At 36.3% G+C, this 144,179-nt stretch overlaps 1 protein-coding gene across 1 annotated transcript; it reads right to left on the bottom strand.

Annotated features, from left to right (window-relative positions):
* Positions 1-38,630: 38,630 nt before the first annotated feature.
* On the bottom strand, positions 38,631-120,954 carry LOC116165795 (tachykinin-like peptides receptor 86C). The gene is made up of 7 exons (XM_031480476.1): positions 120,891-120,954; positions 102,107-102,218; positions 55,195-55,296; positions 53,284-53,418; positions 44,668-44,745; positions 40,804-40,954; positions 38,631-38,642 (listed from the first exon to the last, which is right to left on the bottom strand). Exons 2-7 carry the CDS (start codon positions 102,205-102,207, stop codon positions 38,631-38,633), a joined length of 579 nt encoding a protein of 192 aa, XP_031336336.1. The 5' UTR covers positions 102,208-102,218; positions 120,891-120,954.
* Positions 120,955-144,179: the final 23,225 nt, after the last annotated feature.

The following is a 144,179-nucleotide window of genomic DNA, read 5'->3' as shown; positions in this document are numbered from 1 at the left end:
TTATTGTTGAGATATATTTTGCCGCTTTCTATGTCGAAACAAGATAATGTGATTGCGAAAAGATCGGGGCGCAAAATTATCTTTATCAATCCCCACAAACACAACACCTGCACAATCAAATTTTAACGTTTTATTAAAGCTTTGTTGTAGTTTCTGGATGGTTTTGTTGTTACGTTCCACTGAGGAACTTAAAACTGTTGTATGAGGGTGTCGATTCCTTACCACAATCAGTACTGGAGTACCAAGTGCCATCTTCCTCTTGTGATGTTACATCAGTTTCAAATTGAAGGAGTTTCCGCTATAAATTTTTCCACTTTATTAAAGAAGAAAAACGCATGCTACGCCACTGGAAATATTCTGGCGGGAAGTGCAGCAATTCAAATTGCACAAAGACGAAGGTTCGCAAAGGAATCTGCGTCACGCCTTTCAGTTCGAACGAGAAAAGGAAAGTGCGAAGTTTTTAGCTGATACAGCAGAACGTAGATAAAGATAGGTTGATTCGCAAATATAAGTAACTGTACCCTTTATTTTCCATTATACTGTATATTAGCATGTGATGTAAGGTAACTGGTTTGTATTACTTGCCTGTCGTTTTATTAGGGTGTTTGCTTTATAAATTTGAATTTGCAAGGCCTAATCAAATATTCCGCAATGTTCGTCAGTTAACAATTGAAGTAAGGGTTGTATTTAGGGGTAGGTAGTTTTGTTTATGTGTTAGAATCGACACATACGAATTGTTTTCTCATGCACGTAGAAGTTTTATAGAGAAAGTCGCGTCAATTATGTTTATAAGAATATTGGGAAAATACCTTTAGTGTCATTAATTTTTATCCTGTTTTGATGTCAGAGTTGAGTTTATTATTTACTAGCGGGTTAATATGCGATCAGCTTTTACGATGCGCTAGTGGGTTTTGTTTGTTTTATGTGTGGGCGTCGCAACGTCATCGAACTTTTTTTTTCAAAAATAACTTAAAATTATAATCAATTTATTTTTCTGTGTACAACCTACAAAGATTGTGCCAGGTTGTATTACAGAAAAACTGAAAATGAAATGTCAAAGTTAACTATTTTTGGTCGACAAAATGGATATTTGTATTTCGTTAAAATTTTGACAGTGTACGTTAGTCATTAACGATGTACCACTGTCAAAAACGTTGTTACTTTTTTAGCATCGTGACGGCATACAACTTTTTTTAGGGTAACCCAATCGAAGTTGAGATAACGCTTATGTGCTCGATCTTTTGTCGTCTGTCTGTCTGTTCCATCGAGATTTCAACCCCTGGGCCACCTAGAGATTTCGGGTTTTCGCTAATTGATAGCTGCCATGGTCTATATTTGTCCGATACTCATTATTTTCAGTTGTATTACGCGGAAACACCCACGAGTGGGTTTTGAAACATTTTTTTAAATAGCAACGCAACATTTTTTGCTTCCTAGCATGTGCTAGGTAGCTATTGCGATAGCCGTTTTTTGAACATTTCAAAATTTCATCAAATGTCGACGTTTTAGACCATTTTAAGCCACTTTTAAAGAATAAAATTTTTTTCCGTCTGTATGTACGTATGTACGTACGTACGTTTGTTGGCAATTTTCTGAGAAAACGGCTCGACGGATTTTGTTGAAATTTTGTATATATGTTTTAGGCATACCGAACAGAAAAATAACGGGCCGGATTTTTGAAAAAAAATTTTGGAGCGCCGTAACGGCATCGAACTTTTTTTTTCAAATAGCAACCTAAAATTTTTATTCTATTATTTGGAAGACCTTATTTTCCTGTGTACAACCTACAAAAAATTGGGCCGGGTTATATTATCAAAAAACGGAGAAAAAAATTGTCAAAGTCAAAAAATTGTGTTGCATATGTGCAAAACGCAACGATCTTGTTTCTGAAGCAATTTAAACGAAATTTCTATGGTAAGTCCCTTTAATAAAAGCAAACAAAATTCATGCGCAAAAATCGTGTTGCGCATGCGCAGAAATGCAATTTTCTTATTTATGGAACAATTAAAACGAAATTTGGATGGTAGGTCCTCCTAATAAAAGAAAACAAAATGCATGCGCAAAAAATCGAGTTGCGCATGTGCAACATCCAACTTTCTTATTTATGGAGCAATTTTAACGAAAATTGGATGGTAGGTCCCTCTAATAAAAGCAAACAAATTGCATGCGCAAAAATCGTGTTGCGCATGCGCAGAAATGCAACTTTCTTATTTATGGAGCAATTTTAACGAAATTTGGATGGTAGGTCCCTCTAGTAAAAGCAAACAAAATGCATGCGTAAAAAAACATATGTTGGCAATTTTTCGTTTCAGCTAGGAAGCTATTCTGTCAAGAATTTGACACCTGGTTTTAAATAGCAACGCAACATTTTTAGCTTCCTAGCATGTGCTAAGGTAGCTATTGCGATAGCCGTTTTTTGAACATTTCAAAATTTCATCAAATGTCGACGTTTTAGACCATTTTAAGCCACTTTTAAAGAATAAAAATTTTTTCCGTCTGTATGTACGTATGTACGTACGTACGTTTGTTGGCAATTTTCTGAGAAAACGGCTCGACGGATTTTGTTGAAATTTTGTATATATGTTTTAGGCATACCGAACAGAAAAATAACGGGCCGGATTTTTGAAAAAAAATTTTGGAGCGCCGTAACGGCATCGAACTTTTTTTTTCAAATAGCAACCTAAAATTTTTATTCTATTATTTGGAAGACCTTATTTTCCTGTGTACAACCTACAAAAAATTGGGCCGGGTTATATTATCAAAAAACGGAGAAAAAAATTGTCAAAGTCAAAAAATTGTGTTGCATATGTGCAAAACGCAACGATCTTGTTTCTGAAGCAATTTAAACGAAATTGGATGGTAGGTCCCTCTAATAAAAGCAAACAAAATGCATGCGCAAAAATCGTGTTGCGCATGCGTAGAAATGCAACTTTCTTATTTATGGAACTAGGTATAATGCGAAATTTCATCAAATGTTGACGTTTTAGATCATTTTAAGCAACTTTTAAAGAATAAATTTTTCCCGTCTGTAAGTGCGTACATATGTTGGGCAATTTTTGGTTTCAGCTAGGAAGCTATTCTGTCAAGAATTTGACACCTGGTTTTTTTAATTAAAAAGACTTTCTTTTATTGAAAAAACGGAGAAAAATCATCAATGTCTTTATTTTTTACTTCTATTTTATTTTGCCCTTGTTTTTGAGTGGGCGGGGTTTCAGCCAAGGCTGCTCTACCAAATCAACCCACTATACATTTACAAATATCCATGCCCGAACCCGGATTCGAACCAAAGACCCTTAACCACAGTTCAGATTTAACTAAACTGGGCAACCTTTTTATGGAAAGTTGCATGATGATGAACTTCATCAATGCGACTACACTTAATTACGCATAAAACAAATATTACGATGGCCGGGTTATATGATAGATAGATAAACTTTATTCATATTTACCGTAACAAATTTTTTTTAAAACCAGAATTGTTACTTGCCTTTAAGGTATTTGGTAGGCTATTGTATATTTTTATAGCTGTTACAATGAAAGAATTGTTAAAAATACTAGATTTTGAAACTGGGGTTCTAATAAACTTACCACGTCTTGTATTGTAATTGTGAACCTTGGCATTAGAAACAAACAGGTGAATGTTGTTGTGGACGAACACTGCACATTCAATAATGTATAAATACATATACGCAGAAATACAGACAAACAGACATTATCTATCACCCAAAATCCTGCGATTTAAGGCCAGGTCCGTAACCAGGTGGTCTTGCCCCCACTGTAAATTATGCTGATGGTTCCTTTACAAATATTGTAGCGGAACCCTTTATCAAAAACTTCTTCTACCTAGAAAAATACCGGCCATCCCTGTTACTTCATTCTAGCTACGTATCTCCAAGAAACTTTTCTATAACCAGATCTCAAAAAATCAATATTTCCCCCTCCAGTCAAAGATTTAGATGACCTTTGCCAGCGAATAACAGATAAATAACACTGCTAAATGCTTCAAAATGAATCGAATTTTGTTAGAAAAAAGGGGTTTCAAGATTACATGTTCAGCGTCTCTTGTAATAAAATTTATGCATTTGCGTTTGTAAAACTTGATCGCCACCAATTATCAGGATTTGTAACGTTATAACAATTTCACATTTTTGTCAAAAACTAATAAATTCAACAAATAAGTTGACATTTATTGACACTTCACATCAAACAATACCAACCTATCAACGACAAAACCGCATCTAACTACGAGCAAAGAGTAACCATAATTACTCTTTGCTACGAGTACAATTATTCCCGTTAGAATTTAGATTTTGACCTCGACACAGGTGGAGCACAATTTTACAGTTTCTGGTTTAGGGTTGAACATTGGGGTTGTCAAAAAATAAAAATGACTACGACACAATCACGGGCATTACATTTTTCATTTTCTTGATTTCAATCTAACTCACTGCATAATAGTTTCCTGAACTGCTTTCCCAGGATTTCCACACGAATTCGTATTGCCAGAAAACCTTCAAGCTGGCACCCCCTACTGCACAACTAATTTCTAAGGATTTCCGGATGATTGCCATGCGTTTCGGGATTACTAAATGATTACCACAGTGTTTATTATATTTTCAGAGTGAGCCCCTTTCTCTTCAAAGTAGGATAGTGATAGGTTGGTTACCATCCACCTTACTGACTAAACAGTCAATATTCTTGAACTGTGTTTCATCAAAATGATTTAATACCAACCTTTTGTTGAAACACCACATCTACTGTTTCTAAACGACCCCCGTTGTTACTACGATTTCCATTCGAAAGCGCCACGCCATAGAGGAGACTTCTATTCTATACGATGAACCATCAATTACACTTACAGTTATAGCACATTTAAATTTATTGCTAGAGCGGTTTTCAAGCATAATTAGAGGTCGTAATTAGTTATGGTAAACAATTACCACACATGAATTCCATTGACTACCACAACTACATAAATAAAATCATTTTAGATGAAATATAAGATCGGGCACACGTGTTCATGATGGCGGTCTAGTTTCGACTGCTAGACAACAATGTATTATTTGCAATTTAGATTATGTCAAAGGACATGATTGTAAAAGTAAAACTAAATGGAAACAAATAAACCCCTTTAAACAGACATCCATTCAAGTGTGGCAGCACTAAAAATATTATTGGATTACGTTAACTATGGTACCAATGGATTTGCACAGATTTTTTTAATATTTCAACACTTAAATTTTATGGTCCTTAACTAAATATCGGTGTGCATATTAAAATGCCAACGTCGACCTTTTTTGAACTGGAAAACCACTCGAAGGTTACAGAGGGTAGAGAATGCAAATTATGGAGCCATTAAAACATAATGGAAAGGTTTGTACGAGTAAAAAACAAGCAATCTCTCACTACTTCATAACCAATTAATAAATAAATAATAAATAAGTATCCTTGATTACTATATAAAAGTGTCAGTGATCTACATTTATCGGGCAATTACGATCTTTACAGCAAATTACACTAAATGATCAAACTATTAAAAAACGTATGAAATCTTAAATTTAAAATTCAATGGACTAGTTGCAATGGATTCAAACAGGATTGTAAAAAATGCATTCTGTTGTAATTGCTGATGTGTGAATGTAATTGCCATTCATATTGGAATTCTCTTTTTTTGAGGAGTAGGTCACTATGCACAACAAAGAAGTTACCAGTAGTGATCTTCGTGGCCCACTACCTTTCCATTTTAGTGTTTTGTCTGGGCGGTACATTGACCATATGAAATTGTGTAACATCCTCATAGTATTTGCAAGGTTGGTGACATTGACATTGAGTAAAGATAAATTGCAAATCCAGTCAGTAATTATCACATAACTAGAGGGAGATAAAAATTCTTTATACTAGTTTGATGTCAGGCACCTCATCTATGATCCGCAATCACAGTAAGCCAAACTTACGGACATTCGTGGGTTTTAGCCAACCTTATCTAGAGCGCAATCTACCAATTTGTTACGTCACCAGGTTCACTGACTATAAACTGATAGGGATAACAAATGTGGGTTAGGCTTATCTATTTTCGGCTGTAGACCGTTGTGCAAACTCGCTTTATCGCGGTATATAATTATCGTACTGTGACTACAATAAACTGTAACTGAAGGAGTCCCGAAATAATATCAGAGAATGTTCATAATGATAGACGTAACATTTCACTAAGGGGAACGTCCTATATTTACATTTTACAATTAAACGGTAGCCGCAGTTATTTGTAACATAATTATGACAGTCATGGTCGCTGTGGAATGGAGGTATGATTAATTATCGATTATTCGTGTGCACTGTACGTAAAATTAGTAATGAAATTGTTGCAAAAAGTACTAAACGCTGAGGTTATTTATGTGCATAATTCAATAGGAAATCGACAATGCTACGTGCAGGTAGTCGCGTAACTGTGTCAGATTTGCAGCGTAAGCAATCGAGAGTTCGCCTTGATACCACCCCACATTATGCAATTATTTCAACAAATTTATATTAATTGTTACATCTATCAGATAACATTATAAATTCAAATCATTTACGGCAGGGAATAAATTTATTAGTTATCTTATTTAAAAATATCTAAAAACGTCCTGCTGTATTAACGTTGTTTATGCAAATTTAGACAGAAATTAATTCCCTTCCATTAAACAAGTACAAATATTGCGCAAACAATTATTTTATTATATTAATTTTAATAAACACGTTCTACGGATTTGTGGTTCCCACATAGCTGGATTATTGACGCATTTTGCAAATGACACAACCCGCATTAGCATCAACATCCACTTAAATAATTATTCAGTATTTGGATGGATTTTTTGACATTAATATAGAAGATTAAACAAAATAATTTATTTTCTGGTAATACCAATAAAAATAGTGATGGAGTTGCGTGTGGGCTATTCGCAATTATTTATCATTTGGTGTCGGAACTCATGTAATACGTCTACATACCCATTTAAGCTATTTAAGTGGAATTGGGCCGTTACATTCCATTTCCCTAACCAAACTCTAATTTCACTTTTAAAAAATTTAAATTTTAACGATTATTTATCACAAAATTGATGTTGCCGTTACGTTAAATAAAACCCACATGCTAATTGTTAGTTGTTAAAGACGTGTTCAACAGCAACTTTAGACGTATATGTATTTTTAATACCAATCTTTACGTTCTTTTTTAGGTCTTTGAGGGCTATCCACGCTATTTATTTTTATTAGTCTTTTAATAGTTCTTTCATAAATTTCTTTATAAGTATGTATGATTAAACAAAAAACAAATATTTATTCTTTCCCATCTTGATAAAGTTATTATAGTTAGTCCAAAAATATTTCGGCACATTAGTGGCGTAGTGGCGGTTTGTATGCTAATGGTTCGCGCATTGTTGAAGAGGATAATTTTTGCTTTATACAATCGCTCATAACAGGGTACTTTTTATTGCAAAAAATTAAGTAGGTAGTATAAGTACTTTATTTTGTTGTATATACAGGGTGTAGCACCTAAGATCCCTCGGATCGTAATTCCTTTACCATAAAATATACCGACAAATGTCCTATAGCAAAATTGTACACATTTACCGTCGCCACATTTCTAAAAAAATTTTTATCACCAGGGGCGTCTGGTATTTTAGTGGCGTATCAAACTTGCGTTTTTTTAGTGGAACACATCATATTTTATTACTGATTTGGAACGTACTTGAAAAATGCTTATTTTTTTATGTAACATATTACAGCCCTAACTTTAACGATTTCGCTGCTATAACCTTTTTTCGTCAAAATAAAAAAATTATGTAACTGTGGAAGAGCTCTTAACCTGTGCCTCAGTCCAAAACTTTGCCCCCTGTGCGATTTAGTTTCTCTCAAAAAAATTTCGAACTGTCAAAATTTAACGAAAAAAGGTTATAACAGCGAAATCGTTAAAGTTATGGGTATAACATATTACATAAAATAATAAGTACTTTTTAAGGACTCCCCAAATCAATAATCAAATATGGGGTGTTCCATTTAAAAAATGCAAGTTCGATACGCCACTGGAATATAGCACGCCCCTGTTCTTCAAAAATATTTTAGAAACATGCCGGCGGTAATTGCGTACAATTTTTCTCTAAGACTTTTTTCGGTATCTTTTATAGTAAAAGGATTATGATCCGAGGGGTCTTAGATGCAACACCCAATACATGGTATAGAGTGCGCAGAATCCAAGCTTTCGAGCTTGAGTACAATTTCGGGTTTTTACAAATTCTAATTGTAATTTATATAGTATGTTAGGTAGATTTATTTTGTAACGGAATCATTGAAACTTAATCATATTATCCAGAGGGAGCCTGGCCGCAATACGAATTTTATGTTTATACGATCTGAGTCGAACATTATATGAGAAACTAATAGCGTAGGCGGTACAAATTTTTTTCCGGGTCGATCTGAGACAATTTTTATTTCGGGGTTTAAAAAAAGGCAGTGTATAACCTTCCTTTTTTACCAAAAATCGACTACACCAAAATTTCTCGGGAAAACACTTTTTCTTATTAATTTTGGTGCGTAGAATCCAAACAATTCGTACTTTTTCGATCAGACTTCTCAATCAAAAGTTATAGACTAGAAACCAATTTCGAAAGAAAATTCAAAGGGCTGTAACTTTTGATCTAGTAGCCCAATCTTCAAACTGTTTGAAATTATGGACTCTCGATCGATCTCGATCTCAGACAATTTTTTTTCCGGCCTCAAAAAAAGGCAGTACTTTTAAGTTATTCAAATATTTGAGAACAATTTAGAAATGTTTAGGGAAAGTTTCCATTGTCACAAAATCAAATATAAAAATCCGATACATCTGAATACCGAACTCGATAGTCTACGTAACTTAAAAACAATAGGGACCTTTCTTATATCCTTAAGACCATGTGTACCAATTTTCAAAGCGATCGCACGTTTCTAAACAAGTTATCATGCACACGGACAAACGGATAGTCAAAAATGGATCTGTTCCAAAATCGCTAGGATTAATTTCAGAAAGGCGTACGTATCATGTACACGACGTACGATCGCTTTGAAAACTGGGTACACGTATTCTTAAGGATATAACTGGTATAAGAAAGGTCCTGGTAGGTACCTCCTATATAATAATATAATAATAATAATACGCTTTTACACCCCTTAAATTTGTATATAACAACAGAAATATAAAAAAAGCTAACCCCATACAAAGTATAACTTGATTTTTTAAATAGTATTAAGCCTTTTATCTAGAATACTATTTTAAATTTTTAATGTATTTAAGTGACAAGTATTCGAATACTTTTGATAGTATTAGAATACTTTTGAAAGTATTCGAATACCTTTGAAAGTATTTGAATACTTTTGAAAGTATTCGAATACATTCTAAAGTATTTGAATACTTATTTTTTTAAGTATTTGAATACTTTTCAATGTATCTGTATCTAGTATTCGCTTGTGCTGAACGTAAAAGTATTTAGTATTCAAATACCTTGGATTTGTGTAAAGTATTTACTATTTAGTATTCAAATACTTTTTGAAAGTATTCTGCCCAGCTCTGTTTGAGAATTATTTAAATCAAAATTGGGCATTACTTCCTTATATACGAGTATACCTTATACCATTGAATAAAAATAGTGTTTTTATTCAATGCTTATACTTATATCAAACTGGATACATTTAATTCAAATTATTATTTTTCTGTGTATACTTCCGTTTGTGTGTACATGCACAACCGTTCATCCCTCGTCGCGTTTGAAATTGTTTGGGTGTTTGAAGATCTCGCCCTCGCGAATTTTTCTCTGGTAGAAGAGGAGGGAATGGGATAGAGACTGACAGTTTCTGGGATAGGATGAATATTTCTGGGGACCACAAATAAATTAACCGAATATTGTGCTCTCTAGGATACGGGCCCCCTCTATATTCTTTATTATTTTTGTGAAGTGTGAAGGAAGCGAATTGCATTGGTGAACGCATTAGCAATATCCGCTAGCGCTAGATCATTTGTTTTTATATCGGCTGTAGTGATTCGTTGTATATGCTTAACGCGGTTTTTTATTTAAAAAAATTTGCATTTTATCGTCTCAATCAGTGCTTCCCAAACTATGGCCGCGAGCGGATATTGAATAGGCTCTAATGGGCAATTCACCACTGTGTAAGACAGGAATAAAGAAATATGTAGTGATAAATTGGATATTTCAATCAGTTATTTATAATTGCTAAAAATTTAAATAAAGTTAAAGTTAAAAGGTGGGTCCCCTGAATGGAAATTTTTCGGTGCGTTTTTTTTTGTAGGGGCAGTTCAATAGAAAATGTATTATACCAAAATATGGTTTTGTTTCTGGTCTGCAAACGTGCCAATTGACAATCTCACTTTCGGATTAGCAGATTCTCTGCAACACTGGCGACGATTTAACACAAAAAACATCCACAACGGGGGGGGGGAATCTTCACATACAAAATTAAAAGCAACATCTACCGCCTTTAACCCAAACGCTGTTTCACGACATCGTTCATGGACTAAAACATATTGCCAACATATTGCCACCTTAATTAGAATTTTAAATTGAATTAATTAATGTAAGCTTCAATTAATTAATAGATTGTGGCTTACCTATTCAAGTTTCACATTGCAATACATAAACTGAATTGCCTTATTATTAAATATCTTCCTAATAATACATTATGATGATAATCTCTACTTTACTACCACACCGATTTAAAAGAGGCGAGGCAAATAATCCTCGTTGGCCAATCTTTTCTTCAGGCGAGTGACATTTGACCCATACAAGATTTTAATTAATTATATATAATTTGAGATATGATTTGCTACGCAAACGTGCGGTTAATATACGATTAATAGTAAATAAAATCATGTGCCAAAATCTGAAAAAATAAATTAAAGCTTCTTTGTAAGTGGAGGCGAGTCCATTAAATTTAAACTCATATTTCACTTTTTATCTGTAAATTATGTTCTTAAAAACGTGTTAAGTAATAGAAGATAATAGGAGAAAACATACTTGGACGTATATAAAATTAAATCACCACATTAATCTTTGGAGTGTAATTAACGTCTTAAGACGTAGTGTTTTAATTGAATATCTAACTTAAGCATTTAGTTAATACTGAATAAATCGGTCATAGTTTGGACTCCTCAACATTTCCCTTAACAGTGCAATTTAGTTACGAGCAAGTGACCAATTGTGAGAAAATTCTGTCACGCTAATAGTGTAGCATGTAAATGTAAATTATGTATATATAGGCTCAATCCAGGTGCTACTATGAGTCCACAATAAATTAAAACCACACTATTTTGTCAAATTAAGTGTTGGCAGAAGAACAAATTTATAACCCCACTCATTTATTTCAGAGAACGTATGAGTTTTGGATCGGCTGTGAAAGTTAGTGTGATGGCCAGGTCAGACGATTTTTCAGTTTTATATTAAATCATAAGCGAGTTACCAAACCATACATCATCGCGTTTAAATTTTTGAGCCGAAGCCAGGTTTGTTATCTGTATCTTTTTTGCAGACTTTAGACAAATGCTTATTGTTGTACACCAATTAATTTTTTTGACTTAGGTATATAAATCTTATAAACACGAGAAGATTATAGATCTTCAGCAACCTACAAATAGAAGTCCGGAACGATAAAAACATTCAGCTAACGGTGAATAACAAATTAATTCGTTTAAATGACTAATTTTTATGCGACCTTAAGAACACTAATGAATGGGATACCTGTGAGGTATTTTCACTTTGCTCCCACTTTCCGTGTAAATAACGTAAATTTGAATTTTATTGCAAGCTATAGTCGGCAGTCAATTTGATTCTGCGTTAGAGTTCAGAAATCAGGATAGAGATCCTGTGTAAAATTCACATCTCAATTTTGTTTGCAGTGATTATAATTAAACAGTTCTAGATTTTTACCGGAAATTACTGCAGTCTATGAAATAAAATATTACGGCAGCTCATCGCTTAAATTGGACTCAAAATAATGTTAAAATTTTAGATAGACAAATCCATCCAAAAATGCGATCCACGTTATAACCATAAAAAAGAACCACACTTAGATAGATACTGGAAAACTCGAATTTTCAACTGAGATCGACGTCTAGCCTAAACTAGTTCTATAGGTCTAGACAAGTTTTCGAATTATTATATTTCACTTAGGTGCAAAACAAGGCACCTGGTGCGAATTTCAAATTGACTTTGACAAAAGAAAAAGTTAGATTTACAAGAAAATATACATATCCATCTACTATATCCTCAATTAAGAACTTCAATATCTGTTCACAAAATTTGCTTGATGCTGAGCCTTCTAAAAACATTTATTTAGACAAAGAAGACAATTTTTTGTTTGACACCAGTGATTGTCAAAGTTATAAATGTAATGAATGTGACAGAATTTTTCAATCGCAAAGAGGATTCAATATTCATTTAGGAAAAAGTCACCCAGAAATTAATTCAGAACCACACAATCATTTGTGCACGACAAAACATGGTTTGAAAAGACACTTTAACTCGGTTAAATGTAAGAAGCTTTTCCTGACAACAAAATCAAACGATTCAAAATGATAGGACAACTCCAGATGTCATTAACCACGATAATCTGCTTTCTACTTTGCAAACACTAAAACATTCATTTACAGTGATAAAAAGGATTCCACCGGTCTCTCCGTGAACTTATTGCTGATTCTTTGTCCGACACTATCAATCATTGCATTGATAAACACTCTTTTGAAAGTTGGAAGCAATTGTCTTTGTTTGCATATAACGTTTTCAAATTACCTGGATAAAAAAAACTGACCGAAAAACTTCTCTTGACTAATGTGATTAAACGAAATCTCAAGAATCTTTCTAATTTAAGTGATACATCAGATCTTTTTGGAGAGGGTAAATCTGCAGAGTTTTTGGAGATGGAGGTAATCTTTTAGGTCGTCGGGTTACTTCGAAAATTGAAGCAGGAAATATTAGCGGAGCTGTACGTATTCTATGTTCAGTTGACTCTATCGCTGCTTACTCTGAGGAGTCACTTCGAATGCTGGAAATGAAACATCCACTGTCTCCCCCTAATATTGACCTCTTGCCTATTCCAGATGATTTGCCACCATTTCCGGAAATTACTTTGAAATAATTGCTATCCGCTGTAGCAAGCTTTCCTCATGATTCCGCTGGAAGTATCGAGGGTTTTCGACCACAACATTTTCACGATTTGCTTGGAAAGTCAACGGATCTTTAACATCCATCATCTCAGCTTGGATTATCACTAACAAGACTTGTGAATTTGATCGTACGAGGGGAAATACCTGAATTCTTCCGTCATATTTTCTTCGAAGCTTCACTGATAGCTCTGAATAAAAAGGATGGAGGAATAAGGCCTATTGCCGTAGATCAGAGAGCTGGAGAGTTTTGCAGACCTTAATGATTGTGTTTTGGAACTAAGGGAGGTGCAGACGCTGTTGCTCATGGTGCCAGAAGATTCATTGAAGTTAATTCTGACTTTTGCAAAGTTTTACTGAAATTGGATTTTACTAATGCCTTTAATATGGTTCGTCGTGACAATGTTCTTTCTGCTTGGATGAACCTTTTCCCAGCATACTACAGATTGGTACATCAAGCCTATGGCTTTCCATCACCGTTATCTTACGGCAGGAATGTCATTTTATCCGCTTGTGGAGTACAACAACGTGACCCGTTAGGACCTTTGTTATTTTGTCTAATGCGCTTGGATAAACTGAAAAGCCTGAAATCTCCTTTTAAAGTTGGACTTTAGGTGGTGAATTTGACACAGTTTTAGATGATCCCGAATCCATCAAAAATTCAGCTAAATGTAGCAAAATGTGAAGCTTTCTGAACAGGCGGATTCGAAGAACAGAAACAGCCAGCTTGCTCTCGTATCCTTCGTGCAGCTCCAGGTATTCAGTTTCCCGATGTGAATTCCTTTATGTTATTGGGATCTCCTTTGAACACATCTTCTATAAAGACTTATCTCACGGCCAAATTAGAAAACTTCAACATTTTGTCGGCTCGTTTAAAATCAATATCAGCTCATCATGGACTATTTTTACTCAAGGATTGTCTAGCTGTACCAAAGCTGTTATACGTTTTACGTACATCTCCTGCATACCTTGTTACTGACTAGCTGCTCTTGATAATGAATTTACAAAAGCTATTGGATCTGTTTGTAATATTGAAATGACTGATACAGTATCGTTACAGTCCAGTCTGCCTGTTAATAATAGTGGTTTGGGAGTCAGAAGTGCGGAAAGATTAGCTCTCCCAGCCTATTTGACTTCGATCTTTTTCGTGCTTCGTGTCGTTTCTCAGATTATTGATTTCAATGATGCAGAATGGATTTATGATACAATTCACCAATGGAACATACTTGATGAACCTCAAGAACCTGTCACATCCAGAAATCTTGAGACACTCCTTTGGTTGAAAAGTTATTCGATCAATTGTTCAATAAATTCGTCAATAATCGAGTACATCAAGCAAGGCTGTTAGCACTGAAAGAAAAAGAGTCAGGCGCTTGGTTACAAGCTCTTCTCGCCAGGCAAATCTCCACACATCTTGAAGATTCTGTTTTGCAGATAAGTGTTGCTTTACGCTTAGGTGCCACAGTTTGTACTCCTCATATCTGTAAATGTGGTGACAATGTGGTCAGTTTGGGCATCATGGTTTATCTTGTCAGAAGAACACAGGAAAATACAGTCGCCATCGAAACATCTTAGAATGTCAGAAAGAACATTTCATGAGGCTGGTTATTCAGCCATCTTAGAACCTCCTCATCTTTTTGGAATGAATAAAAAACGACCCGATGGGAGAACACCTTGGATGGAAGGACGATGTCTGGCATGGGACTTTACTTGTGTTGATACCTTATGTCCTTCATATCTTTTCTCCTCGGTGAAGGAAGCAAGTTCTGCAGCCGCTCTAGCAGAAAGCAGGAAGAAAAATATTTACGCTACCTTAGAACCTACTTTTTTTTCAATGGATTCGCTGTAGTAACCATGGGTCCCTGGGGAAATGAAGCCAAAATCATGACAGCGGCAATTGGTAAAACCTCAGTTTATTTACCAGCGAATCAGTCTAGAAATCTAAAAAGGCAATGTCGAATGCATTTTAGGAACCTTACCTTTAAAATCCCGTTCTTATATGTAGGTAATTTGTTCCTGTTCTATTATTTTCATTAAACCTTTACTTATTAAAAAAAAAACTCCACCATAATTTGTAAACCTTCATTATGGGTTTTTCCTAACTTTCGAAACGCATTATCTTGGTATTTGATTGACAGGGCACTATTTGGGTCAAGCACAATTATTTTTTTCATATATCACAAAATGGGATTTTTGTACCACCTCCTCTTCAACCAATTACCCTGCACCCTATGAAAGCTGTACCATGATCTACACGGTTTGGGAGTATATGATATCTATATCAGTAATGTGATATTTTGTGGAATTATTGAAACTTGTAAGTACTTGAATTACATACCAGACTGCGTCGAATTACCCAAACTTTGTTTAAAATAACTTGTATTACCAGATTAAATTATATACCTAAAGAGTTACTCTCGAAGTTACTTTAATTATTGTTAAAATACAGGTGAACTCCCAGCTGATGAGGCGCCAAGTTTTCAATGCAAATTGAGCATTGACGAATGTACGAAGTTAGAGAGGATAAACACTGTTAGGGCGAATATACACGAAACCATAAATCAAATAATTAGCTTTAACTACCTACTTTTAAGGATCGATACGTTTCTATACATACCTACCTACAAACACGAATAATGATGGGTTCGGATCCAGTGGTTTACTTAATGTTAAGTAATAAAGACGAAATTGGAAGGAACGATGATAATGGGTTATTTGCAAACCAAATTTTATAGAAAGTAAAGCAAATCTATCTTAGTTATTTAGTTGTGGTAATTGTAGGGGTCTCGGGCCTCGGCTGGTACATATCAAAACGGGTAACGAATGCATTTTAAGGTGGCCTGTTAAGTGCCAAAAATAAGTGCAAATTGCTTTCGTTATCGTGTATATCGGTCATTTACCTTCGCGAATGAAGGTTATAATTATCTAAATAACGTTAGTGCAATTGGTCAATTTATTTAACATCTTCAAATAACTTAAGTATACAATCGCTTTCGCACACTTTGAACCAGATACATAAATAATTTCCACCTTTATACACGTAATTAATATTAATTATCGCACTACAAAGACAACGACCAATTTTTAAGGTAGCCTGTACTTTTGTAACGAAAGCGTGTTTAATCAATCGCGAAGACAGGGCCGTCTTTATATACTTGAACCTACGCGACCGTTCAAGGATGCCAATCTTGAGTGCCTTAATAAAGATTATTAGACGGATTTAAAGCAGGGAGGCAGAACAAGAAATTTGCATTAAGAAATTTTCCATTTTGTGGCGAGTATCGAGCATCATTAGAGATCCCTGCTTTTTTAGGGTGAAAACGATACATTCCGAAAGGTTGATTATACTTTATCCTCCATTTATTTAGTTCTTTAGTAAATGTATTGACATCACGAATTAGAAAATTATTCAAGGTACCGTCTTCATTCTAATTGCAGTTAACATTCTCCATATATTACATTTGGATGCGATTCGATTTAGTGACGGTCGTCAGTTTGAATATTTAAATTAAAAAATCACCAAATAACATGTGCGCCTAGTCTTGTATATCGTATAGTACGATAGAATCATATATAACACCTACGCTTGAACTTTAAGGTTATCGTGGTTGTCAGTAGACCTATTAATATAATCAACACGGTATACACTTGAAGACTTAGTAATTTGTTTATTTGAAAAATTAAGAATATAGGGTAACACCCCTATAATAACGACCATTTCGGTGCTATATACCATAATTAACGACCCGTCCCCTGATAACGTCGACGATCGACCTTATGACCAAGCATCATCATTTCCGGTTTTTTACCATAATCAATTGAAATTCCTTTTTGTTTTACTAAGTATATAAACAAGTTTTGCGACGATAAGAAAATAACGGATTAAACAGTGTGTCAATCTCGTATACATTCCTTTAAATTATAGTATCATTTCTAATCACGCTACGCTACCAACAAACTTCCACATTATACTGCAAACTAAATTAGTTTGTAATGAATTCTTACCACACGCTATCTATTACGGAATACCATTGCTGAACATAAACGGAATCGAAAGACTGTCAAATCTTGTACATCGATTTATGCTTAGACCGGGGGCCAAATTCCTGTTTTGGCTTAGGTATAGAAAATTTCAAAACAGACTGCGGTCATAATGACTTTCTTATACGAATTGTCAAATCTTCTAAGCAAAATACTAGACTGTAATAATTGTTAATTTACATAATAATAGAGAAATCCTAATGTGATAATATATCCGCTTGCACATCTATTTAGAGACTTGCTTGCAATATTTTGTCAAACACTATTGTTTATACAGTATTGAGTACACTTTTACGACGTTATCCTAGTCGTTGGCTAATAATCCCTTTATACTCTCGCTACACTAATTCGTATTGACGTGCCAATTATCTGTTCAGTAATCAAAACGTGCTAATTTGAAACTCGACAAGCTCGTCAAATGTAAGAATATATGCGTAACGGCCGAAAGCGTTTTATTCCATCGGATTTAATAGATCATAAATCAATGCAATTAGTTTCTATCAGACAAAAAAATTAGTCTTAATTGAGCATGAAATAAAACGATTCCTGTTGCAACATTGAGTACCTACCTAAGAAAGATTTCGTGAGGTGACCGCCTACAAACTAAAGCAATTTCTTCATTTTTAAATTTGTGGCTTCTTGGCATATTTTTAAATGTCCGTGGATTTTTTGCAGTTGTTTGCTCAGTATTACTCATTTCTTCCGTTATCAGCAAAGATTGGAACCAACACTTCATGTCCTTTATCTATATCCTGAAAGTTCCCCAACCCCAGAAGAAATGATCTAAAGGTGTTAGATCGCATGATCTTGATAGCCAATCACTTCTACGTGAAATGAAACGTCCATCAAATTTAGTTTTCAATAAATCGATTGTTTCTTGAGCTGTGTGGCAAGTTGCCCCGTCCTGTTGAAACTACAATCCATGTCATTCCAAATGGGTCATAAAAAATTGGTTATCATGTCTCTATAGCTCACTCCATTAATCGTAAACGGCAGCATCAGCCTCATCTTCAAAAAAAATACGGTCCAATGACACCGACGCCTAGTGCACACCCAACAGTGAGCCTTGGATTTTCAGAAGCCCAGATGCGACAATTGTGTTTGTTAACGTAGCCATTTAAATGAAAATGAGGCACAGCTGGGTACTGCTCGCGAGCGTTTCGCTTGAAAAAGCGTTCCAAGCGGAAAAAAGCACTTTTCGAAGCGGTCGCTTGGTGTTCGATACTCGAGTGTCTGCTTAAAATGCTCGGCGCTCGAGCGCTTTTTTCTGCCTACGAGCGGAAACGCAAGCTCTTTTTCCGCTCGCGAGCACTTTTTCCGCTCCTGGGCGTTTTTTTTTTGTTTGCGAGTTCTTTCCGCTCGCGAGCGCTTTTAACCGCCCTCAAGCGCTGAAGGATTAAGCATTAACTTTCGCTTTTTCTGCCCCGAGCGTTTTTTCAGCTCACGAGCACTTTTCCCTAGCACTTGCGATAAACCACTCGAGCACTTTTAGGAGTGCTCGGAACTCAAATGTTCGCGAGCAATTACCGCTTGTCGCTCGGTCGGTTTTTTATAACGCCCGACTCAGCTCTGAAATGAGGTTTGTCAGAAAAAATGATTTCGTCTGAAAATCCAGCACCTGATGAAATCAGCAAACTGTCGACGTTGATCATGATCTGCTGGCTTCAATTCTTGCACCAACAGGCTTAAGAGCCTAATATCTGCGAAATATACGCCATGTAGTGCTGGGGGTCAAGCTCAGTTGAGAACGCCGTGGAATTGACAAATTTGGATCCTCCGGAACACTATCGCTCACAGCCGTTGGTGTTGCTAGCTGGTGTACTGCCCCATTTGACTCAAATTTTTCACTAAATTCTTAATTGTAGGACGATTATAACGACCGAAAATATTCACTATTTTACGAAATGTGGTTTTTACAGATCGACCATTTTCATTACGGATTATTAAAGAGCTCCTAGCGAGTTCACGATTTCTGTCCGTCGGTCCGTCTGTGGACAAGATAACCCCCGAACGGTTTCCAATTTTCCAATTCTGTATTCAGTGTGTAAGTATATTGCTTATCATCACCGAAGGAAGAACTGATTAAATGTTCAGTGACCCATTTGTTACAACTTTATTTTTATACGGTTTTCGGGCGAAATTGAAAGCACCTGAAGGCACTGAGTGCGTCTTTTCGCCCCCACCCCCCCGGTGGTACGCCGATGATCGGTAACATTTCAATGGATGTGGTACTGGCTATGGCCAGTTCGAATTTCATGCAATTCGGTTCATAAATGACCGAGATGACAAAAATTATCAAAGTGTTCGTATAAGATTTTCAGTATTCTATTAGCCAGTTTTGACTCCACCATCAGTAAGATCTTGTCGGGGACTATCCACCTCCGATGTCACTCGCAATTAGCGTTGGAAGTTTTTACAAACAAATTTGCAAAAATACGCTAAAAAGGCACTGTGAGTGTTGTATCGATTAGGCTCAACTTTTGTCATTGCGTAAAATATTGCTAAAGTTAGGCGCAGTTTGAATTTCATGCAATTCGGTTCATATCAAAAGGGCCTTCCTTAGTTTTTGACCTACATTGCCAATTCACGAACTCCGATAAAGGATCCACCTGCAAAATTTCATCGTAATCGGTCCATCTGTTCTCTTTTAAATCGATGGAATTGAAGCCATCAAGCGAGCGAGCGATCGGATGATTATTCAAAACGTATATTTCCGTAAAAAGTGTACCATTTATCTATCCTAAAAGTTATCTAATGATGACAATATAGACTTTGAATTTCAAACGACGGTTTGCTCATATAGATTTTATAGTAGCTTTTGTAAAAGTGCCCTCTTTAATTTATCTAATGAATAGTTTAGATGCAAATCTCACTTTTATAATAAGAAAAAGGGTTTTAAAAACCATCAAAATTTTCCTAGCGTCTATTTCCCAAAAATCATGCGGAAAATTCCTTTTAAGCGTACACGATCGCAGTTAATATGCAGAAAATCGGCGTTAAAACCTCGGTTAAAAGGGTACATGTAGTTTTTATGTTCATGCAGCTCGGTTTACATCAATAACCGGAAGTGGAAGGTATACATGTTGTAGTGAAGAAAAACCTGTGTAAAAATTTAAGTTTTCGAGAAAAATAACAAAATGTCAATTTTTAGGGGTTCGAACCCTTATTATAAGGGTTCCCACTGACCCCTTGAAGTGATTACCCTTCGGAAATTGTTTGTTATGGTGTCGGGAACTTCATGCAAAATTTGGTGCTTGTATCCGGCTGGTAAATAGAATATAAAAATTTTACATTAAGCGACCTCACTAGTATAAAATGGTGATGAAGTTCGAACGAATGATACTGTACAATTAATAACATGCAAATAACCAACACAATTAAAACGCTTATGACAGTTAGATTGCAAAGGTTGAGACGTTTTTTTTTAACTTCATTAATTCAAACGAGATTTTTCGAGGATACCGGGTAAGTGGAGTATTTAAATCACTGCATTCGGCAAATACTTCCCTAGCGTGTCCAAGCCAAGCACTTCTTTGGACGTCACGTATTGTTCTACATATAACAACTTTCCCAGTATTATAATAATAATAATAAATGTCTATTTGATCTCGTGAACCGAACAACTTTTTCTTCACAGCAAACTTTATTATATAGGTACAGTGAGCACTTTTCCCAATTTTATGCTATTATACATGCACGCCATCTGCAATTACCTTCCATTGATTATATTAAGTCAATTTGCATCCACCAGTTAAAGATATTACTTTATTAGATGACGCAACTTGAAAGACTGTTAAAGGCTTGTTATGGTCAAATCCCTAGTTTTTTAATTAAAGACTATGCTGCACTTCTCACGGGGCCATTAATGGTCTTATACAATATTTCTCTTAAACCCAATACATTACATGAAAATGCAAGGTAGAAACTGGAGAACTGAGAGAAAACTACACACGCAAAAAGGCAAGGGACATACAAACAGATGAAACCACTATTGAAACCTAGCTACATGGCAAATCTCCAGCTAAGACCAAATCATGGTCAAATGCTAAACATGAAGGGAAGATATGGGATTAACGTTTGGAGAAACCTTTTTTTTAGTAAACTCGGAAAAAAATTGGGAGATAGGACAAAGGATAATCATTTCTTAGGAATATTTTTCGAAAGTCCGTCTGTCAGTCCGCCTGTTCATCCTCCAACTCGAAAACGAAAAGAGACAGCGATGTAAAGCCTTCGCCAATCGATTTCTACGAGCTCACGATCGGTGCTATTGAATATGTGGATTGTAAGTCGTGTTTCCGAATGCGGGCAGAGTTTCCTTACTGAAAAATCGTATCTTGTTTTAAAGTTATACAATACAGTGCATAAACTATCAAGGTGAGTACAGGTAGAAATTAGCGGCCGATATTATTCGCCATTTAAGAACCGGTACAAGCAATATAACGTTTACGTTTTCCAAATTGAAGTAAATCAGTCATTCTCTTACAACCACCGCAGTAAGAATGTATTGTTCATTCGTTAAGATTTTGTGTGTTAGTGTGTGCAAAAGTCGTTTTTTTTGTGAAGGGCAATTCCAAGAATGCAAAGGAAAGTCTGCTGTAAGGGTAAGCTACTTTTTGAAACAATGAATCTTGATTTACCCGGATTGGTACGATCTATAATCGTTACTATCATGTGTTAATATGGAATTGGAAATGCATATTCTGCAAAAATTAATGGTATTTAAAAACTACCTTGGTATCGTAATCGCAGGATTAAAAAACGTGCCAAAATGCTCAAGCATTCTTCGTCGTGTTAGGTTACGTACATGTTGGTAACATATTATGTGAATACTGGTACCAATGTACCATACTATACTACATTTAATTCTCTAAATTGCGCGGGATAATAACTGCTCAATATGTGCCAGTAGATTACGGTTGACACAATTTGGACCAATCGAAGGGTGTCAATAATGAAAACAGGAGAAGTTATCGAACGGCCTTCATTTCAACTGTGAATAGGAATTTAAAGACCTACAAATTTTATTTATTAACGAGCGACCCAGTTCTACTGTCCGTACGTCCGTCCTTCTCTGTACACGATAATTTTCCAATTCGGTTTCACTAATAGGTAAGCAATGCTCAATTTTGATCAATACTCATCAACTAGACTTTCTGGTCCGTCCATATGGATACATGATAATGATAAATTGTGTACCTACATGATAACTCGCGATCGGTTTCGAATTTTCCAACTCTGTTTTCAGCAATAGGTAGACAATGGCCAAGGGACTGACTGATTAAATTTTGTGAACATTCCTCACATTCATTATGATAAAATTACATGTGTCCGTCATTCAGGAAAAGATAGGTTCTGTTACAGACAGGACGTTAAAATGAAAAATATAATTTGAAAAGTTTTATACATTCCCTTTGTATTTTTTAACCAACGCCAACCAATACATTTTCCAGATTTTTCGGATTAAATTAACATTTGCAAAAGTCTTTTCTTAGCATAATTTCGTAAAAGTTTTAGTGTCAATTACGATACTTTACCTAATCTTCAAATACCGATATACCCAGGCATATTTACATTGCAACCCTACATTTATCTCATTTTGTAATTGGAGTAAACGAGATCCCGTTTAGTCTCCTACCATTGAAAAAAGATTTGTATTCAATGCTCCTACGTAATAAAATTGTGCCGAGATAAAGCTGAAATCGATCTCATTGAACGTAATTGGTTTCTATAAACACCTCCGCGATCCTTTTTTGAAATCAGGCTGGAAGAAGCCTCCTCGGACACGTCTGCGACCCCACGGGAGTCGCGACCCACCAGTTGAGAACCACTTTAAAGAAAGGCCGAAAAACACAGTAGCCCATAGTATGGCGAGAAGTATCTGGAAACGCTGATGATCATATAGTAAATAATATTTGCCTAGTTAAAGTTTGGATGTTATGATATGACTGTGGGGAGTTTAGTCTGGACCGGCAAAGAGGACGGTGGTCCCTGGCGAGAAGGATCCGGGCTTAAATCGGGCTGAAGCCCAAGTGAAATTTGCCTTTATAAAGACATGAATGAATAAAGCGAATTAAACGCGTGGTCTTAATTAAATTCTGGCAAAACAGTATAGAAACCAAATCAATAGGGCGAAAAGCTAAGTACTAGGGTTAAGGTTATAATTTAAATCAAATTAAACTAGTGATAGAATAGAGACGCGGGCCGCGGGGGGCGATTAACCAGGTAGTCTAGATAAACGAGACGCCAGAATATCGCGGGTTAGCAATACACATGGGCGTGAAAAATGACACGTTTTTGTATACTTGGGGAAATCCGTAGGCCAATATTCCGAGGGCTGGAAATTTTTTGTGCGGGTAGAATGACAATGTTGTCAAACAAATTCATTATACGGGATAAATAAGAAGTCTGCTCCGTTCGATCGATTTCAACACACATTATGCAGGGCGGCTAAGTTAGACTAGACTGCATGGGCACGTCTCACTGTGCAAATCATAATTCAATTCAATTATCTCTTTCCAGCGTTCACTTTTCAATGTTCAACTACTTTTTCTTAACTAGTAGCAACAGAGACCAAACAGGATGGCCGAAGAAGTAAGGAAGAGTACATCCTAGAGTGCGTCAGGATAAATAAGGATGGGGACTGACTGTTGGAGCGATTGGGCATCAAGTGAGGGGATTCCCAGTGACATCACAGCCTCACAGGAAATTAACCAAAAGGATTAGAGAAGAAACCAACGCATACATCAGGGAAAACCTGGAAGATTTCTACCCACAGTTGATAGGAAACGTAGTGGAACTAGAACCCCGGTATGATCAATATGCCAATATGGGGACATAGGTCGAAGCATACCTTAGGGACCACAGAAAGCAGGGATTGCGGGGAGGATACGAGTCACTGGTGGCGGCGGCCAATACATACAACAGCCAGATAGTGGTATACGAGGAAGGAGGAGGGAAGCATGTTACAGAACCAAGTAGTGGTGAAACGCCACTGATAGGGCCTAACAGGGACTCATCCCCACGACAGTTGACTAAATCCTGAGAGAGGCGGCGACGCCAAGCATATGTCGAGGTATCAAGTTAAAGTTTGGATGTTATGACTGTTTAGAGATACGTAAAAATTAACGCTATTGGTGGCCAATTAAGCTCGTAAACTTTCACTATCACTTGGAAGTGCTAGTACCATTGACGAAATTGGAGGAACCTGCGAATAGCATAGGCCGGATCTCATTTCCTTTTATCTATCAATATCCACAGTATATTAAATAATGGAATGCCCATTGATAATGATAAATGTTAATGTATAATATGAATAGAATGTATCATTAGTTCATTACGTTTGCACAGTACAACGCGGAAGACAGCTGAAGTGTGGCATGCAATCATTACATTTGATAACAGTAACTCTTATCGCCTTACTGTGATCCAAAACAGGAATATTAGTGACTATTTATTTGCTGTATTTGCATACAATGAACTGCTCTAAATTTAACTTGCATGTGGTAATCACTTTAAACCTACCTACCATTGAAGCTCAAACCTTACACGCATAATATGTGTACTTTTTTTGCTGGAGTTGTCTAGATCGCGTGATAATACATAAATTTGTCACATTCCAAAAGAGCGCGAAGTGGAACAGAGACTTCATTCCGATATGCACATTTAAACGATGTTGCACAGTGAGTTTCTAAAACTCGTTCACACATTTTTGGATCACTTTCGACTACTAGCACTAATCTGATTGACTGCGAAAATTACGACAGCACGAGCTTCGCCCACCGGACAAGATTTTTGCATGAAATCTCGTGGGTTCATTCAGACGTTTACGATTTGTCTTGGTTCAGACTTCTTCGACTTTGACAGAATGAAAATTCCAATTAGAAGATATCACAGCGCTCTAAGCAGCAAGTGGTAATGAGGGTTCCACACACGCAAACGATTAACAAACGTCGAATATCCTTCCACACCTGCTAAATCAAAATTCTGACATCTCTCGGCAAATAACTTTCCAAGTATGTGCACGTAACTTTCAGTTGACACCCAAGGCGGAAGAAACACCGATTGCTATATTTATACCATCGTTACGTATATAATGTATGCGGGGAACAAGATTTGTTTTTTGTTAATATATCGGGTAGCCATAAAAAGAAAAACTAATTCTATACAAATGAGGTGCTGCCATTTGCATTGTCAAGTATTGAAATCACAAGCAATTCGTATATTCATTATTTGTTTCAGATGTACGCCGCGTTATCTAACTTAATCTTCAAAATTAGTAAATGTAAACACATCGTTTGGAGCATCTACATGGTACGTGTCCGCTTTTTTTTACTTTATGACTGTAATAATTAAGTCTTAACAGAGAGGCACTTTTTGATTAATAGATAGGAATATAACTTAATGAGGTATGTAGGTTATTAAAGGCGTTATGAATATGGTTATGTTAATATAGGATTTAGAAGGGCCTGTGGTAGGTTTTTTGGTCTTCGTTGCGGCATATAAAAGTGATTCGGTTTATTTATAGCTTTTGTATATCACTATTTATTGCATCTATAATAATACAGTTACAAGGATCGTGCTCTGGATTCCAATTTGACGTTCTACAAGGGCAGCCCGAATTTTTTTCAAAGTTATGTATTCGTATCCAGCAAAACCATGTTGGCGAAATTTGTGCGCACGTAAGACCCATCTTTCGCATATAAACCATTCAGAAACATCTCTCGGATATTACAAAATAGTATCTTTGATCGGAATGCCTACGTTTTTACATAACGATTTTTTAAATGCTTCTACACCGTTATTTGCAGTTGACTAACAGAAAGTAATGAATGACAAACACACCAATCCGGCCATCCACGTGGACACGAGCCGTAAAACACAATTTTAGTCCATCACGCGAGTATTGATGACCGCCCAAGAGAAATTATAACTAATTAAGACTCGTGATTATAAGTTTCCTTTCTAATTTCATTAGGGACCACCTTAACAGTATAAACCAATTTCTCCTTTCCCAGCGCCTCTCATCTTGTCCTACCACTTCCCATAACTCACGTCCTACCACTACTAACTACCATTTGTGCAAGATGGGACCGACATTAAATTCTATGTGAATTTTTATACTGACCTGGTTGAGAAAACTTCCGTTCTCAAACGACGGATCGTTATCCGGTTGGATAAGGATAAAATTTGGTTGAAAATATAAAGCAGATTCAGATTCAGAGTCTGGCGAATTGTGTGATCCACAACCTTATTATTATTGTCTGTCTGTTCGTCTCTGTCTGTGTGCACGATAACTTTGTTTAGAAACTTTCCATCGTCGCTATTGTTTTTCAGCTACGTAGAGGATCGTTCGATATGCATTTTTTTAATAGAGTTCTGTTTCACTGTAATGAAGATTCTCACCTATTCGCAAATGAAGGCAAAAATAACGAAAAATAACCTTTGGGTCCAATTCAAATGCCCAAAATTCACTTCTTATCAAACTAAGTAAATCGTTTCCACATTCCACCCTGATTAAAATACACGTGGTCAAGAAAAATTCATCAAATGATAACCCGATTATTAAAGCTGAATGAGTAGTTGAGCAACGTCAGTAAGAAAACAGATTATCTTGAACAGTGAAGGAGTAGTTGAATTTTCTATTCCTAGAGGGGGTTTATCTCCTCACAGCTTTCGTTTGACACCTATTCCGCCCTATGTAACAGTTGAAGAACATACTCTAGGAAAAAAAAACAGACGCACGGACGGGCGGACAAAGCGCATTTCTTTTCCAATGTTGACTGAAATGCACTCTAAATCACTAGCGGTCCAGTTCGGTCACGTAACCGAAATCAAGTTTAGAGGTTGTGGTCAAATTGGGTATTACTATCGTTACGGATACCATGGAGAATATGTTTGATGTACTATTTAACATTAAGAAGATTCGATCTAGGGATCCTGAGAAACGAAGGGTACTGGGGTTAAGCTTAAACTTGAATTCAACCCTCTACTAAGGTCCAGGTCTCAAACACCATAGGTAAAACTTGTCAAAAACACACGTTTTAAGGAAAAATCAAATTTTTACGAATATTTCTAAAATTTCGATTAGATTCTATCAAGATTCATAGAAAAATGTCAAAAAATATTTAAAGAAAACGAATATCTTTAATGATATCCAAAGAACGAAGTTTGCTCCGGAAGTTTCTTTTAGGAATTCCTACCAAATTTAACGGTAGAGTCTAAGATTTTCAATATTTGCAAAAAGAACGTATCTGATTCACTACCAATACTATTCTAGGTGCGAGCCGGACGTCACCAAGGAAAATCTTTGCATTTCTTTATAATTTGACATCTTTATTTTTGAAATTGACAACTTAGCCTCAATGTATCACGTGAATAAGACATACCGTTAACCATTCTTGTTATCCAATCTTTTTCATTTTTAATGTAAATGTTATTCGATTTATGTTCATTATATATTATATTATGATCATTTTTTTAAATATGCAGAACTTATCGAATTGTTTGATGTATGTACTTGTTTGTGAACTAACATTTTCACGCGAGTGGCAAAAAACCTAATGCTGTGATTGACCTAGACTGTCAACTGTAGGCTTGCATACCCCGGATAAGAGGCGAGTTACCTATCTCGAGGGCGAGATTCTACTACTAACACGAACTCTTCGGTTTAGAATCTATGTGCAATATATGAGTTGCAATTCACTGATTTCCACATGATTTGACTAGCAAGGTCATGTAATTTTCCATCTTGCTTTTAACAGAAAGGTTTGATTGCACCAAAGATGAGTCACCTGTTGTACAGCTTCCTTGTTTTGTTACCTGCTTGTACCACAGCCAGTTCTTTGTTTTGTAGCTTAAAATAAGTGATCAAAATGCAGACATTCAAAATACGAATTATACTATTGCGCGATTACATTGATCCTTCCATACTGTACTACAGGTCATAGCGTTGTTTACAAATAACCTAAGGGGACCGGGCCTGCCTTAGATGCTTGATCACGTGCTACTTTGGATTTCAAATTTAAGCGGGATCTGTTTAGCTTTTGGAGGGAATGGTCATTCGGGTGGCCATTTTTAAACATTGCCGCTTTGATTTTATTTCTGTGTTCTTGTAGTGTTACCGTAGAACCTGGAGGTTAACATTTTAGAAAATTTTTTGAAAATAACTAAATAACTATTACCGAACAACTGTAAGATTCAAGTTCCGTTTTTATTTTCTCCTCGATTTTCCCTAGCTTAAACGGTCGGAAATCGACGGTTCCCGTTAGGCCCTTCTATGTGCATTTTTTTTTCAGAGAATGTGAATCTGTTTGACGGCCATTTTTTTCGTTTTTTTGTCCTCTATCTCATTCCGTAAAAGTCCAATAGGAAATCAGAAAGTAGTAGTATGTAGCTTTTACATCTAGGGTGGTGTGGAAAGTCTGATAACAAATTCAGATTCTCCGAAAAAAAGTGCCCATAGAAGGTGCTGACGGGAATTTTTCGGTGAAATCTCAGATTTTTGAAAAATTTCAAATGCCTTTTATTAGTCACAAAAAGGGGCAACTTTGCCACCATTTAACGTACACTGTACCTCTCACCCTTATAGAAACACAGTGGTGACCCACGAATTTAATCAGCCCGTACACTAAATTCCAATTGAGCTTTATTTGATATCCCACTGTTCCTATAACGTCATAATGATAACTCTGTAATTGGGCGTAAGCCTCTGTAATAGGGCGTAAGCCTGTTGAGGGCCTAGAACAAGAGGGACAATAAATAAATAAATAAATAAATAAATAAACAAGTGAACGATTTACAAAAAGCGCATTTCAGGTTAACAGTTTTTTTTTCCGAAAAAATAGTACCCCACCCAAATTTTTAGCCATTTAACCAAGCTGACGACAAACCGTTATTTCAAAAGCACCTTCTGTTAATTCCAAAAAAATCCCCCTGCAACTAAGAACGTTGGCTTTGCGCATACACAATCCATTTTGAGATTTGACGTGTGTTCATCTTCAGTTAACATTTCAGAAAAAGTGGTCCGCGATTAAGACACGTGTTTGAATTTGCTTTTTTCGAAAGCATCATCCTCTTAAATTTTTAGCGCATTTCCACAAAAATAAAAAAAAATGCGCTATTGTGGCCACTTTGTCCGTCCGTCCGTCCGTCCGCTCGTTTTGCGACGCTACTAGTTCTTTATCTTAAGAGCTATTGTTCTACTTTTTTCGCTATTTGGTTCGTTATGGTGTCGAGTCTTGTACCAAGGAAGGAATTTTTTCTGTACCGCTTACAAAAAAAGTTATTGTAAAAAAAACAAAAAACCGTTTTTTACATGTTCCATAATTTTACACTTTTGCCGTTTATTAACGATCCTAGAGATCGTTTATAATTTTGCATTGCTATCTGTCGTCTGCCTGTTGGTCTGTCCGTCTGTTCCTTTGTCTGTCTGTCCATCTATCTGTCCGTGTGGACGATAACTTTGTTTAGAAATGTGCGATTGCTTTTACATCTCCGTTAGTTATGAACTGAATTGCATGAAATTCAATATGGGCATAGCTTTAGCCATATAATACGCAATGCCAAAAGTTGAATCGAATCGATTCAAAATTCACAGTGCCCTTTTCGCATCTCGTCCATTTATATACCGAATTGCAAACTTTTTTACTTATAAAAGTATTTGAATGAAATTTGATACATAGGCACTTGGAATAAAGGAAAATCAAACGCCAATTTCAAAATTTGGTTTTGCGCATGCGCAGTGCCAACTTTTTTATTTATGGAAGAATTTAAACGAAATTTGATACATAGGCACTTGGGATAAAGGAAAATCAAACGCCAATTTCAAAATTTGGTTTTGCGCATGCGCAGTGCTAACTTTTTTATTTATGGAAGAATTTAAATGAAATTTGATACATAGGCACTTGGGATAAAGGAAAATCAAACGCCAGTTTCAAAATTTTATTTTGCGCATGCGCAGTGCCAACTATTTTATCTATGGAACTATTTAAGTGAAATGTGATACTTAGGCGCTTGGAACAAAGGAAAATCTAACATTAGTTTTAAAATTTAGGTTTGCGCATGCGCAGTTCCAACTTTCTTATTTAGAAAAGCATTGAAATGAAATTCTTCTCATAAACTGAAATTGAAGTAGCACGTCAACAATGGATTGCCCATGTGCAACGCTATCTTTCATATTTGTGGCCGGATTTTTACGATTTTAACAGAAGTTGCATCTTACAAATGGGAAATGAATGCAAGTGGAAATGCGCTTTATGTAAATCGTTTACGATTACTTTTTAACTTGTTAACATTTATGTGCACAGTAAGGTGTCTTTTGCGTCTTCGCTCTCGTTTTTTCATTACTCTCCCTTGGACTACATCCAGGGGTGTATTTTCCACAAGGCGGACTTGTTACGCGCCTAGAGCGGCAATTTTTAGGAGGGCAAATTGATATTTCAAATTTATATTCCATTTAAGTAACTTCGAATTTTACTCGTTGATTGTTGAGTGAGAAACAGTAAAGAGGCGCAACAATTGTGATACATATTCCCCATCTCACTCGCCGAAGCTTCCAGCACCCCACAGTCTACAGCGGGAGGGGTGTGAGTGTGTAAGACTGATACCTAAACGCCGCGCCGGCGCCGCCCAACCACATAACCGCTACTGCAACTGCGGACATCGACTACTCTTTACGAAATCGCCGAAGTATTATAATTGTGACATCTCGGAATAAGCCTCATCTAAATTAATCGAGTTGCGCCTCTTTATGTTTCTCACTCAACGCTTTAATTTAAATTTAGTATTCTCGAACCATCTAGGTATTTTCTTTGTCCCTTAGTTCTTTGGTTCACCACTAGAGTCACATCTTCTTTTCTTTTCTGCATACGCATTCCCTATACTAAATTACCTACTTCGAAAATTTACACCTGGAGATATACCTAATTGTTCTTGTCTAACTGCAAGTATTTACGAAACCTTTTGGAGAATATTAGCTTTGTGAATCGCTTTGATATTTGTAATCCTACGTAATTTTCTTTTGCCGTTACCGAAGATTTTACCTGCCCGATTTCGAGACCCGATTTGATCTACATTACCACGATTACTTGTGTTACTCCGAAGATTCAGTCCTGTTAGTTTGATTATATTGTATCCTTCAGATTAGCTTTGATATACGGTTGCTTTGTAAATTAGTTTTTGCAATTACGGAGACCTAGCCGAAAGAGATATCTACGATTCTTAATAACGTTATTTGTATCACTCCGAAGAATGTGTTCATACTACCTTATTTACATTACAGTACATTACATTGCTGTTGTATACAAATTTAGTTATTTGTGCATCTTAAAGTAGTTAAATAGTATTTTACATTATTAGCCAGGTAAGTGAGTTTTTACTGGCGATAGGAGAAGTTGACTGGCGAGCCGTCAGGCGAGCCTGTCATCTCCTAGAGCCAGTAAAAACTATTACCTGGCGTATAATGTACAATATTTGATTTGTTACTCATTTATAAACGTAAATAATTAGTTCTTAAATTGATCTCGAAGAAATGTCTAAAATATCATATTATCTATGTAACAGAGACTTTGCATTAATTCTGGCCAATGAAATTACTAGATTACTAACTTGTAAAATTTGTACACGTCAGCTGTCAGTTTTACAAGTCAGTAGCGTTTAAAGATGACGTTTACCCGTTTGCGTTTTGTCTTGTTAATCAACGTTTACAACTGAGTAACAAATAAATGCTTTTATGTACGACTGCTTGATAATACGGTGATTATAGTCGCTATTAGCGGCCATAATTTGCAATATTATGGCCTAGTCCATAATGATAAAGTAAAACGGCCGCCTGTCAATGTGACAGTGTCAATCCAAGGTAAATTCAAGTATTTTACAAATATTTGACAATTGCTTGACATCTGTTGTCAATGATGTATAGATTTTATCGTTTATTGAATTCCATGAAATTTTCATTTTTAAGGGTTGTTGCAGTCGTACATAAAGCTTTGAATATATCGCGTCCATAAATAGGCTTTATGGGGACTCGCCTTGTTTATTTGTGCCTCGCTCGCAAGCTCGCTCGGCTAAATAAACGGCTCGTCCATAAAGACCGAGTTTATGTACTTGATATATAAATAGCTATTATAAACTGATTAGTACGACGATCCGTGGTCGTGTCAAAATTTTGCTTTTGCTAATGTAATGTCATTATTATTGATTCTTATTGAGTATTAATTACGATATAGGATTCACCTGATTAGTGTCGGACGTTAACTATCCCTCTTGTTTGTTTGTTGGTGTTGTTATCTGTTACAGATAAGACAGAAAAGCGCCGTGCCATTAGAAGGTAGTTTGAATACATTATTATGAACAATGCGTGCGGCTCCACTGTTTATTTTTTTACTCCGGACCCGTTTAACATAGAAATCACGAAATTTCATTGAGAGCTTGTTGATGGTGCATGTAATTACAATTCTTTCGGTGTCTTAAACTATAATAGAATGTTATGGGCTTCCAATTATAAGTATACCTACATATAAGAACTAATATAACATAACTAACATGGTATTAGTGAGTTGTAACAGGCCCTACAAAATCGCGCATTAATTAGAAATTAATTAAGAAACTTTTTTGTTTTTGCTAGAATTGTATCACATATGTATATCGAATGAATTGTGTCCAAAGGACAGTGTCCTATTTGTAATATTGTGAAATCAGTTATTAAATTACCCTCGATTGTGACAACGATTCTTGTTTATGTTCTATCCTTGTCAATTATTTTATTTCTTTGACTTATCAACAGAGTTGGACTGGGTCAAGCATAGAGTGACCCAGTGACCCGGTGACCCAGTTAGTTTACTGACCCGGTGACCCAGTGACCCAGTTGACCCGGTGACCCGGTGACCCAGCTTGACCCGGTGACCCAGTTTGACCCTGTAGCCCAGCTTGACCCAGCTTTACTCAGTGACCCGTCTTGACCCGGTGGCCCAGTAATTAAATTATTGTTAGGTATCATCCAAAACAATTTCAAGTAACTTTTAATTTAAAAAAAAACTTCCTCAATAATATTCGCCAACAAGCACGTAGCCCAATTTCATTCAAGAGAACTAATACCTAAAAAAATCAAATGCATTTGTTTATAGTTTGTAGTCAAGTAGTCAATGAAAGTATTTAGAGAAAAGATTTATTTGGATTAAGCTAACTAGTAGAAAAAATTAAATGTGAATGAACACCTGTAAGCAAACTGGTAAGCCCTGAAGCAAAGAAATAACATTATTCTAATACAATTCGGGACATGGAAAGTTTTTTACGGCAGAATTAAAGCAAACATCACAGAAATGGCAGTTGTCAAGCAATCGAGTATTATTTTCAACAAACCAGCATTTCATTTATTTCATAATCTGTACACTTGAACCGAGGGCACTGACTTAACTGCGTTATTCGATCAAACTAGGTTACTGGGTCGAATTGGGTCTCCGGGTGAAATTGGGTCGCTGGATCAAACTGGGTCACTGGGTCAAACTGGGTCAAGTTGAGTCACTGGGTCAAACTGGGTCACTGGGTCTAACTGAAAAGAGTATGACGTGACTCAGCGACCCAGTGACCCAGTTTAATTTAGTGACCCAGGTGACCCAGTTGACGCAGTGACCCAGTCCAACTCTGCTTATCAAGACCAGAACAAGGATATCGAAGTCTGCCTTGTTTCCTCCTTTGAGAATTACTAAGACTAAGTGGAGACTATACGGTTTACTGTTACTACATTTTCCTTCCCTGCACTTCATTTTTGCTAGTGTACAAGAACTCCATTATTCACCCCTGACCCACCTCTACTTTGCCCGAGCTTACTGTGTGCTTATTTCGTGGTAATTTTGTTACGTTTGCTCAAAGTCAACATAACAAGTAACAGCAAGATACGATGAGTGGCATACCATTTTCAGTAGGGGAATTTTTAACACCAAGCTCACATTCAGAAACACGATTTCTAATCCGGATCATATTTAATAGCACTGATCCTTGAACTTAAGACATCCATTGGCGAAGGTTTGACATCGCTGTGTCTTTTCGTTCTCGAGTTCGACGGTAACAGACGGACGGAGAAAATCATCACATAAAGGGATTTGTTTCATTCGAAAAATTTCCCGAGCAAACGTATTGCTATTTTAGAAAAACGATTTAAAGTAATATAAAACAACTTCCAGAACACTACAGCTTCAACTTAGAGTGCCATCAGAAAAATTTGAATTGCTCATTAACCTGACGAGCACAAAATTTTAAATTAGCAGATTAGATTAATACATTTCATTAAACTGAGATTGTCTATCCCCAAATCGTTCATATATAATATGCTAATAGGTAATGCAAAATACAGCGCAGACAGGGGTGCAGAAATGCCCGCAGTTCTTTTTAGTTTTACAGAAATTACATTTGACGACGAAAATAAGCAGTAAAAAATTCTGTAATTGTGCCCTTAGAAGTTAGAACCCACTTTTTCACATATTTAATTGTTACACAATCACGAAACGGATAAGTGGAAAAATTTTCCCGCTGGCAACCATCATCAGTTCATTAAAGAACTTTTATCGTATCTTAGGCGCTAGCTTAGTGTTCTATTCTTTACACTATGGCGCTAGTAAATGCAGTTTGTCGATCGATCAGACGCACAGTTAAAATATAACAATAGCTATCGCTCAATCAAACCCATAACATTTCAAATCGAATGCCTTTATGTACATAATTGGACCTTTTTATAAGATGTTGTGTTTTTTTAAGATTGCATTAGCAAACAACTAATTGCTTTTAACTCTGTCGATAAACACGGCATGCAATTCGAAATGTGCAACATTTAAAAGCTTGAATTAATAACGAACTTGTAATACAATTATTATAGAGACCCGAGCACCATAGGAACGTTAATGGAGAACTGTGTACGCCTTGCTGAATACGTATGAAAGCTAATGCGGCAATTGCTAACTTGCAATGGTTTAATTAATTTCAGTTGAAAGTACTGTCTTAATTGTATAATTTTATTTTACAAAATATGCTCTAGATTGTTTGAATATGGAGACACTCAGAATTACAGGAAGTGTTAATAGAGAGTTGAGTATACTATTTTACTCGTGCATAGGATTTTGCTCTAAAGTGAATGCAAATTTTATTTTGTGTGAATTATGGGGTAATTATTTTATACTTTGATATATTATATACGGGTTTGCTAAATAACTAATTAGATCTGAGAGCGTTGGAAAAAAATTGCAATGGAGCAGCATCAGTCAGCTTTACTAACGCGTATATAATGAGTTAATATGGTTTTTTGATATAAAAACCAGTGACTTGCCCTCTCTGATAAAAACGGAACTTATTCTGAAATATACGTTACGAAACATTCACTATCACTGGATTTAACTGTTGGAACGATGAAGGGTCCTGTTCGAAAGTCTATCAGATAATTTAATTTAATTCAATGTATTCCGTTTTTTATCGATGCCTCTAAATGGGCTGTAGTAAAAAAATAAATATTTGTGCTTATTTGATAGTGATCTGGTTTCATCTGATCTGATAGTGGTCTAAATGTTAAAGTAAAACGTAAAACGTTGCATTAATCGATTTATTGGGTCATAAAATTAACTTAATCTATTCCGGATGTGTTCAAATTGACATAATTGTGGTGTCGTGGGTCAACAAATAAACGTAACGTAAGTATAACCGTTTATCTTTACGTTGCTTTATTAGACATGAACACAAAGGTACAAAACACACATAAGTGGAAGCCATTACATTTCTACTCTTTCTGCAACTTCCTTGATAGATGGCACTTATTTACACACTACAATAATCACATGCCAAATTTCGGCATCTTGTTTTTGTATTATGGACATATGGCGATATGTTCAAATAGAACAACCAACGGCCGAATTCGTCGTGTGTCTCCAACATATATATGCAAATATTAAGATGGGTATTGAAGATTCAATGTGTTCAACATTATTATTCATTGAACTCTCAAGAACGACAATCATTCGATGTATTCCTTACTTATTTGAAATACCGCTATGAGTCAATGACAAGGTATTTGAGCACTTTATTGTAAGAAGCTCTATCCCTCATAGGTACTCTTGAAAACGGATTAAATAAAAAAATATTTGCAACAATATGGATTGCTGTATTTATTTCGTCCGGCAGGAAGAAATTTTCGGAAATCCTAATTAAGATGGACAAGGGTGGTCTCCTTTTTGTGTTATTAATTTTCCTAATTCATTTTATTAATTGTCGTTAGTCTATGTAACGGCATGGAGCTTATTGTGCTATACGAGAAAGCGGTCAAGGTTGTTTTTGTTTACATTTTATTTAAACGTAGAAAGTTCCAGAAATTTTTTGGGTCTTTCTTTGTTATCAAATGTAAATGATGCTTAATTTAATAGACAGGTAGATGTGATTTATCGCCTTTTCTGTATAATTAAGAGGGATGAAATTTAATTTTTTCCTAGAATTTAAGTTTGGATTTATCTTTTAATGTCTGATAACAATTTGATTTAGAAAAATAATCGACCTCTATTTTTGTCGGCCTAATAACGTGCATTGATAGGATAGTCTTTGTTGTCGACTGTGTATGATTGGTTGTTGTAATTTTTAATATCGAAAGAAGAGTTTCGCCTTAAATAGGACGTTAACAAGAAAAGTGTCGTTTTTTGCCACGTTCAACGTTTCATTGAAAATATAAGTCGTCTTTTAGCCGAGTTACGTTTCGTTGAAGATTTTTTCTCTTCTTGCGAATTCCATCGTTGAATTACGGCCAGTTAATTATTCATTTGAAGCCACAGCCAGCATCGAAAGTTTTGGTTTCAATGTGAGTTTGAAGATTGAAGAAGTTTTGTTTGTGCAGCTGGAAGCCGAATTCGCGGTTAAGTATTTTTCTACGTTTGTTCGTGCATAATACAACACCGAAGCTTTTCTTTGTGTCTTACCGGCTGAAGTATTGTCGTAAAGTTTTGGCCATAAAAGGTGCTGCAAGGGGAGGGGTTTTGTCGGCGCTTCCCAAGTTTGTTTTCAACATGGACGCACGCACATGAAAAATTCGGACATCAGAACAAACAACAGGTCAAGAAAATTTTGAAAAATCAGAAAATCGCCTTCATCGTGGATGGAAAAAAATCACCCGAGCAATTTTGAATCACGAAGTCAGTGCGCTACGACGCGACGGCTGGAACCATTCTACATGTCGATTTGTGCGGACCAATGGAATGCACTTCCTTGGGTGGAGCTGAATATTTCCTCAAGGAAAAATCGGAAACCTCTGGAAAAATTACGGAAGTGTCACAAATCATACAAACTCAACTCGTCCGTCCAATGAAAACCTTGCAGTGCGATGGCCGTAAAGAGAACAGTTATCGATTTGCGTCGAACAATGCTTTTGGCGAGAAGCATGCCGAATTATTTGCAAGATTTTAAATCGCAGACCAAGTGGTGTAGAAAAATCACCTTAGAACTTTTCACGGAGGGAAGGTGATATTTATATTTTCCATGTTTTTGGCACAGGGTTTTTCAAGGGAAAAGAGCAATAAATGAGACCAAAAAGGCAAACGAGGAATGTTTGTCGGATATTCTGACGGTTTTCGTGTTTGGTATTGAAAATCATATCTTTCGCAGTATAAATTGCGTAACCGGAACAGCCTGGAGAGTTACGGGCATTATTTCTGGGGAAGACAAGAGACAAGCAGAAAGTCCAGGTCCACGAACATTTCAAGGAGAAGATTTCATCGATCAAGGGAATTTGCAAGGTCAAGAAGAAGATTTTATCGATCAAGCCAATAAGAAAAATCCCTGCAAAAATCCAGTATGGGGTCCATAAGAAATAAGAAGCCTGTAGCTTCTATATCGGGCGTGTTACGGAGATATTATAAGATAAGATTCCCCGAAAAATGTGCCATAGAAGGTGCTGACGGGAACCATCCATTTCCGACCGTTTAAGATAATAAAATGAAAACGAAATTTCACATTTACAGTTTTTCAGTTATTTTCAAAGATTTCTTTTTAATCACAAAAAGGGAAGCTTTGCCCCTATTTAATCCAATGGTGAGCACAAATTTGAACCACCCTGTACATAGTGACACCAAAAATTCACACACAGGGTAGCAATGTAATACATGCTGATACTGCCAAAAGAAAAAAAAACAGATCAGTAGGATGATTTAGAAATCTCCACTAGTGTATGGGACTTGATAAAATGAATTTTAATTTACCAATAACGTTTAGATAACTCAGAAAACGAATAAAACCTATTTGGAGCGTTGTAGATTAAATTTTGAATGATACACGTTCGATATAAACGTTATTATTGAAACTTGTATAACTAAGATCACTCCGTCACGCCTCGAGTTTATAACGTTATACGCGTTTCATTATGATGTTCATATCGAACTTGTATCATTAACAACTATAACGACATCTGTAACACACCTAAGTATTATTATTCACAGCTCACAGCAATTGTGTTAGTCAAAGATATGCATAACTAATTTCAAAAGTTCTTCTAGCTCAAGATTCGCAAGCTACTTTCATAATACACAAAGTTCTTGTAGTAAATCACGTCTAAACGTTTTTCCCGTCGAAGAATGAGATTGTGAAAATTATTTTAAGAATACCTTTCAACGTAACGAGATTTCTGAAAAGTTTGTTGTAAAGCAGCCTTTTAAAGGCAATCAGGAATTCTTGCAATGTCGCTCTCAGACGTTTTGTAATCTAATAGTGATTAAAAACAGTCCTATGTTCATTTTTCTAACTAAAAGGTATGACGGTTTAAAAAGCGATTTATTGAGAGGCACTATCCCTTGCGAAAAGGCATGTGTATACATTAGATCAGAATATTCATATGGAAATAAATATTGCTAAAAATCTATTAAGTGTGTATGTCCAAAATCACACGGAGCTCCATTGAATCTTGTTACCTTATCACGTTTAGAACTAAAAGATGCGGCATTATTGACAGAATTAACCCCAAAAGTAAAAAATAAAAAATAAACCTGCACTTTAACTTCCTGGACAACGTTGAACATTGTACTGTCGTTGCTATCGGAACCAGACAATCCATAGAAAATATATTGTAGCGAATATTCCAGATATTTTAGAAAGATTGTTGTTTACTGTAGGCATAAGCAAATGGAATTGTGTTTTGAGGGAGTTCCAAACATCGATGCGCTCGTGTTATCATATAAATTGTCAGTGATAAATACTACTCAACTGATATAAATTATTCCATTTCAAGACTGTTATATATTTACTGTAAATAAATAAATCACGTAATTAAATTTACGTTACATTGGTAGCAGGTGTGGAGTTGTGTTTAAGCGATCAATTAGTGGAAGTTTATGCCAGTCGAAAAAAACTTCTGCATTTGATGCAACAGATGAAAGCCGGTCAACAGTCAATGGCAGCTAAAATTGTAGCCGTGGAAGCTGGTCAGCAGTAAATTAAAGCTAAAAATGAATCAAGCCAACAAGGAATAAGAGGTATGATTCAGGGTGAGATACAAAATGTTCAAGATACGATTCATACGCTAGAAAATGAAACAGAAGCTAAATAAGTAAATACAATGACCTAAGAAGAAAATGGGTGTTATTGACGGAAGAAAGCGAAAAAAGAGATGTGTCATCGATGATAACAGAAGATCTAGTGGCTGTTCCACAATCGTCTTGCAAAGAAGTCGCGGAACCATGCGAATGTATTTTTGGATTAAAAATTCGGATTAAGCCATTGACATTCTATGGAAAATCACCGTGATTCACCAACTTGATACAGTTTAAGGTTGCTGCCAATACAAATAAATGGACAGTGGAAGAGATTGATTATATTTTATTATTATTATTATTATTATAAACATATACCAACACAAGATACAATTTGAAATGCGAACTCTCAAAACTAATAAAAATAAGAAATTATTTAAATAAATCCAGGACCCCCGGGCCCATTTTAAAAATTTCAGTATCATTTGGTACTACCGACAATTGATTTTTATTTCTTTTTCGATAACTGTCACAAATACAAAAAAATTACAAGAGACTAAAAAGTTTCCAAACAAATCGGAAAATCACATTCTTATTTTACAATCTACCAGTGGTGCACCCAAAAAAAGTTTAGGGGTATAAAATGGAACATAATCCCCTGTAAATTTTCACTACCATTGATATCATCAATTATGTAAGCCCTTCTGCTTAACTGTAGATTAGTAAGGAAGCGTTTGTGGACCTATGATTATATGAACATTTAGTCATAAAATTGTTAAAGCAAAAATGTTGAACTAAAATATGGTTAAGAAGTATAGGCGTTGTTGATAGAATGAATTGACAAAGAAAATAATATCATGTCAGTGAATTTTTGAAAAATTGTAGTCTTTTAATCCAAAGTATAAATACACCTCCTAATTGTACTTTTGGTCTATAAAGAACTTTAATAAAAATAAGACAAAGAATTAGTCCCTTCTGTAGTTATACTTCATATTCAGAAACACCCTGTATAATGCGGAGTATTGGGAACTTGAATATACGCTAAACCGTCACAATTTCATTGAACGATTGAATTAATAATTAAATTAACTTAAATCCACTTACCTTTCGTTTAGACTTTATCGAATCTAACTGCCTTTGCGTCATTTCACCGATTGAATGAGATCCCCACAGAACTTTGCCCATCGCAGTGTAACAACAGACCATTAACACCATGGGCACCAAGTATGTTAAAATGATGAATACTACTTGATACCTGAAAAATAAGGGAGGGTAAAATGTCCATGCTTCACTATGGCAAGAAACAAAAGAGTACCAAAATTAACAAGTTAAAAAAGTAATCGTAAACTGCGCACCCGCAAACCTAAGTGTTAAAACTAAAGTTAGATTTTCCTTTGTTCCAAGCGCCTATGTATCAATTTTTATTTAAAAGCTTCCATAAATAAAAAAGTTGGCACTGCGCATGAGCATAACCAAATTTTGAAACTGGCATTTGATTTTCCTTTATTCCAAGTGCCTATGTATCAAATTTCATTTAAATACTTTTATAAATAAAAAAGTTTACAATCCGGTTGAGATGCGAAAAGGGCACCTGTGAATTTTGAATCCATTCGACTCAAAAGTAAATAACATTAAAACATGAAGGTTATCATACGCATAGCCTACAGTTTACCTGCGTATTTACTTCAGCCACCCACAAAGATATGTGTATTTACGTCAAATTAACAAATATACCCAGGAAAAAACAAATAAATTACGGAAAAGATAAACTGAACTGAAGGCAGACAGGAAAATCAAAATGTCGTTAAATTGGATAAATTTACGTTTAATCCTGGAGGTTTACATCAAAAATATTGTGAGATAAAATGCTGTCAAATAAACTCCAATATCTCAGAAAGGGAAGTAAATCTTATTTTCGTTTCTATATAAATACAGGAAATAAAGCGAAAGTCGGTGCCTTAAAAGCTCGTCAATGTAAGAATACACTAAGCTTACGAAATAAAATAGGTACATCTTTAAATAAATAAGCAAAAATCGTGTCTTTCACGTACATACGTGTTCAGTTCATTTTTTACACAATAATTATGTATATTTATACCAGAATCAGTAATTACAAGTAATTGCTTGGGAGAATCGTGTTAAACGTTTTTACTTGTATTCTTCGTCGTTAGTAAGATATGTAGTAAAATATGTATTGGCATGAAAATGTAATCGCCTAAACGTTGTTTCCAAATTAATTTCGGAACAATGTTATGACAATAATGCCCATTTGCACCGATAAATTTAAATCTTAAGCGCCCCTTAAAATCCATGGTAACCATTGTCTCAATAATCGTTGCCATGGATTTTAAGGGACGCTTAAGCTAAGCTCCACTTAAATTTGTCGGTGCAAACGGGCATAAGAGAAGACCTATCTCTCCGGGCTTATAGTCCAGTATGCGGAGCAGTCAGAAGGGCCGATTCCTGCAAAAGGTGGTGTAGAACTGTAAACGATTTTATTCACAATTATATACAGGGTGACAATTTGAAAACTTACCACCCCCCATATCTTAGTAAATAAACGAGATATTAAAAAAAATCAAAATCCGTTTCGGTAATTCGGAGGGGGAATCACAATGACATAGTTGGCGACGCACCCCCTCCAACCCCCTGCGCCCCAGCCACCCCAACTTTTAAATCTTAAATAGTGACCCCCCATGTGTGATACGTTGTTGGAAAGCTCTATCTCTCTATCTTGTTTATTTACTAAGATATGGGGGGTGGTAAGTTTTCAAATTGTCACATTGTATGTAATATGTCAATTGCCAACTGTTTGCAGAACCGACGTGAGGTAAGCGTTCACACATCCTGCTATTAGAAATATCTCAATCCGAGGATGATAGCTGCAGCAACAATTCGTTCTGCTGTACGGGCGGGATCATCACGTGCAACCACTCCTACACTAAGATCAAAAGCTCTTGTTTTAAATTTTAGACAGCAAAGTTTCCCATGTGGGGAGGGAAATGCAGACGATTTTGAGGAAGCTGGAGACACAGGAGGTGTTCCGTCAAGCTGCTAAAAAACATGGGGATGAATGGGAGGACACAATTGTTGGACGAATCAGTCAATTAAACGATCTAGTCGCCTTTGATGGATCGTTCCACCGACTATACCACAAAAAATTGTAGTCGAGGCCAAAAAGTAAGATGAAACGAGGTTTTTTCCCTACTTCGTACGTGGATGAGGCCATGCAATTCATTTTCAACTAGCTCAAAGAAACCTCCGACGAATTGAATAATCAGACAGATAGTGGTAAAAAATCCGATCTCAGGTATATGATACAAAAAAGTATCCACCTCTAAATGACTCTTTAACGATGTTGATGATGTCATTCCCGAGTCTCTTAAAGTGTTGTTGCAAACGATCATAATGAAGGAGAAAGGAGGCGTTCGGGACTCATGGAAAAGGATGTGTACAGCCATTGCCCATGGCATGGCCATCATCACCACAACAAGACCTCGATCGTTTCTTTCTCCGCTTTTGAGTGGTGCTTCTCTGCTTCTTACTTTGAACACTCTTTGAAACCTCTGCTGTCCTTCACACTGAGAGTACACCAACTTCGAGTGCACAAGCATTCTGCCAGACAATATTTGACAACGCTGACTGGAACGTTATGATGCTTGATGGCAAAGACACTTTTCACGTTCCATTTCAGAGCACTGAATGAGTTAAAACATTAAGAGCATAAAAAAATGGTTAACTCTGTTTCTTAGGAAAGTTGGAAAAAAAGGGTGTTTTTTGGTCGCTTGTAAAAATGTTTCTCTTGGACCGTTTTTGTTTGCTCATCTTTTGATCGAGATAGAATTTTGTTTTCTTTAATTTACTATACAAGTGTTATTCATAAAATATGGATTATTTTCGAGTTTTAAGCGAAAAACTGATAACAGAAAGTCCAAACATTTTGTGGTTTTTTGGCTCCCAAAAGTTGTGTCGGGAAAAAATTGGTGCGCTCTCTTCAAATACATGTCATTTGGACCCAAATGGACCATTTAAAACATTAAATCTTTTACACCACCTTTTCCAGGTCAAAATTATCTGCATACTGGACTATTACGATCAAAAATAAAAAATAAATTGTACACGTCACTATGTAACGCGCAGGAGGTTATCTATCAGTCATCTATCAATTAATCGATTACTTGATTAATCAATTATTTCATTAATCGGTTATTTCGTGAATCGATCATTTCATTAAACAATTAATTAAAATTAAACAGTATTATCGATTTTCAATAATCCAGTACTAAACATGCCAGTTGAGAAAAAATCATTTTTATGAAGGGGACATTTCAGTAAAATAATAAACTGTACCAATATAGACAGGGAGCGACAAGGTCACTTCCGGTTGACGAGTATTGACCAAAATTTAATCAGTTAGCCCCTTAATCATTGTCTACCTATTACTGAAAACAGAATTAGGAAATTCGAAACCGTTCGTGGATTATCATGTACACAGACAGACGGACCGACGCACGATCGGACGAACGAACGGATAGAAAGTTCAAAATCATCAACTCGCTTTTTGTCACTCGTTAATAAGGCAAAATATGATCCGACGTATGCATATGGACATAATTTTATATTCTATACCACTTTTCTTAATAACATTTTGCCGTATTATTGACCGAAGTGGTCCTTCAGCTCAACATAAATTATATTTCTCCCATTTATCATGATCCTCTGAAATCTGTAAAAGTAAAAATGCGCTTGAAATTCTTTTTAGACCAAGCAGGCCGAGATTGCAAAGCATCAAAACGAAGCTCCGAAGCGCGTGTATACGAATCTGACGGTTAATGACCATGGAAATGAATGTATTTTCATAGGAAGCAAACAAATAAATAAAAAATACTATAAGCAGTTAAAATAAGTTGATGTTTCATCGAAATGCAAATTTATCACTATGAATTGGGATGATCTTTTGATACTTACGCAAAATCCATGCTAGAATCAGTCGGTTGTCCATCTGGCCACACTAGTATACACGCTATTCGTGATTTGTTTCTATACCTGCAACATAAAAAATAACTGTCAACTATTCAGTATGACGTGGAGACAGTTTTGTATTTATAAAGTACCAGTATCTTGCAAATTCTTACAAAGAATGCTGCATTACGTTACTAAGAAGAAGCATTTGAAGATTTCACCTCGGATTTCACTTTCTTGAATTTCTTTTGAATAGCATCGAGTTAATAAGGAACAAAGATAGTAGGTACAGCATTATCCCAATTCAACATTAATTTAAGTTTACATTCCTTATTTATCTTTATGCTTTTGTTGTATCGTTGCATGTATTTACTGTAGCGAGTATTCCGCTTGTGGACATATTGTCCCTATTTATTATTCGTTAAAGATTTATTGCATTTATCGATTCGATTAGAAAGCTAATTCCGTTACTATATTGGTTCTCTCGAAATAAGATATAATAGATGTTCTGATTATTGTTTTGAGTTTTAATGTTATAATATTGATATTACCAAGATACAGCATTGGTTACATTAATAATTGGTTATTGAAATTAAATAATTATATGTTAGCTATTGCTGATTATTCAGACAAGAAACCAGAACCCCCTAGTGCCAGGAGTTTTGCTATGGTATGGTCCTTAATTTTTATTTTATTTTTAGTTTCATTCTGGCAGGAGTTTGTGCCTGTCTGGAACCCACCCTATACGGGTTTGCAGTCGCTCTGGATTGTTTCACTGGGAGACCTACTCTTCTCTGACTAGCCGGTCAATCCCCAATCCCGTTTCATATCCCTCAAGAATCGCTACATGTTTCAAATATGCGATATGTTTGCCTTTACTTGAAGCATCCAGAAGCCCATACTTAAGTTTTCTAAATGGCCTTTTTAACATTACTAATCGGTGACTTTCTTCTAGAGATAAATCCTGGATACTGCCACACTTATGGGAAACATATAAAGGCATTTTTGTGTAATATTTGTTATTCCACGACTGCATTTTTTAGCATTGATAATGCTTATGTTTTGTGTATGGGTATGAAGTTACCAGTTTCGTCAAGCAGAAAAGAGGACAGTGGTGTCGCGTCAAGTGTTAATTGTACCGTACTCGGCCGCAATCGATAGATTAATGAAAACTTGCGGATACTGTCGATACGGTACTTACTTAACAGTGCGCAATTGTTTTGTTAATTCAAATCTAAAATCTACTCAAAACTTCAATTTTTATCTTTTACTTAGTTATATCTATTCTCTAGAGTCTAGACAATTGGATGACCTCGAATAAGCTTTTCAAACGATCACGACGGCAGAACCTAAGCTTGCTATTTTTGACGCCTCTAAATTAAATTCAAAACTTTCAGAAGCTTTACAATGATTTATATATGGCTTCTGATATAAAATAAAACTTTGTGTTGTAGGTATACGACGATAAAGGGAAACTAACCATCTCGTGAATTAACATCTTTCACTCAATGGTTAAAATATCCCTTTATCGTCTTGTATAATAGATAACTATTATATTTTGATTTTATAACTGTTTCAGATCAGGCTGTTATAGGGTTTTCGCTATAAAAAGCGTTTCACGTCATCAACAGAAGAAAATGGCATGCCAATTTAAATCAAGATTTGGCGAATTTATATTCATTATTATTTAGTTACTTTTTGGGAGAATAAGTTGGCAGATTCGGAATTTTTTTTACAATATTGTCAAACGTTATTTGTTGACATTTGACACTTTGGTTCGGTTTTTGCGTGTGAAAGTTTTCGGTGATTCTTGTGGTTGTTGTTATTATTCATCTTCGCTCTTAGTGCAAAAAAATGTGTTCTTTTCAGAACAAAATTGCTGTTTGTGTACATTCTACCGTTATTTGCATTTGTACTCGCCACAATGCCGAAATATTTGAACAGTAAAGCGAAGGAACTCCACTCCTTGCGTCTTTAATTCAATATTTTGAACAGGAACGAGATAATGGGGGTCCCTTATTACCATTGGGTTCAGTTCGAGAGGTAAGAATGGTTTCAATTATGTACTTCTGACTAGGCATGGGAATTTTTTTCGATATATCGATAGGTATCGATAGTTATCGATATATCGAATAACAATAGGTACAGCTAAAAAAATCGATATATCGATACTTATCGATAAGTATCGATATATCGATAACTATTGATATATCGATATGTCGATAACTATTGATATATCGATATGTCGATAACTATTGGTACGATAAAATTATGTTACTGTTGAGGTTTCAACGAGCGCTACTATTTTTATTAATAAAATCCATTTTCGGGTTTACTCTCGTGTACATTTACTATTTTTAGTTGCTCAACGTTTCGGAAACTTAACTTTGCTCCCTTTCTCAAGAGAAGCGCTACGTCACATCATCATCCATGCCAAATAAACGCAGTAATAAAATCTTTAGAAAATAGATCTTTTCGTCTTACTGACGATTGCTCAAAAAAAGAAGCACTTCAAAAACTTGAACAAAATGTTGCATCAAAATGGCTACTCTTTAGATAAAATAAAGAAGACAATCAAAGGGTGTAATCATGGCCTATGTATCGGTATCTGATTGATGGTTACAGAGGACCAGTCACAAAAAAACAGAAAAAGCTAAGAACACTTCAAATTTAGATATACAGTTTCAATTGATTGACATTTACGAAATCTAACAAAAAACTCTTGATAAAGGTAGCAAAGAAACGTCGAGTAACTATTAATAGTCACTTTACACGAGAATAAACCGGAAAATGGATTTTATTAATAAAACTCGATAAGATAACTATCCCTGTCGATAACTATCGATACGTCGAATATTTCTCTCAAATGAGGCGTGCAATTACCGCTTAATTACAGCGGTAATTGCATTGTAGAAAGCTAAAGAGCACTGCGATAATTGCACAGTTAATATGGTAACTCCATTAAAGTTGCAAGAACTGCATTCGGTTATTTTCATATTTTGTTAAAAGAGCCCTCTTGTCTTGTCGGGCTCTCGCCAAAATATAAAAGTAAACTCATGCAGTTTTTAGACACGCTTTCAAAAAAATTATCGGTAATATTATATCGATACCTATATATTAAAAACTATCGCCATAACGAGAACTATCGATATACCGATACTTATCGATATAGCGACAGTTATCGATCTTTCGATAGTTATCGGTGTATCGATAACCATCGATATTTCGATAATTATCGGCATATCGATAAGTAAAATATATCGATGGGTAAGTACCCGATACTTATATCGATAGGTGAAAACAGTTATCGCCCATCCCTAGCGATAACTATCGACATATCGATACCTATCGATAGTATTCATATATCGATAACTATCGATATATCGATAACTATCGATATATCGATAACTATCGATATATCGATAACTATCGAAATATCGATAAGTACCCGATACTTATCGATAGGTGAAAACAGTTATCGCCCATCCCTACTTCTGACTACTTCTACTAATTGTGATTACCTTCAGCGCGTTGTGGCAGCATTACATCATAGATCATACTACACTAGATAGCCAGCGTATATGCAAGAGTTGTTTCGCGTTTAAGTAGTTCCATAAAAATATTTATAGGGGGCTTTCAAAGTTAAGAACGTAACTGATTCATCCGAAGCCGTCTTCGTACGAGTTCGAATCATAATATCATAAATACAAAGAGTGATTATTGTCTAAACACGAGACACATAAACATGACCTACTGAACATTCCTCACTATCATTGGGATAAAATTACATTTGTAAGTGGGCGTCATTCAAGACGAGGTAGATTCTATTACAGTCAGGACGTTAGTTACAATGAAAGAAATAATTTGAAAGTTGTACACAATATTCCCTTTGTTTTTTTTTAACCAGCGCTAACCAATACATTTTCCAGATTTTCGGATTAAATTAATAATTGCAAAAGCGTCTTTTTTCTTAGCATAATTTCTGAAAACTTTTAGTTTCACGTATCTACGATACTTTAGCATACCTTCAAATATAATATCACAGATACAGATATGTATACTATAAATCTGTGATAATATGCACCTACTTACAGGCATATTTACATTGTAACCACACATTTATCTAATTTAGATTTGTTGTAATTAAGCATTTTATGATTGGGATAAACGAGATATCCCGCTTAGCCTCCTACATAATAAAATTGTGTCCAGCTAAAGTGAGTCGGAACTAGAAGCGTCTGTGGTTAAAATTTCAAAGAAATATCTCCATAAATATGAAAGTTGGCATTGCGCAGTCTGCGCAAAATATGGAAAATACGAAACTGATCGAAATGGGCAAATATAGACCATAACGGCTATCAATTAGCGAAAACCCGAAGTCTCTAGGTGGCCCAGGGGCCGAGATCTCGATGGAACGGATGGACGGACGGACGGACAGACGGAAACACGAGCACTTCGTTGTGTTACGATAAAAAATTTAATTTAAATCAAGATGTGAATATTCGGTATTTTAATTTACAGTAAGGTAACCAGATAAAAACATCTATAACACCCACACAAGGTTGCGCTTAGGAATGACACCGATATCCCATACAATAGCCCTTTATTCTAAAAATAACTGTGCTTTGCCATTTCGCGCGTCTTCTTACCCCGCCAGGTAGTTTGTACTATTCTCATAAAAACATTGCCGCTGGAGGACGCAGTCGACTTATTTGGCGGGACGAATTATGAGAGTCTAAAATTTATACAGCGCTGTCTATCTAGTGTGATCTTTGATTACATTTAAACATTCCTACGGTCAGCAGAATTTCCCAAGCTGTTAAACAAAACGAAGCTTTGATATCGCAGATCTCGTATTTGCATCTAAAATTAGGTACTGGCGATGACCACGGAGAAATGAATCGTGAAAACTGTTTACATTGGTTTGAAAAACAATTATTAGTAAATTTAGAAGAACCAAGTGTTATTGTATTGGACAATGCTTCTTACCACAACACCTTATTGACACAAAATCCAAACAACTCGTGGAGAAAAGCAGATTTTCAAGATTGGTTACACAATAAACTTGTAGAAGGAAGCACTTGCGATTGTAACCTCAGAAATGTGGAAAAATTCAATTAATCACACCGAAAAGATAATAAAGGAATAGTATGAACGCGAAAAACAATTGGATATTGCAGAAATGGCCCCAATCATTATAAACTGGGTGAAAATGATAGTTGAGTGATGACGATTAACCTGACAATACATAAAACTGCAATTACCTAAGTCACGAGAACTGTGTATTAAAATTTATTTTCTTTTATGTTAACAAAATGGAATGTTACGTAGTCTGAAAAGTATCTTTCACCTTTTTACGATCATATCAGTTTATGTTGATTATCATTTTATGTAGTTCAATAAAATTTCTTGTGTTTTTGTCTCGGTTGAACTTACTAGTCTCAAATTCCACTACAGCAAGAGTTGGCCAAATAACGTAAAATCAGTCAAGATTTCAAGCAAGCATTAACTTGATATTTATTTGCTGATGGCCTATGCAATGGTTTATAACTTCCGAAACATTTACATAATGCCGCAGTGCCCACATTCCTCATCTTTCTGCTCACAACGGCAGCAATAGGTTATAAACAAAATGCGACTACAGATTTAGTAGACTGCACTTTCCTTGAAACCGTCGCAGCACAGTAGGAATGGGTTTTATTTATGCACAGTAGGTTGGTTTCACACAGAGAGCCCAAAAAATTATCTCTGAATTTTCTAGTTCATCTGGATGGAAGAAACATAACCTAATAGTTATTTGTTTCATTAGTACAAAAAATGTCAGTTTTCGGGACGAGGAAGATAGTTGCTGGACGACGCGTTAGGGGAGTCCAGCAACCTTCCGAGTCCCGAAAACGCATTTTTTGTACGAATAAAACATAAAATTTTTTCTCCAACCCCCTTTACTTCAAATTATATTCGAAATTAGATTCAGTCACAGTTTCACTACTATAGTATAAGAACTTCTGCTTTCTTGTCCTCACGTGTCATGCCACTCTAGTTTTTAGGTTAACTTATAACCTATTCGTTCTTACTTCTTACTTCTCACCTCTCGCGACTTTGTAGGGAGCAAATAAATCTTGAGGTAGCATATTCTGCCGTTTCTATAATCTCTGGCGGAGTGCAATCCATGTCGCTATCAGTTTCAGTCATTTTATTGTATACACAATTAATATTGTTATATTTTGTATTGAAATAAAAAACTTACCATACAGTTTTTTAATTAAAATTAATTGTAATTAACTTTTTCAAATTTTGAATTCAAAATGACAGATAATAGTGCAATGGGTCTGAAGTAGATGGCGTTACGCTCGACGGCGGGTTGTATACGTATTAAAATTACGTTCACGGAATATGTAAATTACGTTACACATGGTTTAAATAAAAATAGCGAGCGTAAATCATTTTCAATACATGTACATACGTATAGGTAACAGCATTTGCATTGAATATGCAAAAATATTTAATATGTATGTATAAAAATATCTTATAACCTGCAATGTAAAACGATGTCAATGTGACATATCTCCGTGATTGTAATTTTTTAATTGGCCAACTTTCAAGGTCAATTTCTTTTTGGTACTAGGACCAAAAGTATCAACTTTTTGTACAGTTGCCATGGTGAAAGCGATTAATCCGCAAAACGTCAATTTTAGGTACCGAACACTGTCACAAAATAGCGTCTTATTCAGGTGGTTGGAGAAAAAAGTGTTTCCTAAATAAAAGATTAATATATCAGCATACCTTAGAAATATTTGGCAATGCCGTGTATTGTTGACGTCATCAAATCAATGACGTGCAACGCTTTTTATAGCGAAAACCCTATAGGTAATAGCGAGTTTGCGGATGTACATTTTACGTTACAAAACTTGTCGTTATATCTTATAACGTAAAAAAACTTAAGAATTATACCGTATAAAGACACTATTATACCTTATGTTTATAAATAACGTAAACCAATCAAATTCCAGCAACAATAAATTTATCCGCAAGCGCGTTTCACTAAATTTCCCTTACGTTATATCATAAGAAAAAATGGCCGTCTAACGTAACGGAAAATACGTGTCCGCAAACTCGCTAATAAGTTACTAATTTTGCGGGAACGTCATTTACGACATACAATCTGCGGTATACGAATTGCAAATTATATGGGGCTGTCCGATACATTAACGTCTATTTGAATTCGGCACACGACAAAATTGGTAGGACTTATTAAAGGTTAGCCCACGTGCAGTTTTACACCGATCTTGAAAAGGTTCAGTTCAATAAAGCTATACAAATCACTGATTGATTTTAGGTTTACAAGTGTATTCACAAAATGAATAATATATTAAGATTCCTTTACGCCATACCTACTCACAAAACAAAATTAATCAACTTTTCTAAATTACTTTAGATGCACGCAGATTTAATTGAAAATTTTCCAACAGAAGTTCAGCAAACTAATTGTCTGTTTATGACACGAAAGTGATTTGTTGTTGGAAGAAAAATATAATTCTGGGATTATAAAATTTAGTTTAATATAGAAATACAGCGTCCGCCGTTACTAATTTGTCTTTTATAACTTGACAGCATTAAGTGTCGATTGACGTATTGTATTATGTTTAACAAGTTGGATAATTGGATCCGAGAGCTAATTAAAATTTTGTCGCGCTTCCTTAAGCACGTCCTGAAACATCCATATAAACTGTAGGACGATACATTTTTTACGTCCACATTATGCAGCGCTTTGCCGAAGGCAATGCCAATAGGCAAAGCCAGCGACTGTAAAAACGTCTACATATGTGTTGGCATTCTTTTATTTTAGTCGCAATATTCACTGACGAGGATTTACTAATTTCTTTAGTTGCGGTTATCATGTTCGAGAATGAAGAAAAAACACTGCGCAAACTACGGTTTTGGGTACGTGCAAGCCTTCAAAGTAGAGCACAATATGTATGAAGGATTTACTATTGGACGATATGGACCAATTGAATCTTGAGTACAGATCTGGATGTGGTTTCAGTAACTTAGAAGGAATGAGCAGTAGTGATTTTCTTTCTTCTAAATTTGATTGCATCAAATACGAAGAAAGAAGATACGTCTTTCGGAAGAGCTATCTCCGCCGTTCGTCCGCTCTATTTGGAAGCACGCGCTAACTGCCATGATAATCTGGATCACAACTGAAGCCGCGAGAGGGCAGTGGTTAGCACGTCTCCATTTTCCGTTCTCATAGACTTCCTCTTAAAGAGAACGACACTTGAGCGATTTTCATTGGCACACGGATGGCTTATTAGGAGTGTGCCGATTTTTTAACGGACGTTGGTGCGTGTGAATTGAATACAACTTAGTGTGTTTCTACAGTATCCGGTAATTTCACCGGTCCGTCCGTTTACCGGTCCGTTAAAAAAGCGGATCGTGTGAAAGGGCTCTTAGTCGAACCAAATTTTGTTTTGTCGTAAAGTCATTTGAATGTTTGTTTCTTTTGAGTATTGATTGTAATTACGTATAAGAATAACCCCTCGTGTCGGACGTTAACCATTGCTTATGCGAATTACATCTCAAAAGAAACCTTAAAATAAGAAATAGTTAGTGAGCACCTACTTGTATGTTACTGTCGTCGAATATAGCAGGCACGGGAATCCACTAATCATACTAGCTATCCATATAAGGACGATTGTAACTAATGATGATGTTTTTGACATCCTTGGCTGCAAGGGATGTACAATAGCCAGATACCTGTCAAAGTAAAATCAGATTATTCTAAAGAAACGAAACTGTTTTTAATACATTTATAATAAAATACAAACATTTTGGAACTTGTGTACGTGAAATGGTGGATGAGGTATGCGTTTTTTAAATGGTCCTTTGTTGTAGATACACAGGAATTTCACCCTTTAATAATGACATTTATTAAGTTATGTAAGACAGCACTGTAACCCATTTATAACAAGTACCCATAAATTGTGCACATCGCTTGTGCAGATAAAGCGCGTTTTTTTAAACCAAAATTTGACAACCAATTTTCAGATATATGTTTACAAAACCACTAAAAATCTTACTTAAAAAAAGATGTTTTGATATTATGACAACAATTTGTGACAAAAAATATGCAAAAAAGTATATATTGTCCCCTGCCGTAATCACCTGTTTATAGGCCGTTTTCTTATGATTAACAGTTCAGGCAAATTGGACTTTTTAAAAAAGAAAATTGTTAATGAAACTTTTCCAAGTGGATATGTTAAAATGGTATATAACAAATACAAAATAAAAATAAATACGTAAGCGGGAAAGTGGGACTAAGTTTTTGGGGAGGGTGAAAATCGTATGACGGCTATTTCGGGCAAAAGTTGAGATCAAAAATGTTCAAGTTGTAGATCGTGAAAAAAATTACAACTTTGTTTCCAGTCGCTTTCTTATACATAACCTCAAATAACCGAAAAAATCAAGGAAAAGGTGTTTTTTTGTTTTTTATTGTTCATTTCCGCAAAAATGATTTTCTTTTAACGAGATGTTATTGAAATATACTATTTTATAATTCAAGTAACTACAAATGTTTTCAATATAAAAAATTAAGAGGTTAGCGAAATATTCGTTTTTTCGGGAAAAAACTTTATTTTTCAAATGAAAATTGTCCTTCGGAGAATTATCGTAGCGAGTTCTATGTGGTGTCATTTTCTCCGTTTTTATATACACGTTTAGATGATATGATAGTCCCTATTGAAGAATAAGCTTAAAAAACTCCAAAAAGGACTTGAGTAACATTGATTTTTTTAGTAAATGTTAATAATTTGGTGGAGTCAATACTTTAAACGCGAATTGCGGGGCAACGGGACGTTGAAAGTACCGACAAAGGGATGTGGTAGCTCCCAACCAGATCTTACTGATGGTGGGGTCAAAACTTCAAACGCAAATTGTGTGTCAGCGCGACGTACGTACGCGAATATACAGGGGGATGTATTTAAAAAATGCAACTTTGATACAAATCACCCTGTATAACAACTGCAATTTTGTTGAAAATATTTTTGGGCTAGGTAACTGACCAACAGGTAACATAGCAATAACAATTCAACATGCCCCGACAATGAATTTGAAATATGTGCGTTAATAAACCCACAATCTTCCACCCGCACACTAATGACCCACCCTGTATATAAACATTTTTTAAATAAAGTTTTATTTTGGGCTATGTAAATGGCAATGGATAGTTTAGTCGGAATGTTTTAGTCACACTGTTAGTTACAATGGTAAATATTGAGACGATTTACCTAGGATATATTCGAAACTAGTCCGGTGCACTAATATTGAAAATGATTAAGCAGTGGCGTACCTGCAAGCAGGCCACAGTCACGAATATCCTGTTCATAATATTAATTGACAATATTTACGTTAACAAACATTTTTAATGGCAATTGCGCATAATGGATTAAATTATAATGTTAGTTCATTGATTCCCATGTTAATCAATGGTTACACTTTAAAAACCAATGAGCAAAAAGGTGGCTAGGTACTTACCTATCGCATGATATCCCTGTTAGTGTAAATACACTTGCTGCAACAGTTACGTAGGCAATGAAATTATTTACGGTGCAGTACCAACTGCCAAATTGCCAGTGCCTGAAACAATATACTCAAATTTAGTATAACATGTTGGGATTAAACGCATCTGAATGTGTTACACATCGATTATGATAAAAACTTGAGTTGATTATAATAGTTCCTTTAATTTCAATTTACCTACTCTTGGTTAAATGTCAAACATTCCTTAAAATCTCATTTTCTTTCAAAATATGTAAACAACACAGAGTGGTCCATTAAAGAAAAGGTTACTTTATTGATAATCCGATATGTAACTGTTTTTCTGATTCGTTCATTGCAATAACGAATAAAAAATGCTTCATGTTTCCTAAGTTAACCAACGCCTTAGCTGCAGTACCTAGGTAATAACAACGTTAAAGTAACTTTTTACACATTGTGTAAACTGTATTAAGTTTGCTGATTGTAGAAAGCGGTAATTTAGCAGTAGCACATATACCTACATTGTTGTGCAAATTACGTAATGCGAACGTTTGTTTGGATTCGGCATTTCGAATAACGATGGGGGACATCCTGTGTGTGAGTTTCAATTACTTTAAAGCATATATTTAGTTGAAAACGCAAATCCGATCATATTGACTAATTAGAGGAATCAGAATTATTTAATAATTTTAGTTTCGTTTAAATAATTGCTTTGTTTAATTTGTTCAATTTCATTGTAAAGTTATTTTGTGGTAGTAAAATAAGGAACATCTATATATTATTTGCGTAGGTATTGTAAAAGTTTATCTCCGGTCTGCGACAAGACCTGTTATCGCTGCGTACACTAATTCAATTTCAAGATAAAGGTATGTTATCACCGTTTTGGAAAACACAGGACACAAGTGCAGTTTGATTTTTCGAAGACACGCATTATTTTATTAAGGAAAGAAAGGGAAAAAGGGAAAAAACGAAGAAGTACGTGTCAATATTGGTAGTGGAAAATGAATATTTACTCCAACTTAATAATGTGAGCATTCATAGTCCGCATAGCGATCCACAATATCGCTGTAATTATGGGAATTCTTGGACGGAGTGTGCTCTTAGTCCTTTTACAATTACATAGCACTAATTCCCACTCATCATCAGAACTCGATGAATCTTGACTTTCGTCGTATTTTCTACGCATTACGATACCTTAAGGACGACATACAATTCATAAGAACTAATAGAGGCCGCCACTGATAAATTGCATTCTAAAATTATATCGAAGTTTGAGAATGACTCCTGGGCTTATACAATCATTTTTTAGAGTGGTTTTTGAAAATATAAATTCTACATACATTACTCTAAAGCGACTATATAAAGGTTTTACTAGAAAGACAGTAATTACTACAATATTGCTAAGATAAGACGACACATTTTATTTTTTATTTTAAGCAATTGTTGAATTATAAAGTACAGTCGCTGTAAAACTGCTCCTCTTCTTTCAATATTGAAAGTTTTTGTCATTTAAAATCCAATATTGCGGAGGAGTCATTCTCAAAGATTTCATTTCTAAAAAGTTACATCAACCGCAATGGCGGCAAGCAGCAGTAGCGCAGCTATTTATTTCTGAATTTGTCACGCGGTTTGTCTTGAAGCTCGAATCGCGGTCTTTGAGTACCATTTTATGGAGAGATTTTGGCGAAATCCACTGAAATGGCGCACTTTTGCGACAAGATGGTAGAGTAATAAACTGCCACACAAGAATGCGCCGAAGTCCGTTCGATCTCACACGAGGACTTTGATACTTTTGCGTTAGTAATCGCAATGCCACCTTTCACTATTTAGAAGACTAGACTTTTGACTCTTGAGAATTGTGACTCTATTTACTCGTGAGCTCTCTGAGAACAAAACGTGTCAAACGTCAAATTTGTTGTTTGGGTAATTCCACACAGTTTGGAAACGAATTCATACATTCTATATGCATGCTTATTAAACATTTTAGGTAAGTTATTAGGTGATTTCTAATACCGTTTTTCATAAAGGCGACACGTCCACGCAATGTATGGTAATCTGTGCGAAATTCTTACATTGTCTTCAACTTCCAAGCTAACGAAGTCGAGTACCTTAGTAATGAATAATTACGGAAATTTACGGAAGAATAGACATTATTAATGAATATATTTTTTAATAAAGCGGTGATTTATGAAGAGAATAAGCCGGTGCGTAGGTAACAAAGAAATCATTGAAAACAGGGATTTCCCTATAAGCTCAAAAATTAAATCATACCATTTGATCACGTACTTGGAAAGCGGGTTGTAATTAATAGGTGCAATTAAGGCATTTTAAGAACAAAAGAGAATAATAATTAGAATTCTTGCCGTTAATGAAGGAGAACATACAACAGAAAGCATTATTTTTAAAATTTATTATATATAATTTTTAGTTATTAAGGGTATGTACAACGCGCAGAAAGGAAAAGTCTATTTTATTCTGAATAAAGTGAATAATCGAGCAATACAAATTCTGTAACCGCAAAAACTACAGTTATGGCTGGTAATCGATGACCGCAAATGAAGTTGACGAATATGAAAATATGAATGAATTATGTATGTACTTAGGTGAATCTAGCGTGCAACGGGTAGTTACAAAATCAAGACTTTTCGTACTACAAATTTTGATTTAAAATATGTTACTTTCTCGAAAAAATTATTGCCGTCGGCTAGCTGAAATTCTGCTCGATATAACAGAAAAATCAAAGTCTACCTTCATCTACAGCCCTTCAGAACATATAACGCTCGCAAGGAGAGAATGCAAGTCACAGAACACCTGATACCGGTTTACAATCGTATGTTCTTCATATTTAACCATACCATTGTTATGTATACCGGCATCAGGTGTTCTTTGATCGGAATTCTCTCCTGGCGAGCATAATAACACAAAACCACGGTTCCTTAAAGTGTTGTTAAAATGTCATAGATGTACCCGGCACGGGCATTTCACTCTAACATCAACGACGCGCAGCACATCCAAGTAGTGTTAATGGGGATTTTTTCAAAAATCTTTACGCATAATTAATTTCGAAAGCCCATCAGCAGCGACAGATTAATTTAAAATTTCATACATTATTTCTTTTCTTTCTTATACCTAACGGTAGAACGGGTCACGTATCTTCAGGGGTTTTGATATCCATAATTTGTGGAGAATTTATACATATTTCATAGGGAAGATATTATCACTTTTAAATACTTAATTGCATATTAATTTAGAGGATTTATATTTTGTTTATGAGCATTTATTAGGTACCAGCGTACCACTTTAACGAAAATAAATTGAATTCTTGTGGACGTAGAATCCGAAAATGTAAAAAAGATAGGGGGTCCCTATTTAAAATATCAAAGTTGATGGCTACTTCCGGTATTTGCGGAAGTGGCGCCATCTTGAAAATATTCTAGTTCAATTCACATGTGCCAAAACCCTTAAAGGACTTATCAGTTTAGTTTCATTTTAAAAGGTTCTCCATATCTTTCTGACTCGTCAAGAATGACCCTGTATATTAGATCGTATCGTATTGAACTTGATCCTGCCTTCTACGGCAGGTTTTTGTGTCGGTCTTCTGGTGAATCAAGTGGTTGCTATTCGCATGGCGTCCTTTTCAGAGCGGGTTTCTTGTTGCCTAAAAATGATTCGCAGGTAGATGGGGCTAGGGCCGCTCGAGCGCCTCGGGATGTAATCTTGTTGCTCAGGCAATAATACTAGATTTCTCTACCTTGGTATATATTATATAATGTATCTTGGTGTATAATAATTCATGCGTTCTACATGTACAGCGCTCCATGTGTATGGAACAAATTCATTTTTAACGTTATAATGTACTATACGGAAAAAACTCCGAAACACATCGATTTGTATTCTTAATTTGAAAATTTTAAATTAAGAAGAGAACCCGTAACAGATGCCCGCTTTGCAGTTTAAAAAAATATTTTTTAGCATTTGTATTTCGTTCAACATAGGGAAATTTACACATATACCGCTTCATAATTAACGTGAATGAAAGTATCTCGTGAGATAAGGGTGATCAATTTACGTGTTTCGAGTAAAACGTAGATTGTCTTTAGTAGATAAACGCTAGCTCGACCGTATTACCAGTTTTAAAAATCGCTGCTATGGAGAGGAAGGGGGGATTTCGCGTGTCTATGTATAAAAAACAGAAAACTCGCTGGCATGACGGATGTACCGTTTCGATTTTTCTGGCGGGCGAAATACAAGTGGCCATCGCAACAGGAGGGCCGGTATTTTTAGCTTAATTTTGAGAGCAAGCACGTACAACGCGTGAATCGCAATTCGATTTCAAGAGAAAATACGTTCAGTTACTTCGTGAAATTTAAAGACAATTAATTTGTGCGATTACTCGAAGCACAACTCAATTAATAAATCTGGAAAATTAATATTCAGTACCGTGAGGAAGTGGCTTTTTATTCCGGTGCATAAACAAGTTCACACTGACAACAACAAAAATCTGAGCTTACCAGGGTGGTGCAGAAAGTTCAGCTGTACAGTCACGAAGCAATTTGTTTTCCATATTTAAGGAAGGATAATATCAATCGTAATCTGAAGAAAACCTCGTCCCCATCAATAGCTGTACTTGTTCGATTATTTTTAGGAATTTATATAAAAATTTGAGTTAACGTAAACATAATATTCCTAAAGGAACCAAGCTGTGAGAATCTACGACAGCAAACAGGTTTGTGTCACATTTTATTGATAATAATTGGATCTAAAGAAAGGACTCTGCCAAGAAATTATTACGTATAAAAATGAAGGTTTAAAGAAAGATCAAACCTAGCATTGATACGTGGCCGAGTTGCATATTTTTTTGTATTTTCTTATGAACCAAACGAATATTTTACCACAAAAAACTTAGAAACTAAAAAAAAATGCAATTAGGTAGATCGTCTTTATTTTGCTAGTATATGGAAGAAATTTATTCGAGAGTAATTAAACCAGTAACATCGGGTTTTGATTTTCATTCTTGAAGAGGAGATAAAAGGCTAAACTTCCGCAAGGTAAGGGGTTTTTAAAGTTAATTAATTGTTACAGTAAAATGTTTGCCAGTGCCACAAGATTCAATGCTATTCCATGCAAATAAGGGTTTTCAACTCTCTCAATTCATTTAAAGAAATAAAAGAACACAGGATAGTCCTTAATTGCACAAAAAGTGGTTAGCATATTAAATTTCTTAGTAATTAAAAATAAAAAATTTTAAAGATGAAAGAAAACGGCCTGCAATTTACGTTTGAACACAATGAAAGATTAATATCTTCAAGCACAGACTGCCTTTTTGCTCATAAGATATTTACAGCGGGGCGCTTGTCTAAGGATATTCGTAGAAAGCTCGTTGGCGTCCATGATTAATAGCATCCAACCTTCTGTCAATTACCGGCTAAATCTCACTTTCAGAATAAGAAGCGCTTACCTTTTTTTCATTAAAAAAGACAATGTCTTTCACAGCAGACACATTCTGCAGGCAACTTATTTATTTTCAGCGCGTAACGTCATCTTTAAAAAGCTTTTGTAAAACACTTCCTTAATTAATTGAAAACTGAAGGAAAAGGTTGTGTTGTTCTGAGTACAGACCACTTCAATCCATGGCGCAATTCTAAGATCGCTAACGTAATTTTTATTTTGTACATATGCAACTTCCGATGCCATGCAATTAATCGCAGGTAAATTTACTTGCCTTTTCTAACAGGTTGCGATGCGGTGCAATTAATCGCAAGCAATTTTTTGTGTGCGAGACTTCGAAGGCACATACTAGCGATATGGTAGTACCCAAATTAAACAGACAAAAACGTAAATTGGTCAATAGGTAGGTACCATCAATATGAAGCGAAGGGCGTTTTCTGAATTTCATCACCTGTTTGTAAAATTGATGGTGGATCCCGTGTCTAGTTGCGGATTACACATACAGAATAAATAAATAAATAAATAAATAAATAAATAAATATATATATATATATATATATATAAATAAATAAATAAATAAATAAATATATATATATATATATATATATATATTTATTTATTTATTTATTTATTTATTTATTTATTTATTCTGTATGTGTAATCCGCAATATAATTAAAAACCCTTTTACCTTTCGGTGTAGGGGTATGCTACACATTCAGCTTTAACTTAGATATTTCACTACATTACATAGTAGATAATAAATTATAATTGTTCTGATAACATTATGTCTGCACAGTGCAATTCTTCTATTCATTGTTTGTGTGTGAAGTTCGCCCATTCTTTCTTTTTCGCTCCGGTCCATGTTTTCCCCCTTGTCTCTAATATTTTGGTTATTATTTTGTCCCAAGTTTCTTTAGGTCTGCCTCTTTTTCGTTTATTCTGACTCCTAGCTTCCCATACATTCTTGACTGGCCTGCTGCTACTCATTCTTTGGAGATGTCCCCACCAGCTCAGTTGTCGGTTTTCAATAAACTCTAGTACTGACTCTACTCCAAGGTCTTGTCGTATTTGGGTGTTCCTGACGCAATCCACTCTTGACACTCCTCTTACACGTCTAAGGTATTTCATTTCTACCGCTTGTATTTTGCTTTTTTGATTTTTAGTTAAAACCCACGTTTCGCACCCATAAGTTAGAACTGGTCTGTATATAGTTTTATAAACGTTTAGTTTTGTATTATATGAGACTTCGCGTTTACCGATAAAACATTTATTTAGGGCAAAATACAGTTTTAATGCACTTTCTACTCGATAGTTAATTTCTGGTTCATTATTACTTGTAGCATCTATTATTACACCTAGATATTTAAAATGTTTCACTTGTTCTATTTTTGTACCACTGATATTTATGTTCATGTTTAGTTTTTCAGATGTTAAAGCCATTACTTTTGTTTTTGCTGTGTTTATCTTCATACCACTGTTTTCCAATTGTTGGTTCCATACTGTTAGATTATGTTGGAGATCTTTCTCAGTGTCTGCCAATATAGCTATATCATCTGCAAATGCACAGTGTGATATAAGTACTCTATTCATATTCTTGTATCCAATGACTGACTTTTTTATTTCAGTGTCGCAGTTTCGAATGATATCATCTATAAAGATGTTGAAAAGAGTTGGGCTGAGTCCCCCTCCTTGTCGTAGTCCTTTTGTTGTTATAAACATCGTTGACTTCATGTTTCTCCAAATGACGTAGTTTTTTGTTGTTTTGTACATACTCTTGATTACCCTAACAAGCTTATCATCAACTCCTCTGCGGTGTAGGCTTTCCCATATTCTATCTCTTGGAACCGTGTCAAACGCTTTCATCAAATCTATAAATGCTATATAGCCCTTCCCCGTTTTCCCTTCCTTTTCCATTACTTGTTTTATAGTGAAAATGTGGTCCTGCACGCTCCTGCCCTTTCTGAAACCACTTTGTGCTTCATCCAGTGTGTGTTCTGTAATTTCTTTTAACTTTTTGTTTATCAGCTGCTCATAGATCTTCATGATGGTGCTTAGTAGCGTTATCCCTCTATAGTTGTTGCAATTTTTGTTGTCTCCTATTTTATGTATGGGTACAATTACCCCAATCTCCCAATCAGTAGGCATGATTTCCTGTTCCCATGCTTTAGTGTATATTGTCTTTAACAAGTTGGTTGCTTCATCGCCCATGTTTTTTACCATTTCTCCTGTAATTCCGTCGTGTCCCGGTGATTTGTTGTTTTTTAGTAGTTTGATGGCGTCGATCAGTTCTTCTACTGATATCGGTTCAGTTGTTTCTTGTTGCTTTTCTTTGTTTGTTGCTTCTACCAATTCAATATTTTGTTCCTTTACTTGATCTCTACTTTTGTCTATGCCGCTTAGCAGATTGCAAAAGTATTGCTTCCATCTTCCCATTATTTCTGGTTCAGTTTTTAAGATCACTCCTTCGTTGTCTTTCATTTCTGTAGGTCCGTGTAGTGTTTTCCCTTTTTTTAGATTTTTTAATACTTTGTAAAAGAGCTTCTGGTTACTTGTACTATCTGTTTCCATTTTTTCTCCAAATACTCTCCATGATGCCTGTTTTGCTTCTATTACTGCCTCCTTTACTCCAATAAATATACAAACAAATAAATGTCAACTGACCCCGAAAATCGTGCCATTTGACCCCACTGGATTTCTTTTTTTGGAATTATTTGAAGCGTAAAGTGTATGCGGGAAAGTCAAACGCCATCCAAGAGTCAAAAGCGGCCATCACCGATCAATAAACAGCGCGGGCCACCCGACTTCCAGTGCAACATGGCGGCCGCCTATGACTGCAGCCGATCTGACCCGTTGTGACGTCGACGAATCAAGATAACTCGAAAGTTAATCCCATGGAAAGTACTTTGCCTCATATTATTGAATTCCTAATGAAACAAGAAATCTTCAGAGGGCAGTATCATTCCGAAATGATGCGAATACAATGTTTTATCGCACCGTTTATACCAGGCTAGCACGTTTCTCCATAAGAGTCCATGTTTTAAATTTGATAATTTTCAAATGGATATATGTTGAAAACTAATCGAATGGAAGCATCCCTTAACTTTGTCACATATTTCCAAAAGACATCACTGCACAAACTGCTTTTTTTTAAATTACAATTCCACTATTGGGCAAGGTCGTATTGCAATTTGTCTTTTCGTATTGGTTTTGTTTTAGCGTCATTTCGTTATGTGGGTTCGATTGCTGTGGCGAATCATTTTCCTATTTTGTTTTTGTTAGTCTGCAAAATCCTGAGGTCCAAAGAGATGCTGGTTCGCTTTGAACTGAAATTTTGTTACATATTCCTCAAAATATTTTTGTGTTGATGTTGTCTGTGTTTTCGTGGTTTTCGAATGTTTTCCGAGTCGAGAATCGTTTTGTTCGGTTGGGCTAATGGTAACTCGTTTATAGTCATATTAGGCTTATTTGGTTTGGGATTGGTTTTTGTTGGCTTCTCGAACTTTGGCTTCAACTGTCTCGCTAGTGTGGCTTTGCCATTATTGGCACGGCGGTTTCGATTGATGATTTTCTGGAAATTAATGGAATTTCTAGAAAGTATGTAATCAACTGCCAGGTTTACAGTACGAGCAGCGTTTTCGAAATGTGGTCTGTTTTACTCGTCCAAGATTGACGAGAATACGGAGTGTCCATCATGCGGTATATCGATAATGTTGAAAACTCCGCATTCATATATCAAACAACTTTTGATTTGGAATCGGTTTGGTTGATTTTGCAGTTGGGGTGTGGCTCTCCTATTTAAGCATTAGGGTGTTCTTTTTAAATTATCCGTCCCATTGGTTTAAAGTATTTTTTGTATATATTTCGGTGTCTCGCAATAATGCGCTCCTTGACGTTTATGGCAGCTTAGTATAAATGAGGGGACAGCTCGTTTGATACCTTTGTTCTTTGTTCACAAATGTGTAGATTGACAGCCTAAATTTCAGATAATCTGTTAATTATACACGTATTAGATACCTGCTTCATTCGTTATATTTCACTTTCTCTCGACGTTGTCTTGTATATCGCTCAAATATTGGCAATGAGAAGTTTTCCATTTTATTGTATCTGTTCCAGAAACATCAGAAAATAATAAAAATGAAATGCAATTTTCGGTTTTTCTGGTATATCTTCGGAAGTAATCGGAATTTTCTTTACAGCCTAATAATTGCCCTTTATTTGCGCAACATTTCCTTAATTTTACCAGCTTCGTATCTTCTATGGTTTCCGAGATCCCCATTATAGACATTCTTATCTTGGACACAGTATTTCCTAATCGAATTCCATTGTTACTTCCCTTGTGTCTTCCCAGTTTTATACAGAGTTAAATTTTTAAAGAATTACGAAGATTTAGGCCGAACCGAATCAACCGCTGTGAATTATCTCAAGCCCGTTTATCTTCCAACCCTGAGCTAGCCGGCCGTTTATACGCAGCATCAACCTAACCTACCGTTATATAGTTCTGAAAAATAAAGAGGACATTCCGCGAATAGACTTACTTATGGATATTTTATGTAGCTCTATCTTTTTCCAATCAATTATACTATGCGATCAGAAATGGGTTGCTGTCGAGTCATCTGTGGAATTTTTGCTTACATAGTAAATTGTACGTAACTTGATTTTCCAAAGGCGACTCGCAAGCAACTAATGTTTGATCACTCGTTATCTATAGTTATTTTGCCAAAAAAAGAATTTTTCATCAAGAATTGACATCTGCTCGTGACCAAGAGAAAGAGTTAGAAGTCTTCGAGGAACACATCGAAAACCGAATAATTCAAAACAGAGCTTCTTCCAATAATAGTCTAACACTCTAAAATGGTCAAGCAGAGAAATATACAATGATAAAAAGCAGACAAAGGACTATCCTGTAAAGCAAAATAGAAATAAACGAAATAAACGTGTAAACAAATATAGTAAACGAACTGCTTTATTTAAATGCTCTCATAAATAAGAAATTTTGCAACTGGCGTTATAGTCCCGTCAAATTAGCTCTAAAAGTAGTCTAAAGTGGATGTTATCACTTTACTCAACGAGACCAAGTGTATTCTATGTAAAAAAATCCGCTGAATCCGAAGATTATAGTCTCCCTTGCTGGAAACTCCCGAAACATATTTTCACTAATCTGTGATATTGTTATTAACAAAAAACGAAAAAAATGGGAAAATCTCGTTCTGTTTCGCATTCATATCTATTCATTTTTTCGCTCAGAGCAGTAGTTAAAGAGGTAGTAATTGAAGTCAGATGCGAAAAGAACCGATTTTGCCATTTTTTCTTCATTATGTTCCGAGAGTTTCTGACCAGGGGGACTATGATTTTCGGATTCAGCGGATAGAATACACTTGGTTTCGTTTAGTGAAGTGACAACATCCAGCCCTAACTTTATTTTGACTGGACTGTTAGGTTTCCTTTTATCCCAAGTGCCTACGTATCAAATTTCATGTAAATACCTTCATAAATAAAAAAAGTTTGCAATTTGGTTCATAAATGGTCGAGATGCGAAAAGGGCACTGTGAATGCTGACTCGATTAGCCTCAACTCTTGGTATTGCGTATTATGTGGCTAAATCTATGCCTATATTGAATTTCATGCAATTCGGTGCATAACTAACGGAGATGTCAAAAGGGCTTTCCTTATTTTTTTGGCCTACATTGCCAATTTACGAACTCTGATCTACAAATCTGATAAAGAATCCACCTGTCAAATTTCATCGTAATCGGTCCATTCGTTTACGAGATATCGTGCTAACGGGCGGACGGACAGACAGCTAGACGGACAGACACCGCAAAATTATAAACTCGCTAGGAGCTTGTTAATAATAGGTACTCCCTACCTCCTCCACCACCGCATTCTATAAAGGTTCGACATATTACAACCCCTTTCGGAGTACTCAGTTCTCGGGATATAATCGATTAACGTTTTACGCTGTCGTCAAGCAGATGTTATCCTATCACAATGTATCTATAGATTATTTAGCGTAGTTTTTTCACACACCACTGACGTCACGTAAAAATCGTTAAATTTGGCTGAATTTCTTATTTTCGGTGTAGGTCATCCTTTTCTCACCACATAATATACTAGGTATTATGGTGGACAAACGCCGAGTTTGTAATTTATTTTCAATTAGCGTTGATGACTAACCAATCCCATCAATTTCAACAAATAATGGAGTGATCGCCACAGAGAACGGCGCAAGACTGATTGTGAAAGGAACAGGGCAAATGATTTCGTTGTGTAGAACGGTGACAGGTGATCCCAAATAATTTATGTTGTCGAGGAAAATTAGTTTGAATTATAAAACAATGTCAAAAATAACATTGTGATGAGCTTTGTAACTCATTACAATATGGTAAGTATTCAAGAGTTTGTATTTAAAAACGTTCGTAAGGTAACTATGAAAATGAAAAGCTTCGAATTATTTGTCAAAAAAGTTTTATTATTACATAAATTACAATTTCAATCTGTAGCAAACACTGGGTATTCCATAGGTACTTGTTCGAAGTTCAATTGCAAATTAATAAAGTAAAGGTTTCCTTTCATGTACGTCTCCAACGAATTTAACACTCATCAAGAAGAACTTTACTCATCAGCATTCCGTGAAAGAAATGATCACGTCTCATGTAAAGGTGGATTAGAGAAAGTTACTAAAAGTTGCGTTATGGTAACTTAGAGTTGGTGTTTCTGTCTTTGTCGTCCATTCCCATCTAGGTATTTTCTGTGCGAGAGGATATATATATATATAGGGATACCGAATGCCTACAGCTTAATTGAAACAATGATATACAGCAAACTTTTGTGTCTCACGGTATTATTCTATGTGTACACTAAACTGAACTTTGATTTATACCCACATTTATTCCTTATTCGTAAGTAGAGGTTAGCATTTTTGGTTTGTACTTTTACATGATTATATCCATTTAAAACAAGTACCTACCCCTTGTACGAAGCCCCAATGTAATGAGATTGTAGAAGGCTGAAAACAGATATACAGTGATATTTATTAAGAAGTAGACATAGGGATTTACGTGTATTGTTTGTCGCTCTGTCTACTTTTAAATGACAACATTTCTTCTGAAGAGCACCTAATTTTATACAACCATAATTATTAATTAATTTGAATATTGTTGTTTTGGCTTAACAGAAAATAAATCTTTTACGCTCTTTAAACTGATACCGCCAATTTCAATTGACAATGTCAACGAAAACAAAAATACGGAAGCCAAAGCAACAATATTCGAATTAAATAATATGGCAGCCAGATCTTTATTTGTTTTAAGATGTTATGGCTGCATAAAATTACGAGTAATACAATACACGCAAATCTATGTCTACTTCTTAATAAATATTACTGTATATTCTGTATAGTTTTGACTAAATGCCCTAGATAGCTACGACATACATTAAAGTACTGCACCTTCGAGATCATGTAACCCAAAAAAATCTCGGTCAATTGTTACCAACATAAACCATTACTAGTAGATAATCGTAATGTAATCGAGTATAATTCGCAAATTTTTATAAGAATAAAATGAAAAAAACACGTTTATAGGCAGGAAGGATGCGGAGTTTTGGTAGATTTTCTCTGTATGGATGTAGGGTCATTTGTATGGTTGGATGTCAACCGTCAATAAATGTTAGGAAATGCGCATTTATCTAAGAAGCGCCCATGATTTTAAGGAGCGCTTAGCAATAGTGCGTAAGTCTCAGGCTACGTGATCCGCTTGCGATAAAAAAAATTGTGATGTGTGCAAAGTTGAATCGACATCACAAGTGCGAACTTGCCAATTAATACCTTTGAGCCGATTGAAGGCTGAAATTATTGAAGCGTTCGTTTAAAACTATTTAATCTGGGACGAACTAAGAATTCAATTGCCAACCGGTGTTGGGGTTTTTCTATTTCTCGTACAGAAACTGCACATACCAAAGAACGCTGACCTAGGGGAATTTTCCACTACGCAGGATTCTCTGGATCTTGACATTTTCAAATAATACGCATTAAAAAGGTATGGTGATTTTTTGTATTTTGTTAGCATTAAAAAAATCGTAAAATATTACGGTAATGTGTACAAAATTTCAAGTACAACATTAAGTTTCCTAATTTTTTTTAGAGTTTCAGTTTATGAACTTATTCCCATTTAAGTTTCAATTAATTTCTATATTCATTATATCAATATTATCCATTGAGCTATTCGGTGCCACCCATATTTTGATAAGTTTTAAAATAATCAGTTTAAGTATTGTAACTACCCGTTACAGTATTTTTAAACATAGGACTTTTTATTAACAATTTAACCTACTTTAAACCACATAGAAGCTTTCAGCATAGAACTTTACAAAAAAACAGTACATTACTGCTTTTTATCATTGTGATAATTTGTAATTAAAAGAAAAATATCCACGTTTTGATGTGTGACCAAAAAGTTACTATATTCTTTGGTGGGATGTAAATAAAAACACCCCAAAAAGGTATTACCAAATCATAACCTACATAACATTACGTTTGTCGTGACAAGACGCGTGGTAAGACAAAAATTTCTAAATTCGACTAAATTAGATAACATTTGGGATCACCGTATCGGCAAGGTAATTCCGCTGACTCCTATTTCTCTTCTTTTGGGCAAAATTATCTTAGTAAAGTGGTCGATACATGGCGTTGAAAGTGCCGTACTTTATATACCTCGAGCCTTTAATTTTGACGTGAGCGTGACATCTTTCCTAGGTGCTTAGAAAATAAAAATGATGCAACTGATTGGTGCTTGAAACGGCGCGTCGTAATAAGAACAAGAACTTCCGCTCTAAAACTGAAAACTGTAGGGCACACTTAATAATGAGACACGCGTAACATTATCCACCGACGACATGTACTAATAATATATTAGGCAACGCGATTAGAGTTTAAAAGGCAATTTTGAGAATATTTGGCAACTCTCGAATGTTACAGCTACCGCATAATGATGCGATAGATGAGCTAGAGGCGAGTTATAATGATGTGATTAATTTTTATTGGATCCTCAACATATCGCAGGGGGGTAAATATCTATAAACCGAGGATATTCATCCCTATATTACTAAGCCAATATATATGGCATTTGAACGTCTTTTGTTGGAGACAAATCCATGTTTACATATTCAATAAAACGTGGAAACGAATAAAATACATTCAGACCGAAAAACAGCACACTAACGGGGCGCGATTAGGGATAACATTGGGATGGGTCGTTAAGTAAAATTCTATAAACATTTCTCTCTGATCTCTGGAACTTATACAGCAAAAAAAAAACATAAGAAAGTCTACTAGCATTTTACAAAAATCCAACCTCAATTACTTACATTAAATATTCATCTACATGGAGTTTCACTATGTTTATCTACCGACATGGTAATTATTTATGCAACGAAAGGATAATTAAGATTTTATGGCGTAAGACGAAATTTTTTTGCTCGAGGCAAATTCGGGTTGATTTCTCTCTAAACTCAAGATTTTAGGCGTTTTATGTCGATTTCCTTTCTTTGACTCTAGTAGAAACAAACAGATTTCATAGCAAGGACAAAATAGTCATTGCGCAGTAGTAATTTATGAAAGGGTAGGGTCTCTTTTAATTGTGGCACGCGTTATAATATGAGAATAAGAGAATATAAAACATTGTGCATATTGCATTATTACCATTATGTTTATCTCCGTCAGGATGCAATGAAATAATTTGAGGGTAGTGAAATATTATTAAACTTAATTACTTTCGTTTTCTTTATTGGCACTTCAGGATACGTGCAGAGTTTATTCCCACACGTTCAAACCGAGATATTTAAAGTTTAAAGTTTAAAAATTATTTAAATACGAGGATTAAACATTTACAAATTTCGACTCGGATTTCGCACTCCATGTAGTGATGTGAAATAACACGCTTTTTTTAAGTGCGTAATATTACGTGTAAAATTACCAATTGTTTATTTTTTTTATAGTATTTTATGTAATTTATGTAACTTACCATTAAAAAAAAACTGTAATTTTACAGTAAAATTACCAGTAATTTATGTTTTTTACTTAATTTACAAATATTTTGTAAAATAACCTGTCATTTATGTTTTTTAGGTTTTTTTAAATATTCCATAAATCTTTTTGAATTTTGTGGAGTGTTTGAAAACAAAAACACTTGTTAATTTATATATTTTGGTGTAATAGATAAAAAACCCAAGCAGTAGGTATTTCGTCATTAGGCGTCGTTTGGAAGAAGAAGTTCCAGATCGCGAATTAGATGCTGTGTCATCTTCATTAAACCAAACTAGATTCAACGGTGAATCGTTTACGTTGGTAGTACCGTTGATGGTCTGTGGTAGTACCGATCAAAATGTATCGAATAGGTATTACATTTATGTAAATTTACAAAAATTACGGTTTTCTAAATAAAAAACGTAAGTTACGTAAATTTCATAAAATGCATAAATTACAAAAAAACCGACCTCTTGTAAGTTACGCGTAATATAACCGTTTTTTATGTAACTTACAAATCGTTATTTTACAATCCACATCACTAACTCCATGCAACTATTGGAGACAGAGAAACCGTATAAAGCCATATGCAAAACACAAATAATCCATATTCACTCGGAACACTTGCTTCACTCGCTCGCAAACTCGCTCGTGTCGCAGCAAACATGACCCTTCTGACTAATAAGCTTCATAACATTCTCGTAATCCTATTCAAGGAGATGTGCCAGAATTTTAAATTAGAATTAATAAAACAATTGAGCACTATTAAGTAATAATAATAATAATAATAATAATAATAATAATAATAATATAGCTTTATTGGGTGATGCAGCAGTTGACAAATACGATTAGGTAGTACATATTTTAAAGATACAGATGCACGTATATGCAATAGACTGCAACCCCAAAGGCGAAGTTCGGTTGAAGAGCAATACTGAGGGACTGCTCTTCTCCGCTCTACCACTTAACCTCAAAATTGCTGCGAAAGAACCCATAACTGACAGAATGTAAATATAATCCGACCAGTGTTACCCTATAGACAGTGATGCCTACTGTGATTGCCATATTTGCTTTGTGCACGTTAATCGTCTAACATTAAAGATGTCATACGATATTTAAATAATTTTAAGGGCAAGCGTTTCAATTCGGGTGAAAGGGCATTGTACATTACAACTGCGTTGTAAGAAAATGATTTCAGATAAGCTGATTTAGAAATAAACTTGAAGGAGGGCGTCGATAATAATCCCTTTCCCCGTATATTCACGTTGTGTACGTCGGTACGGTATCGTATCTTGTTATTAAGATATTTCGGAAACCCAGTAGTAATTAAAGAGTGATACACACATAAAGAATGAAGCTTCCGCCTTTGTGACATATTAAGCCACGCTAATTCTCTCAATTTGTGAGAGATATGACTGCGACGCCTAAGACCAAAAATGAAGCGAACACAATCATTTTGAAGAACCTGTATACGTTTGTCAGAGGCAGCATCAAGACATGGCCCATAGACCATGTCACAATGATTAAATTGCGACAACACTAACGAGTCGCACAACATTTTTTTTGTATTAACGGACAGGAATGCTCGGTGCGGATACAGGCATTTCAAATTTCCATAAGCCTTGCGTATACAGTTCCTTACATGTTCTCTAAAGCGAAGATCACTATCTTATACGCACAATCCTAAATTTTTAGCGACATTTTTTACAGTAATTGGTACATCATCAATACGTAATTTTACATTCTCAGCAGAAAGTAATGCTCCTGCACCAAATACCAACGCGACGGATTTCTTAGGATTGAGCAGTAAATTATGATCTTTAGAGTGGGAATAGAGAAAACTCAGATCCGCATTTATCTTTGTACAAGCATTATGTAATTCATGTTTAAAGAAGGAGTAATATAATAACTGTGTGTCGTCCGCATATAGATGATAACTGCAAGTCTTTAGAACTTTGTGCAACTGACTTGTGTACAACGTATAAAGCAGTGGTCCTAATATAGAACCTTGAGGTACGCCGGACTTAACAGTCAATACATTAGAAAATGTATTGTGATTTAAACTAACTAATTGAGATCTACCCTCTAGAAAAGTAAGTGCTGTGTCGACAGTATTCGCGACTTTTCCTTAACCTATCGATCGCGGCCCAGTACGGTACAATCCTCACTTGATGCGACACCGTTGTCTTTTCTGCGTGAAAGACACTCGTAACTTTATACCCATATACGAGACCATAAACATTTCCAATGTTGAAAGTACCAAAAAAGCTATTTTGGACAGTATTTAATCACCTTTTTATTATACCTGAATCACAATCTCCGTTTTAAACACTCAAATGCGCGCGAAAAAAGGCATTTAAAACACACGTACTTTACAGTTGCTAAATCATCTAATGATACTTCAAGTATGACTTTTGAAACTGTCATCTGGGTGAAATAAAAAATCCTCTTAGGTCGCTTTCTGTAAATGGAGAACATTTTTTTGGCTTGTACCTATCCTATGGCTGAAGCTTTCACGAACGCGAGTAATTTAGGGTATACTGCAGGTATAATAAAAAATACTATAAGATACACATGTATAAGTGGTATTTAAAGGACTTGCAACGTTAAACTCGTTGCGTGTGCTTAAAGACTTGATGGTTTTATGTTACCCGACAAGTGTGAAGCCGGATGCGTTGAGAGTATTTTTCGTCGACTTAACGACTTAACGTTCCGGTCTACTACGAATACCCGGATAAGTGGCAGAACTCAGGACCGATTGGCTACGGAATCGCGAACTGTTGTTTAAGGGATGAAATAGCCTGCTGTTTACCGGACCAAAATGACAGTTGCGAAAACCCTTTTTTTCATAGTATTCATTAAACAGAGCTGCGGTAAGTAAGCATTCCAACTTGAGATCATGGAGTGATACAATTAAAATACGAGCATAAAAGAAAGCGAAAAGGAAATAATTAATCCTTTCAGCTAAATTTAATATACAAGGTGGCAATTTGAAAACTTACCACCCCCCATGTCTTAGTAAATAAACTAGATATTTTAAAAAATCAAAATCGGTTTCAGTAATTCGGAGGGGGAATCACAATGACATAGTTGGCGACGCACCCCCTCCAGATACCTATTTAAATTAAATTTTGTACATACAGACCTCGAATAAAGGTTAAACTAATGCCGGTTCAAAAATTTGTTTTACAAGCTATATTGATCTGGTGGGGCAGAACCAATCCCTTAAGGTGTGCTGTAAAAATTATGTATGTGCGAAGATCTCGAGGATCATTAGGTATTCAGTTGTATCGGATTTTTATTTTGCTATCATGATGTTACCTGTATAGTTTGAAAAACAATGGATAGTGATGACTGGTGAATATGCCGTTAGGGGAGGGATTGTATGATATGGTAGTAGGTAATCATTATTTCTAAATGAAAATGAACATTCAACAACCCTTTCTTGTTAATGCGAGAAAAAGTATCAATTTCAGTAAGTGATACCAAACTAGCAACTCTATCGAACTTCCACGATAATATAATTGAAAGGGGACTCGTATAAACCACCTGCAAAGCGCCAGTTATGAGCAAACGATAGTTTGGATAAAGCAAGGAAGGATATTGCACGTGTTAGGATGAGAAATGGCTTAGGTACATTATCGAAAAAGCATGAGAATCTGATGATAGTAAAATAACAATGAAATCGGATCTGATAGAAAATGGAAGTAAACACTGCCGTAGTCACAACTATTTACAAAGTACCGTATACAAAGTAGGAGTTAAAATTGGGATGGAGAAACAAATTTTCGAGAACACGTTTATTTATCACGGACTTTTATGCTGAATAAATTGTACAGTTACGCAAGAAAAACGTAGGTACTTATTTTGGGAATGCTAACATTGATTTATATTAAAACGCATTATTTTTCGGGTGGAAAGAGGAAAGAATTTAAATCTAACACGCCACATAATTTCCTTGTATCGCTTGAAAAGATTTGATTTCAAATTGAATTTTAAGCGCATACCCGCTCTCTGGAATACAAAGCCTGAAACACGCGAAGTAGAAGTTTATGGAAGATTTGCAATTGAATATCGTGAATAGAACAAGGCACATTATACCTACACAAATTCCACTCATAAATATGTAGAGCTGTATTTCCACAATTACGTTGTTAATTAAACCAGATTACTTTCGAGAATGGTAGGGTTTTGCATTGGCAATACACAACAAAGCAAAACAAGTTAAAAAGTAATCGTAAATGATTTACATATAGCGCATTTCCACTTGCATTCATTTCACATTTGTAAGATGCAACTTATGTTAAAATCGTAAAAATCCGGCCACAAATATGAAAGATAGCGTTTGCACATGGGCAATCCATTTTTGACCTGCTACTTCAAGTTCAGTTTATGAAGAGAATTTCGTTTCAATGCTTTTCTAAATAAGAAAGTTGGAACTGCGCATGCACAAACCTACATTTTGAAACTAATGTTAGATTTTCCTTTGTTCCAAGCGCCTAAATATCAAATTTCACTTAAATGCTTCCATAGATAAAAAAGTTGTCACTGCGCATGCGCAAAATAAAATTTTGAAACTGGTGCTAGATTTTCCTTTATTCCAAGCACCTATGTATCAAATTTCATTTAAATGCGTCCATAAATAAAAAAGTTGACACTGCGCATGCGCGAAACCAAATTTTGAAACTGTCGTTTGATTTTCCTTTATTCCAAGTGCCTATGTATCAAATTTCATTCAAATACTTTTATAAGTAAAAAAGTTTGCAATTCGGTTTATAAATGGTCGAGATGCGAAAAGGGCATTGTGAATTTTGAATCGATTCGACTTAACTTTTGGCATTGCGTATTATATGGCTATGCCGATATTGCATTTCATGCAATTCAGTTAATAACTAACGGAGATGTAAAAGCGATCGGACATTTCTAAACAAAGTTATCGTTCACACGGACAGATACAGGGACAGACAGACAAAGGAACAGACGGACAAACCAACAGACAGACGACAGACAGCAATACAAAATTATAAACGATTCTAGGATCGTTAATAAACGGCAAAAGTGTAAAATTATGGAACATGTAAAAATCGGTTTTTTGTTTTTTTTTTACAATAACTTTTTTTGTAAGCGGTACAGAAAAAATTCCTTCCTTGTTGCAAGACTCGACACCATAACGAACCAAATACCGAAAAAAGTAGAACAATAGCTCTTAAGATAAAGAACTAGTAGCGTCGCAAAACGAGAGGACGGGCGGACGGACGTACGGACAAAGTGGCCACAATAGCGCGTTTTTTTTTATTTTGGTGGAAATGCGCTAAAAATTAGTCAACTCATTGAAAGAATTGGATTTATACCTTCAAAGGAACGCGATTGAGAAGTACAAAGGTTAGTAATTAATAGTGTTCCACGGTTTGATAGGGAAGTTCATATTTGTTTATCCTGGAATTTAGAATTTTTTAAACTTCATCAACATAGACACTTCACCATGAACAAAATTTAGTAATTAATTATTGGTTATGAATGAAAGCATATAAAACTGTTAACAATTAACAAATTCTAGTAATTAAAATTACATGAAGAACTTTCTGTCGAATAGTCATCACCAGACCATCACGTTGCATAGCCCATGGAATAAAATCGATTACAACATACTTTGATTGCAAGACGAACCCATGATTCTTGGAAGGTTTGCCTTAGTGTTAGCATTTACCCTATACCTACCCGGGCTATTCCCCACTTTAAAATTGTAATATGCACACTTTTTTTTTTTTTTTTTGGCTTGGACCAGTGGTCATTCAACCAGCTACGTTATGTATTTATGTTTTTTAATTTACAAAGTTATATTTATCGAGTGACACATACATTACTCTCGTCAGGAAAGATTGTCGGTCACAGTACACCTTATGTCGATCTACAATCTATGTTTTTCTTAAGATGCGAGCGACTTCCGGAATAGGATCGTGCCAAGGAAAAGTCTTTTCGTTCAACATTGACACGATACTATCCCGGAAGTCGCTCGCACCTTAAGATAAACAGATTATAGACCGGGATCAGGTGTTCTGTGACCGGGAATTTTTCCTGGCGAGAGGTTTATTTATTAAAGTCATAAACATTGTATTTTACAGAAATACTCACAAAATCAATTGACCTGGTTGAAAGGTTCCACCCTGTATAATATATACAACTTGCGACGATACATACATTTTTGAGAGTTGGCAACCATGCAATTTCTAGGTGGGAAAAAGCTGCCTGCGCCATCTAAAAAGCACGAACGGGTTTTTTTTTTGGCATCTTGTCTTAAATGGCGGTCGTGAACGACACACTCCGTAAATGTTTGTTGTTATTTTGTGTTATTTAATGCAGGTAGTAATCTTTGCATTTCTTTATATCGTATTTGAGTTTTGCATGCCACATTTTATATTTTTTGTGTCTTTGAATCTTTGTTTTTGAAATTTACTTCGTTTAACCGCAATGCATAATCACATATGTGATACCGTTATGCTATTGTTTGTAATTGTTTGCGTTTTTGGTGTAATGCTTGCATAATTTATGTTTATTAATGTTCATTACTTGGGCTTGTCCCTGAAGTAACATTCATATAAGTTTTGATCATTTTATTTTAATATGTGGAAATTACCGATTCGTTTGATGTATGTACTGACTTGTTGTTTTCTCCGTGAATGGAGCAGTTGCGCGGGTGGTAAAAACTGTAGTCAAAATTGAGCTACGACACCTAATTTCGTGATTGTCTTCGACTTTCAACTGTAGGCTCGAAACCCCGAACGAGGGGCAACGCTACCTATATTGCGGGGGCGACATTATGCTAATCAAAACTCTTCAGTTTAGAATCTATGTGCGATAAATGAGTTACGATTCGTAATTTCCACATATCTTGTTTTTAGTTAAATTTGCCTACAAGGCCATGTAATTTTCCATCTTGCTACTTAACAAAAGGACTTTATTGCACCAAAGATATGAGTCACATCCTGCGTATTTCACCATCTCTTAGAATTTTGGTACCTGCTTACCTGACCCATGATTCCCAAAACTTGTTTTTAACCTGTATGTTACCTCTATTTCTATTTTTATTCGGTGAACTACCATTTTCGAAGTTTATTTTTGCAATGTAGGTAATCTATTTTGACTTAAATTTCCGAGCTGTTACAATCATAATAATTACGATCATTATTAAACAAACTTTTCACAATTTGAGTGTTTTATTTTACGTTCCTTCCCCTACTGTGTTTCAGGCCAAAGCGTTGTCTACAACTAACGTAAGGGGGCCCTGCCTTAGATGTCTTATCACGTGCCACTTTTCAAATTTAAGCGGGATTTTGTTTAGTTTTGGAGGGAATAGTCATTCGAGTGGCCATTTTTAAACGTTGCCGGGTTGACTTTATTTCCCTGTTCTTGTAGTGTGAAGTTAGCGTAGAACCTGGGAGTTAAGTACACTATATGGTTATGAATTAACTTAAAAAACTGTTTTCCGGGTGAAAGAAAGATATCACACCGGTTATATTTTAAATCCTTTCAGGGTCTTGTCAAATGTTAGATGCTTTTACCTAAGACTGGAGTTATGCTATGCTTGGTGACGAAAGCGCACTAGGCACACTTTAAATTCTTCGTGATCTTGTATGTTAATAAATGTGTTTTATAACTAGATTTATCATTCGTTGCATAGTCACACTGGATACATTTTAAATTCGTGGTAGTGTCGGATAAGCGGTGTTCTACTTACAGTGCAAAGTACACGTCGGTGTTAACTTAAATGTGATAGTACAGATGCTCCTTATTGAAAGTAAATGGGAGATTATATCTACATTCTGCATATATATGATTTCAGTTTGAAACGAATTGATCGCGTGATAATGGGAAAGGATTCAAAATCACGGAGGTAGTACCTACGGTAATTAAATGAATTCTTGAATTCCGTAAAATGAAATAAATATAGGGTAAATTTACTTATTAAATCAGTTTTAAACGAGTTTATGTTTACTATTTAATTAAAAAGAAATACCACAGATTAGCTATCTGTGGAAATACTTATTAGCTTCCTTCAAATTTTATTACAACCGCGCCATCTAGCTAGCATAAGGCGTATTTATTTCCTCGCCTATCCTGCAAAATGAAATTTCTCGTTTCATGCCTGCAATTGTTTTCTTTCGCGTCTTCATACAGGCGAGAAAATGTAAGTTTCTCGTTGTATAGGATAAAAAATAAATGAATTTGACACTTTCCAATTGCTTGTTATTTTTTCCACAGCCATCTATTAAATTACAAGCCCTGCTGAGAAGTTTGGCAACGTTGTCCGAAAGCCAATCGGTGCGTGGGCCGATAAAAGTTTTAATGGCGTCTTGTTGCTATTGAAAAATGACTATTTTTCCTCTCTTCCGTGTTTCGCCTTAGTGGTTTTAATACCGTAGAAAGGCAGCTTACCTTCGTTAAACAAATGTGGCACAGAATGAAGTGGAGTGGAGTGAGTGGAGAATGAACCCTTAGAGTAAGAACAATTATCGAACATCTATCTTGGCCACCAAGTTTCTACGTTACGCGTTGAACCAGTAAATAACTTGATACAAACTGCAATCAAGTTAACGAGAAATCTGCTAATAAAACGACAATTAACCAGTTCAAATTAATTTTGCATTTAATGTTTAATCCGTGATCTGTTTGCATTAAATTTCCACGAAAATTGGAAATCCATTCGATATTATTTGTAAAGAGTTTTAATTACCATATTCTGGCAATATGTTTATTTGCATTGCTTTGGCGGACGTCCTACCTATTTTGTGGTTTCAGTGTTTTGTAACAGCATTATTAATAATAATAATAATAACAGTCTTTATTCAAATAAACTACAATGTGATGCATTAAATAAATATAAACTTAGTGGACGTATTCATGGTCATACTGACCGTCTGAAAGACTTGTTGAAAAAAAAAACATATTTACTAAATTACTAATTAATAGATCTATGAAAATCTATATTTCTCAGCTGACAAAAATTCACTAATAAGTATTCTTGACCATTCAAATATTTTATGCAACAAATATCTATTATTTAAAAATTATAACTCCTTTAATATATTTCACTGTCATAAAATTGCATTCCTCCACACAAATAACAGAAATATTTCGAATTGTCTTAAAAAATCTATAAACTCAAAAACAAAATTATGCAACTTACTCTTTAGTCCCGCAACATTATACACCAAAATGTTTATTCCGTTGAAATACCTATTTCTATTGGATCACTCTTGAATTTTTCTGCTGGAGGTTGAAGGTGTAGATTCGGAGTGGCTTCGGGACTCGCGCATCTGTGGTTGAGTAAGCAACGGTGGTTCTTTGTTGATCTTCCGTTTCTTCGTACTTTTGGCTTCTTTCCTTATGGATGTTTCTCTGTAATCCTTTTCAAGAGTTGGTTCGATGCATGGCGCCGTTTGATCTCCCTGTAGCTCTTGGCAATGGATGAATCTTCCGTTAATCAATAATCCATTCTTCCTTAGTTGACAAGCCTGACCCGATTCTCTATGATAATTTCTAATTTGGATCATTTTCTTTTTGCGTTTACGCTGTTCTTCGTCTAGATCTTCCGTGACGTATATCGTACTACCTTTCAACTTCTTTGCGTTCCTTAAAACTTTTCTCTTATGGATATTGGAAACGAATGACACAACCACCGGCCGATTTCTGTTCTCATTTCTCCCTAAACGTCGAACGTAGTTAATATTATCGGACGTTGTTGTAACCTCCACTACATTGTTACATAGGTCTTGAATGGTATTTTCCAAAGCTTCTATATTTTCGGCGCCGCTATCTCGAATTCCGAAAAAAACTAAATTGTTGTCCCTTCTTAGATTTTCAATGATTCTTTTTTGCTTTTGGATGGTTTCTTGCAATTCCTTGTTATCACTTTTTAATTCCTCGTATTTTTGTTTCTGCTCTTCTAATAAAGCCGGTATGTTGAGCTTACCAATTTCATCTCTAATCGTTTTTCTCATCTCCAATTTAAAACCTTCAAACAATTTAACTAATTCACTAGGATCGCTTCCCATTGTTATTTGCAATTATTTACAAAACTGCAACTTTATAGTATATTAAGTATGGAGAACGGTAAGGGATTTTTACCGTTCGAAGACAATTGTTTGGAGGAGGAGCGAAGCGACGACTCCAATTATTGTCTGAGAACGGTAACCCTTAACGTTCGACGTGCTTATAACATTTTTGCGCGATCGAAATTAACATTATCCAACCAATATAACTATGCACTAAGAAATTAACCAGCAGAATAAATCGAAATGTTCGAAGTGGTATGGTGTACATCACTAGGCAACCAGTTTAAATGTCAAAATTGAAATTAATAATTTCATAAAAATGTGCATGTGTCTGATGTAGTTTACTTGCTTTGCACTTCCTTTATGACTTTATGAGCGTCTTGCTATAGGAAACAACAGCACAAATTGTACGTTTAATGTACCTAACAATAATTAAAGATTAAATGTAATGTCAGACTGTTGATTTTTAAAAAGGCGTCGGTAAGTATTTTTGGTGTTCTGTTTTTAGATCGGTAAGTAATTTTGGCGTCGTCGTAATCATAGCAACTGGTAAATTCTACGTACTGTCATGGAAACACCCATGGTAAATAATCAGAAATGACCGATCGCGCAAAAAATATTATTTATTTATTTGTATGAATTGATATTTACGAGCGCTTATCTTATCCACAAAAGCTAACGTATTCAGGTAAATCGATTCACATACATTAAACGCTAATTATTCTTTTATTAGATCAGTGATTATCCACCTGAGCATTTCACCATGGACCCTGCACTAGCATTTCTTTACAGCTTTAGAATTTTAGTATTAAAAGTACGGTTTAAGTAACTTTGAACTCGTTTAACTCACGCAGCACAGAAATTACGTGTTTCTCCTTTCACTTCAACCAAACAAGTTAACAGCATTATTATATCCGAGTGTTTGAAGTACCTACGTTCGTATTATAAGTTTGATACATTTTTCATTTTTAGAATTGTTATAGTAAATCTTTTTTCTTATTTTTGTTGTTATTTTGCAATTTATTATCTTACGTGACTATCCAAGTGACCAACTAGCATGCACCATGCAGTCCTTGGCGCTGTTTTTGCCGACTATATAGGGGTACATTAAAGATTAGGTGCCTTTTTTAAATATGAATTAGTCCATTTAAGCAATTGCACTGTGTTTGTATATGAAGTCAGTGGATTTCAAAATGTCGTACCTCAGCAACTAAAAGGGTTCAATTTATAGTAACAGTTCAAAGTTTTTCATTTTACGAGCTTATGTCGTCAATTGTTAAATAAGTGTGTAATACCGACCTAGTAGCTATGTAAATATTAATTAAATAAAATAATAGTGTTATACTCGTAGTGTTCTGCGTAAATGATTTACACCTACATTACTATAAAAAGAAAAGGCGCAGCTCGAGCCAGTTACCAGAGCTGTCGAAGTTCCTTCGAAAAACTTTCAATTTAATCGGTAACTGTCGGTAACATACCATAACACAACACGTTGCGGAGTGCCTTTAAACGTTGCAAGTGCTTTCAATGTTAAAGTGCAAATTTGAAAGAAAGAATTTGTTTGATACTAGGATTAACATATCTTGTAATGTCAAATTGTGCCATATAATGATAAATGTCAGTTTGATTTAAAGATTGTAGTTAAAAACTACAGCGTGCAAATGATCGTTTAAAACTAAAGCTATAAGGAAACCTACTGCCTCCCAGATTCAACAAGATATATGGAAAACGGTATAATAAGTGTAAAATATGGTGCAAAAATAACAAGTTAAAAAGTAATCGTAAACGATTTACATAAAGCGCATTTCCACTTGCATTCATTTCCCATTTATAAGATGCAACTTCTGTTAAAATCGTAAAAATCCGGCCACAAATATGAAAATAGCGTTGCACATGGGCAACCCATTTTTGACGTGTTACTTCAATTTCAGTTTATGAGAAGAATTTCATTTCAATGCTTTTCTAAATAAGAAAGTTGGAACTGCGCATGCGCAAACCTAAATTTTTAAACTAATGTTAGATTTTCCTTTGTTCCAAGCGCCTAAGTATCAAATTTCACTTAAATGGTGCCATAGATAAAAAAGTTGGCACTGCGCATGCGCAAAAGAAAATTTTGAGACTGGCGCTCGATGATCCTTTATTCCATGTGCCTATGTATCACATTTCATTTAAATTCTTCCATAAATAAAAAAGTTGGCACTGCGCATGCGCAAAACCAAATTTTGAAATTGGCGTTTGATTTTCCTTTATCCCAAGTGCCCATGTATCAAATTTCGTTTAAATTCTTCCATAAATAAAAAAGTTGGCACTGCGCATGCGCAAAACCAAATTTTGAAATTTGCGTTTGATTTTCCTTTATTCGAAGTGCTTATGTATCAAATTTCGTTTAAATTCTTCCATAAATAAAAAAGTTGGCACTGCGCATGCGCAAAACCAAATTTTGAAATTGGCGTTTGATTTTCCTTTACCCCAAGTGCCTATGTATCAAATTTCGTTTAAATTCTTCCATAAATAAAAAAGTTGGCACTGCGCATGCGCAAAACTAAATTTTGAAATTGGCGTTTGATTTTCCTTTATCCCAAGTGCCTATGTATCAAATTTCGTTTAAATTCTTCCATAAATAAAAAAAGTTGGCACTGCGCAATGCGCATGCGCAAAACCAAATTTTGAAATTGGCGTTTGATTTTCCTTTATCCCAAGTGCCTATGTATCAAATTTCGTTTAAATTCTTTCATAAATAAAAAAGTTGGCACTGCGCATGCGCAAAACCAAATTTTGAAATTGGCGTTTGATTTTCCTTTATTCCAAGTGCCTATGTATCAAATTTCATTAAAATACTTTTATAAGTAAAAAAGTTTGCAATTCGGTTTATAAATGGTCGAGATGCGAAAAGGGCACTGTGAATTTTGAATCGATTCGATTCAACTGTTGGCATTGCGTATTATATGGCTAAAGCTATGCCCATATTGAATTTCATGCAATTCAGTTCATAACTAACGGAGATGTAAAGGCGATCGAACATTTCTAAACAAAGTTATCGTTCACACGGACAGATAGATGGACAGACAGACAAAGGAACAGACGGAGAGACCAACCGGCAGGCGACAGAAAGCAATGCAAAATTATAAACGATCTCTAGGATCGTTAATAAACGGCAAAAGTGTAAAATTATGGAACATGTAAAAAACGGTTTTTTTGTTTTTTTACAATAACTTTTTTTGTAAGCGGTACAGAAAAAATTCCTTCCTTGGTACAAGACTCGACACCATAACGAACCAAATAGCGAAAAAAGTAGAACAATAGCTCTTGAGATAAAGAACTAGTAGCGTCGCAAAGTTAGCGGACGGACGGACGGACGGACGGACGGACAGCCGGACGGACGGACGGACGGACAAAGTGGCCACAATAGCGCATTTTTTTTTATTTTTGTGGAAATGCGCTAAAAATGTACATATAAAGGTAACCATTAATAATTAAATCGTGTTTGACAATTCAGTGTGTACTGTCACTTTTTGTCCCGCGTCGCGTTTTTCTCCCTCCGGGCGAAAAAGTACCACTATAGTCTCTTAAATGAACGACAAAACACGTTGATTTAGTCCACGGAGTACAAAAAAATCAATTACACCGGTCTACAGCATTTTTGCGCATGGGACATATATACCTTATTTGTATTGCTTGTATAGCCACAAATAAGAATTAGAACAAAAAAAGGTTATGTATTTGTTTTTGTGCGAAAAAAATGCAAAAAACCAAAAAATAAAAATACCTATAAAATCTTACTTACATAGGCATGATTTATTATAAGGTAACGTTCCTACATTTATAATCTGTTTGTCTTAGAGTCTAAATGTTTAAAAATGAAACAGTTTTGCTGTTTTTGACATGTTCAACTGAAGTTTTTCTCATCAACCCCCCAAATATGATCATCCATCATGCTTCCAGCTTACTGGCCTTGGTAACGTGCCTAAATTCCATTATGTGTTGATGAAAGGGTTGTCCTTGTTATTCCGAATAAGCTCCCGTATTATCCTTAAATTAATCTAAATGAGAATGTAACCTGTGCATCTTTAGAGACATTTTATACCCGATGATGCAAAACCAAAACCCGTCAGCTCGTCATAATTTTTAGCTCTATGGTTTCCCAGGAAACACTGAACGGGAAACCATGGACCATTGCCTTAAAACTGTTCCAGGATTTTTTCCTCTTTGCTTAGTAACCGCGGGAAAATATCACCCTCCATTTTTCTTTTTATTTGAGGGAAAACAAAGATTCCAGCTTTAATTTTCGCCCCTGAAAGCTTTCAATCAAATCGCTATAACTTTTGTAAAAGCAAATATTTTCGATGTCTAATTGCACTTTTTTATTTATTTTTGCTTATTATAGTCAGAATATATTATGTAAATCCCATGTGCAAAAAAAATTATTTTTTTGTTGACCTGTGTTATATACGTGTTTCTTATAGCATTTCTTATTATACCTGTAATATAATTAAAAAATAAGATAAATAAAATAAAACCCTATTAATGTTATACTCGAATACATGTCTAATTCAGTGGGCTGTTCCTAATTCCATGATTGCCATGAAAATGTCAATTGACGTTTGCCTGTAAAAATAACCGTTTTTTTAAATAAAGTGACTTCGGTTAGGTAATCGTTCATTCAATAACTTGTTGCAAAAGCAGAAAAGAAGTTGGTAGTTGCAAAATCCAAATCCAGTAAAGCCTATTATGGAAAGTTGTTTTGTTGGATGAATAAGCAGCATTTTACAAACGAAGTGTTAAATGCATCGATAATGCTGGCCTATATGAAGGAAATGTCAAAGGTATTTCAATCTTCTATCCTTTGGTACATTCATCCAAACCTTCAAGCAATGCAGCGATTAAGAGATGGAAGAGGTTTAGCAGGATAGTTTTGAAAGTGATACTTTTTTTATGAATTTGCAGTTTTAACGTCATGGTCACCAGGAGATGGGTCGCTGACCGTTGGTTCTGCAAATAGCATGAGATCAGATGCGTGATATCGACCGATTGCAATTACGTCTAATGCCCAACTCATACGTAGTGGGTGTGATAACCCATGAGACCATCTTGCTTCCGCACAAATTCGATTGTAATGTCTTTCTCGACGTTACTCAGGACCGACGTTCACGGTTTGTCTCATGTCATACGAGGAATCGTGATGCGCTTGTAAAGTTGTAACTCTACGCCGAACGCGGCGAGCTTTCAGGTGGACTTGCACACCGAGGAGTTAATCGCAAAATGTACACTTGCTATGTATTTGCCCCATTGAGAATGACGGTTGCGAACCAGAATAGATAGTTGGGTCTTTAAATCAGCGTCGAGCAGGTTTTAGCGTGGTACGCGGGGATGAGCCGGTAGTTTAATATCAACACAGTACACGACCTTCTGCATCACCTCACTTATGAATTGTACTCCATTGTCAGGGATCATTTTCTTAGGAGTGCAGTGTCTCAGAAATATTTCTTCAATTAGAACTTTGGCATAAACCTCGGACTGTGGTATTAGCAAGCATCATACGACTCGTCCCTCCGTGCCAGAGATCCCCAGCCGCTATCTTGATCTCGATCCGATCAGTGTGCAGGCCGACGTGTGCATGCCTTTATAAATATCGCTGGTTTTGGTGACACCATGCCTGTTGTGAAGAAAAGTGCTCAGCAGAAAAAGGAAAAGATTGCCCTAGCTCAGCTATATACTAGACCTAGTGGAAAAGTCATAAGATTTAAACGCGTGCTGCATAGCGTGCCTCCGCGTCAGAGCAGACGCCGCTCCGGCGGTAAGTATCTTCCTTATTTCATCATGAACATGTACTTCTCCGTGCATATTTAGATTCGTCACAAAATTTCGCTTCTAATGAGGTCCATATCATTTAAGTCTTGATAAAAAAACCTTCGCTAGCTCAGAAAAACTGAGTCTGTCCATAAAAGCCCATGTTAAAATACCCTGTTTTTACTGTCAAATATCTCAGAAACGACACATAGGAACACTTTTTTCTTTTGACCATTGGAAAGTGCGTCTCTCTGAGAATAAGTTACCAAATTTTCACCAACTTCTTGTTACTTTTACCTAGGCGGTCTAACTACTTTAAGAGATTTTGTTTCAGAACATTTTGCAAAATTTCAATGTGTACAAATGAAATCTCTTGAAGTATTGCATATGTTTAAGGGGCAAGCGTTTAGTGGTCAGTATTACACACGTGATTAACAGTTCATCAATTATTTGACGGTTGGAAAGAATGAAAACATTTGATTTGACGGTTGTTGTCATAATTGCTCTTTTAGTATGCTAAAATTGTGTTGCGTGTACCTCGTCCCTATAATAGGGTTTTTGGAGTTGCGGACTGAAATATAAATTACCCCTGGGTTTTCTAATGACAAAAAATTGTAAACACTTACGCGATCGTTCTTGGTGGATAAAGGAACACTTACATGTTATTTACATATCAACAGATTTTCTTTTTTAACTTATGTTAATATTCTTAAGCGTCAATCTTGTCAGGAGGCTCCTAGTATTATCTTTACTACCTGTGCACTTTACTTCCAATAAATACAAATTTCCGTATTAGTCTGCATTTTCCTTGTTATTCCTAAAGATGATAATTCCGTACTTTCGGCGGTCGCTTGAAATCTATTCTAAATGAACAATAATTGACAGATATTATATTAACAGGCTGTTAATTAACAGCAGACGAAACCACTCATTCAAAATTTATTTGTGGCAGTCTTTAATCATTTTTACCTGCATTTTTAATAATCTCCTCCAAGGTCTTGTCTTTGAATAAAGAACGACATGAATCAATAGGACATTATTGCTAAATATTCCCGTTTCATAAGTTTCTTGCAATCAACCCCCCTCACCTCATTTTCTCATTTCATATTTTTGTTATATCCCAACGACCAACCTTTTATGCTAACGGAAATATTGTTCACGTTATGCGCGTTATCGACCCATTCATCGCATTACCAAACTTGGTTTCAATATTCGAGTATCATAAATGGGAAACTGATACTGGGTTGCAATTTACTTGTGGAAAGTAAAGGACATCAAATAACCTCTATGCATAACTTGTGCTTCTCAAATGTTTGGGGTTATTTGTATGTTAATTAACTTGTCTTATTATTGGTTAACCGACATTGCAATTTCACCCCAAGATTATATAATATATTTTTTCTTCAAACGTCATATAATATTGACATTACGTAGCCCACCACTCTGAGTTAAAGTTTGACTTTTTAGAACACTCGAACAAGCGGCAGTGAAGTATTTTAGTGCCTAGGCAATAAAACGCTTCAGTGCCAGTGTCACATTGTTTTGCTTTGACAAGTTGATGTTATTTACATTAGGGTCATTAGGTTCTTGGTTCACCTAGCAAGTGCGTTGATCTTTCCTTCTGATTTTAACAGAAATAAAAATATAGTCGATCAAAGAAGCTATTTATTTATTTAAATAATAGTTAATGTTGAAAGTACCATTATTGAAATTAAACCTTCGTTCCTGCAGCATCCAAGTTTTGAAGAGTCAAGTTTTGTTTGGCTCGTCTTATTTCTAATGAATGAATGAAGTATTTTCAAAAAACTGGATTGGTTTCTGCTTCAAATGAAGGAGTAGTTGAAGTCATTCCATCTGATAAACCTGGATTTTCTAAAGTTGTCGAAAGTATTTTTTGTGCAATTTCATTTTTATTTGAAATCGAAAAACTCGTCCACAATTAAAACGTCAAAACTAATAATGGCCAACTATAGCAATTGTTATAGTCACCACGGCCGACGCGCTCACGGCTACCCATAACGATCGGGTTAATATTTCTTCCGATTTGAAAACCATTATTTGGGCGTTATTCTCACGTTTGAAGAAAAAATAGCATATATTATGCGGAGCTAAAGTAACTTCTTATGGCTCGTCAGTATTTTGCTGGCCTCGCTTCGCTCGGCCATCAAACACTGACTCGCCATAAAAAGTATCACTTTAGCTCCTCATAATATAATATACTATTATCCGAGACAGGAGGACAGGACGTAAACAACCTCAATGTCGTCGTCTTAGTAAGGCTATTAAAAACATGCTATTGATATTTGATCGCGTCTGTTACGAAGTCTTGGAAGATATGGTCACGACCGCACGTATAAATTCGACCAACATTGACAAAACGTTAATGTGACAGAACATCTTATATTTATAAATATTATCCCATCCGCCTTCCGCCCTGAGATAAAACCATTCAATGATAAAACGTTAGACCTACAACGCAACGTCAATACATCATTTATGCAGACCTAAGAGATTCTAAACAATCCGAGCGCTCGGGCTGCAGACGGCATATGGTAAGTAAATTGCTATAATAACTATTCATCACAATTGTGCAATTCTTAACGTAATTTTCAATTGGTGCGTAGGCCAATTTCGATATCCCAATCACGTTTAGTCATTTGAATATACGAGTACCCAGGGACGTAACAAGTCATGTGCGTTTGATTAGTTAGTTTAGTTCAAGTGTGCGTGTACTAGTTGTCAATATAAAATGTAATGTCTGTTTATAGTTTTTTCACTTACACAATTAATTTTACAATTAAAAAACAAACATCGGTACTCGCTCGATTAATTTGATTTGTAGGTCATAAATCAACAGTCAATTCAATAGCCTTAAAAGTATCTGCCCACTACACCGTACCGTATCATGACCGTACTGTGAACGTATCAGGCACGGAAAATATACGATACGGTCTACTATGTCCACTAGACCGTATCAACACCGTATCATACCCGTGCGTAACGGCTACAGTGACCGGAGCATCCGCGTGTCGTATCCGTACGATTCCTGTTGGCTCTGTTGTACTTGCCATGCACGGAGCGTATCGGCACCGTCAAAATATTCGTTGACGCTCCCTGTATGGCACGTTACGGTGCTGGTCGGTGACGGTTTAGTGGGCATAGTCTCATACTATTCCATGCAATTTGCAAACAATATTTTTTTGCCTGACACGGTCCTGTTACGGTCATGGTATGATACGTTGTAGTAGGTAGAGACCTTAAACAACGTAGAAGTTTAATTAAATGTGTCGAAAAGTTATTGTTGTCTACCACAACCATCTATATTTACAAGCCATGCTGAGAATTATGGCAACACTGCAGCGAGGGCCGATTTCCTAATTGGGAATTTCTACTTGGTAGATTTCAGGTGTATTTTATATGTGTTTTGAGTGTAATATTCCTATTTACTTGTTTTAACCGAGTGAGATTGCAACAATTTGCGTTACTCTGTATTGAATCAACAGAAATTATTATTCAGGTAAGTTGCTAAAAGAAATATATCGATCTGTTGTCATAACCTCTAAAGCGGGCACTTGTATTTGTTCAAACACTACGTGGTACGTAAATATGGTAAGTGTTTATCGTGAAAGAATACAATTATTATTTTATTAGTTTGTATTTCAGTTATTCTAGCACAGACATGTCCAGTCGATTTTCTGAAGAAACCTTTTGGCTTACTCCCACGAGCTCACGGTAGTAGCTCCGCTCTTCAAAAGCTGCGCACCTAGACCCACTGGAGTAGCGACCGGTTTACAGTCTACCATTCCGAATCGCACCTGGTGGTTGATAAAACCTCGCTGATGAGCAGCGACTTTACTGCCCTTTTGCCGAAATTAAGTGCCCAAGCGTGTGCTTCACCTCGATCTCTTTCTACAGAAGTTCACCAGTTTCGGAGATCTCGGAAAACACATTATGATGCAGTTACCAATTACAGCGTTTCAAATTTTAAAGTCAAATAAAAATGTTATCCATTTTTGTAAATGAATAAAAATTATATATACAATTGTAAGGTGCCTAAGTATCTTTCTTCTGTATTAAAACCGCCAAGGCGAAACACAAAAAAAATGGAAACTGCCATTTTTCAAGAACAACAAGACGCCAGTAAAACTTTTATCGGCCCTCCGATTGACTTTCGGACAACGTTGCCAAACTTCTCAACATGGCTTGTAATTATAGACGGCTGTGAGTCTACATACTTTTTGCACTGATAGTAGACAGTCGTGCACTGAACAATTACGCCATGTGATTACGATATATTCAAATCTCTATAACTAAAGGAGCATTAAAACAAAATGTCACTTTTGAAAAGATAAGGTATCCAATAATTCTATATACCTACGTGTAACCAAATAAAAGTCTAAAGTTTCGCTTGAATTTTCTTTCTGTCAAGATATTTAAATGAAATCCACGTTTGAATGTAAATGTGACAGTTTTGTAAGTTGATGGAAGATTTCGATTTTTTTTCTATAGGATAAATAAGTTGTTATTATTTACAAGAAGCTCATTCTTTTATGTCACGTATGTACGTACGTGCTACGTTTAATTCTGAAGCTCAATAAGAGGCAGAGGTGCTGCAAGTTATAATAAAAGGTAAAAATACGCTTGAGTGTGATAACTGTAACTATAAACGAAATTACTTCTTGAAATAAAACCATAATTAGTATGATAGTATGGGTGTAGAAATTATAGATTAGGGAGTACGATTAATTAAAGCCAAGTAGAAACGCAGATGGAATACAGACACGCACAAAATATTCAAATGTATAATATGGAAATGTACGATTATGGATTCCTGAATTATAATCATTGAGGAGTTGACCGATTCAAAATATTTGCACATATCGCTATGGTCGTTGGGATTCGTTTAAAAGTCTGCGGTAAAGCATTTATTAAAGACTGGTGTATATAGATACTGATATAAAAAGCTCAGTCAAGTGCTTTCGTTTGGGTTTTCTTTTGGTGTTAATAATTTAGAAAATTAGAAAAAGTGCGCATTATTTTTAATTTAAGATATTCGTATCTTTGATGCTTATAGGTCTCCTAGTATAAAAACAGTCACGATAATCATCGTATGTAGCCGCCCCCTGCAAAACTGATCGCCTGTGAGTTGTATGTACACAAATTATGCTATTATATTTCATCTCTATCTAGCCCATGCGAGGAAAAGACATAAGTTTTGTATTGGGCGGTTATCTGCGACTGTTTTTGTACTAGAAGATTTATAGATAAATGCACACTAAACTTGTAGGTACATTTCATACGATTTTGATAATTGGCACATGAGACGAATTTAATTTGTCAAGGTGTAGGTAATTTTTTCGTCAAAAGCTTTTCATCCATTTATGGATGCCCTTGACGACTGTGAGATTTTCATTCGATAATTATAAACGATTCTCGAAGTAAATCTGTGATAGTATGACGCACCGAATCAACTCGATTCGGTTCGACACGGCACGGATCGGTTCGACCGAGGCCTACGCTACTTACAGGTCGGAACGCTCGAAAAAAGTCACGTGACCTTAGGAATAATTACGATTTACGACTTACCTATATGGAAAATCTGTGCGCGGCTCCACTAGTTAATTTTTTACTCCGGATCCGTTTCGTTTCACAGAGAGCCACAAAATTTCAATGAGAGCTGGTCAAGGGTACATGCGGTGTTTGTTAGTTTTTTTAGTAACACTGGAAATAATTAATTTTAAGGTTTACAGTGTTTGAAGATAAAATGACGATAGTAAATCTGTGTTCTTCTATCTACATATCATATTTCTTTTTCTAGGCACGATATCATTATAATTCTTGAGATTTGACCCTAACATTCGAATCTACATATACTAATTACTTATAAGAAATAATCCATGCCAACTTCCTGTATGCAACTATAAGTTGAACTTTGGGTTCATAGTACAAACAGGAGGTGCGACATACAAAATAAGTATATTATTTTTCGGTTACCACAACCATCCCATTATGCATATTTTTATTACCTCTTCAATAATGTAATATAATTATTTATTTTATGTCTTACTAACGTATTTATGTATTAAGGGCATAATAGTGATGTTTATACTCTCGGGCGACTAAAAAGCTCTCGGGCCGTAGGCCCTTGAGATTTTTAACTTGTCGCCCTCGAGAATATAAACATCACTATTATGCCGTTAATACGTAAATAACTATTACATAATAATAACTCCCGTAAATGTAAATGTAATGTAACGTAAACAAATATTGCCATTTTAATCTTGCATTCGGTACTCTTTTATTAACAAAAGCGGTCATGTGTCTTGTGGCAAATAGAAATGAATGTCATAAATTCTATAGCATCCGGACACATTAATGTTATCCCCCAGGACTGCTTGCACCAAATTAAAGTAACAAGTGTCCAAAATATGAAATTTACAGCCTCCTATATAACGCATAAGGAATTTAAATTTGGGCCAACTTCCCTAAATTGAACGCTGGTAAAATTGCCTGGCATACCGTTCATTTGTGTACATAAATTCACCCCCACAATGAAGGAACTTCTATCAAAATCGTTTTGCTCGTTTGTACATTTTGAGGTAAGTTAACATCAATCAAAATGTTGAATATCATGAATTTTCCCGCAACGTCGTTGATGTTAAATTAAAAAATACAATATGCGAATTCCTCACATTGGTAGGTTTCGAGTCGGTAACAATTTCTGCGAACGTTTGTTGTAGCATTTTTGGAGAAAATTAAAAATAACGAACATTTTTTTAATATGCCAATTGCCAAGTGGACGGAAATTTGTTTTGATATTATTTATCATTTTAATGCACACCCTTGCGTTTCTAACTTTGGGAATTTATGGGGAACTTGGCACAACGAAACGATTATGTCTGTTCGATACCGCTGGGAATTATGTAAATTATTTTTGTTGTAACAGAATATTGGGTAGATTGGTGTACAGAAATAATTTACTATTTTCGTATTTGGTTGACCATTTTTCGTATTTCGTTCTTTCGGGAATAAATGGATTAATGGAGATTGAAAATTATTACCTAACTTTTCCAAGTTGCTGTGCAAATAGTTTGTATCGGGTCTGGCATGACGTCATGACATAAAAGGTTTACAGAAGGACGGGAATGTGTGGAAAATGATGCACAGTCCAAACGTACGAAACCTCGCTGGTGTGAAAAGAGCAGCCAATACTAGCGGCCAACATTTCTGAATACCCCGAAGCGAAAACAGACCTTGCCACACAGTTTTTTTTGCTTTTATTCATCTTCACTAAATACTGAAACAACTCTACCTTCCCATCAAGCAAAAATACGAGTCAATGAAGGGGTTGAAGAAGTTCTAAATATACATCCAGCTATGGCACAACAGCGGCACTATATCTGCCAATAAGATTTGCGTATTCTTTCATCCTTTTCCAAGATCTTTGAACGTGCGATGTATAACAGGATAACCACTTTTTTCCACGAGGGGAAATTGTTCTCCGAATCACAACATGGGTACCTTAGAAGGAAATCTATAACAATAGCTGTTTATCAATTCGTCAGTACGGTACAACAATCCTTTGAGAATCACGAAATTGCCCTTGATCTATTCCTGGACCTTTCGAAGGCCTACGATCTGGTAGACAGGGATATTCTATTAAGTAAATTGTTTAAATACGGAATCCGAGGTGTCGCTTACAACTTGATTCAGTCCTATTTTCAGAATAGGCTTCAGAAGGTTATCACAATGAATCAGCACTTCACCGATGAATCAAATTTTGCCTCTACCCAGATAGGAATACCCCAAGGTAGTATAATCGGACCGTTATTATTCATCATTCTGATCAACGACATGAATCAATCAATACATTTAGAAGATGGAATCGTCATTAATTATGCTGACGATTCTAACATTCTCATCCGCTCGAAACACTACGACAATCTCTGTGTGGAAACAGGTCGAGCTTACAACTGCTTAAAGTTATATTTCCATACGAATAAACTCCTGCTGAACGAGAAGGAAACAAATTGTGTTCTTTTCGCGATGAAAGTGCCACCCTCAACCATGGACACCATTAAAGTAGACGGTATGGACCTGCCTCTCGCGTATAAAACTGACTTTTTGGGTGTAACCTTGCAAGCGGATCTGAAGTGGACGGAACATATCCATCGCGTGTGCATGAAGCTAAACTCTGTGATTTATTCATTGAGGGTGATGAGAAGATACGTAGGTTCAGATACGCTTAAAGCAATCTACCGTGCTCATTTTGAAAGTAGCTTACGTTTCGGTATAATATTTTGGGGCCAAAGTGTTTGTAGTCATAAAGTCTTTGTTACCCAGAAATGTGCTGTAAGAACTATATTTGAACTATCACGTCATCAATCCTGTAGAGGCTATTTTAGACAGCATAACATTGGTTTCAGTTTACATTTACGAGCTACTTATGTTTATATTCAAACACAAGTATCTGTTCTCTGGTGCTAAAACACGTCATACTTACGACACACGTATGAATCTAGTAAATTATAACATACCTATCCATAGGATAACTAGTACAGAGAAGAGTTGTTACTATGCTGGAATGAAGATGTTTAACAAACTCCCCACAGAGGTAAAAGTTGTTACATCTAAAAACGCTTTTAAAAGAGCTATCACTGATCTGCTCTACGATCTCGAACCTTATTCCGTGGCCGAGTATTTAAACATGTAATTCGGTACATTTGTGTGAAGTTTGTAGACGTTTGCTGCTTCTTATGTTTATTTATATTGTTTGTAAGCATATTTTACAGTCAATTAAATATTATTATTATTATTGTTATTAAGATGCTTGACAGAGCTGGCAAATCAAACGGGAAGGGAACATCCCATAGAAGCGGAGATTATTCGACTTTTATGTCGACGATCTCATCACAGGTTTCCCTCGAGGTTTCCACACACGCGTAGACACACTTTCAATATGTGCGAAGATCACAGAAAACTGAATTCAGGCGGATTTCATCTCCGTAAATGAAGAACCAACGACGCTACGATTCGAGAAGCTATAAATAGTCAAAGCAATGACCCTAGTGTCAGTCCCACGACAGACAGTACTTCAAAAACTTTGGGTACTTTATGGGATTCGGATCAAGGATGCCTACAGTGCGTTGCAGATATAAAATCAAAGTCAAAGGTGACCAAGCGAGTTATCTTATCTAGCATATCGCTACTATTTGATCCTTTGGGAATAGTCAGTCGTATCGTGGTACGAGCAAAATTTATGATGCAACGACTTTGGCAACTCAGACTGGACTGGGATGAATCGGTCTGAGTACCTATTGTGCGCAACTTGGAATGTTAAATCAATTACAAATACCCAGACAGGTAACATTGCACCCAGAATATGCGTCAATTGAATTACACGGATTTTGTGACCCTTCCGAATCAGCATACGATGGATGTATCTACATCCGAACTTCACAAGACAACAAACATTTTGGAATGCGATTATTATGCTCAAAATCTCGAGTGGCGCCTCTTAAGTCAGTAAATTTGCCGAGATTAGAGCTTTGCAGTGCTCATCTACTGTCGGAATTGGTAGAAAGGATCAAGACAGCGTTAAAAATATCATTTTTAAATGAATATTTATGGAGTTATCCCACGATCGCCCTTGCATGGATAGCAGGAATTCCAAAAACGTGGACCACATTTGTTGCCAATCGGGTTAACCAAATTCAAGAACTTAACGAAAACGGCAATTTGGCAACACATAGACACGAAGCAAAATCCCGCGGATATTATCTCTCGTGGAGCAAATGCAAAGGACTTAGTGGACCAGAGCTTGTGGTGGTTTGGGCCAGAATTTTTGCGGAACTCGAACGCCACTTGGCCCGCGCAACCAACAATCATGCAAACGACATGACATTGGAACGCAGGACACGGCAGAAAATTGCGTTAATCGTGACAAAGGACTTCAACATTATTGAACGTTACTCGTCACTAACCCTGTCACTAACGAAACTGAAACGAGTAACCGCATATTGCCTCCGATTTTTCCACAATTGCAGATGTCAAAGAGCTGAAAAACGATACGGGTTATTGAATCTAGATGAAATAGAAGAAGCATTTACTAAACTTTTGAAAATATGCCAAGAACAGCACTTTAAAGATGAAATCGGCAGACTGAGAAAAAACCAATCGATCAGTAAACGAAGAATTAACACCATTGATCGGAAATGACGGTCTGCTACGTGTTGGGGGGAGATTGACTCATGCAGAAGTACCATTTAATCAACGACACCCTATAATAATTTCAAGCAGTCATACGTTGACCCCTATGATCATTTTGGAAACTGTAAATTACCAAGACGATCCTGGTATCGTTTTTGATAAGAAATTGTTAATGATTATTTAGTTAGTTTTTTGTTGTTTCGTTACCTTATACTCATCAATTATTGTTTATTCATAATTCATATCACGGAATTTAAGAGTTATTTTAGTCCTCAAAACTGTCATGGGATACAATGTATCTGTTGTTTTGAGTATTTCAATAAATAAATAAATGATTATCAATTATGAGCATTTGCAGGGCCGTATTACCCATTAGGCACACTAGGCAGGTGCCTAGGGCCCGGGAAGAATGGGGGCCCGGAAAAATCAAGGACACGTAACGTAACGTGTGAGATTTTAAAGTACACGCAACACAACAATTTTACACTATACAGGTAGGGGTAGGTACAGGTACTTTTTGCTTTATTTCTTTACATTAAAAATTTGCACTATATTTGTATGCTATATTAAATAATGACTAAGTAGAGTGCGGATAAAAATGCATTTATTTTTATAAAATAAGCACTTATTATATGCACCAAAACGGGCAAAAGAAGCTGAAAAAAAAGCAAAGTAAGCAACCAAATGCACAATCAACCATCCACACAAAAAACCTTTATTCCTTAATAAAATATGATTATGATGAAACTAACTCTAATTAGCTATCGGAAAAACAATTAACAATTATGTATTTCTCCAAATTTGCAATTAAAAAATGTTGCCTTCGGTCCGATAAAATATTTTTATAGACGGATGTCTTTCACTTTTGGCATATAGTGCAGCGGAGAGCCGGCGCTAGCTCGCTTATTTGAGGTAGTTTTTTTTTCGGAGTAGAAAGAATTGGGACCCACACCATTTTGTTCAGAAATGTTTGAACCTTCAGAATCTCGCTTTACGACATTTTCCCGTGGTCCTGACAAAAGTTATAGGCCGCTAAAGTTGAACTTTACTCATTTTCGCGCGGGCGACTAGACCACCGAAAGTATTTATTTTCTCAGCAACTAAGCGATATACATCAATAATTCCTTTTGTAAAATGAAAGTACATTTATAGCAGAATCTAAAGCATTCAATGTACCTACCTACCTTGTTATGCACAGTTTTTAGAAAAATGACCGTCAACTTCCAAAATTCCTGTAGCAGATGAAAAGTCCGCACTTTGAACTCTCATAACGCATCGCTCCTTGTTGCGCGAACGCTGCTGCCTATTCTTCCCTCTACGTCACACTCGCGACTCTCGACTCGGCGAGGTCGGTAGGTTTTTACTTAAATGACCGTAACTTTTTTATTATGAAAAATTCACGGTAATGTTATAGAAAATAAAATAATCACAATGCTTTGGAGCATCGAATGAGCTATAAATATTGGAAATCGATATCGTGAAATAAAAAGTTATGAGAGTTCAAAGTGCGCACTTTTCATCTGCTACACGAATTTTGGAAGTTGACGGTCATTTTTCTAAAAACTGTGCATAACAAGGTAGGTAAATTGAATGCTTTAGATTCTGCTATAAATGTACTTTCATTTTACAAAAGGAATTATTGATGTATATCGCTTAGTTGCTGAGAAAATAAATACTTTCGGTGGTCTAGTCGCGCGCGCGAAAATGAGTAAAATTCAACTTTAGCGGCCTATAACTTTTGTCAGGACCACGGGAAAATGTCGTAAAGCGAGATTCTGAAGGTTCAAACATTTCTGAACAAAATGGTGTGGGTCCCAATTCTTTCTACTCCGAAAAAATTTTTTGAACGATTTCGCGGCTCTCTCCGCTGCACTAATATTTTTGACCCGGTTAATTGAATTAATATTTAGAAGGAGCACCGAACGGTTTAACGTATATGCGAAAAAGTACACAACTGTGCTGGAACACGAGTTATTATAATTTATGAGAAGGGGCCCCAAAATTTCATTGTGCCTAGGGCTCGGACACACCTTAATTCGGCCCTGAGCATTTGAAATACTTACATGGTGGTATTCAGTCTTCATTATCAAATATACGCACACAATATTGGCCATTAGGCGATAAAGGTAAAGTCAAGGGAGTCTTAGGCATACGATGTTGCAGAGCACAACCAAAGTTAATGGAACTCCTCATGGGTTACTTGCCAGCGGCACGAGTTCAAATCGCTCGTCCATTTTCAAATTGCGGAGTTGGCTATTGCGATCCATTTAAACTTTGTTTTCAACGCAAACGAGGAGTTGTCTGACTGGAAACGGGTGCAACACATGTTTCAAGGGTTCTGGAACAGATGGTCGAAGGAGTATCTTTCCCAGCTCCAGCAACGGACGGAATGGACTACAAACCACCCTCAAGCGGCGTTAAAACCAGGTGCGTTAGTGACTCTCAAGGATGATAACCTTCCTCCACTTCAATGGAAGCTTGGGAGTATCGTTCAACTTCATCCAGGTGAGGACAATGTTTGTCGGGTTGCATCAATTCAAACAGGAAGGACAATCCAGAAGGTGGCGGTCCAGAAGTTATGTGTGCTTCCAGTTCCTATAGATCGAACCGATACCAACAATGTATTATTTTGTTATAATTTAATGTAGTTGTGTGTGTTAATTGAAATTACGACGCTCTTTATGTATTTATTTATTATTTTGTATTATGGATGCATCATCGTAAGCCTTCTTTAAAACATTCTGCAGCGTGTTTAATTGCAATATTAAAAAACACGCGTTTTTAAAAAGTTGCTATGGACAACAACGTCAATTCAAATCAAAGTCATATACAGAAATGATAGATTTCGTACCTCAAACATAACAAAGCTGCAACGATTACTTACCAAATATCAAACGCACAAAATTTCAAATTTTGAGAGGTAATTTATGGTCTTAAAATGCATCAACAACAAAAAATATATGCGTGGATAAGTGGTCTTTAAAACACTTGCCCTATTTGAAGCATATACCGGCTGCGGCCGCGTCGTCGGCGTCGGTTGTGCGGGAAATATCGCACGTTTTAAAGACCTTCTTATCTATATACTTATGCATACTATTATGAACCCACAATCCATGATTTTAGGTAACACGTGTTTCAACTACCTCTTTAAAGTTTCAGCTTACTTTAAGGGAACATCAACATGGTCGAATAAAGCGAAAACATGGAAACACGCGTAAGCTGCACGTAAAATTTGCCCTAATGACGTCAGAGTGCAATTATTTTTTTATTATACCTGAATCACAATCTCCGTTTTAAACACTCAGATGCGTGCGAAAAAAGGCCTTTAAAACACACGTGCTTTAAAGTAGCTAAGTAATGATACTTCAACTATGACTTTTGAAACTGTCATCTGGGTGAAATAAAAAATCCTCTTAGGTCGCTTTCTGTAAATGCAGAACATTTCTTTGGTTTGTACCTATCCTTTGGTTGAAGATTTCACAAACGCGCGTAATTTAGGGTATGCTTCCAAATCTGTTCCACTTTTTAAACACAGCATTGTTTGAAGTTTTGAATGTATGCACCAAAAGATAGAAGATTTAAATACCTTTGACATTTTCTTCATATATGCCAGCATTATCGATGCATTTAAGATTTTATTCGTAAGTAACTTCATATTCATCCATGGAAACAACTTTTCATATTCTTTATAATAGGCTTTACTGGATTTGGATTTTATACCTACCAACGTTTGTTTTGCCATTTAATGGACGGTGTAATATCTTTTTCAACGGAAATCGTTTTATTCACAAAAACGATGATTTTTATAAGCAAACGTCAGGTCACATTTCCATGGCAATCGTGAAATTACGAACACCCAGTGTATAACCGAGTATAACGTGAATATGATTTCATTGTATTTCCTATTTTTAAATTATACTGCAGGCATAATAAAAAATACTATACACGTGTATAATTGGTCTTTAAAGCACTTGCAACGTTAAAGGCGCTCCGCTTGGTGTCGTGCACTTAAACTCGTTGCGCGTGCTTTAAAGACTTGATTATACACTTGTATGTTAATATACTATTTCACGTGCTAATTCCATAGTAAAACTACATGTAAGTATAATAATGTAGTAGATGCAAAAATAAATTTTATGCATACATCCAATTACCATGGGAAAAACGTTTTTTTTTGCATATCGTTGCTCCCCATATTAGAGGTTTCATAATGACACCAATCGAGAAATGATTTGCTTTCTCATCTAATGATATTCAAATTAGTTCATTTTCAGTTGTATTTCTCATTATCTTATAAACAATTCGGCAATAAATCCAATTACCAAAATCATGAAAATTTCCTAGAGCACTGAAATAGGTTTGCACACAGGCGAAATGGGACGCTCATTAAAATGCACGGAAAACAAATATGGCGTACCTACTAGAGTAAATATTTCCGGTGTAAACGTTGTTTATTATAAATACTTTGTCCTCAGTGAACCTCATTTTACAAAAAAATTAATGCCAGTTGTCATAAACTGATATTGATTTCGACGATTGAGTCTGCTTTTTGTCTTACCATGATTTTGGTAATTGGATTCCCTATGTTCGGTTTTAGAATATTCACCCGGTATATGATTAGTTCATTGTGATATCTGAATTAAATGTTAAAACAAACACGAAAGTTACAATAAATGTCGCAATATACCTTTAAAAAGAAATAGGTACCTACTTTATATGTATACCAATGTAATTAATTATATCTTTTTGTGAACATTTTGGATACAGAACGTGTACTCAGAGAGTACCTATATAAAATATTGTCTTTGGAGGTAATGGGTTTGTGACAAAAAGGTTAGAGAAGGGTACGTTTTCGGAATAGTATAACAATGCGTAAGATGTTCAGAGGTGTTTTGTCTGAAATGCTTTGAGATCCTTAACGTGTCGACATTGCGAAGCAGCCTTTTCAAATACAAATGACTATACCGCTCAAGTATTAATTTATGTAGGTAGGTACTGTTACTAGAAAGCACTCTGCAAAACGGCTCTTTCATTTAAAGGTCATGCATGTAAATTAATATCTAACTTTGTTTTCTGATAAGTTAGACTCCTACGCAAGCTAAAAAAATCAATGCTCGCTTACTACCAAAAGCGCTACACTTTAATTATCATTCAGCGTGATTTAATAGCGTTCAAATTTCAAGTACGAATTCAATTGCCGTCGAAGCTTACTTGAACAAAATTAACTTTCTCTTTCTGTACTGCAGCCTACACTACACAAGGTCCTCAATTTGCAAATATTCAAGATATTCATTTAATTAGCGATAATTACCTAACAGTTACAAACGGAGCATTCAAGTTTGGTGTTGTAAATTAAATTATTTGCGTCGCGTCGAACAAGAGAAGACTTACCCTTGCAGCATGTATATGAAGTTGAAGAAACAATTTAATGTGGAGAGTAATAAATCGGCGGTGCTCAAGTTCATAAGGAAGTAGTTAGTTACGGTCCTCATTCTTCTATGGGCTGAAAACAAATTTATACAATTAGGTAATTCAATTTGAACTGCTCGGTAAGATTTTGTTTGCCGAAAAAATAAAAATTGTCTATGGAGGTCCAACTTATATCTACGACCCTTTTTTGGGAGAAGTACTGTAAAAATAAATATAAACTAACCCGCAATAAGTGAAAGTAAGAAGAGTGCACTTCTTCGACCATCTTTTGGATTATATTCGCGGTTTAGTTCGCGGGTGTCAATCAAGGTCAATTAAATTGAATCTTATCTATTTCTGGAAATTTTGAATAAGTGGAATTTTAAGTTTTATGTGCTCAATTATTTTATTTCGCGCTCTGATTGGCTGATTCATTTCACGGTTTTAATTAAATTAATTTAATCATATATTTGAATTAGACTTTGATTTTATAAATTAATTCTGGTACGTGATTCTCGTCTTTATGGAATATACTCGGGAATATATTAAATTATTTTAATTAAAAGTGAGGTAATTGCGCGTTGCCTAGAGCGACGTTTCAAACTATCCAGCTTTCTTTACGCATTAATTTTGGCCCTTACTATTTAAAGTAGGGAACATCAATCTGTTTACGGTAAATGTTCCTGACATCCATTGCATAAATATTGTTTCACGAAATATGGGCGACTTCATCATTATTTTATACTAGCACACTATTTCTGTCTTACTCATAAAAAATTGTACCCTTTAGATAGGTATGTAAAACAAGTTTTTACTTACAGTGCCACCAAGCTCAGAAAAGCCCCGGAAAATATGCGAACTAATTTTGAAATAATTCAGGCTGGCGAATAGAAAACCTGCAAAACGACGCGGTACATTCCGCGTCATAATCACAGAATAAGACCTTCACAGAACAGAAACATAAATGGCGCTAAATTGTCACTGATTACAGCGTTTCCCGTGGTTGTACGGAGAACTATTTATCGCAGACTCAAATATTTTTTTGCAAAACCTGTAATTTTGCTCGTTACAGGAATTATTTTTACCGTCGATTTTATACGTACACATGGTTTTACACAAGTCAATTTTGACTTTTGAAAGATTTAAAATATGAACAAGTTATGTGACTTTAAAAAGTGTTATGTGGCGGATTATAACAATAAAATATCAAAAAGGCATCGTTTCCCATATTTTGAAACAGATTGTTTTGTGCTTGAAACGCGAAGAGGATTGAAATGTGCTGTTATTTCTCTCCTATTTATGCAAGGTATGGAATTTATAAATTACCAACGGTATAGGCGCAAAAGGGTGTAGACTTGAGTTTTATATTTATATAGACGTAGATACTTATATTGTAATTCCTTTTAGACAATGAATACAAAATACGTTTTAGATAATTCAACAACTTCCACCCTCGCTTCTCAAGTAACAAGTAAGCACCAGGATCAAGTTAACATTTGTTGTCAAAAACTTGTGTGACAATTTGCTGAAACGGTTTTATTACCTCTTGGAACAAAAAATTTAGTTCTAAAGATATTTTTTAACAAAAATATTTAGTCCAAACAACAAGTAAAACCAAATATTTCGTACGACAAATCGTTATGTAAGGATCTTTCTTCAAAGTGTTAACATCTACAAACCGTAAGTTCAACTCACTTCTGAGTTTTATAATAGGTATGTAATTTGTAAATATGTAATTTAAGTTCTCTGTGTTAAATAATGTAATGTGATTGTATCTAAATACACTTTAATTTAACAACTGTGTATTCTTTATCGATATTTATGATTTATATCGAATTTGGGAAATTACTTCATGACTTTAGAAGCTGGTCACCAGATGGCGCTACTCTGATTTCGTTGCTTTAGTTCACAGTACACCCACCAGGCTCCGCCAAAATACCATACAAATTTGTAACATTGCTGTTTCTATTCTGAGAAGGCCGTATTCTGTGGTCATAATTATTAATTATTCCGTTCTGACAGTTTGCGCTTCACGTTATTTGCTTCTTGTATTTGCTTTATTTTACGTTTTCCGTCTCCAGTTTATACAAACTCGTCTTTTTCAAGACGCATATAGCTTGGATCTACGATCTTATAATAAGGTATGTAATTCCCTCAAAGTGTTTTTAAATGTAAAACTGTACCTAACCTTACATGAATCTTAGAGTGCTAATTGAGGTAAAACTTGTTACAGAAGTCCTAAATCATGAGTTTGGAGAGGAAACTTGTTCACTCTGAAGCTCGTAATATAATCCGTAAAGTGGTCGAATTCTTTGATCGACAAAAAGATGCAGGTCGTTGGAGTTTCCCTTTAGAAAAGGCAACCGAGTTAGCTGCCGCTGCAGTTGGGAAGTCAGTTTTATAAAACAAATTCGCAAAGAATCGGATGAAGCTGGGCCCTCTAAGTTAAAATCTCCTAAGAAAAAACGTCACGTGGAGCCAACAAACAAGATCGATTTTGATCGAGCTGATCAGTGTATTTTACGAAGAACTGTCCAAGAAATGTATACAGTTGAACGTAAGGTACCAACTTTGAATGTGCTCGTAGAAAAAATGCAAGAGAAGATCAACTATACGGGTGGAAGGGAAACTCTTCGCAAGCAATTGTGGAAACTTGGTTTTCGATACAAGAAGTGTCATGACAAACGTAGGTTGTTAATGGAAAGAAGTGACATTGTAGCATGGCGTTCTCGTTACTTAAGAACATTAAGAGAAAATGAACAACGTGAAGGTGACAAGAGACCCATTATATACTTGGACGAAACCTATATCCACCCATCGTATGGAGTGAGTAAATGCTGGCAATCAGATGAAGTATCGGGAGTTTATAAATCCAATAGGGCTGGTCAGAGGTACATCATAGTCCATGCTGGTGGTCATTCTGGTTTTGTAGAGGATGTTTTGTTGATATTTAAGTCGCACAGTAAATCGGGGGATTATCACGATGATATGAATCATACTAACTTTATGCAGTGGTTAGAGAAGCAGCTGATACCAAATTTACCAGCAAACTCAATTGTGGTTATGGATAACGCACCCTACCATAGTGTTCAAATAAATAAGCCGCCAACAATGAATAATCGTAAGGAAGTGATACGATCTTGGTTAGACGCAAACAACATTAGTACGACAGAAGACATGCGGAAGGCCGAGTTGTTAATGTTAGTAAAGAACATTTCTGACAGCAAGACATATTATGTAGACGAACTACTCAAACAACATCAACACACCGTTGTACGATTGCCACCATATCACTGTGAGCTTAATCCAATCGAGCTAATTTGGAGTACTATGAAGAGGAAAGTAGCAATGAATAATGTCGGGCAAAGTAATAGTAATATTGTTCAATTGGTAAAAAATGCTTGTGCTGAAATTACGCAACAGGAATGGGTTTTCATTCATTGAATTGCATTGCATTCATGTGAAACATATTGCAGAACAAATGTGGGAAGCTGATTGTTTAACAGAGGAATTTATTGAGAGCGTAGAATTTGTTGTGAACACCGGGAGTTCTGATGAGGATGAGTTGTCAAGTGATGATAATGAATGAAAAAAGTTAAAGGTTGTGTGTTAATTTAGTCAATGTGAGTGTTATTAATTTCAATATGATTGTTTCAATAACTGTCCATATTTACACACCAGAAATGCATCAGAATTCAAAATTGTGTTAAAAATCTAACAATTTTAAATGTGTTTACGTTTTTGTAAATCCAAGTATAAATAAATGATTTTATTATACCTGAATCACAATCTCCGTTTTAGACACTCAAATGCGTGCGAAAAAAGGCCTTTAAAACACACGTGCTTTAAAGTTGCTAAGTAACGATACTTCAAGTATGACTTTTGAAACTGTCATCTGGGGCTGAAATAATAGTACTTTGTGTACCAAGGCGGGAAAGTGGTTGTTTTCCGGGGCGAAGGAAGATATGTGTTCCTGAGGCCCGGAAAACAACTTTCGTGCCGTGGTGCACACAATATTTTTTATCCTATACACTTACATTTAAAATTAATCGCTCAACACAACGTCCGACCGCAAGCGCTTGAATTTGGATTTGCTTTAACGCGTCAACGTGCACGCGTTTGTTTTGTTTATTTCCACGTTTACTGCTGACTACGCGAAAAATTTTACGAAACGGTGCAATCTAAGTGGGTCCACGTGTATATTTTTTACTCGTAGATTTACCCCTTTCCCTTATAATACAGTTCAACGCAAATTCAAATTCTAGCGCGCTTGCGATTGCACAGTGCGGAGTCACCGAAGGGAGTCACGGTGCAACAGAGCAGAGGTGCAAGTGGAGAATACCGATCATGTGCGAACTGAGTTGACATTTCCGGCATTTCACTGGCGCGTGATTATTTCCTAAAATAACGGGATTTAAGGGGTTGTAATTAATACCAGGCGCATTTGAAATTATTACCGGTCTTGTGTATTAACAAATGTGTTTTAAAATTGAATGTGTGTTTTCAGGGACAAAATCACACCGGTTACATTTTAAATCCTTCGTAGTATCCATGTCTTGTCAAATGTTAGATGCTTTTAAGACTGGATTTATGCTTGGCGACGAAAGCGCAATGGGCACACTTTAAATCCTTGATGATCTTGTATTTTAAAAAAATGTGTTTTATAAATAGATTTATTCATTCCTTACAGTCACACTGGACACATTTTAACTTCGGGGTAGTCTCGTACGTTAAAATGCTACTTATTGCGGATAAGCGGTATTCTACTTACAGTGCAAAGTACATCTTGGTGTTAAAGGTATTGACACAGATGCTCGTTATTGAAAGTAAATGGGAGATTATGACTTAAGTTTGAAACGTTTGAATTGGTCACGTGATATTGGGAAAGTATTCAAATTCACGAAACAATGATAGGTATAGGTTCGCGGTAATTAAATAAATTCTTGAATTCAGTAAAATAAAGTGAACATAGGGTAAATTTAATTATTAAATCAGTGTTGACGATTTTATGTTTCTTATTTAATTAAAAAGAAATAACTTAATTTGACATTTTATTACAACCGCGCCATCTAGCTTACATAAGGCGTAATTTTTTTTCTCGCCTAGCCGACAAAATTGAATTTTCTCGCTCCATGCGTGCAATTGTCTTCTTTCGCGTCCTCACACAGGCGAGAAAATGTAAGTTTCTCCTTGTATAGGATAAAAAAAATCTTCCTAGGTCGCTTTCTGTAAATGCAGAACATTTCTTTGGCTTGTACCTATCCTTTGGTTGAAGCTTTCACAAACGCGCGTAATTTAGGGTATGCTTCCAGATCTGTTCCACTTTTTAGTCCCAGCAATAAGTGAAGTTTTGAATGAATGCACCAAAAGGTAGAAGATTTAAATACCTTTGACATTTCCTTCATATATGCCAGCATTATCGATGCATTTAAGACTTTATTCGTAAGTAACTTCCTATTCATCCAAGGAAACAACTTTTCATACGCTTGATAATAGGCTTTACTGGATTGAGATTTTACACCTACCAACGTTTGTTTAGATTTTACAACAAGCGATTTAATGGACGGTGTATTATCTTTTTCAACGGAAATCGTTTAATTCACAAAGACGATGATTTTTATAAGCAAACGTCAAGTGACATTTCCATGGCAATCGTGAAATTTACGAACACCCAGCCCACTTAATTAGACATGTATATTTGAGTATAACGTCAATATGACTTCATTGTATTACCTATTTTTAAATTATACTGCAGGTATAATAAAAAATACTATAAGATACACGTGTATAATTGGTCTTTAAAGCACTTGCAACGTTAAAGGCACTCCGCTTTGCGTCGTGCCCTTAAACTCGTTGCGCGTGCCTTAAAGACTTGATTATACACTTGTATCTTAATATACTAATCCGGGAGGAAATGAGTTTCAATATTGAAATGTGGTTGCATGTGTATTTTAAGACAAACTCTACGTTTGCAGATAAGTGAATCATACCAACTTTCTAATTTCTTGTGGAAACCATATTGGATTTTTACGTCACTCGATAGATAGATAGAGAAATTACAAAACCGGCGATGCCAAATACTATTATTAGGTTTTTAAATTAATCTTGAAGTTTACGAAGTATTTCTTATGCCATTCTTTCATTGTTTGTGTGAGCAGCTTACGTATTATCCGCCACTTAATAGTCAGCTGATTTTTTTCGTCTTCAAGATATTAGTTTAGCTATAGTTTGATAAATTTACATTCGGGAGGAACTCATTAAAAATTTTAAAAAAATTTTTGTTCAGCGTGCGTTAAAGGCCACCGCTGCTTAACCGAACCGCAGCTGACGTACACAGAGACTATCTGAAGCATTTTACCAAGTTATTCTTCGGGAGAGTCTTTGTCATGAAAATCTGTTGCTGGCTCGCGGAGTATTACACTTAGGTTGCAATTTTGTTACCATGTTGGACTTTTGCAGCCGTTACGAACACATCACCAACCCTGAATTGTTGAGTATCCTATACCTATACCTATACAGGCTGATTCAAATTCGAGGGCCACCATGGGGTTCTCGGGAACTGTAAGAGATAGATAGGTAGTTTAAATTTTTGCAAAGTTGCATATTTGGATGCTTAACAAAATGCAGTTTGGAAACTGACTACTTTCCGGAAAAAAAATGTGCAAAATCGTTTTTATTTTTTACTGAAGTTATATAAAAAAATCTCTTACAGTTCCCGAGATCTCCTTGGTGGCCGTCGAATTTGAATCAGCCTGTATATTTATCATGTATAATAAAATGTAATTGCTTACTATGCCTTTGTATGAGAGGGATGAAAGAATATCGATACTAATGATTTAACGTGTTTATTATTAAAAAATACAAACAAAGTAATTTATTCTAAGTCTAGTTGGTGATCGGTATGACGACACAATAATAGAAATTGGTATAATTACGAAAGGAGTATGAATGAAAGGATATACTTGTTATTATTCCAAAGTAGGCCAATGCTAACACGAACGATGGCGATGGCGTTGTTACTTTTGTTGAGGCGACAGCGTATTGCGGCTGGTTAAACGACAGCTTCGACTAAGGCAATTATGACGACGGCTTCATGGTGTTGTACAAACGCTCGATTGCTTTTTAACAAGCACGTCCGTTGTTATTCGTGACTGAACGGCGACATCTTGATTTTTCGATTGTTGTTCGATGAATTCTGATCAACGAATGTATGAGCCTGGTATGAGCTAAAATGCAGTCCAATTCTAGCTTCGGCGGCGCATGCGCTTCTCGTAACAAGTGGGATAATATATACAGGGGCAGGTAAAATTGATATATACCGGGCGTGCTAGGATATTTTCTTTAAAGGAAAAAAACTAAATGATAATGATTGTAGTTTAGGAACGCAACAAAGTTTTTTAATCACTTTCAGGCCATGGATTTAATTTTTACTAATGGAATATACAGTGCCACCAAGCTCAGAAAGTCCCTGACAGGGCGTGTCCGAGGGCGCTAGAAATTTAGGCCGTACATTCTGATGCAAAATTTGATTCTTTCGTAAATATAAATAAGTAGGCCACGCGCTATATGAGTTGCATAACATCAGGTGGAAACATTAATAGTTATTTATGGTATAAGTGTGTTATATTACAAATAAGTCACGCGAGAAAAAAGTAAGCCCACGAGGCCGTCAGGCCGAGTGGGGTTATTTTCTCAAGTGACTTATTTGTAATTAACACACGTGCACCATACAAAACTTTATCCAACACCTCCTCAAGCTGGTTTAAAACGTGGAAATCTTAAAAACTGCGTGTTCCGCGAAAAGCTAGAGTGCATGGAATACAAAAGCAATAATTCGTTGCTATGAGGAATAATAAACAACAAAAAATTAATTAATAAAAGAATGTTCCTGTACTTTATCTTGCTAGTGAGTTATTTTACGTCCATAACTCATTAGTGGGTTATATTATACCTTACTCGTTTAATTTCGTCATGATAATGACTGGATAACATAGAGGTGTTGGATAAAATAGTATATTAAGATACAAGTGTATAATCAAGTCTTTAAAGCACGCGCAACGAGTTTAAGGGCACGACGCAAAGCGGAGTGCCTTTAACGTTGCAAGTGCTTTAAAGACCAATTATACACGTGTATCTTATAGTATTTTTTATTATACCTGCAGTATAATTTAAAAATAGGGAATACAATGAAGTCATATTGACGTTATACTCGAATACGTGTCTAATTAAGTGGGCTGGGTGTTCGTAATTTCACGATTGCCATGAAAATGTCACTTGACGTTTGCTTATAAAAATCATCGTCTTTGTGAATTAAACGATTTCCGTTGAAAAAGATAATACACCGTCCATTAAATCGATTGTTGTAAAATCTAAACAAACGTTGGTAGGTGTAAAATCCAACTCCAGTAAAGCCTATTATAAAGAATATGAAAAGTTGTTTCCATGGATGAATAGGAAGTTACTTACGAATACAGTCTTAAATGCATCCATAATGCTGGCATATATGAAAGAAATGTCAAAGGTATTTAAATCTTCTATATTTTGGTGCATTCATTCAAAACTTTAAAGCAGTGCTGCGATTATAAAGTGGAACAGATTTGGAAGCATACCCTAAATTACGCGCGTTTGTGAAAGCTTCAACGAAAGGATAGGGACAAAAGCCAAAGAAATGTTCTGCATTTACAGAAAGCGACCTAAGAGGATTTTTTATTTCATCCAGATGACAGTTTCAAAAGTCATACTTGAAGTATCGTTACTTAGCAACTTTAAAGCACGTGTGTTTTAAAGGCCCTTTTTCGCACGCATTTGAGTGTTTAAAACGGAGATTGTGATTCAGGTATAATAAAAAAAAATTTATAAGCTGATAGTATGATCCTGTAGTAATAAAAAAAGTCAGCGAGCAATATACCGAGAGAAAACTCAGTCAGCTGTTGCATTTAAATAGGCTATAGTCTGGCTCCTGCGATACGCACCCTTCAGGACATCAGCTGACATTCTTCCGACCGAGATATAACTAAATGACATGTTTATTTATTCACAATATTATATAAAGTGTCATCTGATCAATTTTCAATGGAGAAGAAATGACTGAATTATTACAGGGTTAGTTTTTTCCACTTTCACTATATTGATCCCGTAAACCATAAAAGATATATGAAAAATTTTATGTGATTAATTTTCTCTTTCAAAGTCTCTTGTAGCTACAAATAGCGAAATTATGGACAAAAACCGAAATGTGTCATTTTCGAGAATGCATTGGTGTTTATTTTAAAAGTTACTCTTTCTATCAAGGGGATTCCTTACGACATGTCAAATACTTTCTTAGTGCTGGTGCTGAAATATTAGTTCCTCCTCTTTCTAATAAAAGCAAACTAATCAGTTTTAAATGTTGAATATCTCTAAAATCCGTAGGTCCTAATAGATGTTGAGGAGACGCCAGGGGAGACGCTATCGTCGGGGGGGGGGGGGGGCAAAGCTTCAACTGTACTTACAAATGATATATGTTTGATACTTATACGAATACTTATAAAAAGAAAAGAAATAGAACCAAAACTGACTTTCAAAAGTATTTGCATATTTTAGAAAGTATTTCATTACTTTTGAAAAGTATTCAAATACTTGTCACTCAAATACTTTAAAAATTAAAAGGATTATCCATCTTCAACTCATCATCAAGATTGCCAGTCTCATAATGTATGTGTATTGGAACGGGTGGTCGATTTATAATTAAAAAAGTACTTTTCTGAATTTGTATTTTGTTCAGCATAGGAAAATTTACATATGTATCGCTTCATAGGAAACATAAACGAAAATATGTCTGGAGATAACAAGCGATACAGTTTTTTCCGTAAAATGCACAGGAGTGCAGGATATTGCATAAAACTAATTTCCCATGTTAAACCCCTATGTTCCTACTTACCGTGCACCACTCTGTATGCTAAACCTGCTAATCCATCATATTCGTATATTTGCAACTAGGTATAAGCTTACAAATACAACACGTAAATCGGTAAACGTATCATAACTCGAGCAATAAATGTTTACTTTGAGATCAAACAGAATGTGCATTGAATGTGAGTAAATATTGAGGTTTAGTCGGTGGATAACAAAATAGAAACTTGATACAGTAAAATAAAATTAAATGAACAACTTATTCGACATGAATACTGTGCGGCAGCGCCTAGACAGAGATGATGTAGGAAACTGAAAGTCAAAATACGACGCCCGGTGCTTCATAGAAGGCATATTTGATTAAAAGATGTTATTCTCTCAGATCTCACATTCTATTAGTTTTTCGTCATCCATTGGCCACAATAGCACAACGTCAACAATTTATTGGTCATTCTTTAGGTCAACGAGAACCCCAAAAAGCTGCAGATATAAAGAAATGACATAAAAAGTTGTAACTGGAAGTTGTGAGAGTCACATTTTTCAGTTTTTAGTTGACAAGCATAACAATGAGCGTAATGAGCACATTTACATTTCGTGTTTAATTTTCGTCTAAACTCCGCCTACGGTCCCTTACAATATGAGTATTTGCAACATCCGTTGTCGCCCTAAGTTTCAGCAATTAATTTAAACTGCGAAAATTTGAAATTAGTTTTACAACTCAGTTTCTATGCATTTTCCCACAGCTGATTTATTCGCAACAACGAACAAATCGAAAATCCCTCGAACTGTATCGTCGTTTTAAATGTCACTTTCCCTTCAATTCCTTAAATTTCGCTTTAAATGAATTATTTTTATTAGTTGGGATGAGTAGCAGTAAAATACTTCAGTTATGGTGGAGAACATGACATATTTGGGGATTGAATAACGAAATCTTTAATTTTCTACACAACGATTTGGGGTAGTGATAATATACAACATCTTGAATGTAAAACGTCCCATACCTCGAATTTTAAAGGTCTCGGTCGTCCGTAATGCTATCATCAAGATGGCGGCCGTAGGAGACTGCTGGACAGCAGCTATGAATTGGTTATAAAAGCTATTTCGTTATAGTAACCAAACGCCTAAACCGATTTTTAGCTTCCTAGCATGTGCTAGGTAGCTATTGCGATAGCCGTTTTTTGAACATTTCAAAATTTCATCAAATGTCGACGTTTTAGACCATTTCAAGCAACTTTGAAAGAATAAAATTTTTTCCGTCTGTATGTACGTACGTACGTACGTTTGTTGGCAATTTTCTGAGAAAACGGCTCGACGGATTTTGTTGAAATTTTGTATTTATGTTTTAGGCATACCGAACAGAAAAATAACCGGATTTTTGAAAAAAAATTTTGGAGCGCCGTAACGGCATCGAACTTTTTTTTTCAAATAGCAACCTAAAATTTTTATTCTATTATTTGGAAGACCTTATTTTCCTGTGTACAACCTACAAAAAATTGGGCCGGGTTATATTATCAAAAAACGGAGAAAAAAATTGTCAAAGTCAACAAATTGTGTTGCATATGTGCAAAACGCAACGATCTTGTTTCTGAAGCAATTTAAACGAAATTTCTATGGTAAGTCTCTTTAATAAAAGCAAACAAAATTCATGCGCAAAAATCGTGTTGCGCATGCGCAGAAATGCAATTTTCTTATTTATGGGACAATTAAAACGAAATTTGGATGGTAGGTCCTCCTAATAAAAGAAAACTCAGCTAGGAAGCTATTCTGTCAAGAATTTGACACCTGGTTTTAATGAAATTCAGCAGACTGGTACTTGGGAGTTGGGTACAATATCTCGGTCTAGGTCGTCAATCGTCGAACTTGATCAAGCCGTTTAAAAACTAAAATAATTAAGTACATACAGGGTGACAATTTGAAAACTTAACACCCCCCATATCTTAGTAAATAAACAAGATATTTAAAAAAATCAAAATCCGTTTCGGTAATTCGGAGGGTGAATCACAATGACATAGTTGGCGACGCACCCCCTCATACCCCCTTCGCCCCAGCCACCACAACTTTTAAATCTTAAATAGTGACCCCCCATGTGTGATACGTCGTTGGAAAGCTCTGAAAAAATGCTTTCCAACCACACCAAATAGCATTACATTTAGGTAATTATCGTTCAAATCAAAAAATAAACTAATATGATACATTTTCTAAAGTTGGCTTTTATTTCAATAAATGTTCAAAATGGTTTCCGTTCTTGGTAAGACAGTATTACTATGCGATTAAAAATGAGTTGCTGTCGAGTCGCCTTTTGAAATTTTTGTTTACATCTAAAATCGTATTTAACTTGAACTTCCAAAGCCGACTCGACAGCAACTCATTTTTGATCGTCAGTTATAATCTATTCTCAAACTCTTGTCGAACCTTTTCAAATGTTGGTTTTGCAATATTTCGACATTCTTGAATTATTCTCTGTCTTAGTTCGTCTATGTTCGCCGGTTGCGTTTTAAATACGACAGATTTCAAATGTATCATATTAGTTTATTTTTTGATTTGAACGATAATTACTAACCTAAATGTAATGCTATTTGGTATAGTTGGAAAGCATTTTTTCAGAGCTTTTCAACGACGTATCACACATGGAGGGTTACTATTTAAAAACTGGGGTGGCTGGGGCGCAGGGGGTTGGAGGGGGTGCGTCGCCAAATATGTCATTGTGAGCCCCCCTCCGAATTACGGAAACGGATTTTGATTTTTTTAAATACCTCGTTTATTTACTAAGATATGGGAGGTGGTAAGTTTCAAATTGTCACCCTGTATACATGAACGGCTAAGGTAGTGTTCAAAATTTCGAAGGCTAGGTACGTTTTATTAAGGTTAGGCAGATTAGCACTTAGCTCAAAGGGCGACGCTTCCCGTGCGATTTACGTGTCAGGTATCAGTAAATATTAGAAGATTGTCACCGCCGCGCGGCCCAGGAAGGGCGGGGGGGGGGGAGCCGCCCGTGCACGTATCAGGTCGGTCTCGGCTCAGTTCGTCAATGGCCGAACTCGATCAAGCTGTTTTAAAATGGTGACCTTTAAACATTGGGTGTGTACTGTGTTCAGCAGACTTCATAGCGCTACCTAAAGGCGAGAATACTCTAGCAAGGTTTCTCGCGCTAGTTACTGTCTGATAGCACTGTCGAGGTGCGCATACCACCGTAAGTAGAACCAAAGAGTACCTCTTTGGTAGAACGTACGGTGGTATGCACACAATGTATACGTACTTACATTACAGTATCAAATAAAACTGTTATAAATGCATTTACTTGTAGATAATTCCTATTATTTTGGTTTGAAGAAAGCAATACAACTAATAGGGATTATATTGGATTTAATAAGACAGTATTAATTATTATTGCCCTTAGTGTAAGTAATCGCTTACACGCGTGCTATTCAATTTTTGTGAAATGGAGAATAATTAATGTACAATCACAACTGCTGATCTGAAGAGGAATGTATAATATTGAGTTCGAAATCGTTTGAAATAAGATCCTTCCAGCAATTTGTTATACAACAAACATTATTTTATGTAGAAATATGACACTCAAATTTGAGACTTATTGGAAATACGCAGATATTGAAGAGTTTGTAAGAAATATGATTCTCTTTTAAGGGGAACGACGAATCCAGGGAATGAAAATTTGTAATCAAAATTAATAAAAAGAAAATCATTTTTTTCTTAGCTCGAAATGAAGCGAAGTCACAACAAAAAGCTTCCAGCTGTTTTTAAAATGTGCGTTGCTGCATTCAAACGCGGTTGTGTGAATTCCAGAAAACTTTTTCTCGGGAATGTAATGTAATTAAATTTAAATTTTTCTGAAACGAAGGCAATTCTTTTGTTAAGGCTATTTTGTCATGAAAAATTAAATCGTGTTTCAGTAATTAACAATAAACTTGATCGATGAAACACAGTAGTAGGTACATCATTGTATTTTCAGAATAAATTTTATTACAAAAATGCTATCTACGCGTTGCTCTTGCAACAATGCTACAATTTAAATGTCAAGATAATTTGAACATTAATTTAACTTGATTAAGATGTGTACGTGTAACCCTTCCATTCAATGGTGTAAAATAAACCTCTCGCATAATGTTGCCACTTGGACATTAACTATTGATGTATTGGTGGCGACTGTAATAGGTCTTGTGGAGGAGGAATAGAAATTCTGTATAAGTCCTATATGCCCGGTTTCACAACCGATGATTAAGGTTAATTAATGATTAAAAATATTAGACTGGGAAAACGCATGAGCTTATAATCAAAGGTAGCTAACATTCTAATATTTTTAATCATTGATTAACCTTAATCATTGTTTGTGAAACAGAGCATTAAACTAATAACAAGTAAAAAAATTTTCGCCCTAAGGCGAGTGAGTTCAGTCCATTTTCCATGCATTGATCAGTAGGTACTTTCTAACAGGCGATAGCTATGTGCGCTATGTTGTTCTGTACTAGAGGCATATATGGTTAAAATTTTAGAAAGTATCTTGATAAACAAGAAAGTTGACGTTGCACCGTTTGCGCATGCACAGATTTAATTTATGCTATATGCGATATGTTTGTTTTTACTAGGAGCGTCTATGGTTAAAATTTTAAAGAGAGATCTTTATAAATAGAGAAAGTTGTCATTGCGCAATCTGCGCATGCGCACATCTGATTGTTACTACATGCGATATGTTTGTTTTTACTAGGAGCGTCTATGGTTAAAATTTTAAAGAGAGATCTTTATAAATAAAGAAAGTTGTCATTGCGCAATCTGCGCATGCGCACATCTGATTTTTACTACATGCGATATGTTTGCATTTACTAGAAATGTCTGTGTTTAAAATTTCAACAGAAATATATTAATAAATAAGAAAGTTTATATACGCATATTAATCGTCAAGATTTTTCAAAAAGAAGGAACTAAAGATGTTGAAATTTGTAGGAGTAGTTAAGACCTCGGACGAACGGACGGACAGACGGTCGGACAGACAGACGGACAAAAAAGTTGCTGGAAAAGCGCACCTGACTTCCTTGGAAAATGCGCTAAAATCGTTCTCGGTTTACATTTAGTGGTCGAGAATTATTTAACCTGTACCTGCTCCGCCACAAAGTGGTTACCCCGACGTGATTGACATTAGCGGTGCTGTTCTGGGTTCGAATTGTTGTAATTTTTTTTGTGCGTGTCAGGATGAATTTTACGCGTAGCATTTTATAAAGGTGTTACGTGTATACTTCGGAAGCCACGGAGTTTCTACAAACTCAATTGGAACAACTCAAGCACCAAAACGAAACGTTACAGCAACATATCCATCAAATGCAACAACAGGAACAGCAACGGCTACAGCACGATAAATCCAACCCAAAACCGACGCCATCACCAAAACTTCATCGGATGGGTGTAAAATTACCTCCTTTCTGGAAGGAAAAACCGACCCCCTGGTTTGCTCAAGTTGAGGCACAATTCGTGCTCGCCCGGCGCTCGCATATATCACCCAATAGTCTACTCTTGGCTACCGAATTCCTTCACCTGCTCTCCTTGAGGTGGGATGTGTTACAGTGCGTGATAGCCTCTTGCGTGCCATTTGGATGCAGCGTTTCCAACTCACGTCCAACAGATCTTGTAGACACAAGCTGCATTGCATATTTAGGGCAATTGGGGAGTGGCAGTGTATATAATGAACAAAAGAGGTCCCAAAACCGACCCTTGTGGAACGCCCATTGCCCTCACTTCTCTGGCCCACCTGATGCGAAAGGACTACTTCAAGCTCCTCTTCATGCTGTTTTGTCTAAACTTCGAGGCAATCAACCCGTAAATTGGACACCAGACTTGGACCATGCTTTTGAAACTTGCAAAGATAATCTGGCACAAACTACGTTTCTAGCGTGTTTTGTGATGCATCCATCGGGGCTGCAATCGACGACCCTTGGCAACCATTGAGATTTTTCTCCTTTAAGTTACGGTATACCATTGAATAAAAATAGTGTTTTTATTCAATGGGTATACGTAATTCGTATAATTTTTCTACTTGCCTGTAATATACGGTAATACTTTTTTATTCAATGGTAATACACTATTACCGTCGTGCACGTTTTTGTATGCGCGTTTTTGTATACCTACACGTACATGAACGCGTACAAAAACGTCCGTATGTAGCAGCGTAGCAGCGGAGCAGCGCATAGAGCTTGATGCAAAAACTATTTGTACTATTTGTAATTGCTAAATACCTACCTATTCAGGTTAAAAACGAACGCTATATATTATCATTTTTCTACAAAGTATTCCATTCCATTCCATTCCATTCTATTCCAGACATGGTTAAAAAACAGACAATTCAGCAGAGGAATTTAATTACGTGTATAACATTTGGATCAGGTTAGAAGTAAATACAGCTGTTCTCTTTTTTTATTGCTAGATTTCTCAAAGCCAATCTTGATTCTTGGGCTTTTGCTTTTCTAATCTCAAATATATTATATTTTAGTAGCCTTCTTTTTGTGCTTTATTACTTTGACTTTTGCTTTACTATTTGTTTTCTTATAGGTTTCATGTGACGGTTGGAGTTGCTTAATTTACTAAGCCTCTATTGCTTTACTTTCACCACTGGAGCTGTTTTTTTTAACATTCACTATTAATATATTGGTCCAGTCATATTAGTGTTTCACCTCGGAATGAAAGATAATAAGCTATAAACTTGTGTAAACCTTTATTTTGTCATTCTGAAAGTTGTCTCAAAAGTCACATAAAATCTCATGTCCGCGTCTTAAGATATTCAAGGTCAAAGGTCTCAAAAATGGTTTTTTTTTGCAAATATCTCGTTTCCTATGGTTTTAATGCCATTTGTGCTTATTATAAAAAGTGTAGGGAATAAAATTATCTACAACTTTTACCCCAAACATTTTTCTGTATACTCAAGGGTTATTGAGATAAATGACGGTGAGCGCGCGGCGCTTAGTGGTTTACACTTTACAGTCTAATTCAAGGTTAACCGTAAGTCCAAATGAATTGCTTAGTACAATAATTTGCAACTGCAAGAATGGTTGTGGTTCACGCTGTGGATGCAGGAAATCGGGGTTGCAATGTTCTATAGCTTGCGGCCAGTGTAATGGACAAGCGTGCCTTAACGCTTCACCCTATCAAAGTGATCTCGATGACGACAGTGCATTTGACCCCGAAATTCTGGAAGATCTGGAAGCAAATGTCCTTGACAACGATAATAATATTGAATTGCAAATTTTCGACGGTGATGATGATGAAGAAGAAAATTAATACTCAAATATTGCTATATGTGTAATTTCGAATTAGTATTGGAGTTGTTCGGTACAAGGGCAGTGGGTGCCCAATTGATCACGTAAAAGCGCATTTAAATTATTTCAACATGAAATTGTTCCGCTCCACATAATGTCCTACTTTAAATGTGACATTTGAAAAACGGATTTAGAAGGCAAGAATTTATTCAGTTATAAACCCTCAAGGAAATTGATTACGTTCAACATTCATGAGACATGTCCGCGAATGTCGCTTTAAAGTTCAAATTCCAGAAATTTAGAACAGATGTCAGAAGAAATTTGATGTTGAGGAGTACGCTTTTTGATAGATAAACTCAATCATGTCTACTTTGAAATTTAGGCTTAAACTTTGCAAATAATATCATTAATAAAATAATAACACAGAGAGCGCCGAGGAGAGCGCTTTTGTAACCGAAGGGAGAATATTTTAGGAATTCAATGACTCTAAACTTTAACAAGGTACCTAATCATACAAAAACAAATCAAAAACTTTTAAGTAGGTACTTAGTAATTACAATTGCTCTCTCTGTGTTATCTATTCTAGGAGATCTGATTCTATCTTATTTCACATGGAAAGTTTAATGTTTATTACACACTTTGTTAGTTCTTGGGAGCAATTTACATAGTTTGATGTAAGCTTTGAATATAAAATAAATGTTAGTGATTACTGAAGCAAAATACCTTTCAAACATTTATTTACTTCTTGCTTTTTATAACTTTCTTACTTTCGATGAATGACGTGAGATAGGATTACCTACTTATTCCGGAGATAGGTTTATAGACACCTCCGAATGTATGCTTAATTTTAATTAGATCATTAGTATTCGTAAGTAATTAACATATACACAACTCCTACTTGAATTTGTCACAACACTGCAAATGTTCAAAGATAGTATTACCGTTGAGAGTAGAAATCGATTCTTTACACAACGGTATTACTGACTATTTATAACTAGTTTGCTCGACAGACTTTTTCCTATCTTTAGCTATGAATATTAAATTCGAACTGAAATAAATAATAAGAAAAAAAGTCGAGTGGTATGTCGTTCGGAATCATAGGGATGGGTGGAATCAAAACCTCTTCGTCTTTAGACTATTTTTTTTCTCACTTTTTTGTTGGATCTGTTCTTTTGTAAAATCCCCAAATAAAGACATTATTATATTATTCGTATTATACAGATAAACGACATTCCATAATATAATACGAATTACGAGATATGGGTATGGGAGAGACATAAATTTACCAATTATCACAGTAGAAAAGGGACACCCTGCGCCATCTTGAATTTGTTGACGTCACAATTTCCCAAGGTCACTGCCCTGGGATTTTCCGAGGTCATGCGGCTGAGATTTCCCAAAGTCATTGTGCTGGGATTTCCCAAGGTCATATGCGTCGGGATTTCTCAGTCATTGCTCTGGGGTTTGCCCAAGTCGTGGTCTTGGATGCTGGATAAAATAAGATATTCGAGGTGGTTTTTAAGTTTTGGGAAGAAGTTTTGAAATTCGTTGTTGTTTCAAAATTTTGCCATGAAGAAGTAAGCAAGCAAGCAGTAAAACAATAAACTTTTACTTACATAATAACGTTATCCTAAGTCATGTTTGAAAAATCGTTACTTTTTCAGTTTCGCATATGAAAAGAGAGATGTACAGTTATCACCCTAATCGCGTAACTTTAAGAGAAAGAAGTAATGGCAAAAGTAAAACGATGTTAAGGTGCAGGAAGGTAACCGAATACTAGCTCACGCCATTAGGTGTTACCGCAGTCAGACCGCGGGTTTTCCCCAAGGTTGTTGTTGGGGGGGGGGGGGCACTGTTTCTAAAGTTTTAACTCTTACACAAGTGAATTGAAACCCCACGTCGAAATACATTGTGTATGTCAAATCCAGAGCCCACTTTCTTAGTTGCAACAGAATTTTTCGAAATGTTAACAGAAGGTGCTGTTGCAAATAACGGTTTGTCATCATTTTTATTAAATGGTCGAAAACGAATTTGGCTGGGGTAAGTAACTAATTTTTTTTATAAAAGGCATTAATGGGGAAATACAATTTTTGTTACCCTACAGTGATCGTGTGCGGACTCTCGCTCCGCACCCGCACGATTGATTTTTTTGTAATTGCGCGACTATTTAGACCCCCACCGCTCTCATGCTCTTGTTGCCTTCTGACAATGCCCTTATAAAACATCAGTGCTAACAGTCCGCTCCGTAAGTATTAGATGTATCCAAAGGGCCTCTTGGTAAATGAAAATAAGCTTACTTTTTATGTTATTTTAAACAGTTATTAGAGTTAATTTATTTATTTTTAGTATGTACATTATTATAAACTTTCAAAAATGTAAAAAGCGTTTACTTACTATATTTTTTGTAATATTTTTTTATAGTAATAATAATAATTATTATTCAAAAAAAGAAAAGATTTATTCCAAAACATTCAAATGAAGGGCGAAGTTTAGTACCGCAGCGTTGCCGAAGTCTGGTCTCCAAATTAACCCTGTAGGGTCGTATATAACCCCTGCGGACCATGAGTCCGCAGCGACTACTCGTGTCCCAAAAAATATAGCGGCTTCTGTATGGTTACCGTTTACGATTATTTTCGTAACTTGTTGAGTATGCACTCTCCGATTTTCCTTACATTCCTACCCCAAAATGCTACTATAGCCCTAAACAGGAATGCGAATGAAAATTCTGATCTACGAGAAATTTTATATATCTTTCAACAGGAAACCCCAATTCACGTTTGGGGACACCTGATAAGTGACATATAATTTAATCTCTGTAAAAGAGAAGAGAATAAGTAAGGGCTGTAAAAGAGGGAAAAATCAGTTTTACCATTTTGAATAGGTAACGCATCCTTTGAAAGGAATTTGAAAACCTATTTCATCGTGAAAAAGTTATGTGGGGCCGGAAAAACGTAAGGGACTGGAATTACAAGCTCTAAGTTCACTCATGAATTTATAAAATGTAGCAGAAAAATGGACATTTTGGTATTCCTACATACCTAATTTAAATTATATCAACTTTACGATTTAGATTCCGTGGCATCTTAAAACTGAAAGTATTCTTATTTACAGTTACCCCTAAGGTTAACATTTTGTATCCAATCTTTTTGGAGAAGTAAGCTTCATAATTGAGAGAAAAGGAAAGAGTGGAATGAACGAAGGAAGGAGAGGATTAATGCTAAGCGCACAACTGTATCGTAATCGTTGAGCGGCTTTCAGCCGCAGCTAATGGGAAAATATCAAAAACGGCATGAAATACAAGCTTTAATAGCGTCATCAAAAAGTACAAATTGATGATATGTCACTCAATTACTCGTTGAGATTCACTTACCATGAACATTTATTTGATGCGTAAAATTCCGAACTATGGAATTTGTCTGTAACGCTTACGATAAAATTTTACTCGTAATAAAATTTAAACTCCAAACTCGCCACCTACTCCCATAAATTTTGCGCAGTAAAATCGTTTCCATTTTATACGTTGATTTCAATATACCATTCAATGCTTAATCAAGCGTGGCTCAAAGTTGCCATGCCATTTATTCCGAAGCACAAGAGAAAAATGAAGCAACTGGGACTTGCACTAATGAAAGTAATCTACGTAGCAATGAGACAAATGAGACATCTCTAGGGTGTTACCTAAACTCACACAATTATTATATTTATGACCATAAAATATACATAAATATCATTACTGGGATGTCACCTACAATATTACTACGTCGACGTCGAGGTCGTCATTTGTTCTAATCCTTGTAGAGCTCTTTAGTTAAGGAGGATGGAGAATGTTTCGAAAGTTTTGCTTTGGATAGGTACGCTGTTAACGAGACCGCTTCTTATTATTTATTGCATAAAAATACATGGCAATAAATTTCATGGCAATTTCGTAAGGCGCTTTTACACTTTGGAATTGATTAGGGTGATTTATGGTTATTGGAAGCGTGAATACCAATTAACTTTTCATAAAAAATATAAAGTTTATAAATTTACACCCCTAAATCGCAAAATTGAATATTATTTTTGTTCGTTTTTTTTTAGTTAATTTGTAATGGCCTTTGAATAACGCTAAAACAATCAAGAACTATAATCACATCCTCGTTAACGTACTATAACTTCTAATACCTTTTAGATTAATAAAATGTAAGAATGTAAGAATAAAGTAACAGAGATGTAGCAGAGCTTATATAATCTATGAGCTTTCGGATACAATTTTAAGCTTCTATAGTGACAAATGTGTAAGCTGACGTAATATGGGGAAGCGAAATGAGACAACAAGTTTCATCACAACGTAAAATGAAAAAACTGACAATGACATACTGTGTTTTCATTTTTTATTTGTAAAGTGTAAATGAATGAGGGCGTTGGCCCATATGAAGTATCGCACCCTTTACCGTACTATTTGAACATTACCATCAAAATATGCGAAGACTATTTCAGGATCGCCTCCATCTAATCAGCCAACCGAAAATGGTGAAGTGGATCAGGCAGGACGTATGACTAGTCGGCTAAGCAAGAAGTGTTCTCTGTGTAGCAAATGAACGTTCATTAATTTGATGACTATTGATTTTAGATTTAGTTTTGTACAATAAAAATTCATGTAAAGATCGTACTTTCAGAAGACATTTTACAACTTCAAGAAACGTTACTCTTTTATATACGATAAATGCAATCTGGACGCATAATCCGGGATTCATTATAAAAACATCTAAAAGCCTAAAAGAGACGAACTCATTTTTACGCGATGAAAATAATAATAATAATAATAAACTTTATTAGATCATAGACCAAAGTATGTGGCATTGATCAAGTCAGTAAAAAAGACATACATATAGTATGTATAAAACAAACATGTACAGGATTGACAAATAAGTTAAAGGATACAGGTACAGATATACAGGGTGTCCCTAAAAGGTCTCTACAACGCGCTACCAGGGGTTCTTGGTATCAAAATAGGACGATTTAACCCAACTTACCTCTATCCAAAAATGCTTCGGTAAGGCGCTATCTACCGCCAAAGATTAAAAAAAAATCGTTATTTTTATTTTATCGGAAAATGGTTTTGCCGATTAAAATGAAATTCGGGATGTGAATGTCTAATGTAAAAAGGGTTTTTGTGATATCATCGTTTTGATTGTAGTTGCTATGTAGGTGGTAAAATACTGACCATCCACATCTGAAGAGGTCTAAAACTTTTTAACTACTATTTTGACGGTATTGAATTTTTAGACACTGATAGACAGTTTACTTGCAAGCATTTTTTGTCTCTTGATGAATATCGCTATCTGTGATGGTTTACGAAAAAAAAAAAATTAGGCATGATGAATGGCATGCACCATACATGCGATTGTTCCTCAAAAAATCAGAAGATGGCTGTGAAACCTTAGAGTGGCGTAATTTTGGTTTGATGTTTCTTAAACTTTAACAATTTACGTTTTGCTTGAAGACTTAAAATTTCATTGTTAAAATTGTAATATGGCCTTTCAATACAGTAACGCAGAGTTAACTGATATGCTATTAGTGTTTGGATACTGTCGTGGAAATTGTCGCCAATGCGTCAGAGAGTATACTTACAGGTTTCCAAATCGTCGTGTACCAAACCATCAAACGTTTGCGGCTGTTGAAAGACGTCTTCTTGCTTGCACTTATGATTTTTGAGGAACAATCGCATGTATGGTGCATGCCATTCATCATGCCTAAATTTTTTTTTTCGTAAAACATCACAGATGGCGATATTCATCAAGAGACAAAAAATGCTTGCAAGTAAACTGTCTATCAGTGTCTAAAAATTCAGAACCGTCAAAATAGTAGTTAAAAAGTTTTAGACCTCTTCAGATGTGGATGGTCAGCATTTTACCACCTACATAGCAACTACAATCAAAACGATGATATCACCCTTTCTACATTAGACATTCACATCCCGAATTTCATTTTAATCGGCAAAACCATTTTCCGATAAAATAAAAATAACGATTTTTTTTTTTAATCTTTGGCGGTAGATAGCGCCTTACCGAAGCACTTTTGGATAGAGGTAAGTTGGGTTAAATCGTCCTATTTTGATACCAAGAACCCCTGGCAGCCCGTTGTACAGACCTTTTAGGGACACCCTGTATAAACCAAAATGGAAAGACAGTACAACATTTAAAGGCAGAAGGCTTCAAATTCTCCCAGTGGAAAGAAACACTTTTGTAATAAAACGAGTGTTAGCTCTCTCTTAAATTTAACAGCTGTTTCGCAGTTTTTGACCCTTGCTGGGAGTTTGTTAAAAAAACGAATTCCTGCATTAAAAGGCGATTTTTGCAATATGAATGAATACTTTTATTTTCTATAAGGTCATGCTTGCCTCGGGTGTCGTATGTATGTCGGTCAGTGCCTTTAACAAGTTTAAATTTGTTTATATAAATGTAACATAATAACTTTAGTAAATAAACAGAGGTTACAGTTAAAATTTTGTGGGTCCGTTAACTTGGCCCCCCCACTGAGAGATTTCATAGTCGTATTATTTTGAAATGAATGCGCTCGTTATGCGCTCATATGCGCCACCGATAATAACTCTTGCGCCATTATCGTTTTTAGAAATCCGAAAAAACATTTGGGGGGGCCAAGTAAACGTAGCCCCCCCCCCAGTACGTATTTTGTCCCTTATAACTAGGTCACCTGATACATTTGGTTATGCGCTCAATTGCGCCACTTGAATTAAAGCTACCGCCATTACGGTTAAGCCGTGACAAATTTTCAAAAAGTGGGGGGGGGGGCCAACTTAACGTTTTTAAAAGTTACTTTTTTTTAACATCTTTTCATACGAAATTGTACTCTCAGGTATGCGCTGAAATGCGCCGTAAAAAGATATCTTTGCGCCATTATTGTTTTTTGGATATCCTTAAATATATTTGGGGGGGGGGCCAAGTGAACGGAATCCCCCATAACGCATTTTGCTACCGGTATTTGTGCCACTTGATACATCTGGTTATGAGCTCAATTGCGCCACTTGAATTAAAGCTAGCGCCATTACGGTTAAGCCATAAAAAATTTTTAAAAAGTGGAGGGTCTAACTTAGCGTTTTCAAAAGTTATTTCCGGAAGTGCGTCCATTTTGAAATAATATTTTACATCGATTCGGCCTTCGGAGTAACTCCTAAATACAAATTTTTAAAAACCTACCTATTTTACTTTCCCAGAATCGTTTAACTAAAGCTCCCAAAAAACACCCTGTATAGTGTTTCTGAAACACTGTAATGGCGCCAAGATTTTTGTTTACGGCGCATTTAGCGCATGATGAAAGGTACGATGTGGTAGAAAAAACATGTTAAAAAACGTAACTTCCGGAAATAACTTTTGAAAACGTTAAGTTAGCCCCCCCCACTTTTTAAAATTTTTTTAATGCTTAACCGTAATGGCGCTAGCTTTAATTCAAGTGGCGCAATTGAGCTCATAACCAGATGTATCAAGTGGCACAAATACCGGTAGCAAAATGCGTTATGGGGGATTCCGTTCACTTGGCCCCCCCCCCAAATATATTTAAGGATATCCAAAAAACAATAATGGCGCAAAGATATCTTTTTACGGCGCATTTCAGCGCATACCTGAGAGTACAATTTCGTATGAAAAGATGTTAAAAAAAGTAACTTTTAAAAACGTTAAGTTGGCCCCCCCACTTTTTGAAAATTTGTCACGGCTTAACCGTAATGGCGCTAGCTTTAATTCAAGTGGCGCAATTGAGCGCATAACCAAATTTATCAGGTGACCTAGTTACAAGGGACAAAATGTGTACTGGGGAGGGCTACGTTCACTTGGCCCCCCCCAAATGTTTTTTCGGATTTATAAAAAACGATAATGGCGCAAGAGTTATTATCGGTGGCGCATATGAGCGCATAACGAGCGCATTCATTTCAAAATAATACGACTATGAAATCTCTCAGTGGGGGGGCCAAGTTAACGGACCCCCTTTTTAGGGTATTCCTAGCACTTTCAAAAACTTTGATGGCTGATTCAACTCTGGAACGGTCCATAAAGTTCACGGCACTTCTGAAAATATGAGAAGCAGATAGTTTTCTTTCTCTGTACCTCCCCCCCCCCCGCTTTCCAACGCTCTTTTTGAAACCCTTTAGAGCCATTCGTGCTCCCATGAGCGTTTATTCGGGGTAGAACGCGGCACCAGGAGGGCGTGGAAGACAATGTTGAGGCAGGCCATAACTGGGATGGGTTTTCCAGATCGTCTGGTACGATATTCTTCCTAAATCTTTTTAGAGCCTCCTGGGTTTGTTTTCATGATCATACCCACCAGGCTCCAGAGTTATCGATTTCTTCCATGGAGGAACGTAGCACTGGATAGATTTCAATACCCTCCAGGGAATGATTGATGGCATCGAGGAGCGTAAAAAAGAGAGATTCGTATCCTTTTCTTAAAAAATGGTTGTTGGAGCGCTAAAGGCTCTAACACTTTTGAGAGAGAATGTAGTTCCTAGGGGCGAGAGAGAGAGCGAGAGAGAAAGACAGAAAAGAACAGTTTCGCGGCATTTGCTCAACTACCAGATCGCGGAAGCTCCTAATACTGTTGTGAGGTGTCGTAGAAAGGGGGGAGGGTCTTACAAATCCCCCAATAAGACGTTTTCTCCCCCCAACCCTTTTACAGCCATCTGTACTCTCATGGTAATTTTTTAAGAAAGGTCATCAATTTCGCTATCTCTTTCCATGGATCCCCAACTGCGTTCTACCCCAAACTCTCCATACCCCGCAGCTACATTCTCTTCCAGAATTGTTAGATCTCCTCCGCGGCCTGATGACCATTTTTTAGAAAACGCCATCGATTTTTCCTTCCCTGGCTGGTATTTCATAGGGGAACGTAGCACTGGGTGGTATTCTAGGGAAGAAAAGATATATGGCATATTGGCATGGTGGAAAATTGTAGCAAAAGGATTGTCAGAGCGCGAAAGATTATAACATTTTTGAGGGAGAACGTGGATTCAGGTAGTCTGGAAGGGGCATGGACTACTCCCAGGGGGGAAAAGAGACAGAGAAAAAGTGAGGTTGATGGCATTCCCTCAAAAATAACCATCATAGTGCGGGTTAAGGGAGTATGACGTTTTCTGCCAACCCTTTCAGAGCCTTCTGTGATCTCACGGTAATTATTCAAGATATGCTATCATGCTCTCACTGTGAGGTATTCCAAACCCCCCTAACACCCCGGTAATTCGTTCTACCCCAAAGACCTCTGTGCTCTGACGATAATATTTTAGAAGAGGCCATCAATCTTTCTTACCCGTTCTGGAGCGGGGAGGATATTCCATACCCTCCAAACCCCAGAGCTACATACTCTTCCAATAAAGCTAGAGCCCCTCCACGGTCTAATGTCACTTTTGAGGGAGAAGGGGGTACGATGGGTATGGAATGGGAGAGAGAAAAGGAGTGGAAGGTGGCATTTCTTCAAGAATCATCACCAGAGTGCGTAGGGATCTTACAATGTTGAGGGTGATCGCCCCTCGAGATGGGGGGTATGGAAGACCCCCCCCCCTCCCCCCGTCACCCAGTGCTACGTTTTCCCTTTTAGAATTTTCCTTGGGCTCATGAACATTGTTGAACAAGACTATTGATTTTCCCTTTATTTCTAGCACTACTCGTGGGAATCGTATAGACGATCAGAGGGGACCAACAAGCCGGGGCCTCAAAGGGGGTTCGGTAATGGGGCAGGCTCCTTGAAAGAGAGGACGGTTCCAACGGTTCCCGGATGACACGGCCACCATCTTGAAGCGGATCCAGAGGCAAAATCCTGTTTTCAGGACGAGCTTATGGAAAACGTTTCTTTCACATGAGGGGTCTGGTAGGGAAGGTGAAGAAACGTAGGATAAACGGTGATCTATCCTTTATTATCCTAGAGGAACGGGCGCCTCCTTCATGTATCCTACCACCAATCTTCCTCAATAAGTCCTTCTCATACACCCCACTATAAACTTTCGGGTTCTTTCTTTATATACTCTTAGCCCCTCCTTTGACTTTGGCGACCACCTGATGTGGATAAGAGTGGAAAATGAACAGTAAAGTGAGAAGGAGTAGGAAAATTGAAGAAATTGAGATGAAAAGGGATGAGAAAGCGAAAAGACATAGGTAAAAGAAGGACATGTCATGGTGAGAATACAACGATAGGAGGCAAATACGAGAAGGAAAAATAGAAAAAAAGAAGAATGAGAATACCAGAACGAAGAAGAAGAGAGAAGCTAGGTTGGCACTGCAAAGAAGCCGGCGATGTGAGAGCCTAAGAGCAAAGGAGTTACAAGCAACAAACTTGCTACAGCGAGGAGAGTAAAGAGGGTGCGTAAGGGAGAGGAACTGTAACGTACGCTTCTTCTCAAATGCCATTGGTAGAAAGGAACATGGAATACAAGAAGAAGGACGAAGAAGCGCAAGAACCAAATGATGGAAAAGTGTTACAGGGAAGGCAGGAAAAGAAGAGACAGGGAGAAAGTCGAAAAGATCTTTTTGAATTTCCTTGCCAAAAGCACCGCACCAATGTATCATCTAACCAGATATTGAGGAGCGCCATTTGAGTGACATCATATCGAAAGAGGAAAACGAAAGAGAAAGAAAGGGAAAGACGTAGAAAAAAGTAAAGAGGCGAAGGAGAAAACGAATAGTAAGAACAGAAGTAGGTTAAAGAAGAAGCGAAAAGAGATTAAATCAGAAAGCTACAGAGGACAAATCAAAGGTAATGAGGAAGAAATCAATTAAAACAGTTGAAGAAATGTGAAAGAGAAGCATAAAAAGCAAAAACGCCTGGTCCTATTACCGATCAAAAATGAAGATATAAGGAGGAGGGCGAAGAAGATGGATTGGAGAAAGGTTTCTCATAATCCAGTATCAGTGGTGCCGGATCAAAGTCAAAGATTACTGTAGACACGATTTGGTCCTTGTGGAAGTTGCAGTTGCAAGAGATTAAAGAGAATGGAAGGAGACACAAAAAAAGAGGGAGAGTGTCTTTTCGCTCTCTCATACCTTTTCTTCTCAATTTCGTTAACACATTTTCCTACTTCTTCGAACGGAAAAATGTGGGAGTGGAAGAGGGTGGGAAGGATAGAAGGAACGTATGAAACGGGTGGAGCGAAGAGTAGATAAAGAAAGAACGAGAAAGATTAAAATGGGGCAAGAGCAAGACGAAGTAATGTATGAGAAGGACTTATTGAGGAAGATTGGTGGAAGGATACATGAAGGAGGCCAAAAATTCAAGAGTGAAGGAAGCCTGAAGAAGGCGAAAAAAGAGAAGCAAAAAGGAGACACAAAACAATGTAAGTACAGAAAAAATGCGAGCGAAAAGTCCAGGAGGTGACTAGCTAGTATGAGACTCTCATCAGCAAATGCCATGAATCTTTCTTTTCCCACGCTCCTCCTTCCCATCAGTCTTCCCTTCCCGAGTTCCCCCATGGAATACTAGCCAGGGAAGAAGAAATCCACGGCGTTTCCCTAAAAATGGTCATCAGAACGTGGAGGAGTTTTAACAATTTGGAAGGGAATGCAGCTTTAGGACCTGGGGCGTATGGAATCCCCCCCTCCAGAAGGAGAAAGTGAGATCCATTGTATTTTCTGGAAGACTACCAGAGCACGGAGGGCTCTAAAAATTTGAGGTAGAATGCAGTACCGGGGGGTCTGGGGAACACTCTCCAGAATGAGAGATACTGAGAATGATAGCCTTTGTTTAAAAATGATCATGAACTTACAGAAAGCTCAAAAATGGATCGCAGAGAATGCCCTACCGGGAGATCTGGAAAACCCACCCTAGTTACGGCCTCCCTCAAGCCTTCCACGCTTTGATGAAGTTTTTCAGCTTGTTAACGCCTTCCGCTCCCTGTTCATCGTTTTTAAGGAAGGCCATGAACCTCTCCTTTTTTACGTTTCCCCATGGAATATCCTTCAGGGAAGAAGAGAGAAGACGTCTGGGGCTATGGAAGCCAGATGACCGTCTTTACTCATATAACTATGGTCACGAGAACTCACAGGGGGTTTTACCACATAAACGCTCTGAAGCGTAGGCGAAGGGGGGAGGGATCACAGACACGGAAGAAAGTGTATATCTGCTTCTCATATTTTCATAAGTGTCGGGAACTTTATGAACCGTTCCACAGCTGTACCAGCCATAAATGTTTTTGAAATCGCCTGGAATACCCAGTCGCAGAAAGAGTTTGGTGCTAGAAAGCTTTGGAAAACGGAATACTTCTTTGAACTTATGGACCCTTAAGCGGTCAACAAGTTTTGAAAATCGCCAGGAAAAGGACGAAAGGAAAAGCTTTGTGTTACGGAAAACGTTGTACTCTGAAACTATGTTCAAGTTTTGAACAATTTGCAAAGGGCCTGGAATGCTCTGGAGTGAGCATATACAGTCTTTATCCATACCTTCTATGAACTTTATGGACCGTTCCAAAAATGTGTCAGCGATCAAAGTTTTTTTAAGCGCCTAATACACAGCGTTTTCTTAAAAACCTATAAGAAACCTTAAACTTCTTTGAACATAGAAACATTTCCAGAGCTGGACTAAGCTTTGACAAACTCCTAGAGCGCTCGCGATAGGACATAGACGGTTTTGTACTAATAAGATCAGAAAAACTTTGCATTTTTGCTCATTGTTAAGCCTGGAATACTGTTCAAAGGTTGGGCAAGCGCCTGAAGTAGTTGGACCAATATTGAGTGCTTTGGAAGACGCTCTGAAAGGTGCGTATGCAGCGGTGCGTAAGAAAGGTGAGGAGATCTGGAACTTTTTTACACTTTATGGATGGTATTGGAGGTAACAAGGTAGTAGGTAAGAAGGTAAGAGGGCAAGAGGGTAAGAGAGTAAGAGGGTAAGAGGGTAAGAGGGTAAGAGGGTAAGAGGGTACGAGGGTAAGAGGTAAGGTATGAAGGTAAGAAGGTAAGAAGGTAAGAAAATGGGAAAATGGGAAAATAGAAAAATAAGAAAGTAAGATCTCCCGGTACGACATTCTCTCCGAACACTTTTAGAAATTTCTGTACCTTCATGATCATTTTTAAAGAAAGGCTATTATTCTCACTTCCTGGAGGGTATTCCCCAGACCCCCCGGTACTGCATTCTACCTCAAATTTTTAGAGCCCTCTGTGTTCTGGTGGTCATTTTTCAGAAAATGCAATCTATCTCACTAAATCGCCCCAGGCTCTAGAGCTACATTCCCATCCAAAATTGTTAAAGCCCCGCCCCTGACTTTCTGTTGACCATTTTTAGGGAAACGCCATGGATGTCTCCTTCTCTGGCTAGTATTCCATGGGGCAACATAGTACTCGGTAGAATACAATACCTACCAGGGAAGGTAAGAAGGTAAGAAAATGGGAAAATAGGAAAATAAGAAAATAAAAAGATAAAAACATAAAAATAACAAAATAAGGAAATGATATAAGAAAAAGAAAGTGAAATCGATGTCCTTTTCGGAAAATGATCAAAGCTAAAAATAAATTTTAGATAGAACTCCCCCCCCCCTCCTGAGAGCGACAGTGATATTGAACAATCTATCACCTTTATTCAAAAATAACCATAAGAGCTCAAAGGGCTCTAAGAGGGTTAGGAGGGAACGTCATACTGGGGGATTGAACCTTGACCTTCTTTGAACATATGGACACTTCCAAAACTCGATTAGACTAGAAAGCTTTGGAAAGCTCCAAGAACGCTTGGGATAGGGCATAGACGGTTTTGTGTAAACAGACTAATTATGAACATCTTTGCAGTTTTTCTCATTACTAGAGCTGGACCACTTTTCAAAGATTGGAGAAGCATTTGAAATGCATTGGAAAGGGCATAGACTAGAATACGCAGGAGATCTTTGAACGGTTCTAGAGCTGGACGAGCTTTGGAAAATGGCATGCAATATTTTGTTATTGAACATACGAACTTATCCAATGTGAGACTAATCTTTGAAGAAGAGATGGAGATAGATGCAGGTTGGTAGGCGATTGAAGCTTAAGTTTAATTGACATACGACATATCTTTTTTAGTTCGACAGCCAAAAATCACAACACCTCTCAGCTCAATATGATCATCAAATCTCATTTCCACATTTCCAAAAAAAAACTTCAACAAAAAATGTACCCAAACTAACCGCTGCTAGTAGCGTCTCAACGGCAACACTGTTCTGATAATTTACATAGCGTCAAGTTTTCATCCCCATCCGTTTCTACCTTTTTTGTAACTCTTTAAGCTGTCTCCCGAAAGCTGCACGCAATTCCCTCATGAACCGTTCTAAAAGTCATCAAGTTCTTCCCAAGTTTCTTTTAATCCAGAGTTCGTGTTCCCACAAGCTCAACAATGCGCTTTGTGCCTTAAAAATAAATCGCCATTCCATTCCTCGAACTTTCTTGAAGTCTCGGGGAGTGGGGATGGTTTCGGTTACTTCCCCATAAAGCTCCAGACAATTATGCCTGTTTAATTCAAAAGTTTGCCTCGCTTGACGTGGAGTCGACAGCGTACATTTATTTATCCTGCTCCAAACGTTATTTGGTTTTTAGCAGAACAGAGCGTCTTCAAAATACTGCCGGGGGTGGATCTAAACAACAAACACAAACCGCGTATTCCAAAACTCAATTTTAGTTTAGACAAGAATTCAATTTGAATATTACAGAGTAGACTTCCCCAAAAGTTCGGAAGCAATAGAGATCCAACTTCGTCGTAAATACAAAACAGAGTGTCAAGGAGGACGTGAAATAAATGGAATTATTCTAAAAGATATCTTCCGCTAGATTTCCTCTTCGCCAAAGTATAATCAAAGTCGGCGTACAAATAGAAGTGGATGCTTAATTTCCATAACGGATAGGTATCATTCTTTCCTGATATCCGCAGGCGCACGCCCCGAGTTCCATGCGAAACCGTTGTTAGTATTCCACGTGCCGGGACAAGGGAGCGACGCGTCTCGTTCCATTGGAAACGGCCGGTTTCGTGTGTACAGTTTCGTCGAGGCATCATGTTCTGGTGCGTTCCTAGGGATTAAACTCGAGGACCGGTAAGGTCTCCAGATAAGGTTTCGGCCGCGATCCTTAGGGTCGTCATCAGGCTCCTCTTCCATGCCGCTCTTGTGCGTGGTGTTACCAAACTCAATCAATAGCGTATGATAAGGAAAGAATCGATATAAAAGCGTAATCGAGTATTTCTGTTTGTTGTGGATTATCTCCACTTTTTCTACATAATTAACAATGTCCTAGCGACCGGAATTGTGATATACACAGGCAGAAACCAGACGCGCGCGAAAGGGCGCGCATTAAATATTACGTTTCCGGCAAGCTGGCTGTGGTCATACACTAAAAGGGCACGGATACCCTTTCATTCAGTTCCCAAGAATGTTCCACTTCAGCGGTTATCCTGAAAACAAAAGGTCGCCCTCGAAGTACGTTATAGCGCTAACGAATGAAGTAAATTATAATTGGTTTACTTGAACCACACCGGTTTAAGGGCGTTTTTGTCACGGATCATCCTTTGAGAACCCTCGTGAGATGAGCATCCTCAACTTCAAAGTAAATACACCCTTTATAGATCACGTTTTTATGTTTCCACGCCCTTCTCAGTGAAAATAACAATAAATTTCTTGCGCCAACCCCCAGCTTTTGACCGTAGAAATCCGTAAAACTCACCCTCGAGGTACTCAGGCAAAACCGTGTGACGTTTTCCCAACCAAATAAATCTATAGACACTTTTAAAGGCAAAACATTGCCATCAAGAGGTGTTCTTTACAAAACCAGCGACACAAGAATGATTATTACAACCTCTAATAGGCCCCTTAAGGGCTCTTAATAACCTATAATGGTATTTGGCATCTGAGCTTTGGTAACCCGTTACGATTTGTAAGGGTCTGTAGGTGCAGTCCATTTATGAGAGAGTTTAAGGAAAACCAACTCAGTTTCTTAAAGGTCCAAGAGATCCTATTCAAATAGTTCGTCGGAAACAGTACTAATCAAAATTGCATTCGGTTGTACGTATGACGAAAATCTGGAGTCGGTACGTAGTATAGGAGCAAAGTCAGACACACGAATAAAAATCGAGATTTTCTAGAGCGACATCAAGGCGCCATCAAGTTGATAAAGGATTAGTCACCGACGATAAATGGAGTAGGGTATGTTGTTTCGAGAATTATCTAGATTTTTGTTTGCTACGTCAGCAACTTGAATTGTGCTGAGTTTCAGTCTCAACATCGATGTAGACGTGATAAATAGTATAAGTCCGCGGTGAGTGATGTCTTCAATGCATAGTGAAAGTACAGAAGTACAAACGTTTATAATTATAACCAAGTTACCTCTTACGATCTCATTTCAGGACTTTATGCCTTTAGAACTTTCAGAAATTGGGTAAAGAAGAATTGATGGTAAATGAAAAAATTAATTACGAACATTAATTAGGGAATTAAGTTGCATTGAATGGTCTTGGTAAGGAATTCTCGCTCCGCTTCGATAGCGGATACTCCGAACTCAAAACTACTTAGGGAATGAGTTTCCAAAAGGCAAGAGGTGGGGATAAGGCAAGTGGTGGGGATTGTGTCTGCATACTACTGACTTCTTCACTCTTTTGAAAGTAGCTGCTGTTTACGTGTCCTCAGATTGTTGATATTTTGCCATTTCTCCGGCATACTATTTCGGCTCCTCATTCTAATTTTACACTGCAGGAGGGTACCTATATGCTATGCCCCCAGAACCCCCGCAGCATTTTCTTTTACTTTGGCAAGTACTTTGGAGGATGCAGCCGGGGAGGGGGGGGGGCGTATGGATTTCGAGGTTCTTTTTGCTCGGCGTCCTCGAAATGTACTTTACTGGAGATATATGTCCCCCCCCCCCCTCCCGCCGGTTACATATTTTTTCACAAAACATTTAGCATGATTTTTTAGGGAAACCATTGTCATATCCTCTCTCTTCCCTCTACTTCGTATGATGGAGCACCGGCGGTTCTAGGGGGCTCCAACACCCCCCAGTACACACGTTAGTTCCATGGACAGGTCCAGTAAGATACCTGAGAAACTACTGAATTATTGATGGTCATATGGAAACGCTTTTCCAGTTTCTTTTTGCAGGGCGTCACCGAATTTTCCTTTGCTGGCGTCATGGGCGGCATATACCCCTCTCCCCCCATTAGTTTTATTGCAATATCTCGGAAGGTACAGAAAGTATTGAACTACTAAACGTCATAGGGAAACGGTTTTCGACTTTCTATTTGATGGATGTTATCGAATTTTACTTTTACTCCCCCCCCCCCCCCCCCCCCAGTACACACGTTAGTTTGATTGGCATATCTCGTAAGGTGTCAGAGAAAATACTGAATTATTGAAAGCCATGTGGCAACGGCTTTGAAGTTTTTTTTTAGGTAGGAGTCACCGAATTTTCCTTTGTTAGAGTCATGCGGGGTATGAAATCCCCCCCCCCCCTCACTGTATCCACTTTAGTTTCAGTAAGAAAAAGTACTGAACTATTGAGAGCTATATGGAAACGGTTTTCGAATTAGGAGTATGTAGCACGCACCTGTGGGTCTGGGGGGTTTGCACCCCCCACCCTCCAGACACACACATCAGTTTCATTAGTGCATTTAGTAAGCTACATAATGCATTGAGCTACTGAACTTTATAGGGAAACAGTTTCACTTTGATGGGCATTATCGAATTTTACTTTCCTCGAGGAATGTGATAGGTGGGTTTTCTACAACCCCCCACCCCCCAACCCCGGCAACCTTTTCTTATACAAAATGTTTGGTCTCGTAATTAAAAAATTAAAAAGTTCTGAATTATTGAGAGGCATATGGCTACGGTTTTGGAGTTTCCTTTAGGTAGGAGTCACCGAATTTTCTTTTGTTAGAGTCATACGGGGTATGAAATCCCCCCCAGTCAGTACTGAATGATTGAAAGCTATATGGAAACGGTTTTCGAGTTAGGAAGTACTTCGGAGTATGTAGCATGCAACTGTGGATCTGGGGGGTATGTAACCCTCCCCCGTCCAGACACACACACATTAGTTTCATTAGCGCATTTAGTAAGTTACAGAATGCATTGAGCTACTGAACTTTATAAGGAAACGGTTTCACTTAGATGAGCGTTATCGAATTTTACTTAGCTAAGGGAATGTGATAGGTGGGTATTTGATACCCCCCCCCCCCACCCCCGGCAATCTTTTCTTCTACAAACTGTTTGGTCTCGTCATTAAAAAGTACTGAAATATTGAGAGCCATGTGGCTACGGTTTTGGAGTTTCTTTTAGGTACGAGTAATCGAATTTCCCTTTGCCATTCAGGGTATGAAGCCCCCCCCGTCATGTAAGCACATTAGTTTCAGTCAGAAAGTACTGAATTATTGAGGGCTATATGGAAACGGTTTTCGAGTTAGGAAGTACTTCGGAGTATGTAGCACGCACCTGTGGGTCTGGGGGTATGAACCCCCCCCCCCCCCTCCAGACACACATTAGTTTCATTAGCGCATTTAGTAAGTTACAGAATACATTGAGCTACTGAACTACAGGGAAACGGTTTCACTTTGAAAGGCGTTATCGAATTTTACTTTCCTAGGGGAATTTGATAGGCGGGTATTCTATAACCCCCCACCACCCACCCCCGGTAACTTTTTCTTATACAAAATGTTTGGTCTCGTAATTAAAAAGTACTGAATTATTGAGAGCCATGTGGCTACGGTTTTGGAGTTTCTTTTAGGTAGGAGTCACCGAATTTTCCTTTGTTAGAGTCATGCGGGATATGAAGTCTCCCCCCCCCCCCTCCCCCCGTTCCTGTAACCACATTAGTTTCAGTCAGAAAAAGCTGAATTATTGAGAGATATATGGAAATGGTTTTCGAGTTAAGAAGCATGTAGCTCGCACCCATGGGCCTGGGGGGTATGAACCCTCCCCCCCCTCCCTCTCTAGACACGCACCTTAGTTTCATTAGCGCATTTAGTAAGTTACAGAATGCATTGAGCTACTGAACTTTATAGGGAAACGGTTCCACTTTGATGGGCGTTATCGAATTTTACTTTGCTAGGGAAATGTGATAGGTGGGTATTCTATTACCCCCCACCCCCCATCCCCGGTAACCTTTTCTTCTACGAAATGTTTGGTCTCATAATTTCTTTGGGGAGAAAATGTCATATCCATTTTTTTAAGAAGTACCTCGGAAGATGTAGCACCGGATCGGTGGGGGTGTGAACCCCCGGCCTCCCCCGTACACACATTAGTTTCATTGACACATCTAGTAGTATGGTACAGACAGCGCTGAGCTACTGAAGGCTATATGGAAATAGTTTTCGAGTTTTTTTTGCTGGGCGTCACTGAACTTTCATTTGCTGAGGGTATGTGTTACCTGGGGGGGGGGGGGTTCATCCTCCCAAGACCACCCGGTAACATTTTCTTCTGCAAAACGTTCAGCCTAAAAATTTCATATTTTTGTTTGGCACAAAATTGTGATATCCTCTTCTTTTAGAAGTATTTCGGGGGGTTTGGGGGGTATGATACCCCCCAGTGCACACGTTAGTTCTATTGACATCCAAGAAGGTACGATAAAGGTCCTGAACTACTAAGGGATGCATGAAAACGGTTTTCGAGTTTTCTTTGGTAGGGATTATCAAAGGGCTGGGGGTATTAGATACCCTCCAGTAACGTTTTTTCCACAGAACGTTTATCCTAGCCTCATCATTTTTTGGGGAGAAAAATTGTCATACCCTCCCCTTTTAAGAAGTAGGCACTTCGGTGAATCGAGCACCGGGGGTGGGGGCCCGGAGGCATTTTACTTTGGTGGAGCTGGGGGCATGTGTTACCTGGGGGGTTTCCGTAACTCCAAGACCCCCCCCCCCCCATTAACATTTCCTCTCACAAAACGTTTGACCTAGAAGTCTTTATCCTCTGTTAACAAGGACTTCGGTAGATGGACCACCGGTGCCCCCCCCCCCCCTCCCCAATACAGACGGTAGGTTCATTGGCATATCCAGTATATGGAAAGTTATATGGAAACGTTTTCAGTTGGGCGCCATCGAATGTTACTCTGTTTCACCCAATAAGCGAATCGATTTTTTTTTGTTTCTGTTGCGACACCACGTTTCGCTCCTTTTCCTTTGACACCCTTAAAAAGCCATGTTGAGCCTGTAAGTGCTCTGTAGAATGTTAAAAGAGGTCTCGTGAGCCTTTAGGAGTACCCTAACGTCTGCCAATTCCAAAATTACAAAATTCCTGGTATCAGAATCCCTACATTGTAATTCAGTATTCTGAAATGATCTGGAATTCCAAGGGAATAGTTTGCATCTTGCGAAACTGCAGCTTTGAGAGTATGTAGGTCTAATATTCTGGTCGTGATTTGAATATGTAAATAAACGAAGGCTTCCATTCGATTATTATTAGTTCACGAGGATTGATCCGTGTTTTACAACTTCCATTAGAGGGATAACTTCGAAATTACTCTCCGACGCCACCACTCAGAAGTCCGTCTATTAGTTACGGAAACCCTAAACGCCCCTTTTTTTCGCAAGCGTCTAGTTTACCTTATACACTCTTTCATCGATCTCTCGCATTTTTTTTTCTCGGTCGTTTCCATGATAATCGCCTCTCCAAGAACGTGGAGTTATCTCGAAAGGAGAACTACGCCGCTAAAGGCCCAGATTACTGTGTCATTAGGTTATTGTGTTGTCATCGCAAATGGACTAATTAATTATTTACGCTTCTATTCTACGTTTATTATCTGTAAGTGTCCGCTCATTAAAAATACATAAGGCCTGGTATTGATCGCATATTGGACACAAAAACATATACGAGGCACGGAAACAAAGTATGGTTTTAAATTAATAAACAATGATATGGCAGAGGGATTCGCGGGTGCTGAAATACGAAAATGGATTAAGACCCGGTCTTATGAATATTGAAACAATGCCTCAGTTTTAGAAGGTGGAAAACAGTTGGGACGCGTGCGCTGATCCCCAAAATAGTTCAAGCTATAGGTCTTACGCAAGTCAAGGCTGCGACCAAACCTTCAGGGTTTTCAATCCCAAAAAGGTCAAAACGATTCAATAAACCAAACGTTTCAAGTCCGCAAGGCTACAAATAGACATGTCCAGGTTTAAATGCTTGAAAGGTTTCATGGTTTCAATTTTTCAATGCACCAATGGCTTCTTTCAAGACTTCCAAAAACTTAAGGATTTTGTGCTTTGTCACTTTGAAACCTACAAGATTTTGGTATCATGGTGATTAATTTCACTTGGATCTGCCGGTAAGGTAGAAACTCATCTAGCGTCGTTCTTGGTTTGATAAGATGAATCTTCCTTGCGCAATATTGAATCCAAAGATAACAAACGAAGAACTTCACTAAACTTAATACAGCACCAATAAAAATCCCCAAAAAAAAGGCTGAAAAATCTGTCGAGTAACTCTAATGGCGCCTATGCACAAGGGAGACTGCGTGCGCTAAGAGAAATTAAAAAAAAGACACCTTTGCACGACCTCCGTCGGTGAAACCAATAATTATAGCAATAAGCAATCTATAACAAAGAAAATAACGAACCAAAGGTGACGAGAAATGTACTACAAAAATAATTTACATCTTCACTTTCTCTAATGTACCTGATAAATGGTGTTTTTCTCCAACCACCTGAATAAGACGCTATTTTGTGACAGTGTTCGGTACCTAAAATTGACGTTTTGCGGATTAATCGCTTTCACCATGGCAACTGTACAAAAAGTGGATACTTTTGGTCCTACTACCAAAAAGAAATTGACCTTGAAAGTTGGCCAATTAAAAAATTACAATCACGGAGATATGTCACATTGACATCGTTTTACATTGGAGGTTGTAAGATATTTCTATACATACAAATCAAATATTTTTGCATATTCAATGCAGATAATGATGTTACCTATACGTATGTACATGTATTGAAAATAATTTACGCTCGCTATTTTTTTTAAACCATGTGTAACGTAATTTACATATTCCGTGAACGTAATTTTAATACGTATACAACCCGCCGTCGCGCGTAACGCCATCTACTTCAGACCCATTGCACTATATCTGTCATTTTGAATTCAAAATTTGAAAAAGTTAATTGCAATTAATTTTAATTAAAAAACTGTATGGTAAGTTTTTTTTATTTCAATACAAAATATAACAATATTAATTGTGTATACAATAAAATGACTGAAACTGATAGCGACATGGATTGCACTCCGCCAGAGATTATAGAAACGGCAGAACATGCTACCTCAAGATTTGCTCCCTACAAAGTCGCGAGAGGTGAGAAGTAAGAAGTAAGAACGAAAGGTTATAAGTTAACTTAAAAACTAGAGTGGCATGACACGTGAGGACAAGAAAGCAGAAGTTCTTATACTAGTAGTGAAACTGTGACTGAATCTAAATTCGAATATAATTTGAAGTAAAAGGGGTTGGAGAAAAAATTTTATGTTTTATTCGTACAAAAAATGCGTTTTCGGGACTCGGAAGGTTGCTGGACTCCGCTAACGCGTCGTCCAGCAACTATCTTCCTCGTCCCGAAAACTGACATTTTTTGTACTAATGAAACAAATAACTATTTTTTAACGTATTTCTACTTACACATACATAAATGACAATTCAATATTAGTTTGATAAAAATCGCTTCAATAGTTTTTCTTTTAATAAACACTTTGTTTGTCTGTCAATTTATAATGGTGTTTGTTTCATAAATTTGAATTGGGAGTCCCTTTGTTTAAATTTGCGCAATAATTGTATGGATATGTGTCAGTTCGGGGACGGACTGTATTTGTTTTTTACTGTAAGTTGTGCGTACGAGATGTTTTCATTGTGTAGATGTGCAGTAATTTCACGTAAATTCAATGAAGCACATTCTTAGGCATTGAAAGTTGTGCAATCGCATTAAAAGGAATTTTCTTTTAGCTTAATGAATGTGATTCTGTTTGCGCGTTAGGGCTCGTTTTATAATTCATTAACGGGGTGCTCGACAATTCCGCCGTATCCAAACTATAATATGGCGTAAGTTGGATTAACACTCCTTATATTAATCCAACTTACGCCTTATAGTTTTTGATACAGCGGAATTTTCGATAGGTGTGGGAGCTTTCATTTGAGATTAATGTACAGGGTGTTTATTCAATTTAAGTGAGCTCGAAGATGGGTGGGGTTTCTTGTTTGTTTTAAGCGCACCAAAATTAACAAGAAAAAGTGTTTTCCCGAGAAATTTTGGTGCAGTCGATTTTTGGTAAAAAAGGAAGGTTATACACTGCCTTTTTTTGAGGCCAAAAAAAAAATTGTCTCAGATCGACCCGGAAAAATAATTTTCTTATAGAATGTGACCTGTAGAATCCATAATTTCAAACAGTTCCAAGATTGCGCTATTAGTTCAAAAGTTACAGCCCTTTAAATTTTTTTTCGAAATTGGTTTCTAGTCCATAACTTTTGCTTGAGAAGTCTAATCGAAAAAGCACGAATCGTTCTGGATTCTACGCACCAAAATTAATAAGAAAAAGTGTTTTTCCGAGAAATTTTGGTGTAGTCGATTTTTGGTAAAAAGGAAGGTTATACACTGCCTTTTTTTGAGGCCAAAAAAAAAATTGTCTCAGATCGACCGGGAAAAAACATTTTCTTATAAAATGTGGCCTGAAGAATCCATAATTTCAAACAGTTCCAAGATTGGGCTACTAGTTCAAAAGTTACAGCCCTTTGAATTTTTTTTCGAAATTAGTTTCTAGTCTATAACTTTTGATTGAGAAGTCTGATCGAAAAAGTACGAATTGTTTTGGATTCTACGCACCAAAATTAATAAGAAAAGGTGTTTCCCGAGAAATGTTGGTGTAGTCGATTTTTGGTAAAAAAGGAAGGTTATACACTGCCTTTTTTTGAGCCCCGAAAAAAAAATTGTCTCAGATCGACCGGGAAAAAAAATTTTCTTATAGAATGTGGCCTGTAGAATCCATAATTTCAAACAGTTCCAAGATTGGGCTACTAGTTCAAAAGTTACAGCCCTTTGAGTTTTTTTTCGAAATTGGTTTCTAGTCTATAACCTTTGATTGAGAAGTCTGATCGAATAAGTACAAATTAATTTGGATTCTACGCACACAAATTAATAAAAAAAAGTTATTTCCCGAGAAATTTTGGTGTAGTCGATTTTTGGTAAACAAGGAAGGTTATACACTGCCCTTTTTTGAGGCCAGAAAGAAAATTGTCTCAGATCGACCGGGAAAAAACATTTTCTTATAAAATGTTGCCTGTAGAATCCATAATTTCAAACAGTTCCAAGATTGTGCTACTAGATCAAAATTTATAGCCCTTTGAATCTTCTTTCGAGATTGGTTTTTAGTCCATAACTTTTGATTGAGAAGTCTAATCGAAAAAGTACGAATCGTTTTGGATTCTACGCACCAAAATTAATAAGAAAAAGTGTTTTCCCGAGAAATTTTGGTGTAGTCGTTTTTTGGTGAAAAGGGAATGTTATACACTGCCTTTTTTTGAGGCCAGAAAAAAAAATTGTCTCAGATCGACCGGGAAAAAACATTTTCTTATAAAATGTTGCCTGTAGAATCCATAATTTCAAACAGTTCCAAGAGTGGGCTACTAGCTCAAAAGTTACAGCCCCTTGAATTTTTTTTCGACATTGGTTTCTAGTCTATAACCTTTGATTGAGAAGTCTGATCGAAAAAGTACGAATTGATTTGGATTCTACGCATCCAAATTAATAAGAAAAAGTGTTTTCCCGAGAAATTTTGGTGTAGTCGATTTTTGGTAAAAAAGGAAGGTTATACACTGCCTTTTTTGAGGCCAGAAAAAAAATTCGACATATGCGAGAAGGGATCATTTCTGTGATCCTGACAACCGCTCATATTTACACGATAAGAGACATTTGTATTAGAAGGACACAATGTTCATTTCTATAATATTATGATGTGTGCTCGCCTTTTTCTTGCC

Source organism: Photinus pyralis, unplaced genomic scaffold, assembly GCF_008802855.1.
Source record: "Photinus pyralis isolate 1611_PpyrPB1 unplaced genomic scaffold, Ppyr1.3 Ppyr1.4_LG3a, whole genome shotgun sequence".
NCBI lineage: Eukaryota > Metazoa > Arthropoda > Insecta > Coleoptera > Lampyridae > Photinus > Photinus pyralis.
Note: the sequence above shows the minus strand (reverse complement) of the source record. Positions and strands in the feature narration are given on the sequence as shown.

What these genes read in the sequence shown, in the direction of transcription:
- LOC116165795 (XM_031480476.1), bottom strand. Translation starts at nt 102,207, where the DNA reads ATGAGGACCGTAACTAACTACTTCCTTATGAACTTGAGCACCGCCGAT. An exon ending in TTCATATACATGCTGCAAGG is followed by an intron (nt 55,297 to 102,106) that starts GTAAGTCTTCTC and finishes ATATTGTTTCAG; the next exon opens with GCACTGGCAATTTGGCAGTT. An exon ending in TCGACGACAGTAACATACAA is followed by an intron (nt 44,746 to 53,283) that starts GTAGGTGCTCAC and finishes TTTATGTTGCAG; the next exon opens with GTATAGAAACAAATCACGAA.